At 33.1% G+C, this 144,179-nt stretch overlaps 6 protein-coding genes and 3 long non-coding RNA genes across 19 annotated transcripts; 5 read left to right on the top strand and 4 right to left on the bottom strand.

Annotated features, from left to right (window-relative positions):
• Nucleotides 1-56,879: 56,879 nt before the first annotated feature.
• LOC105803387 (cytochrome P450 724B1) lies at nucleotides 56,880-60,564 on the top strand. Its single transcript, XM_012635538.2, has 9 exons — nucleotides 56,880-57,255; nucleotides 57,396-57,720; nucleotides 57,838-57,990; nucleotides 58,190-58,468; nucleotides 58,568-58,657; nucleotides 58,876-58,954; nucleotides 59,120-59,226; nucleotides 60,035-60,156; nucleotides 60,264-60,564. The coding sequence occupies exons 1-9, from the start codon at nucleotides 57,032-57,034 to the stop codon at nucleotides 60,364-60,366; spliced, it is 1,482 nt and encodes a 493-aa protein (XP_012490992.1). The 5' UTR covers nucleotides 56,880-57,031; the 3' UTR covers nucleotides 60,367-60,564.
• LOC105803386 (subtilisin-like protease SBT5.3) lies at nucleotides 60,555-65,625 on the bottom strand. Its single transcript, XM_012635537.2, has 11 exons — nucleotides 65,327-65,625; nucleotides 65,081-65,190; nucleotides 64,884-64,981; nucleotides 64,637-64,801; nucleotides 63,304-63,412; nucleotides 62,435-62,972; nucleotides 62,164-62,261; nucleotides 61,767-62,012; nucleotides 61,575-61,689; nucleotides 61,295-61,508; nucleotides 60,555-61,221 (listed from the first exon to the last, which is right to left on the bottom strand). The coding sequence occupies exons 1-11, from the start codon at nucleotides 65,408-65,410 to the stop codon at nucleotides 60,686-60,688; spliced, it is 2,313 nt and encodes a 770-aa protein (XP_012490991.1). The 5' UTR covers nucleotides 65,411-65,625; the 3' UTR covers nucleotides 60,555-60,685.
• A 6,819-nt stretch (nucleotides 65,626-72,444) lies between these two features.
• Nucleotides 72,445-73,881, top strand: LOC128034903 (uncharacterized). The gene is made up of 2 exons (XR_008191133.1): nucleotides 72,445-73,069; nucleotides 73,430-73,881. It is a non-coding gene; the product is annotated as an uncharacterized LOC128034903 (long non-coding RNA).
• A 1,204-nt stretch (nucleotides 73,882-75,085) lies between these two features.
• LOC105803388 (heavy metal-associated isoprenylated plant protein 46) lies at nucleotides 75,086-76,031 on the bottom strand. The gene is made up of 3 exons (XM_012635539.2): nucleotides 75,869-76,031; nucleotides 75,702-75,780; nucleotides 75,086-75,531 (listed from the first exon to the last, which is right to left on the bottom strand). Exons 1-3 carry the CDS (start codon nucleotides 75,872-75,874, stop codon nucleotides 75,272-75,274), a joined length of 345 nt encoding a protein of 114 aa, XP_012490993.1. The 5' UTR covers nucleotides 75,875-76,031; the 3' UTR covers nucleotides 75,086-75,271.
• A 7,899-nt stretch (nucleotides 76,032-83,930) lies between these two features.
• LOC105803390 (uncharacterized) lies at nucleotides 83,931-100,848 on the top strand. Of its 5 annotated transcripts, none has more exons than XR_008190977.1 (8): nucleotides 83,931-84,094; nucleotides 84,370-85,252; nucleotides 99,038-99,158; nucleotides 99,272-99,337; nucleotides 99,578-99,650; nucleotides 99,982-100,038; nucleotides 100,443-100,617; nucleotides 100,751-100,848. It is a non-coding gene; the product is annotated as an uncharacterized LOC105803390 (long non-coding RNA). The 5 variants fall into 5 exon arrangements; XR_008190978.1 differs by having other exon boundaries at nucleotides 99,978-100,038; XR_008190976.1 differs by lacking the exon at nucleotides 99,982-100,038 and having other exon boundaries at nucleotides 99,072-99,158.
• Nucleotides 100,849-102,533: 1,685 nt separating this feature from the next.
• LOC128034939 (uncharacterized) lies at nucleotides 102,534-103,070 on the top strand. The gene is made up of 2 exons (XR_008191273.1): nucleotides 102,534-102,626; nucleotides 102,725-103,070. It is a non-coding gene; the product is annotated as an uncharacterized LOC128034939 (long non-coding RNA).
• A 6,557-nt stretch (nucleotides 103,071-109,627) lies between these two features.
• On the bottom strand, nucleotides 109,628-110,556 carry LOC105803392 (heavy metal-associated isoprenylated plant protein 16). The gene is made up of 3 exons (XM_012635544.2): nucleotides 110,399-110,556; nucleotides 110,237-110,315; nucleotides 109,628-110,155 (listed from the first exon to the last, which is right to left on the bottom strand). Exons 1-3 carry the CDS (start codon nucleotides 110,402-110,404, stop codon nucleotides 109,866-109,868), a joined length of 375 nt encoding a protein of 124 aa, XP_012490998.1. The 5' UTR covers nucleotides 110,405-110,556; the 3' UTR covers nucleotides 109,628-109,865.
• A 10,046-nt stretch (nucleotides 110,557-120,602) lies between these two features.
• On the bottom strand, nucleotides 120,603-122,689 carry LOC105803393 (probable glycosyltransferase At5g03795). 2 transcript variants are annotated; one of them, XM_012635546.2, is made up of 3 exons: nucleotides 122,012-122,689; nucleotides 121,575-121,923; nucleotides 120,603-121,465 (listed from the first exon to the last, which is right to left on the bottom strand). In XM_012635546.2, exons 1-3 carry the CDS (start codon nucleotides 122,506-122,508, stop codon nucleotides 120,836-120,838), a joined length of 1,476 nt encoding a protein of 491 aa, XP_012491000.1. In that variant the 5' UTR covers nucleotides 122,509-122,689; the 3' UTR covers nucleotides 120,603-120,835. The 2 variants fall into 2 exon arrangements, with proteins under 2 accessions (XP_012491000.1, XP_012490999.1); XM_012635545.2 differs by having other exon boundaries at nucleotides 120,605-121,507.
• A 5,737-nt stretch (nucleotides 122,690-128,426) lies between these two features.
• Nucleotides 128,427-138,102, top strand: LOC105803394 (uncharacterized). Of its 6 annotated transcripts, none has more exons than XM_012635550.2 (16): nucleotides 128,429-128,957; nucleotides 129,650-130,350; nucleotides 130,921-132,273; nucleotides 132,409-132,822; nucleotides 132,914-132,985; nucleotides 133,142-133,231; nucleotides 133,341-133,378; nucleotides 133,493-133,580; nucleotides 133,671-133,808; nucleotides 134,481-134,672; nucleotides 134,759-134,838; nucleotides 134,923-134,995; nucleotides 135,078-135,179; nucleotides 135,496-135,601; nucleotides 136,624-136,711; nucleotides 137,645-138,102. In XM_012635550.2, the coding sequence occupies exons 1-16, from the start codon at nucleotides 128,588-128,590 to the stop codon at nucleotides 137,820-137,822; spliced, it is 4,083 nt and encodes a 1,360-aa protein (XP_012491004.1). In that variant the 5' UTR covers nucleotides 128,429-128,587; the 3' UTR covers nucleotides 137,823-138,102. The 6 variants fall into 6 exon arrangements, 5 of the variants coding, with proteins under 5 accessions (XP_012491004.1, XP_052479319.1, XP_012491002.1 ...); XM_052623359.1 differs by having other exon boundaries at nucleotides 128,430-128,957; nucleotides 133,344-133,378; XM_012635548.2 differs by having other exon boundaries at nucleotides 128,430-128,957; nucleotides 133,344-133,378; nucleotides 133,665-133,808.
• The last annotated feature ends 6,077 nt before the right edge of the window (nucleotides 138,103-144,179 follow it).

Genomic DNA, 144,179 nt, shown 5'->3' with positions numbered 1-144,179 from the left:
GCTATATATATTTAAAAAAAGCACAAAAGAAAAAGAAAAATGGTGCTATTTAAATTATCAACAAACATAATAAAATACATTACATTATAAAGAAAGTTGATTCAAACTCTAAAATAAGATTACCGAAAATAACCTACATTGAATATATGAGGTTTTTTATTATAAAAGTAATATTTAAAAATAATTAATTATAAAAATGAGGTGTTTAGTACAATAACTTTAGGTGTCACTTGATATATTAGCGGTACCTGTAAAAATTTTTAAAAATCTAACAGGAAAATAAAAAATTGAAATATTGAATTTTTTTTACACCGCCTGATACATTAGCGGAATCGGTGAATTATAAAAAAATTGATGACAAAAAAAGGTGAAAAAGTGAAAGAAATTAATTTGTGGTTTCAACGCACAATAGCTTTTTCTTTGCATTTAATGTGTTAATGGCTTTTCTATGTATTTAATGCCTTAAATGTATTTTTCAAGCATTTTTTATTTAATTAATGATATTGGTGTTATCAATTAAAAATACTTTTTTACTTTTTCAGTTTTTTTTCTTATTAAAAATTATTTTAAAAAGGAATATATGGATAAATATGGGTGTAATTTTGATTTGTTTGTTCTCCTTTTGCGTTGGTGTAATTGAATCACATTGCTCGAGATATTAGGAGGAGATGTCAGTTGGACCAAACTCTTGCTTTCATCTTTAATGCCTTTGACTCCATTCTCTTTTTCTCGAGCTATGGATTTGACAAGTATTGATTACTCTTTAAAACTATTCCTAGCCTAAACCACCTTTACAACTACAAAACAAAATCCCATATTTTCCTATTATTATTGTATTCAAAGCTACGATTGTAGAGAATCAATAAAAGCTGATGGCCAAATCCCAATTTTCTTCTTGTAATCTTGTGAGATGGGGTATGTATATATATATATGCACTTTGTTGTCAATTAGGCTGTATTACCAATCAAAGTAAGGTTTTTAATGGTCAAAGGGGGTTCAGCACAAAACCTTCATCTTTGACGTACACAAAATCTGGTTTCATGTCTTCAACAATGCAAACTGTCGTATTTGTATAAAAATAAAATTAATAAAACAAAGTAGCGGAGCCCTCCCCGCATACATGCAGGGGATACTTTCTTGGCCTCGTATTAGTATCTGTGGGGGACACTGTACATGCATTGCATGCAAACAGATTTCTGTAATTTTCAGTGGCCTCACCTGCTGCTCAACTCATCAATTCACACGCTCTGCCTCTGCTGCTCCACTATTACTTTATATTGTTTTCCTTTACATCACAAAGTGTCAATTTTGAGAACCTATCCCATGGCTTGGAATATTCTAACTTCAAATGTAATATATATATATATATATATATGAATATTTGGTAGGTGCAGTAAGAAGTACATTGTTTTTCTCAAACGAAAATGCGCCATATTAGTGATAAGAGTGAATATAAATATAAATATATTTTTTATTATTTTATTATTTTTAAAGGATTAAAAGAATTTTTTATTTTAGGAGGTAAAGTAAATTTTACCTAAGGTTTGCAATTTCATTATTTATGAGTAGACTTAACTGATAATTTTCTATTTTGGGGATATGTTTTTGCTTTCTCCTTAAATTAGTTAAAAATAATTTTAAATGAGTAAACCCCCCACAAATCAAAATCTAGAAAAATGATTTTTTTTTAAATTTCACTATGTTTCTGTTTATTTTATCTTTGATTTTAGATATAATTTTAAAAAATTTAAATGATTATTATTTATTTATTTTAAAATATTAAAATATTAAAATAATTGTGAATCAGATTATTAAACTTTGCGAAGGGATGAGCTGATAATTAATTGGGTAAAGTGGTTGTGTTTTACATGGCAATCTGCAGAACTTAGGGGTGAGGTTGAAGCAAGTAGATCTTTTTCCGACAAATGTCTTGCATGAAAACTACAGGTACCTACACACAAATTTTTGTTGATTTCATTCAGCTTTAAAACTGTTTATAAAAGTAAATTATTTAATTATGTTTAAATTAGTTTTGGTGATTACGTGTATATTTTTTCAATGTGGTTCATCACCTATGTATTTCATGTTGTAACAATTGACACCGTTTGTAGGAACTAGCATAAATCTATATGTTGACAATGAGATTTCAAACATATTACAACAAGTTAAATTTATGATGAGTACATAATCTATTATCTCATCATTATTTTCTTTAATTAATTTAATTAAGAGACAAATAATAAAATATATATTTTATCACTAATTAAATTGATTAATTAAGTGATAATATTAAATGATTATCTTATCTGTAATTAATTAAATTAATAAGAGATAGTTCTTGTAGAACACTCAAATGAATAAGTTAAATTTTATAAGAACTCTCTTTTATTCAAGTAATTGATACCATAAAGAGGGTCACCTTCAAACCATTCTACGTACATTCACAAGTTTAGAAGTCTAGAAGTTTTTTTTTCAAGAAATCTGCCGTGAAGAAACTACAAAATTTGAAGAAATTCTGGTGAATTACTTGTGAAAAAAAGCCGCCTTTTGGTCTAGCTTACTCAAGGAGAGGAAGTCAAAAAGCCTTTTATGAAGAAATCCGCCTTTCAATCCAATTCAACTAAAGAAAGGAGGTCAAATCCCATTTCAAGAACAAGTCCCCACACCTGACCTAGTCATCAGATTCACAAGTGTGATGTCACATTATGTTGCCGAAGCAACTCAGGCTAACTTACTTCTTTTGTCATATCATTTAGAGTAAAATTATAATTCTTATAAAAACAATCATCCATTTCAATCACAATCTTACTTTCCTAGAGTATAATAATTTAATCCATCGAGTTACAGGGTGATACTAAGTCAATTTAGGAGTTGGGACTTGAATCTTAATTCAATTATCAAGTTTCAATATTGTGTCTCGAGACAGGGGACATCTTTTTAGGTATTTTTGCTTCAAAATTAAACCGTCTCAAGACATTAGAAATTGTGTCTCAAGGCAAGGTCTCTTAGGTCTCAAAAGTGGGTCTCAAGACCAACCTCTCTCGTTTTCTTATTTTAGCTTCGATGTTTGAATGTCTTGAGACCTGGAGGAAGGCAAAACTAATTTAGCTTCAAAGTTTACTTGTATCGAGGCTTAAATAGGATTGTCTCGAGACTAGCTCACCAACTCTCAAGACACTAAGCATGTAGGCCAAAATACAAGGTAAATTTCGTTCTTATGGTCATGAGATGTGAAAATTAAACGTCGATAATGACAATAAATCGCAAAGAAAAAGAGAAAATAGAACACACAGAATTTTACATGAAAATCCTTTTGGGGAAAAACCACGGGAAAAAGGAGAATAGAATTCACTATGTCGAATTTGAATGATACAAAAGGAAAGACGATTACATCTATTTATAGGTTTAAAAACCTTATTCTAATCAAAGTCAAATAAAAGTAATGTTGTAAGATTAAAACACCTTATTCTAATCAACACCAAATAGAGGAAGTAAACTTCTATACGAATTTTACTTTTGCAACTTTATCTGCATCTGCAAGTGAAATGGGGGCCTCACTTCTCTTTGTGACCCCAATCCAGTATTTTTCTTATTGGGGATCTACGATAGGCTACTGCCTCCAGGTCTTCTCCCTTGTAGATCCCCTATCTTGCCACTTGTATTTTATTTTAATAGGAATTTGGATCACATAACTTTTAACCTGGGACATGTTCATGCAGTTTCAAGGCTTAATGGTAAAATAGTTGTAAATGCACATTTTCAAGTGACCAAACCATGCCAAAACTTTACGTCAAAATAAGACCATCAATTTAACACATACAAACACGACCAAACATCATCATATTATAAACATCAATGCATTATTATTTAACAAACTAATTCACATAATCAAACTTATATAAACGAGCATAATTATCTACTAATTAAAGATTAAAATTTATCTTATAAAACAATATATGCCAAGTCTCAAATATACCAAAAAGACCATTTAAGCAACATGCGCAAAACAACCTCGGTACATGTCATTTTAATACCAACACATATATACATATAAAAGAGGTATTAAGGTGTGTTTCGAGTTGAGTTGGATGCTTAACCACTTAAAATCTACATCTACTCACGTTCAATACCTGCACATAGAAACAAATATAACCGCGCGTTGAGTACTGAGTACTTAGTGGTGCTAATATAATTCAAATACATTGTGTTAAGAATAAACTAAAGTATGTATATATAACAATTATCCATTACATTAATATATACTACTTTAACTCATCAAATCATTTTCCAACTTTCTTATCCATTTCACATTTCAATATCAATTTCAATGCTTATTCATTTTAGCCCCTATTATCTGATGATAGACATTAGGTCAAGTACTCGGATCTATATATAACGAAAAAGTCCATGACCATCTGTAAATTAGGGTTGTCTTACTCTGCCATCTTGGGTTGCCCAACTACGATGACTTTTAGGATTTTTTATTCTACCATCTCAAGTTACCTGACAATGATGGTTTTAGTAATTGTCTGTACTATTTACTTTGTAATCCTAGATTGCCCGACAACGATAGCTAGTAAATCACTATATTGATGACCTTATGACATGTTAACTATATCTGAACTACATTTAGCATCGTTTCACGAGGCATTATCATTACAATTACTATTGTAATACAGTTCACCATAAAACCAATGTCTTAACATTTATATACATATCAAACACAATTTCACACATTTTCCAATTATTTCAACTATCACCATATCGAATCCATCATTCAAAGTTTGTAGGGAAAATATACAATTACCTCGATATATATTCATGTTTGATTCCAACAACCAAATTAATCTATGAAAGCAAATTGAAATTGAATTATAAAAGCACAAACCAGAAGTGACTATTCGTTAATGACTTTAACTTTTCCCTTATCTTGAGACCGATCCTACGTCGTCTTTAGCTATAAAAATTAAACCCAAATACAAAAATACTTTAATCACATAATTCAATAATATATAGATATTATTGCATTTTATTCACTTTAGTTCCTATATGCATTAATATCTGAATTACTTGTAACTTTCGATTTTCCTTATTGAATTGGAAACCAATTTCACATTTATTTAATAGAAACTCCTAGTTTTCAATTCATGACACATTTTTTGACATATATCAATTTATTCAATTTAATCCCTAATATCATAAAATTAACTATATAAATTTAAGCTTGACTCAAGTTAGTTTAAATCTTTTCCTATAATTTCAACCAATTTCACCAAAATCTCATTTCATAGTAACTTGCATGAACTTAACTTTTAGACTCAAACATTTTATTATTGTTTCACTTAAATAAACTAATCAATTCCTAATTCCGTGGCTTGGGTTGTCATTATATGCCTACATTTACTAATTATTTATCAAAATTTTACAAGAAAAGGTCACTTACGTTGCTAGTTAGGCTCACGACAAATGAAAGAAGAAAATGGCTAAGTTTTCTCTCTCTCTCTCTCTTTTTTTTCTTTATGTTTCGGTTTGGGAAAGACGAAGAAGATGATGTTTTTCATCTTCTCTCTCCCACTAAGGAATGTATATATAATTAGTGATATAATTAAGTTAACCATGCCACTAATCCATCATTAACCATATATGAATTTGCATTATTATATGATAATTGATAGATAATGATGAATGAAGCCATTAATTCCTACTTTCATATTTTTAATATGGAATAATTATTTCTAAGGACTTGATTAATAACTCAATAAGGACTTGTGAAATTTTCTAGTCATATTTTCTAATATTCTCACATGGACCCCACTAATTTTGCTAACCTTATAATATAGTCCATAGGCCTAAATCTTTAAATTCTTGATACTAAGTAATTAACGATTTTAGTTAATACCCAATCACTAAATAACAAGCCTCTAATACACCACCATGCCCATTCTCGGAGACTCTCAACTAAACTTTCCAGAATGACTCGATTCAAGAAATCTAGCCCAAAATTAAATTTTTGACACCGATAAAAATTGGGTCGTTGCAAGAATGCTAGTTGAAATAACTACAAAGCCACTTGCCCATCCATGAAAATTGCTACAACACCAACACCAACACCAACAACATCTCATTCGACCCCTTTAAGCAACAAGGACGTCTCATTTAGCCTCTTTATGACAAAGAGTAAGCATTGCAAAAGAGGCAATCAACGTCCCCCTTGAGTAGCAAGTAGGGAATGTGGAGACTTGGCTTAAAATCAGGGGTGAAGCTAGAAAACTTTTTTAAGGGTGGCCGAAATTAAATTTTAATTTTTAATAGCTTAAATCTTTATAATTTTTAAAGGATTAAATCAAATTTTTATTATTTTTAAGGGGCCAAAGTACAATTTTACCTTTACTAATTTGAAATTTTGAAAGGCCTAAATGAACAATTTTCCATTTTAAGGAGGTCGGGGACTCTGTCAGCTCCCTTAGGTACGCCGCTACTTAATATATGGAAAAGAAGCATCAAGAGGTCAAGGCAAGATTTCACCTCCATTGAGGAGTTGACTAAGGTGCACGGTCTCGCCTCCCTTACACCTTAGGAGACTAAGGCAAGAATTCTCATCCCCTTTGTAGAATTAATCGAAGGTCAAGTCGTGAGATCTCATCCCCCTGAAGGAATTGACTTAGGTATGTGGCCTCGTCCCTCTTACGCCTTTGAAGACCAAGATGAGAGATCTTATCCGCATTGATAGAATCAATAGAAGGCCAAGTTATGAGGCCTCGTCACCCTAAAAGAATCGGTTAAGATGTAAAGTCTCGTCCCCTTACTCTTTTAAAGGCCAAGGGAAAATGGTCTCGTCCCTCTTGACAAAATCAATTGAAGAGCACAGACTCTTCACCTCCTTAATGCTAATGGCCACAGAAAATACTAGGTATAAAGGTTCATCAACTTTTCCATAAAAAAAATGCCTTTTTTTTAGGCTTAATCGGATTGCATGTGAAATGGCCTATATGGGCATAAAAAACCTCGATGTATGTTTTTATAATCAATGCAATACGCACTATACAAACATTAAAACAACAAGCTAACACGTGCAAGAAACTCCCTGATTTTATTATAACATAGCAAAAGCATGAAACTAAGTTCAGCAACAAAGTAGTTTTATTAAAATTTACTCACAAAATGTATGTGATCATTTAAGAAAAAAGGGCGTGATTCATCAATAGAGGAAACATCCTTCGGTGAAGAGGATGATTCGCTAGCAACGCCTTCCCTTTCATGGTAGCACAAACATCAAAGTGCCACTTTTTTTTAAATCGGAGCTAAAAGGGCAAAACATGCCAATAGATTCAGAGATGCTACGCAACATGCTAAGCCTGATCCCACATAAATCAAGACCATGGGCGAATTGTATATTGCTCACGACGGTATCTTGAATGTTAACATTTTTAGAAAAAAGTTTGTTCCGCCTCTGCATAAGCACGATCGACAGTTGCCTACTGCTACCTCAACATCATATTTAGCTTGAAACCTTCTTACAACCAACTTATTTTGCTTTTGACTGAGTCTCAAGACAATGGCCCTATTGCATGTACGCAAAAGCAGTGCCATTTCTCTCTTACTCCGATAACAATCGCTCTTTCCAAAGATCGACTTCCTACTCACATGATTTTACCCGACGGTGTTCTTCTTCACATGAATTTGAAGTAGGTATTTTCTAAGTTCTGTTTCGATATAATTAAGGGTTTATATGCATAAAATAAATCTTGGATCCCATATCAACTTAATTTGTATAATTTGTTGATACATCACATTCGTTGAGGCGAAGGGGTTTTATTTTATAAATTATTAGATTATTTAGAAGAAAAGAACATGTCATAACAACAAAAACAAGACTCGACTATTCCATTCATGGTAATAACTCGTTGAATTAAAGAATATTAATGATGGTAAATTAATTACTTTTATGATTACAGGTTCACTGTGATTTCATGATGAAAACAAAAATGCTGGTGAGTGGCGGTCACAAAACAGAAATATATGAATAAATATTTGGTAGATAATAAGGGAGTTGAGATTTTCTTTCTTTTTTAAAGTTTTCATCAATTAATATATTAAATAATTATTATATGTAAGGTTAAATAAGGTCAATTAATTTATTTGGTATATATTTATGTATCTTAATATTTTTTATTTGTATTATTATCTCAAATTTTTATGTCATGTTATTTTTAGGTTTAATCCACCAATTGATTTCTAAACTATCTTTTTTTTCTAACTTACTTCATAATTTTTGGTCACAAGTGCTACCTATTTTTTTCAAGTTGATATCTCTGTTACTTAAATTATTAAATCTATTTTGAAAAAAGCTTAACGACAAATTGGTACCTAAACGATATTTTTTTCTATTTTAGTACCTAAATTATATTTTTCGAAGTTGGTACCATTGTTAGTTCAATCGTTAGTTAAACCATTAAGTCTATTAAAAAAGATAACCAATTAACAATTGACTTGTGGAAAAAAAGGAAAAAAATATTATTTACTCTTATATATATTTTTTATTTTTTCTTTCTTCAAAACCAGACTGACGGCTGAATCAGTCGGGTCAAGAATTTTTGATTCGGTCAAATTGTCTGATATGATAAAATAAATTATTAAAAGATTATAAAATAAAAATATTAAAAAATAAAAAGCGGTTCAACTGATTTTTTTAGTTTGGTTTTATTAGTTTATATTGATTCACGGGTTATTCTGTGCAACTCCATCTCCAGATTAGTACCCTGATTGGTTCCTAATCCAGTTGGTCCAACCGACTAGTTTGGTTTTGCAAACTTTGGTTTTAATCAATGAAATAACTTTTTTGATCTCGTTAGATAATGTAAGTAGACAGTGAAGTTTGAAATCAAAATTAATTGTTGGCGTCTCAATGTCAGGAGAGAAAATCTTTAACATTGGTGGTGTTGCCGGACATTATAAAAGAAGAAAAAAGAAAAAGAAAAAATAGAACAAAAAAGAAAGAAGGAAATAATGTAAAAGAATTAGAAGATATTTTTACGTTTATATTATTGCCTGAATTTTTTAATGAATATAACATTTTGGTGTAAAATGAATAACATAAGAATAGTTCATATAACACTTGTGACAATAAAAATGTAAGTTCAAGTACTAATTTGTTGATTAAATCTTGTTTTAAAATAGATTAAATGATTCTACCAAAGATGCCAAAAGAATAAAAAAAAATAAAGTTTAAATACCCATATGTGGATTAAAACTTATTTTTATTTTTAACGATACAAAGTCAAATAATATAAATATAAAAGTAATATTCCTATTCAAAAATAAAAAATAAATAAATGAGTGGTAATTGCACGTGCAACCGATTGGCAGCGGCGGTGGGACATCCCTCCCTCCCTCTCATTAAGGGCATTCAACCGTGCGTGCGGTTTAACACCAAAGCTAAAGAGACAGTCACATGTGATATGTGTCTATATCTATATCTAAAAATTGTATTCAATTTGTGTCTCACGTCACCAGCTCATTATTAAATTTGTCAAAAAATTATCACTTCAATCTTTTAATATTGTCATCTTTAATTTTTTTAATTTCATCATTTAGTTTTTTTATATTTATTACATATATTTTAGGTATGATAAATTCTAATTTAATATAACGCCTTTAAATCCGGAAAAATGAAAATATTGTCACTTTATACAATAAAATTTATTATTTTGAGTGTGGTTTTGTCATTCTATATCTTTTATATAAAATTAACACATATAATCAAATTTGAAATTCATACAAATTTTAGTTCTTCTCATTTGTGTTGCTATTCAACCAAAGTTTCACTTGTTATTTATATCATATATTTGTTACATAATTTTGTTTTCACATATATTATGGTCGTATCATAAACTAGTTATATACAGTTAGGCGTATCTAAGGGTGTTAGTAGGGCCCTAGCCCCCCTAAAATAGAAAATTATTCCTTTAGGCCTTTTAGAAAATTTTAAATTTTAAATTAATAAAGGTAAAATTATACTTTGGCCCTTTAAAATGATAAAAATGATTTAATCCTTTAAAAATTATAAAGATATAAGCTATTAAAAATTACAATTTAATTTCAGTCCCCTAACAAGTTTTTCTAGTTTTGCCTCTACTTATATATTAAGCACTTTAATGAGTTAGTGTCATGAGTCAATCAAACACCAACTCAATTGAGTAGAGATTAAAATGCCATTACTTTAAAATAAATTATATCATTTTGAGGATATTTTTATTTTTTATTTTATATAAAAATAGAAAATATACATATAATTATATTTGAACCAAAGACAATAATTTTCAACATTTTTACTTTATCATTTCAACAAAATTTCAACTAATTTTTATATCAAATTTTATATATATATTTGATTCTGGTCGGAGAGGTGAAACAAATACAATACATCATAAGTTGAAGCAATTACAGAATAAATTTAAAGATTAAGAATAAAAGAGTATTACTTTAAGAAAAATAAATATTAAATGTACGAAGAGTATAAAAATTTAAAACATATTTAAACTTAAATAAATGTTTTATACAATAAAACTTCAAAAATAACTATCATTTACCATCATCATCATTATTATTTTGGTGAATAAGAAATAGACAAAATTACATTAACTTAAGATATGTGGTATCTCCCGTGGAGATTCTTCCATAATAATCAAGTCATTTTCTCTATCAAAAGCCATTTTAGCTATACAATCAGCGTTCTTGTTGCTATATCTAGGTACATATTGTAGAAGCCAATTCCCAACTTTCATCAATAGCTGTTGAATCCGCCTGATCAATGCAGAATTTGAAGATGTCTTGGTAAACATTTGAATAGCCTTCACATCTTCCATACTATCAATCTAAATCATGACTCTATCAAACCTTCTACTCAACAAAGCATTTGGACTATCTAAGATTCCCTAAAGTTCAACCTCAAATACTGACCAATTTCCCAAGCACATGTTATAGCCTAAGATCCACTTACCTCCCTAATCTTTTAAGAACCTGCCTAATGTAGTAGAACAAGATTCCACCTCTACAGCACCATCAACATTTAACTGAACCCAACTATCCTTCCAAGGGATTACTGAGCTAGCTTCTTGCCACTTAGCTTGTCCACCATTATGAAAATAGACAAACTACTTAGCCTAATTATACGAGATTTTGACTGTTTCACTGGCACTCATTCAAGTTACTTGAGAAGAACTCATTTCTCTTGAAAAACAATGAGATTTCTATTTTTCCAAATGCGCCATGTAATGAGACCGAACAGACTTGGTCGTTCCACATCTCCCACCCCAACTGTGATAATTCTGTAAATTTTTTTATGCCACTCATTCAAGTTACTTGAGAAGAACTCATTTCTCTTATCCGACAGTATTATCTGTTCCCAAACTTCCTTTGCTAGCGCACAATCTCTGATGGCATGTAAAATATCTTCTAAATTATGTCCACATAAGGCACAAGAGCCAACATATCCAATACCACGTCTCACTCGTTCTTTGTTAGTGAGTAACCTTTGTTTAAAAACAAGCCAGATAAAGAATCTAACTCTTTGAGGTCCATTGAATTTCCACGGAATACGCCAAGCAGCGTCCTTAAGTTCCCATGACCTCTTACTTAATTTTTAGTAAGCACTTTTGAGGGTAAAGGAACCCGTTGGGGTGCCCATCCATGTAATCTTGTTAGGTCCCGCTAAATCATGCGGAGGAGGAATACTATCCAATGACCACGCCAGTATCTAATATTATTCCTATTCCCTACTGATTAGAACAAATTTCTCGAAATAAAGGCCAAACTTTAGACAGTCCCTTCCATAAAAGGAGCACCTATTCCTAGCAATATCATCCGACTGGTCTTCCTTCATCTCATACTTAGATCGAAGTACCCATACCCACAATGTAGATGAGTTAGAAGCTAAGTTAAAGCCCAATTTAAACATGAACGAAGTATTTTGATCCCTTATTACAAGAGCGAGGTTGACAAATGGAGTTCCAACTTACCAGAGTTAGCTTCTTCCCTTCATTCGAGGAACCCCAAATAAAGTTTTGAACCATGCGTTCAATCTCCTCGTAAATCCCTTACAGAATCATCATAAATTGAATGAAGTATCTAAGAATTGAAAGTAGGATCGATTGAGCTAGAGTAACTTTTCCTGCTAAAGATAATTATTTAGCATCCCATTGTTGCAACTTAGCTCAAACCGTATCCACCACAAATCTCATAGAGTTATTAGTTACCCTTTCATGAAATAAGGGGACACCCAAATTAGTTCTAAGATTTGGTACTCTCTAAAAACCAAGAAGCTCACAAATGCGATCCTTTAACCTATCCTCAACCCCATTGGAGAAGAAAACCTTTGACTTCCTCGAATTGATTTGATGGCCCAAAAAATTGCAGAACTATTCTAATATCGATTTAATCCTTCTGGCTTATTCAATATCTACATGTCCAAAAATAACCATGTCATTTGTAAAAAATAGATATGACAGAGACGAACCTAACCGTGAAAGGCAAATTGGATGTCAATGTCTTAAGTTTACTGCTGATCTAATACTAAGGCCAAACCACTCCATGTTGAGAACGAACAAGTATAGTGCCAATGGACACCTTTGATGAATACCTTTTACTAGTTTAAACTTCTGAGTTTTGACCCTATTCCATAATACCTGCATGGAAGAACCTATAATAGCAAACATAATAACATTGCAAAGGAAATTAAGAATACATGTTGCCTGTAAAGAAACATCAATAAACTCCCAACTAATTCTGTCATAGGCCTTCTCGAGATCAATTTTTAGGGCCATCCAATTTCTATTCTTTTGTTTACTTATCATGGAGTGCATCACTTCTAGGGCTATGATAATATTACCCGTAATGTTCCCTCCTACAACGAATCCTACCTTTTCTAGTGTAATATCTTTTGGAAAAATAACTCTGAATCGATAAGCTATCACATTCATCTCCAATTTATATAAGACAATACATAAATTGGTAGGTCTGAAATGAACAAAGCGTTTTGGATTTGTAATCTTAGGGATGAGAACTAGCAAAGTGTTATTCTACTCTAGATCAATAGTCTGTCCTGCAAAAAAATTTTGAACCCACTTACACACAGCACCGCCAACCATGTCCCACTGATTCTAAAAGAAGTAAGTGTAAAAACCGTCACAATCTGGTGCTATTAGTAGGCCCATATCAAACAAAGCTGACTTGATTTCATATGTAGAAACCTCATTACCTAGAAAAAGGATGTCACTGTGATGAAGCCTTGGGAACATGCTAGACGATAAATCTCTGATTCTAACTAGTTGCTCACCATACAATTTTTTAAAGAATCTAGCCGACTCGAGTTGAAGCTTAGCTTCTTCAAAGATCCACTCTCCTTCCCCATTTTTTAAGGCAATGATTCGATTATATTTCTTTCTCTGCAATGTATGTCTGTGAAAAAAGTGATATTACGATCCTTAGAGTCAACCGATCACATTTAGCTTTCTGTATCTGCAATAATTGCTTATGGTGCAAAACTTTTTCTAACTCCCCCTCACCTTTATTCTAACTGAGTTAAATGGCCAATACCTGAAATATCCATCATCTGTTGAATATTGGAAAGTTTTTGCATTAAATGCCTTTTCCAGATACCTAGATGACCATAAACAAATTTGTTCCAAGGTTTAATACTGGAGGTAAATTGATCAAGAGATTCAGACATACTCCCATTAAATCTTCAACTATCTTTAACAAAAATTAGCAAAACTCATATGCTTGACCCACCCTACCAAAAATCTAAAAGGCCGACCTCTAGTAGATGCAATACTCATATTTAAATTAAAAAGCAGAGCCCTATGGTCTGATTTCAACCTGGGGAAGATGAGTTACCTTACATTTGGGGAAGGAGCTAGCTCATGCATCATTACCAATAGTTTTGTCAAGACGCTCAAAGACCCCTCCTCTATGCCATGTAAAAAGGGGTTTCTTGAAGCCCAAATCCTGAAGCACTGTAGATTCATTAAAATTTCCAAAGATGGGACAATTATCCTACATGTCTATCCTCTTTTTTTATCACTTAAAGAAAGCAAAACATTAAAATCTCCAATGGCGAGCTAGGGAACTCCTCTAAGTGGGATATCCAATTTTAACCCTTCCTAAAGTTTCTTCATTTTCTGTTTATCTAGACTTCCATAAACGAAAGCAATATATATTAGATTATCAATTGAAAAATCAATTACCCTAATGAGAATAAATTGAAGATGATTGCAACCCACCTTTACTTGAACCGATTTTTTCCAACTTATCTAAATTCTTCTAGAAAAACCATCAGCCTCCACCTAATAAGAATATTGAAACCCCAATTTGGCTCTGAATTAATCTACTTTACCACCACTAACTCGTGTTTCTAGCAGACTCACAATATTAGGCTTGAAATCCACATTATACTCTTTAAAGATGTGGGGGAACTTAACACTAGCACACCCTTGACAATTTCACAAAAATATAGACAGAATCATATTCATAATTTAACAAAAAATAAGAGAACTAACCATTTACTGCTTGGAGATTCCCAACTCATCAACCCGTATGCCGTTCATGCTTGGATTAGCTTTATCTAATTCCTTCTCAAGCTAAGAATTAATTAATTCAACCATGGAGTTCATCGTATCAGAAATAGGTACATGAGCGAAACCAGCTAACTTAAAACGATCTCCACGTTCTCGGATAATCCCATTTTACTTCTTTTCATTATAGTTGGACTCGAATTTTCCACCTGTTGTACGTCCCTTATTACCATGTTTAACTTGAATCCCCCCTTCAAGAGAAACATCACTTGAAGTACCTATATTATGAGTTGCATATTTCTCTTTAAAGGTGGCCACATTGTGTTTTCTTGGCTCTAAAACACCTGGATTAATATTCAAAAATATTTTAGATACTTCAACAAAAATATGATTAAAATGAGTAATTAAACGCATGGGAATAGAGTCCCCCGAACCTCCCTCTCGATTAAGAGAATTTTTCTGTTTGTCCCTAATTTTCGTAACAGTAGGCAAATCAAAATTTTCCAATCTAGCACCATTTTTTCCTTGCCCAACCCTTTTTCAGCATTTTGTGGGTCCAACAAAGTCGACCCATTTCCACCAATAGAATGCTCCTTTAGCAGTTTAGCAACATTCCCCATGTTTTCCAACCCTTTGAAAATTTATGAATTTTTACGTATTTTCAAAGGGATCCCTGACCCACTCTTAAACAACTACATCTTTTTACCATTTGGGTCAGCCTTCCCCACTTTATCCCCTCAATCTCCTCACAATTCCCCTAATTAACTTGCCCTAAATTCACAACATTTTTGTTCGAAATATCAGACATGCTTTCCTCATTTTCTTTGTCACCATCGACCAAGCCATGTAATACCGAAAATCTCAAAGCCTAAGGTTTCCTTTCCATGATTTTTCAGTTTGATATTATGAGTATCGCTTAAATTACGATGTTTCTTCCTCTCAACTTCCATCAAAGGTCTAAACACCATAGGAGTTTCCGTCGTGTTTGCCATGGTGGCTTTGGAGTCCACCACCGGCTCCTTTCCTTTATTTTGATTCTAATTCCTTAAAATCGAAGGGAAAGGTTCCTTCCCATGTCCATACCGTGCACATGTAAAACAAATTGTAGGTAAGGATTCATACACAACTTTTGAATTTCTCTATTGATCCACATTTGAGACACGAATGGCTTATCAAAGTTGATATAGATGGCCATTCTGGCAAAACGACCCATTATTTTACTGACTGTATTATAGTCTAGTTTCACCATTCTCCCAATCAATCCACCAAATTCCTCTAGTATTTTCCTATTGTATAGGTGACCTGGAAGACCAGGCAATCTAATCCAGGACAAAGCAACACTTAGGTATGGTTGTAATAGATTAAAATCTAGCGTCCATGGTTAAATGATTAGGTATTAACAAAAGATAATCTAGGGCCCTGAGTTAGGACATTATCAAAGTCCACTACACACTGGAATTTCACCAACTACTACCCATTCTCAATATCAATATCAATAAGCTGAAACGGTTTTGTTGGTCTGCACAGAACATAAACCCTATTATGAAGAGCAGCGTAACATATACTCTATTTGAGCAATTTAATCACTAACGTCTTCGCCATATCTTTCACCAAAATTTTTAGATGCAATCCGAGAATATCGGAATTCCATCCACTGTTGATTTTAGAACACCCCCTCTAAAAATTCTATCTCCTTAATCTCTTCCGAATCAACCAAATTCGATGCATCCCTAAATCCCTCGACTCCTTTTCCTAGCACCTTGTCTCTCTACGAAACATTCCAAGCCGAAGGCAAATCCACCACCATGTCAAAGATTGCATCATCGCTATTATCCTTAAATCAAACTTTCTTAGTGTTCCGATCTTCAAAAGAATCACCAATTTTATCCATCTTCTGATAAAATTAACAAAACCACCAATTATTTTACTCTAGAAATTTGATCCATCTTATGTTAAAACCTTAATATTTTTATCTCCTATAAAAATATTTTTTCGATATTGTCATGATAAAAATGCTGATGTGGCTTAAGATTCTTGGATGAAACCATTGTTGAAATGATATAATTTTCCATAAAAATCTAAAAAATTTAAAATTATATTTAACAAACTATAGTATTTGTTTTATTAAAAAATCGTAATACTTAAACCAAGTCTTAAACAGGATTTATCCAAAAAGAAAAAGAAAAATAGTTGACATTGCAATTGTATGTCCATAATCTTCCAAAATATACTTCAATACCCTTTTATTATGGGTCCAATTGAGATGATGTGTATAGAGAATAAAAGGGTTTAAAACTTTTTTTATTGTCCATAAAAAAATTGTTTATTTAATGTTTCAATTATATCTTTGAATGAAATATTTTTATATCAAGTGTTGAGTACGATGGTAAGACATATTCTACTCCCAGTGGAGAATGTATGTTCGAACTTTGTACACATTATTGTTGAGAGAAGCACTATAGCAGTGTGCAAACTAGTAGGCACTAATACAGGCACTGCTTGCTTCAATCTCAAATTATAGAGCATCTTAAAGCATCTTGGTCTAATGTGACATGTACTCCACAATAATGAAAAATAATCATGTGCTTAGTGTGTTCCTTGTTTTCAACTTTGGTCATAGTAGATCGTGTTAAGCATCCACCATGATAACCATCAGCAACTTTGACAAAAACAGTGGGGCTTTCAACAAAAACTTTCTCTTTTTGCTCAACATAACACAATCCACCTTTTCTAAAGTTTGTCACTGCTAACATTGAATTTCTCGAGCATCTTCTTAGTTGACTCAAGTACTTTCTTAGTTTTCTTTAGATTTTTATTTCAATAGCTAGTTGTGACTTCTTTGCCTACTTGCCTGCTCAACTTCAGGTTGTCCTCCTTTAATTCACTATTTTTAGCCACCAATCCAGATTTAGCATTATAGATCATTTCCCATTTCTCAATCATAATCTTGTAAGTGTTTAAAAACTTAGCATCAGACACTGCCTCAGTGGCTTCATCACTGTCACTCTCAAATTCTTCCATGTCCACCTTGGAGGATGCCACATAGTTACTCAAATATTCCTCATCAGAATTTGAGCAGTTGGTTTAGTCTTAATCATTTCACATGTCACACAATGGTTTCTTCTACTTTTCTTCTTTTTTAGGGTGTTTGCACACTCTAGCTGAATATTCCCATAGCCATGACATCTATGGCATTAAATCCCCTTCTTATTGTCTATGGAAAATTCCTAATTAATGACAACTCATTTGGATCTTCCTTGTTGAAGATTCTTTAATTTTCCAAACCTTTGGCTTTGTTTTGATTGGTATTTGAAAGCCTTGTTGAATTTCTGAGTCAATAAAGCTATATGCTCTTGCAACACTTCTATAGTAGTGCTATAATCAGTGGGCACTGCTTCAATCACTTATAATGCTATGCTTTAAATAGGATTTGTGTTCTAAATATGGAAGGCTTGTTCAACCTTGATAGTGGTTTTATTATTGAGTCAGTTATAAGAAGTGTCACGAGCAATACTTATTGCTATCTGACATTGATTAGCCTCTTAACTTGCCTTATATGGACTTTGGGTTGTGATCTTTATTGATTACATGGACGTGTGCAAGCCTGTCTATGATATCCAACCTGATTATAGGAACATATCTTGAAGATTGGTTTGGATTGGATCAAGCAATTTGACGTCCTCATTTTGAGAAGATTGGATTTGATCAGGTAACTTGGTAACATATTATAAAGATTCAAGACTTATCTTGAACTTATTGAAAATATTCTGAGAGCTAATTATCCTACTCTTTTAATGGAAAGATTTATTGTAATTGATCTAGTATTTTAGCAAGTCCCAATTTTTTATAAATTGAGAAGACTTGTATAGTGATATATTGATATGAGAATAATTATTTTTGTTAATAAAGTAATGCTTCTTTAGAGTGCATTGAGTGTAAAATCAAGTGTGTTGATTTTTGTCCTTGAAAACTTAAGAGTAATTTATATCTTAGGTACAAAAGTGCGATCCTAATTTAGTAAGTGCGATTCTAGGACACAGTATACATACTCAGCACTTGCATGAATCTGAAAGGTGTCATCGGCAAGTTACTAGAATGGCTCGAGTTGCTGCTTGTTACAAGATCCACTACACATGGCCTTAAACTGTGTTTGTTGTTTATTTTGTTTTAATTTGTTTAATTCCGTTTTGCTGTGTTATAAAAAATATATATTTTTAGGTAAATATTTTTAATTTTCTTATTAAAAAGTAATTATCGTTCCAATTTTTATTTAAAAGAATTTCCTCATAATTTAATACCATAACTTAAATTAAAACATATATATATATATATATATATATATCAAGAAACCTACTTTTAACATTTTTCATAAATGAAAAAAAGAGCTGTCATTTTTTTTTATATGTATATTACAAATTAGGAGTGGAAAATGATAAAAATAGAGTTTGAACTTGATTACTTATTCAGTACCCTTCATGTTGTTAAAAATTAAGAGAAGAAGATGAAAAAAAACAAAGGTTAAACTTTATTTTGTAATACTAACAAGACTGTTGTTAGCAGCATTCCAAAGATAAGGTTTTAAGGTATGTTCAGAGTAGGTTGGAATTTAGACTTGGGTGGGGATGTTAGGTAAGATTAGGGAATTTGTGTTGTGTGTTGGGCTCACACGACTTAAATTGGTGATGTCTCTGTTTCATTTGTACATGCAATGCATCTGCAAGTTTTGTTTAGTCCAACAAACATCTCATCCTCAAATTTAATTACGATCACCTACGAATACATTTGCCCATTTATTTCTTAGCTATCCAATGTCTATTGGATATGTATTTCCAGCCTTTGCTTCAGAGAATTTCGTGGGTTTTATTGCTCAATTTAATTCCAAAAAATTACTTCTTTTTTTTAAATTTTTTTAAGTTAATCGAATTTAATTATTTGAATTATTTTATTTTTTTAAGCCAACTCGAATAAGTAATTCGAGTTTCGAGTTCAAGTCGAGTTGAATTTTACAATTCAAATAACAGATTAGTGTAAATACCCTTTAGTCCCTATCAATTTTGAAAATAAGTAAATTAGTCTCTCTCACAACAAAATTACATAAAAGAAATAAAAATAATTTTCAAAATTCAAAATATTTATAAAAGTTCAAAAATTTATATATTTTAAAAACTATAAAAATTTAAAAAAACTAAAGAATATATAAAGAAAGTTGAAATTTTAAAATTATCTAAAATAATAATTTTGGAACCTAAATAAGTTAATTAATGATTCAAGTTTATCAAACTAAAGTATCTCTTTTTTCTTCTTATTTTACTTTGAAAAAGTTTTCAAATATATATGGTTTTAAAATTATGTGCTCTAATATGAAATTAGTTATCTTGAACAATATTTTAATTTGACAAGTTTAATTTTTTTAATTTAACTCGAAAATTTCTCTCGACTCGACTTGACTTAAATTTCATTTCAATTGCTTGATTCGAAAGAAATTCAAATAGAGTTAAGATGATAAGATTTGACTAGTCAACTCGAAATTTTTCACTTAATTTGATTGAACACTTAACCCTAGTTTTATGTTGGATTTTATTTTAAGCAAATATGTGAACTTTTGAAGTTATTTTGGTTAGTTAATTAGTTTGAATTGAATTAATTGTTAAATTGATTATTTAGTTCAATACTCAATTTTATTGTAACGATAGCAATTTTTTTAAAAAATGTATTGGAAATAATTTAATAATTATTTATCTAAATTTTAATTAAAAGTATTCTCTAAACATTAAAATAAATTTAATTTAAATGTTCACAATTTCATTTTAGAAGTATAAATCCTATACCCATCAACCTATTTTTGGAAAGAGTTTACAACTTACAAATAAAATCTCAAATGATATATTTCTACTTATCTATATAACAAAAATTAAATCAATACAAAATACAACTAGAATGAAAGCTGAAATATATTAGGCCTAAATTAGAATAAAGTTAGATACAATCTACACATGGTGAGAATTAAAACATAAATTAAAAAAAAACACATGCATAATATTTGGAACTCAAATAAGACATCAAAATTTTCAAAACGTCTAATTTATAATTTCAACCAAAGCCTCATGACCACACTTTTAAACTTTTGCTCGATATCACTTTAGTAACTTATATTTTTTATGCTTAACCTACAAATTAGTATCTAAATATTACTCTCTCTTTTTTTGTTACAAGTAGTACTTACACTATTTTTTTTTCCAAATTGATACCTTCATTAGCTCAACCATTAAGTTTATTTTAAAAGAAAATGCTTAGCCTACAAATTGGTACTTAAACTATGCATATTTCCCATTTGGCACCTAAGCATTTTTTTGGTCACAAGTGGTACCTAAACTTTTTTTTCCAAGTAGGATCTCTATTAGTTCAACCGTTAGCCAAATTGTTAAGTCTATTTAAAAAAGATAATTAATTAAAAATTGTAATGCGGAAAAAAAAAGACAAAAGTATTATTCTCTCTTTATATATAGATAGATTCTCTTAGTTTCTTTTTCTTTTTCTTTCTTCTTCCTCTCATCTTGGGCTTTTCCTACAAGTGTGAGCATTTTGAGCTTCACGTTTTTTTTTATCAAAGTTTTCAAAATTGAATCAATGGTTGACTCGATCATGCCACAAGTTCCCAGTTCGATCGGTTTGCCTAGGTTGATCAAATAAATTATTAAAAAGTTTATAAAAATTGAAATATTTAAAATAGGGAAATTTGGTTCAACTGAATTTTTAGCTTAATTCAATCAGTCAGTGTCAGTTCAAAGGTCAACCTATTCAACTCTATCTCTGGTCTGATACCTCGATCGGTTCTCAATCCAACCAATCTAATCGGCCAATTTAATTTTGGAAACACTAGTTTTGATCAATCAAAGAACTTATGCGATCCTGTCAATTCAAGTAAGCAGGCAGTGAAGTTCAAAAACGGAATTAATCGCCAACGTCTCAACATTCAAAGGGGAAATTTTGAGCATTGTTGGCATTTTTAGACATAAAGGAAGAAGAAATAAATAAAAAGGAAAAAAAATAAAAAGGAAATAATGTAAAAGAAAAAAGAAATTAATTTTTTTTAAAAAGTTTATATGACATGATAGTCTATTATTGGCTAGAACTTTTAAAAGATATAAAATTTTAAAGTAAAATGGTAATGAAAGAATACATTATATACCACTTGTGATAAAAAAAGTTTAGGTACCAAGGAAAAACAACATAATTTAGGTATTAATTTGTAGGATAAGCCTTTTTTTTTTTAAATAGACTCAATGATTTGACTAACAGATATACCAACTTAAGAAAAAAAGTAGTTTAGGTACCACTTGTAATAAAAAAAAGGTAAACAACATCTAAGGTCACTAAATTATTAGTAAGTTTACATTTTGGTCACTCAACTTCAAAAAGTTAAATGGTTACTAAACTGTTCAAAATTTTTCATTAAGTCACTGAACTATTCAAATATTTTTAGTTAAGTCATTGGATTGTTAAGTTTAAAAAAAACGGCTAGCGAGCTCTAAACAAGGATTCGACAATTGGTATGATGGATCAGTATTCATCAATGAGTAGAAGAACATACCCTAGATCCAAGTCGATCTGACGGTTAGTGCGAAGGTTTGAGAAGAACATACCTTAAGGTTCACAAATTTGTGATGTTCAATAATGTTTCATAAAAAAAATGAACGTGGAAGAGAAGGGAAATGAGAGTTTTCGATTGGTGCAAGCGATGTGAACAGAGAATGCCATACAATAGCAATTTTAATAGCCGGTGACTTAAATGAAAACTTTCGTATAGTTTAGTGACCATTTTGTAACTTTTTAAAGTTTAGTGACAAAAACATAAACTTACTAATAGTTTAGTGACCTTGGGTGTAGTTTACCTACAAAAATTAAGTACTAAAATGGGAAAAAAGTATGGTTAGATACCAATCAATAGATTAATCCTTTTTTTAGGAAAAGTATTTTTTTTGTCACCTTTCTCTCAAATATATATTTCTTACTATATAATTATTTGTTTAATTGTATTTTTTGCAACAATTGTAATTATTTATTTTTTATACATTACCTAAAGTACTCATAACTCTTTAAATCTTCAAATTGAAGGATATTACGCGTTTAAGCGTATTCAAACCTACAACCTTCAGGTTCAGGGGCAAATCCGAGGGGTAGTGTAACACTCCTAGCCCGGTCCGACTGTCAGACCTGAACTACAAGATGCTACCACAGCTACCAGAGCTAATCACATGCAATTCACAACAATTAATTCATTCGTTCACCGATTCATGACATAATTCCATGCATATTATGACATACAATCAAAACCGAGCCTCAATTGAGCTTACGAAAGCTTAATTATTAACTTGAACGTGAATTGGAACCAAATTGTAAAATTTTCAAAGTTATATATCAAGTATCGATAAACATCAAAATTTAAACCATATAATCATTCAAATATTTCACAATTAGAATCACAAAACGACAATTAAACCCTTTTCTAATACTCTATTGAACTTACGAGACTTAATTGTTAAATTAGAACATGAAATAGGGCTAAATTTTAAAATTTCAAAATTTCAGAACATGTATCAATACCCTTTGCTAGATACCGATACCATTTCAAGCTTCGAATTTCATAAAATCAATTTAAAATCATAAGGTATCAATACTTGGATCAATGTACCAATGCTTATTTGCCGGTTCCGATACATTACCCTAGTATTGATACCAAATTAGCATTCTGTTTTGAAAATCTATTTGGACAAAATGTTAAGTATAGATACCAGTATGGAGGTATCAATACCTTATTGCCAAAATGGTAAAAAAGAAAACATCCATTTTAAATGCCTATTTCATGTCCAAATCAACTTACAACCAAATGATGCTTTAGGTATCCTTTTAACCTACACAAAATCACTTCAAAATACAATTACCATACATTTATCATAAGGTCCTAATTTCATCTCACCAATTTCATCCCACAATCATTTGGCACCATTTCACAACATTACATACCAATTTCAATACAAACTAATCTTTCATTCATTTCAAGCCTTTCTAAATACATCATAAAACCATACCATTTCTTTGATAATTTTTACCATTACGCAATCAAATAAGTCATTTCATACCAATATTTTAGTCATGCCCATTGACTACCAAATTTTCCAATCAAGTGATACATATTTCATTTAAAAAGTTACCATCTCCTACACATTTTCATATATCATTTGCCATTTCAAAATTAAGCATTCATCAAGGATCAAACCAAAACTATCATCCCAAAATAAGAATTATATATTAACCATATGTATAAGCCACATAACCGAAATTAAAACGAGCATACAACTACCAAATCAATGGAAAGATAGTATGAGTTTCGTGATGATCTGACTGACACGTTTCGCAAATCGAAGATCTAATGGGTAAGCATTTTGAATGCTTAGTAAATCTATATGAAATTTATTTAACTTAAACTTGATCAATCAAAAATTTAAAGAATTAAAACATACTAAGACTAATATAGAAATCCTTTGGCGTGTAATAGTCTGCCACCAAGTATAAGCCTCGCCTTATAACAGAGAAACGATGCAAGTGACACTTTCACGAGAGGTACACTCTAATTGTTGTATTACTCTACTTGTTGATTCTAGCCACAACTCAGCCGTAACCTCGTAAATTCCAAAAATTTGATAGCACCATATTTTCATAATTCTTTTATTGGTACTCGACGGGCTACTGGCACTGGTACCATCGCTTGAGTAGTTCTCATCCTTTGCAAAGCGTCAACATAACTCGGAGTAAATTCTTGTCACCCTATTTTTCACGACTGAACCTACTGAACCTCTACTAGGTGCATTATATATCGTTGCTAAGCATCTCATTGTCCTACTCATTTTTCGATTTTTCGGACATCTTTAGCTATAAAAACAAAGAAATTTTATCTTAGCATCCAAATCTCGACTCTAACTTGACTCAAATTTGGCATGTACCTCTAGACTCAATTCTAAGCTCAATTTAGTTCGAGAATTGGCTAAACCTATAGCTCTAATATCACTAAATGTAACACCCCTCACCCAGTCCGGTGACCAGACCCAAGCGATAAGATGTTATAGCAATTTATAGATCAATTACACACAATTCATAATTCCTGAAAATTAAATTAAGCATTGAATAACTACTTATGTTCATATAAATCATGCTAAACAAACAAAATTGAGTTTAAATTGAGCTTATGAAAGCTCTAGAATCAACTCGGTGTCAAACAAGGATCATTTTGGAACTTCTACAAAAAAAAGGAAAATCATGCAAACAAAGGTCACACGGCCATGTAGCAAGATGTAACCGTGTGAAACTGGAGTTACACGGTCTTGTATTCAGACCGTGTAACCCACTATAGCTGTGTGGGTCAAAGATGCAATTATTCAATAATAGTCATACGACTGTGTTGTTGGCTGTGTAACAAAATGATGCCGTGCAAAACTAAATGAGCATACCAACAATTAGTTACACGGGCGTGTGGCCAGCCAATGTAACAATCTAAGACCGTGTGTAATTTATACTTGCTATATTTTAGTGGCACATGATCGTGTCAGTGGTTTGTGTGTGACACATGCCCTAGTGGCCAAACTGTGTGGCTCAAAATGTGTCATTAAGGACCTAATTCATACCTAACCATGTTTCAAACATATCCTATGTTCAAATGCATTTTAATGCCTATTCCAAACCTGTTTAAAACTCAATAGAAACATACCAATTTGACTCATTTTAGCTCAACCATACAAAATACCAATATGCCTCAAATGGCACCTCAAAACAACCAACTAGACATAATTTGACTTAAACATTCAAGCATCTCAATATGACTCACAACTCATTCCCACGACTTATACACCAAACTTGCTAAAGCATACAAATTCAATTCAAATGTCTTACCATACCATCACCCAATTTATATTGCCAAAACCTATTCATGACATATCATTCAAACACCATTTAACTATTGAACATATATACCTTAATCAATTATCAAATACACCTCCTATTGCACATTCCAATTCAAATATATCATTCAACCGTTTCATTACCAACATTGAAATGACAATTTGACATTCATTAAAATCATTTCAATATAAACCAACTACTACATATAACATACCATACCAAAATACCAAAACATCATCCACAACTGTAGCATTGTATAACCATAAGACACTCCTACATGCCATTTACAAAGAAAAACATCAACAACTTTTTGAATCTGAGATTGTAGCTGGATGTTGATGTTGACAAGCGAATGCAAAATTAAAACCTAACCTGCACATGGAAAATAAAATCGCACGTTGAGTATGAACTCGGTGGTGTAACTATAATTCGATTGTAAAATCATAATATAAAATCTTGCAAAAACAATATATTGAAGATCGTAAGGTGCATAAATCATTTAAATGTCCATTCATACCATTTTCATAACCTTTTACTACTATCATAGCTTCAAATACATATATTTCCGGTAAAGAAATTTCTACATTTCTCATTCATTTCCAACTTTTGATTTCAATGTATATCATCACTCTTTATATCAATTCCATTTAAATATCGTTATTTCATTTCATATTTTCAACTCCCTATTAACCTGACTAGTACTCGGACGGATACACAGATCCAACCAATCACACCAGTTTAGTACCGAGTGCCTCATTAGAAAAATCCGAAGTAATAAGCTGCGCCCAATGCTCATCGGTATAACCGAAGTAATTTGGCACTTAGTGACTCATCGACTCATAGTCGAAGTAACCCTGAACTCTTCCTATCCTATGACATGTCAATTATATCCGACTTTACCTGTACAGCTAATAGGGTATTCATATCTCAATTCTTTATCAACTAATATCTCAATTCATAACATCAAAATAGTTAACTTACTTCTAACACGTTTTAAATTTTATAATATTATAAAGTGGTATAATAATAAAATGTCTCCCCAAGACTTTGTGATTCAATTTTAGCCCCAAAAACTATTGTTGTTGCTTTTAGTTGTTCATAAAAATTTGAACTTGTATTACCAATAAAATCCTCCCTCGGAGACCCCTCCAAGTGGTCAAGTGTTGAGTTGACTAAAAGGGGTATTATCCCATGGAATCCGTGGAGCGTTGTTTTTCACTTGTGAATTTACTTGGAAGTTCAAATTGGGGCTTTATTCCTTATTCCACTCATGCATGCATGCATGCATTAATAAGCAGTATTCCAAGTAAAGTAAATAAAAATATTTTAATAATTAAATCTAATTAAATTTATAAAAATAAAAGTATAATAATTAAATTTAAATTTATAAAGATTACATGCCATATTTTAAGGTTTTGGAGTTAGACTTGTGTCAGATTATTAGATCATCAAATTGCGAATGGGGTTGTAGTGCTGCACCGAGGGGCCAGAATCCATATCATCTTTTCATCCTCTCGCTAATTAACTTTCATATTTCCGTAAATTAGTTTTACATTTTTAATATTTAAATAAAATATTTTACTTTTAAGGATAAAATATTAAAATAGTCATTTTTGTTTGTCTCAAGTTATATTTTAGTCACTTACGTTATCATATTCTAATGTTTTAGTCACTGAACCATTAATGGTGTAACGGAAAACTGACGTGGCACGTTGAATCATCATTTTAAATGAAAAATTTAGGGTTAACTATATTTGTTAATTTTTAGCAATTTAATAATTTTCTTTTATATTCTTTTAACTTTCTTTTCTTTATTTTCCAGTCTCTTCTGCTTCTCCCTCTGTTTTTCTCTTTTCTTCATTTTCTTAACGTAGTTTTTCTATGTTTTCAATCTGTTAAAACTAGTTCACAAGCTTGCTTCATTCGAAAACAATTAAAAGTTCAAAAATAATAGAAACTAGTTTTAACAAATAAAAATATAACAAAACTACGTTAAAAATAGAGAATGGAGAAAATAGAGTAAGAAACACAAGAATTGTAAAGAATTAAACAAGAATCAAGGTTTTATTTTATTGACATATATAAATAAAAGAAAAGATTGTGGACTTTCCATTTTAATAACATATATTAATTTATTGCTTAAAAATTCAATTGAATAAAAATTTCTTCTTAATTGCTACCAAATCATTAATAAACAAACAATTAATTTTAAGCATCTTTAAAAATAATTATAAAATTTAATAAATAACATCGCGTGATTCACTATTAATATTTAAATTTATACATTAATACTTCTATTTCTATCATATCAAAACGCAATCTCCGACAGTCAAGATCTCATGCCAAAACAAAGAGAAGGGATAGCCTACGTCTATGATGTTATTAAATAAATTAGTCCTTTTAATAGAAATTGAGTAATTTCAAACACGATAATCATAATTTAATATTTTTATTGGCATAATAATAATTTTAGCCTTTAAATTTATACATTTTGTCAGTTTAGTCTTAATTTAACAAAGTTATTTCACAATATTTATACATTTTGTCAATTTAATCTTAATTTAATAAATTTAGTCTATAACATTTACATACATATATATATATATAAACATTGAGAGATAAATCATTATTATATTAATCAAAATTATATACAATTGATAGGAAATATTAACGAGGTGATTAATTATTCTTACTCACATTCGAAATTAAATTGTTAAAAGTGACTCAATATCAAAATTGAAAGAAGCTTTATATTGAAGTTTAGTTAAATTGGTTTTTATTTTCTGATATTTCTTAAAATATTGATATGCAAAATTATTTCAAAAGTTAGATGTATTACCCATGGACGGTGGTATGCAGCTAGCACTACACCAAAACTGATTTTTAGCGGCGTTTTTTTAAGCCTTTAGCGGCGCTTTTTAACGCCACTAAAAGTATTTGCGGCGCTTCCTAAAGCGCCACTAAAATTGCCGCTAATGACAACGCCACAAATATTTGCGGCGTTTATTTTTAAAAGCGCCGCTAAAGAACATGTTCTTTAGCGGCGCTTTATACACAAACGCCGCTAAAGAAGCTAAAGAACATGTTCTTTAGCGGCACTTTCTAACGCCGCTAAAGAACATGTTCTTTAGCGGCGCTTTTTACACAAACGCCGCTAAAGAACATGTTCTTTAGCGGCGCTTCTAACACAAACGCCGCTTAAGCTAATGTTCTTTAGCGGCGCTTTTTACACAAACGCCACTTTTTGTTTGGTTGTTTTAGCGGCGCTTTTTTAAAAAACGCCACTAATTTTGGGGTTTTTTAAAAATACCAAATTTTTTTTTCAACCCTCCTGTAGCAACAAATCAAAAGCAACTAAATCTATACCAGCCAATAGCAATAAATTTATATAATATTTCAAATTAAACGAATAATATAATATTAATATCAATATTCTATTATTTTCACAAAAATGTTAAAATGATAAAAATATTTATACAATACACTATGACGACGGAGGTTGGGAGTGCTGAAACATCTTCATCATACTCTGAAGCTGTTGTTGGAGTTCGTCGTACTTTCTGTTCTGCTCTGCTTCTCTGGATGCCGCATCAGCTTTAAGTTGTCGCTGGAGTTCTTCATATTTCTTTTGAACCTCTGCTTCTCTCGCTGCCGCATCTGCTCTAAGTTGTAGCTGGAGTTCTTCATATTTCTTTTGAACCTCAACTGTGGTCGCTTGCATCTGAGTCATCTGGTCTTTTAACCTCTGAACTTCAGCTTGAGCCTGACTCCCCGAACGCATGTATTGCTGCGAGTTGGATCCAAAATATTGGGTTGGGCTAACAAAAGATCCTTGAAATCGAACCCGGCCATACCTTTCAGGACCCATAACTTCAGTAATAATCCGGTTATCAATGTCTTCAAGATGAACAGAACTATCACTAGAAGCAATCGCTTCGTACTCTGCCTTTTTATTATTTAGTTTCTCCTAATAAATAAATCACATATTTAGGAACACAATATATATTAAAAAAACAAATGCAACACAAGTTAACAATAGTAGCATTACAAGCAATGAATTAAACTATTAGAAAATCGTATTAAGTAAACGTACAATTATTTCTGCAGCTTCAGGAGTCATAGGAGATCCATCTTTCTTCTTATGTATAATCTCAAAAAGTTGAAGGCGTTCAACTTTTTGACCGGAAGACCGTTCCTACAATATAGTAGTAAAAATATTATTTAATGGAAAGTAACACATATTTGACAGTATTAAAAAAATTAAAAATACCTCAGCCTCAGCTACACAAGCAAAACTTTTCGACCCGGCTGTGTGCGTGAATTTTTGTTTCTCTCTGCTGTTTTTTCCAACCCATTCACGATCCTACGTTATGAAATTATTAGTACGTAAATAGTAAATACAATAAACCAAAATAATTACAAGAGTTTAGAAGTACATCATACCTCGCCTTTCTTCGAATGCCAAAATCTAACCGCATCTTCCCATTGGTACCTCAGCATACCCGGCGGGACATTTTGCAATTTCTCATCGAGGGTTGTTTTTACCTTATAATAATCTCTCTTTAAAGTACTTTTATGGTCTCTCCATCTTTTTCCCAATGCCTTCTTTACATAGGCATCCGAGACCTCTAAGGCAAACCTCGCCTACAAAGAACACAAGTTAAGAAAGTAAATATAAGTGAAACTAATTCCCAAGTATTACAGATGACATTAACGTTTTGTTACCTTAATATTATCGAGGGCTTGATTTTTGTTACTATCGGGCATTTGATGCCATGAGTCGTAGTTGATAGGCAACATATTCGCATTTCGTGCTAAAATACCCATGTATCTGCTAATAGTCGAGCTTTTGTTCCAACAGGCTGACCAAAACTGTTTCTGCATACTTTGACACGCTCGACTAGATCTAACTCGTACAACTCGCTAAGTAGCGTACGACCTCGGCCTCTGCGCGTCCTACCATTTTCAGCTGAAAAATGGTATATTATAATATAAATAAATTGAAAAATAAACCAATTACAAGTCAACACGTATGTAAATTAAATGTAAAATTACTTTGAACTTCTGTAGGATCCTCAGGTATAATCGGAACATTCGAAGATCCAATTCCTGTCTGTTCTTCACTATTTATTTCTGCCGAGTTTGGAGCACTTTGAACAATGCCTACCTCTCACATTTTTCTTCTGGGCATTTTTTCTGCAATACATATAAAATAGTTGAAAACTTAGTAACTAATTACAACAGTAACAGCGAATATCAAATAGTCGAAATATATAATAAGACCAAGATTTAAATTATGATATACATATAATTAAACAATCGTATACTCTTACTACATCATTATTCGTAAATATCTTCATATGCATCCTGGCGAACCCATTGAAATTGCGTACTAGTAGTAGGGATATTTTCGTTTAAGTTTTGTTCCGGAAAGGGCACAGTTTCTGATCTATCATCGATATTATCTCTACTTCCACTGCCCATGTCAAACAAGTCTCTAGGGATGTTACGAAGTACAACGTACCAACACTCGTCGGTTGGATCTTTTGAGTAAAAAACTTGTCTGACTTGAGATGAGAATACATACGGCTCATCTATCAGTTGTTGTCCTGTGTGAATCAATCGAGCGAAGTTGACCATTGTAAAACCAAATTGATCCTGCTTAATTCCACGAGCAGTATTAACATCGGCCCAATCACCTCGAAATAAGACAACTTTCCATTTGCCGTAGTAATCTAACTCAATTATGTCAGTAAGAAGTCCGAAATATTCCACATTTCCCTGGACAGGATTATTGTCCCTAGCATTATCATAACTTGTAATTGAGGAATTAACAACTATTCCACAATTTTGCGTTCTCCTCAATCTCTCGCGATATTTTGTATGAAATCAATCCGTTGATGAGAACGACTATATTTTTAATCACTCGATTTGGACCTTGGGAAAGCCATTTAACCGTCATTCACATTCTTCCCACTCCAAACCTATTGAATGGAAAGTAAACCGAGTAATTAAAAATGTAATGAGAAAACTTTATTATTTTTAAATGAAGCTCCAATTACATACCGTTTGGCTTAACCATTCATGAAAAGTTTCGATGAACAACTTATTGATATCTCGATGTTGTGTTCTTGGGAGCGCGACGAGATCTCAATATTTGTTTGTACTCACTATGTTAAAAATGTTAGCTTTGTTAGAATATAAACAATTTTGGATTGATGAATATTTATCAAATTTCTACAACTTACTTCCGTAATGGTTCCATTGATTCATGGTGAAACAGAACATATCGATGTGCTTGTACCCACGATAAATCATCTAAGTTTGCAATGTCAACTTTGCCGATTGGTTCTCCAAAACTTTGGAACAGATAAGAATCGGCAGAGTTATGTTCCGTGAGTCCAGCATTTCTACTTGGTCTGTTCAACCTTGTTTCAACATCTTCCAAATATCTTGAACAGAAGGTCATACATTCTTACGCTAAGTAGCCTTCACAGAATCGATCCTTCGGATAACGCTTGTTGCGGCAATAAGACTTTAGTTTGGATAGGAACCTAAAAACAATATACAAATTATCAAAAGTTGTAACTAAAACAACTATAGGTGAATGAGGAAAAATTTTAAAAATAAATTAACACTTTTCTATGGGATACATCCATCGATAGAAAAGCAGGTCCGCCAAGAATTGCTTCATGCGGAGATGGATTATCAAGTGAACCATAATAGTGAAGAAAGAAGGTGGGAAGATTTTCTCCAAGTTGCATAAAGTCAAAGCACTCGATCTTGTACCTTCGAAGTTCTTGAACATCAAAACTTTGCCACAAATGGCTTTCATTATATTAGACAGTTCAATTATACAAGACGTTACCTTCTTCGACATACAACATCGTAGAGCAACTGGCAGTAAATCTTGCATCAAAATGTGATAGTCATGTGATTTTAGCGAATATAATCTTCGATCTTTAACACTAACACATCGAGATATATTTAATGCATACGCATCTGGAACCTTTATATCCTTCAACACCGTGCAAAACACTTCTTTTTCCGTCTTCGACATTGAAAAAATAGAAGGCAGCAACCGATATTTCCCATTCGGGAGTGGATTGGGATGAAGATCAGGTCGGATTCTCATTTGAACTAAATCAAGTCGACTCTGAAGATTGTCTTTTGATTTTCCGTCGACGTTCAAAATTGTACCCACAATATTCTCGCAGACATTTTTCTCAATGTGCATAACATCAAGATTGTGTCGTAAAAGGTGAAGCTCCCAATAAGGCAACTCAAAAAAAATACTTCTTTTTTTCCACAAGTCCGCCTCATTGGGATCGTCCTCTTCGTCAGAGCTTTCATCAGCTTCATCATTTGATCTTCTGTTTCTCTGTGTGTTTGGCGGTTGGTTCATCTTCCCATATATAAAATTCATATCTTCCAACATGAACAATATTTCAGAGCCACTGTGCAGGAAGGAGCTTCTCGAACTCTTGGTCTTGTCAAATCTGAAACTCAAATCTAAATCTATGATTTTCCGTAACCACCGCGATGCCCCATGTAAGAAAACTTCTTCCCATTGTACAACCATTGCGAACATGTTTGTGCAGCACAACAAGGACACGCATAACGACCCTTGGTACTCCAACCGATAAATTGGCATAAGCGGAAAGTCATTAATGGTCCACATCAAAGCCGCACGTAAATTAAAGTTCTCCTTTCTCACCACATCATATGTCTCGACACCACCCATAATTGTTTTAACTCTTCAATAAGTGGCTGTAAATAAATGTCGATATCATTCCGGGCCCTTTCTCACGTGGATAATCATTGATAAGATAAGGAAGATTGCTTCATGCAAATCCACGGAGGCGATTATAAGGAACAAGCACTCTTGGCCAAGCATCTTGTCACGCATGCTCATGATCTTGAAAGGATTAAATCCATCAGATGCTAGCCCAAGCCTCACACTCCTAGGATCGCTTGTAAGCCTGGAAATTTATTGTCAAATGATTTCCAAGCTAAAGAATCTGCCGGATGCCTTAGTAATCCATCATCGGTTCGTCCATCATGGTGCCACGTCATTGACTCCGCTGTCTTGGACGACATGAATAGCCTTTGAAGCCTTGGTATCAAGGGAAAATACCGCAAAATCTTGACTGGCTTCTTTCTCGACTGTGCACTATTTTCATCGTCCTTCCCATCTTCTGTGTTTCTACTAATCCAACGGGATTGGCCGCATACATGACAACACTGTTGGTCATTTCTCTCGCCCCAATACAACATACAGTCATTTTGGCAACTATGGATTTTGTTGTACCCAAGGCCTAAATCTTTTATCATTTTCTTCATATCTTTGCATGACTGAGGGATTTTTGCAAACGGAAACATTTCTCGTAAAAACTCTAACAGCATTGTCAACGAGTTTCCGGTCCACCCTCTCAAACATTTTAACTGAAAAAGACGAACAGAGAAAGACATTTTTGAAAATTTTGATCCCTCATACAGTTCTTCGTTCATGTCATTAAGTAGAGCGTAGAACTTCGCCGCTTCTTCATTCGGCTCTTCATGAGGTACACTACTTCCCGGTTCGGTAAAAGCATTTCTCCCAATATTACAATCATCGGAAGCCACAAAGTCCGCTGGGAACGACTGGACACCATGATTGTGCATATTAAATGCATCCCGCAACATACCTTCCATGTCATCCCCTCTATCAGATTGATGGTAAGCAGTACCAGAATAAGACACATCCATTCTTGAAGAGGAAGTACTAGGCGGACATTCTCCATGAAATAACCATTATTTATAACCCCGAATAAACCCATCAACAATTAGATGCTCGTATACAACCTCACGATAATGCCAGTTTATGTTGACACACTTCTTACAGGGGCAAAGAATCATGTTCTCTTAGCTTGCATATTGAAATGCAAAATTTAGAAAATACTGTACTCCATTTCGATAGTCGTTGCTAACCCTTGACAAATTCATCCAAGACCGGTCCATTTCTTAATTTTTGAAGTCTGGCGTTGACAAGAATTTGCACGGGTAAGTTACTTAATTTATGTAAGTTATGTAAGTTATTTAATTTATATAGGTTATGTAAGTTATGTAACCCATTGAAATTTATGTAGGTTATGTAAGTTATGTAAGTTATTTAATTTATGCAAGTTTATGTAAGTTATGTAAGTTACTTAATTTATGTAAGTTATGTAAGTTATTTAATTTATGTACGTTATGTAAGTTATGTAAGTTATTTAATTTATGCAAGTTTATGTAAGTTATGTAAGTTATGTAGGTTATGTAAGTTATGTAAGTTATTTTACTTATGTAGGTTATGTAAGTTATGTAAGTTACTTAATTTACGTAAGTTATTTAATTTATTCAAGTTTATGTAGGTTATGTAAGTTATGTAAGTTATTTAATTTATTGTTTTTGTGTGTTATGCGTAGAACTTTTTTAATTTATGTAGGTTATGTATTGTTATATAAGGTATTATGTAGGTTATTATGTAAGTTTTTGTAAGTTATTATGTACGATACTAGGGGTGAGCAAAACTCGATTCGACTCGAAAAAATCGAAAAAAAATTCGAATTTCGAGTTAAACGAATCGAGTTATTCGAGTTAATCGAGTTATTGAATCAACTCAATTTTTTTCAAATTCGAGTTCGAATCGAGTTAAGTTTTCGAATTCGAATAACTCGAATAATTCGAATATCAAACTATAATATTTGACAGTTTTTACCTAAACTCCCAAACCTTTTACTTTTCCTCAAAACTTTTACTCCTTCCCACTTTCCCTAGAACTTTTACTCCTCCTCCCAACCCCCAATCTACCCAAAATACATTTCCCACCAAAATTTTACTCTCCCATTTACTTTTCTCAAAATTTTACTCCCAAAACCCTCAAAACCTTTTATTTTCTCTCAAAATTTTACTCCTTCCCACTTTCCCCTAAAACTTTTATTCCTTTCCATCCCACCTCCCACCTCCCATCTACCCCAAACCCTCCCCCCTCCAATTTTTTTAATATTTTCCCTCCAAAATTTTACTCCCCCTATTTACTTTTCCTCAAACTTTTATTCCCCAAAACTTTTATTTTCCCCAAACTTTTACTTCTCACTCTTTACTCTCAAATAAAAATCAAAATTATCCAAAAAATCAATAAACATAAATAGTAATAATTTTATTTATATTTACTATTTATATTATTAAATTAAATTTCACATTTTATATTATTTATATTATTGAATTGTTTAGTCATATTGAATATTTATATTAAAATTGAATTATTAATTATGCCATAAAATATTCGTGTTAAAATTTTATATTGGTATCAATTTCACATTTTATTTTTGAAATAACTTTTATTAAAAATCATATTTTTACATTTAATATATTTTTAATTCCAAAATACATAGTGACAAGAATCAAGATAATTGAAACAACTAAGCAAGCAAATAAACTAATCAAGTATATAAAAATTAATAAATAAATTATGAGGTGATGAAAGTTAATAAAAATTTGATTAAGGTAGACAAATTTTATTACGATGGGTGACAACGGTTATAAGGACCCAAAATTATTTTTTAAAAATTTAACTCGAACAAATATATTCGATTCGATTCGATTCGAATTCCATCTCACTCGACTCGATTCGAGAAAACTTCAAATAAAGTTAGGATGATAAAATGAGACTCGAAAACTCGATTAACTCGAAAATTTTTGATTCGATTCGATTCGATTCGATCGAATGCTCACCCCTATACGATACTATGTAAGTTAGGATATTATGTAGGATACATAATTTTAAAATTATATGTATTAAAACTATATATAAATATTAATAAGTTATGTAGAACCAAGTATTATATATTTAAATTTTGTAAATTATGAATTATGTAAATTATGTAAAATACGTAAGTTATGAAATTTGAACTTTAAAAAAATATATTTTAAAAATTAAGTGATTAAAATAAATTAAAATATTTAAAATATAACTTTAAATAAAATTTATTTAATTAGATAAATAAAAATAAAAGAGAACAAACCAAAATATATTTTTGGAAATGAAATAGTTGACAAATGGATTTTAGAAATGAAATAGTTGACAAATGGAAGAAGATTTAAACAGGGTATCATAATCGATATGAATGAAAGTTAAATGTGAAAAGAAATTAGATTAGAAAAGGATACTCCCAATTTTATACAATTATGTAATTTAATTAGATTTTGTATTTGGGTCATACGAATCCTATGCAGTAACCGATGCTGTAATTAACGGCAATGCTGATGGCAGGGCACATGAAAACATTATATTTAGATATACAAAATCTATACAAAATCAAATCAAATATTCCACATTATACTATTGTCTAAATTTGCTCCATTATCTGAGACATTTTTTCCCAAAATATTTATAGTATTTGGGTGAATTAAATAAATGTGCATTCTTTCCTTAAATAAATTAAATAGAGACTTGTAATAGATGAATGACTATATATTAAAAAAGAAGCGGCAGCAGCAGCATGCACCATCATAATACCACCATATCAATTAGCCCAAATAATTGAAAGGAAATCCAACAATTAAATCTATACATAATCGGAGCCCCAAAAGATTAAATTTTTAGAAATCATCATGATAAAACTATTATTGATTAGAATTTTGAACTAAAAGGTACCTTAATAATTTCAACACCCTGGACTACTCCACTCTCACTGGCAAACAGAGGCTGCGTCAGAAAAATGGTATTTGTTGAGTAATTTAAAGGGAAAATGCATATAAATAAGCAAATAAATTTTGCAACGAATCGTGTACCTACCCAAGCAATATTAATTCAGGTGTATTCGGTTGCACCAAATATTAATTCAGGTGCTCGATAGTACCTAGAACAGATGTAAGATTATACGATTAGCACATGAAAATATTATGTAAGTCAGTTGAACCAAATATAAAACTTTATTAATATCACTACCATTCCACAATTCAAGATTAAATGCCGACTTGTTGAACCAATATAGTTGCGAGGAGGCGAGAGGCGATGGCGATTAAATGCGTGAGAGAGTGCACACAAGTATTAACAAGTCGAATATATACAAGAATAGAAAAATATTATAGAGGATAAAATTAGTCAAATCTAAGGGTAGAAAACTACTAAGATAAAACTTAGTCAAACGAAAATAGTATTTGTTTTCGGTAGTTTTATGATATACTTAGACCTCTGAATGCATTAACATATAAAATACAATTAAACAGTTTTATGATATACTTAGACATACGAATAGACATACGAATGCCTCTAGTTTTATGATATACTTAGACCTACACATGGTAAATAACAATAACCAATAACAAATAAACAGTTTTACGATTTCCAAAATACAAAATACAATTAAAGCATCAGCAATTTCCTTAAACATCAGCAAAATACAGTTTTATAAATAGAACCAACAATTTCCTTAAACATCAGCAAAATACAGTTTTATAAATAGAACCAACAATTTCCTTAAACATCAGCAAAATAATTACATTAAAGCAGAAAGCAAGGCACCATGCTACAACTTACTTGAACCTTTCTTACTTGTCATTTTACTTGAACCTTCCACAGATGCTTAGAAGTGTTTCTAAGGTGTTTTTAAAAAATCAAATTACAATTCAATTTTTAAATCGTAAAAGTATTAGGTTTTTGATAAAATTTACTCAAAATTGATATGCGGCTTAACCTGCTCTAAACTTATAATATTAGATGAACTATATTTTTCATTGCAATAAAAATAAACTTTTACACAAACGGATTGTTGTAGATAATAATTTAATTAAGTACAACATTTAACTAATTAACTGCAACCAATATTTATAACAGAGAAGGGATTATTATAATGATAATACTAATTCAACAAAAAATTAAATTAAAATTCTATACTACCGAGAAAAAGAAGGAAGAACACTTACACCCCAAAATCGAGAATAAGCAAGGGGTCGAATGCAGAACGAGAATAGAAATGTGGCGTTGTTCTGTCTTGTATCTGACGCAGCCCAACACCATCGGGTTAAAGATTCGAGCTTTACGGCGGATTGGAAGATTTAAATTTTGAAAGGAAACAGTTTCGGTTTGGGAGAAAATGGAAGTAGCATGGACGAACCGGATGAGAAATAATGGGATTTGGGGAATTGGGGGTTTGGATCACAATGGGATTGCAAGTTTCGGGATTGGGGAAAAAAATTTGGGGAAGAATAACCTAGGGAAATTTAGGGGAAACAGCGAAAGGAAATGGGGGAAATTTTGTCGATCGGGTAAATCTGAATTGGGGGACAAAGTAAAGGAATTCGGGGTTAATAAAACGACGACGTTTAGGTTAGTATAATTAAATTTTGTGGCGTTTCTTAAAAAGCGCCACTAAAGCATAAGAAAAACGGCACCGTTTGGGAAACTATTAAAACCTATTTGTGGCGTTTTCTGCTAAAGCACGACTAAAGCATAGTCCTTTTACGGCATTTTACAAAAAACGCCACTAAAATTTTGCATCAAAACGTACCGTTCCGCAGTATCAAGGCCTAAATTTACGGCGCAATTTAAAAAAACGCCAGTAATTTCTATCCGTTTGCGGCATTTGGTAAAAACGCCACTAAGAACACAGATCAAAACGCACTGTTTAGCCATTTCTGAAACAAAGTTGCAGCGTTTTCTATAAACGCCACTAGTAACAAAATTTAAAACGTCATCGTTTTGCATACTGTGACATATTTGTGGCGTTTTTTACTAAAAATGCCACTAATGCATCAACACTAAAATAAAATCAATTCCACGTCTTTTTTAATAAACACTAAAATAAAATTATTTCTAAAAAAAGGGAAATTATAAAAATACGTATATAAATTGGTTTTTCTGTAGAAATTCAAATAATTCCTTGTAAAATTCAAGTTTGTACCTATAAAATCCAAGGCTTCCCTTGACTTTGGTTCATTTTTAGACATGAGGACTCGAATTCGATCCTGAACGATTTTATTTTTGATTCTAAATCATAAAAAAATAAAATTGAAATTAAAGCCAAAACATAAAAACTAAAATTGAAGGAAATACAAAACAACTTTTAAAATTACTCTCCATATATTCAAACAACTAGTGAACATTCAAAATCGGGGAAATCTGACATGGGAGAAATTAAAGGAAATTCAGGGTTAATAAAACGATGCCGTTTATGTTAGTTTTAATTAAATTTTGTGGCGTTTCTTAATAAGCGCCACTAAAATCATAGGAACAAACGGCACCGTTTGGGAAACTATTAAAACCTATTTTGTGGCATTTTCTGCTAAAGCGCCACTAAAGCATAGTCCTTTAACGGCGTTTTACGAAAAAACGCCACTAAAATTTTGCATCAAAACGTACCGTTTTGCAGTATCAGGCACAAATTTTGTGGCGCAGCTTAAAAAAACGCCACTAATTTCTATCCTTTTGCGGCGTTTTGTAGAAAACGCCACTAAGAACACAGATCAAAACGCAACGTTTTGCCATTTCTGAAACAAATTTGCGGCATTTTCTATAAACGCCACTAGAAACACAAAATAATACGTCATCGTTTTGCATACTGTGACATATTTGTGGCATTTTTTTACTAAAACGCCACTAATGCATAAACACTAAAATTAAATTAATTTTTGTCATTTTTTATAAACCTTAAACCGTTACAGCCATAAACAATAAGACACTAACAATTAAAAACTATACCATAAACCATACCCTAAATCGTAAACCCTAAATCCAAATAACAACATTAACCACTGAACCTAAAATACTAAACACAAAATGTACCCTAACACCATAAACTTTAAACCATAAATATATATTATAAGTTACAATTAAAAGTAATTAAAAGAATCTTATTGCTTGTTTGAACCCTAAAATAACTTTATATTTTTACCAAAATCCTAACCCTTAAACCCTAATACCCTAACCGGCCCTTAAAACCATAATTAAACACTAAGACTCTGACTATAAAAACTAAACTCCAAACTTTAAAACACTAAATCACAAACCCAATATAACAAACCCTAAACCATAAACTATGAAACCCTTAAACTACATACTATAGTAAACATTAAACCTTAAACTATAAAACCCTTAAACTACATACTATAGCCCTTAAACCATCAATTAAACCCTAAACCCCAAAATTTATAATCAATATTAAGTACTGCTTCCACAATTTTTTATAAACATATACAAGCTTCTACATTAATATATATATATCTATGTATATATGTCAAGGGCCAAAGTGCAAAGCCCGTGACCATGCCGCAAGAAGTGCCCCATGGAGGTCTATCGATTAGATGGGGGACATTTAGCCCACAAGAACTGGCCCGATTCAGAGAGCTACTAAAGAAGTCTATCAGATTAAAGCCTGGTTGGCCCAATGATGAAGACATGGCAGCTTAGGCAATTTTGGTAACTAATCTTAGAAGATAGAATAGAATCATATCTTGTAAGATTAGATTAGATTTGATATGGTAAATATTGTAAATCCCTAAAATCAAGGGATATAGTGAATCTCGTCCGTCGATGTACATGTATCTTGACCGTCGGTTTTGGGGGAGCTCAACTATAAATAGAGAGCCTCCCCCTCATTTGTAAATCATCCATTGTAACTTGAACTCTTAAGAGTAATAGAATTCTTGAGCATTTACTCAAACACTTTGTGTGCTTTCTTTCTTTAGCTTTCTGTTGTTCTCTTGTGGCTTCTTTTGGCACAATCGCTTCCGCTATACAAATTGGTGCCTTGGAGGAGTTCTAAAAGAATCCTCTCTTTTGGGAGTTAAGGCTGACTTGGGCGAGTTTGGACGAACGGATCGCCTAAGGCCGCACGGATTACGAGACGAAAGGTCTAGCCCCGTGACAAGTGGTATCCGAGCCAAGTTTGAACCAAGTTATATTCGAGTGGTTCGAAGGCACTGTTGGGATGTCGAAAGAAGTCGTCGGTCAGAGTGAACAAATGGAGACCCGTGGGAGGGCCAGAAAAGCTAGTCGCTCGAGGGAAATGCTGACAGCTTTAGAAAATCGAGTGGTCAATCTCGAAGAATCCGTTGGGAACGTGAAAGAGACGCTTGAATTGGTCGAGGGACGCACGGATGGGTTTGACTCCATGGAGGAGCAACTCAGAGATTTTGTGTTGGATTCTCTCGGTGCAAATAGGGAAAAGATAACGGAATTACTCGAGTCCACTGAGGTAAAGCTGGCAGAGAGGGATGAAGCTCTCGAGGATATGGTGCTAGCCATGCAGAAAGAAATGGAGGAGCTCAAAGGGGAGCTCGCGATTTACAAAGCCGCTTTGAGTAATGGGATGTTGTCTTCAAGGCCGAAGCAACATGCAATGGATGTTCCAAAACCGGAGAAATTTAAGGGTGCACGATCCATGAGGATGTGGACAACTTCTTGTGGAAATGGAGCAATACTTCGAGCGATGGGCATCGAGGATGATGGCATTAAGGTAAATCTTGCTTCAATTTACTTTCTTGATGTTGCTCTCTTGTGGTGGCGGCGTGGGTCCACGGATGAGAAACGTGGAGGAACGGCTATTGGAACTTGGGAGGAATTCAAGGAGAGTTAAAGAAGCGGTTTACCTCAATATACCGAGAAGGAGGCTCGAGCTAAGTTGCGTCGTCTCACGCAACAATGCAATTTGATCGGAGTATGTGCGGGCATTTAGCGAGTTGATGCTTCAAATCTCGACTTGAGCGAGAAAGAAGCATTCTATTGGTTCGAGGATGGGTTAAAGCCGTGGGCAAAGCGAGGAGTTGCGAAGGCAAGGAATCACCGAACTTCTCAGTAGCCATGGTCAAGCGAGTCCTTTGTTGAGCTTGATCCGTGGAGACAAGCTTGAGGCATCTAAGCCCAATGGAAGGGCAATGGTGAGAGAAACCATGAAGAAGATGAAAGGGACATAGCGATGGGGCAACAATCTCGATAGCACAAGTGGCAATGGGAAACCACGAGATGGGAAGCGGGATTAGACAACCCAAGGGACAAGAGGAAGAAGATGAAATGCTTCCTTTGTCAAGGACCACACATGGCGTAAATGTCCAAATAAAGTGATGATTTCGGCAAGGAGGATGAGTAAGAAGGAGGCGAAGCCTCTGAGGGAAACACATCGAAAGTCAATTCGATGGTGCTCATTCCTGGGAAGAGGAATGAAAATGGGTTGATGTTTGTGGACATCAACATTGCGGGTCAGAAGCGGAGTGCTCTTATTGATACGGGAGCATCGGTCTTGTTCATGTCGGAAAAGGCTGCGAAGAAGCTTGGTCTGTCGATTAGGAAATCGAATAAGAAGATCAAGGTAGCAACTTCTGAGAAAGCCCCAACTGTAGGAGTAGTTCATGATGTGGAACTACAAATCGGCGAATGGAAGAGCAAGGAAGAATTCGAGGTAATCCAATTAGATGATTACGATTTTGTGCTTGGCTTAAACTTCCTTGTCAGGATTCAGGCAACTCTGCAACTAGGGGCCGATCAAATCCATATTGCCACCGATTCATCAACAAAGAGTATTGTGCCGGTGCATCGGGATGTGAAAGTTGGGACTAAGGTGTTATCGTCAATCCAACTAGTCGAAGATGTTTCGTATGGGAGAAACATTGATTCGTCAAAAAGGAATGCTACGAAAGCCCCTTCGGAAGTGTTAGTGGCGCAAGGGACCGATATGAAGCCTGCGGGATCGACTGTGGAACCGACACCTTTGGGAAAGGTGGGTTGTGCATCGGGCTCCAAGGGAAAAGGAGCAATGCAAGGACAGTCGAGACGAGTAAATGCTGCGAGTAAGGTACAGTACAAACACTCTGATAGTGTTTTGAATTCTGACTTGTTGGCTTGGCAAGGTCGTAGGAGCCCTTTCAAAGTGGGTGGTACGAAGCCGAGGTATGAGAATCAAGGGGATTCCAACAGAAACAAGTCAAAATTGGGGCAAGTTATAGCGGAGACTTCTTGCCGACAAAATGTACCAACGAGTGGAGCGGTTCAAGATAAGAGGCGACGAAGTCGAGGCATAAGTTCGAAGGAAGGACAACCTGATCGCAAGGCGAGTCGGGAAGAAGCCGAGGCAACGAGAAAGTTTCACGATGAATCAAGTCGGTGTCATCCGAGAAAAGCAAGCGAGGCGTTGCGAGATTGGGTGGGGAGAATGCACGGCCAAAGTGCAAAGCCCGTGACCATGCCGCAAGAAGTGCCCCATGAAGGTCTATCGATTAGATGGGGACATTTAGCCCACAAGAATCGGCCCGATTCGAGAGAGCTACTAAAGAAGTCTATCAGATTAAAGCCTGGTTGGCCCAATGATGAAGACATGGCAGCTTAGGCAATTTTGGTAACTAATCTTAGAAGATAGAATAGAATCATATCTTGTAAGATTAGATTAGATTTGATATGGTAAATATTGTAAATCCCTAAAATCAAGGGATATAGTGAATCTCGTCCGTCGATGTACATGTATCTTGACCGTCGGTTTTGGGGGAGCTCAACTATAAATAGAGAGCCTCCCCCTCATTTGTAAATCATCCATTATAACTTGAATTCTTAAGAGTAATAGAATTCTTGAGCATTTACTCAAACACTTTGTGTGCTTTCTTTCTTTAGCTTTCTGTTGTTCTCTTGTGGCTTCTTTTGGCACAATCGCTTCCGCTATACAAATTGGTGCCTTGGAGGAGTTCTAAAAGAATCCTCTCTTTTGGGAGTTAAGGCTGACTTGGGCGAGTTTGGACGAACGGATCGCCTAAGGCCGCACGGATTGCGAGACGAAAGGTCTAGCCCCGTGACATATACATGTACATCATGTTTATAAACATATATAAGCTTTTACATTAATATATTTTTTTGAAATTTTTAGGGGTTTAGGGTTTTAAGAATTATGAATTTAGGGTTAAAGGGTTTTGAGACAGCCATATGGCCGGCGTCGATTTTAACAGCTTAACGGTAACTTAAATGAAAACATCTAATTTTAATTAATATAAATAAATCAATTAAATAATAAATAGGTAAATAATTTTTTTTCGGCGCTTTCCAAAAATGCCACTAAATGAAGAGCATTAGCGGCGTTTTTTAAAAAAGCGCCGCTAAAGGCCTGCGAATTAGCGGCGCATCAACAAAAACGCCGCTAAAGCCCAGAACATTAGCGGCGCTTTACTAAAAAAGCCACTAAATCCCAGAACATTAGCGGCGCTTAAATAAAAACGCCGCTAAATCCCAGAACATTAGCGGCGCTTACATAAAAACGCCGCTAAAGCCCAGAACATTAGCGGCGCTTACATAAAAACACCGCTAAAGCCCCCGAAAAGTCAGAAAACGGCGTCGTTGGGTTTCGATTTTTGCGGCGTTTTTAAAAAAAACGCCACTAATTATATTTTTTGTGGCATTTTATATGAAGCGCCGTTATTTCTCATTTTTTAGCGGCGTTTTCTATCTAAACGTCGCAAAATGTGCCGCTAAAAGCCTGTTTTGGTGTAGTGTAGACAAGAGATTCCGGGGTTTGGAGCGGAAGCTGGATCAACTGGAAACAAGGATTATCCGCGACGACGATAAAGAATTGTTAGTGGCTACAAGTGGGCTTGAAACAAGGGTTAGATGTTGATTTCTTCTGTGAAAAAAATAATATCTTGAATTACACAATGCGCAGATCGTGATCAAGCCAAACAATAAAAAAATATTTTTTTATTTTTATTTTTTTGAACAAATATCAAAATTATTTTATTTTTTAGGTTGAATAACATTTAATTATTTCATATATATATATATTTGAAAGTATAATTTTTAGAGTTTATATATATAGATTGTTTACATGTTTATGAATTTTATATATTTATTTAGTATATGTTTAGACTTTGTAATCTAAAATTATATGAATATTTTAGATTTTAGATATTTTCTCCATTTTTTATATTTTATATTTGAAAAAATCTATAAGGTTTACAAAAAAAATTAAAGGGTGTTTTTCAAAAAAAATTAAGCCCTATTTTTTTACTCAATTAGATATCTAAACTGTCAAAATACATCAAAATGTCATTTAACAGTTAAAATTAACTACCCTAATTTTTTCAATTAAAGCCATTACGTGTCACAATTACGACATTACATGTGACAAAAATGATAATAAAAATAAAAATATAAAAATATTTATATTTTATATTAAAAATCATAAAAATTATAAATTCTACAAAAATCATAAAATATATTTATAAAATATATAGAAATATAGAAAAATTATAAACTTTTATAAAGTCGTAAAAAATTATAAAAATGTAAAGAAATATAAAATTCATAAAAATTATAAAAATTATCGTACCGAAAGAAGCATTTTATAATTTTTCTACAACTTTATTTATTTTTATTTTTTATCATCTTTCGTCACATGTTACACTATGTTGCGACACGTGATGGTTTTAACTGGAAAAAAATTAGGGGTCGTTAAATTTAACGGTCACGGTTAAAAGACTTTTTTGATACATTTTATAATTTTTTATTTTTTTTATAAAATTTTACAATAATGCCGTTATGCTCATTACTAAACTTGTTGAAGAGATGAAATATAACCAATTTATATATATTTTTATTAGAGGTTGATCGATATCGGAAGAAGAATTAGGTTAAAAATTAGGATACATTCGGGAAAATAAAACTTTCATTATGGGAAAATAAAACTTTCATCAAAGAGAAGCAAATGAAAAGTTTTCATAAAAATTCTCTTAGAATCAAGAATGAAGTTTTCATTGTGTACATGTCAAATCATGAATTAGTAATTGCATCCAATCTCTAAAAAAATCTCAATTATTTTGAACTTTCTATTTTTGGAATGGGAATATTTACAGAATTCTCATGAATAGGATCAACCCTTATTCCGTGGTATTTACATGAGAGTCATCTTTTTTATTCTTAAGCAAGTCCTCAAGAGGGCTTAGTTGATCCATGATTTATGTTTCAGCTTTTGTTTCCTTCTTGTTTGTTTCGGGAAATTTTTTATAAAAAGTTTTAAAGTTTTTATAATTTTTTTCTATTTTTTAATAAATTTTCTATTTTTATTAAAATTTAATAATTTTTATAACTTTTATTTATTTTTATTTATTATAATTTTTTGTCACATATCACGCCGTGGTTGTGACACAGGATGACTTTAACTGGAAAAAATTAGGGACAGTTAACTTTAACGATCAACTGTTAAGGTATGGTCAAAGGGTCTTTTTTTATGAATTTTGACAATTCAAGTACTTAATTTAGCACAAAAAAAAAGGAGCTTACTTGCTTTTTTTGAAAAAATTTGATGGCATTTTTTATACATTTTGAAAGTTCAAGTACTCAATTGAATACAAAAAAAGGCTTAATTGTTTTTTTTTCCAAAAAAGTTTGAGGATTTTTTACACCCTTAAAAAAAGGGTCATATAGCGTTTTTTTTATTCACTAGTACAACCATCATAATTTCTTTTAACCTCCCTTCAAAAATTGGAAAAAAAAACATAATAAAAAATACTTTTTTTTTGCCAATAACAAAGAATACTTTAGATATCAAATTGTTGATGCCTGGGGATAAAAATAAACTTACGAAGGCTTCAAGGCATGTAGTAATGTAATTTTCTTTAAGGTTTTATTCGCCACACCTATATATGGTGTACAAAAAAATTCTAGACAAATAAACCTATATATTATGACCCTTTATCAAAAAAAAGTATATAACTTTTGGTGACAATAGACATAATTAATCACTATGAATAGTGAAAACTCTTGCTTAATTATCAAGCGACATTATTTTTGAATCACTTGTAACTTTTCAATTATAACTAGTGGAATATTATAAATATTTTAAAAATGTTCCGGTACAAATTAAGCCAAAAAGTAAAAATATTGGACTTTGAGAGGTGACATTGCCTTCCATAAAACATATCTTTATTATGCTCAATGTGAGAATTTTAATTTTAAAAATAATTAATTAATCTTTACTTTTTATATTTGAAATTAAGTTGTCAGACTCGGATTTTTTTAAATAACATTTTCTATCTTTAAAAAATATTTTAACTTTTAAAAAATAGAACTTATAGAATTTAAAATTTGTAAAACATCAAGGCACAAATTTAAGATAGATTCAAACTCGAAATTCATTGGATCCTAATCTAATAATTTACAAAATTGCAGTTAAAATGCAATTGAATATTCAAATAAAAGGGGCTACTTTCTATTAAAAGGAGAATTTTAATTTAAAAGTTAGTTGATTAATCTCTATTTTTATATATTTGAACTTGTTTTTTTAGTCCTTGAACAACATTTTGTCATTGTGGCCCTTGTAGATGTACATATGTAGAGTGTACTTTCAGTTTACCTTGTTAAAGATTAAGTGTTAAGTCACTTATTTGCAGGAAACATAGGTAAAGCACATGTGAGCCTCACCAGGTTCACATCAGTCTCATCATTGCTTATTTAGAAGATTTATCATGTTGCTGAAGAGGTCAGCCATGATAAAATCAATGTTGATATGTGCTAAAGCCTAATGTAAAGGGTGGTCGTCCTCGCCAATAAATACCTCTCCTTGAAAAAATAGATTTCTTCTTCAACCTCTCTTTTATATCACACTTGCTCCACCCTCTCATCTAGTGACTTTTAGCACCGCACCAGCATATGAACTGCCTTGTCTTTCTACTTTTTCCTTTGGTCTTCAACAATTGTTATAGTGAACTTGACTACATAACTCATCTTAAGGAGACCATCTGTTGGCACGAAATTTATGAATTGTTGGTAAGGTAAATCTCGAACACACGAACAAAACACAAACAATTACTTGAAGAAAAAAACCAAGAAATAGGTTAAGGCTCCAATGTGTATATTAAGCCACTATCTTTAAGGTTCTATTTGCCCCACCTAAACTTGGTGTGCAAATGAGTTTCAAGCAAATGAATCTCGAAGATATAATAAAGCCCAATGACTACTTGTGTTTTACATTGACGAAAATATTCCACAAAGAACTAAACAGAGTATAACAAGAAGCTCAATTTATATAAAGAAGTTCTGTAATAATTCTTTATAGAACAATATAAGAATAGTAGAAAATAGAGGAAGAATAGAAAACCTTTTTCGAACTTTTTGGTATCTTATTCAAATGAAATCTTACTCCTATTTATAAGAATTCTCATGAGACATAACTTTTAATATTTGTATTTCTGAATAACTTTGTTATAAATTTAAGTGATATAACTCTTCATATTTAAGAGATATAACTCATTATTATGAATAGTCATAACTCTTATTAATAACCAAAAGTTGTAATGTTAATTACTTGCACCATTTCATATATTATTATTAGAACACTAGATATATATTGAAAATATTCCAACATCTTCAAAAATCCTACTATAACCATCACTCCTACCACCCAGTACACTAGCTAAATCAACAATCCTTATCCAGCACATCCTTACAACCCCTACAATGATGCATATGAAAATCGGTATCATCAACAACCTAGGTACAATAATACATTCCCCTTGCCACCAAATACATGCCTAATACTGACCTCCGATGAACAAACAACCAAGAACACCGATTACAACCCCAAAGCTTCTTCCCAACAGTTTTTAGAACTAAAAAAATATATAAGGGTCTTAAGAGACCAAATGATGTAACAACAAATAAGGCATGAACAACAATGCCGACAATCCCAAGAACAACTCCGTCAAAACATTGAAGTAAAAAGAGAGTTAAACGCATGTCAAAACCCCATTAATTCCAACATCAACATGATAATGTTGATTCTTCCATTAATGCTCGTGAAAAGGTTATAACACACACCTATAATACCAACCACGACTAGTTTTAACCCTACCGCCGGACTCTTGTTTGGCAGATATTCATTGCGGACTCTCGATGCAAAGATAGTCTTTGGCAGACTCCTATGTAAAAAAAATCCCTGCAAACTTTGACTTGAGAAAACAATTTATACGAACTCGCTTATCTTGAACATAAGGACAAGCTTCTGTGATCACTTACTTGGGTAATAGCACATGCTAACTTTTATGAAGGATCGCATTTTTGAACTCTTAAACTTGAAAAATGGATAAAAGATCATCAAACTGCCATAACTTGATTCATAAAGATACATCTAGTGGACTTTCGTACATACAGATTCATATTAAAGATTCATAAGTGCAAACTCATATATGGAAGACTCATACATGTGGATTCATAAACGAATATTAACATATAGAAGCAGATTCCTATACACAGACTATTCTACGGACTTTCACATGAAGGAATTTCCACGTATAACTTTGTCATGAAACCCAAAAAACAAGTCTGATGGACTTTCATGCATACCGATTTATAGAAGAAGATTCATGAATATGGCGGACTTTCATATGCAAATTTTATCACGAACTTGATGTGGTGAATTCCCATATATGCCTTTGATGAAAAACTTAAAGAACAAGTCTGACGGACTTTCATAACTTACATATGCCATTGCCATAGACTTGCTTACACATATAAGGCTTTAAGCCTTCAACTCCGCAGGGTTTCATACTCAGAACCCACGTAGGGTTGTCATATACATGTGCGCATATATCTATGTGCAATCCAACTGAACCTTTGCAAAACCAAAAACCATGCATATACATTCTCCATACAATCCTCCCGAACCTCAGCAAAGCCTAATAACACGTGGCACAGAGTGCACAACTTGACATTTCTTTATCTTTCACCCACCATACATACCTTTATACTCCACATATCATTCATGTTCATGAAGGACATATAACAAGCATTCAACTGAAAATATTGTTAATAACACAATACAAATCATGTCAAACATATCATCAATCAGACCTTTTGAATGATAATTTCTTCAGTAATTATTTTACCAGTGAAAGTTAATCAAAACAACGAACTGAAACATACAATCAAACATGCATTTATAAATCATAACTTTACATATGTCAATCGTACAACAAAACAACCCATAAAAGTTTAACTCATTATCAGTAGAACATGAAGTCAAGCACAACACAATAACACTATGTTGATATATATAACAACCACAGAGGATTTGAGTTTAGAAACTTACCAGTAAAATACCTGAAAGCTGGTACCGATTACTCCTACTTAGCTTTTCCTTATCACCAGAGTCTCCTCCTTCTCGGTTAGCAGTTTACTAAATCCTCAATCACTTAACCTGATACATTAATTTCTCCCACCATGCATGTAATGGCCCAAATTCAAAGTTATCGGAATAGTGGTTTCGTAACCACAAATCCGATTTAAAGATAAATTTATTTTAATATTTTTGCATGAATATTGATATGATAGGAAAATCGTATGAAAATATCGATAGAAAAATTTTACCGATTTAGTGGTTAGTTAGAAAAAGAAATTATTAAAAAAATTGGGTAAAAATAAGGTATCGAGACCTCAATCTCATAAAACTGAGTCAAAAATATTTTTATAAATATTTATGAAGTGTTAATAATATGGTATTAAAATTTCGTTAGAAAATTTTAATGTTTGGGTAGTCAATTAAGTGAAAAGGACTAAATTGAAAAAGGTGTAAAAGTTACTAGAAGAATTAAATAGCTCAATTGTTAAATGAGAAGGGACATAATTTGAAAATAACCCCAAAAGGAGATATTTTGGGCGGCAATAGCTGAGAAAAATCAGGAGAATTGAAGAAATAAGGGTAAAATGGGAAAATAACAAAAATTAATAACATAAAAATAGGACCAAATTGGAATATCTAGAATTCTCTTCACATTTTCTGCATTCTCATCAGCCAAAAACATCCTAAGGGTTTCTTCAAGCTGGTTTTTCATAATTTTTTGCACCAAGTGAGTTAATTCTTCCTTTTTTATTTTAATTTTTGTGTTTCTAAGACGTTTACAACTAGGTCCTATTACTAAATTCATTAGTTTTGATTTTATGAATGAATTTGAAAGTTTCTATGAATATGTGCTGGAAGTTTATGATGAAATAGGATGAAATTGAAGCTTTAATTTGTTTGTGAGATGATTTTATTAGGTAATTTCAATAGAAATTGATTTGTAGGACCTAATTGTGAAAAAGTTTGGAATTAAAGTCTAGTACTAAAATTCTGATTTCCAAAGGTTATAAAGTAGTTTAAAGTGATGGAATATAGTGTTAATTGAGAAAAATAAGCTCAATTGAGAGGTTAATTGAGCAGGGATGAAATTATCATTTATTGAAAGTTTACGGAAAAATGGTAATTAACATCATACACTAAAACAGTTTTGGACAGAAGCAGTACTCTAACTTTGAAAATTCACCAAAAATTGTAGAGATCTAATTAGAGAATGAATAAAATATGAAATTAAATCTTGTTGAGTCTAGTTTCTCATAAAAGAAATGGTTTAATCAATGGAATTGTAAATCATGAGATATAATAGATTTTGCGAGACAAGGTCAGAATGAATTCGGGTTCCCCTGTTCTGAATTTTTAAAATCATTAAAAATTGTAAAAAAATGATTATGAGTTATAATTTATATGGTTAGAATCCTTAATGAGTCTATTTTCAGAAGAAACAAACGGAAACATCATCCGAATTCTGTACAATGAGATAATTAATTTTTAGTGAAGAGGGGTCGGAACTGTCAAACAATGAAACAGGGGAAACTTTAAAGAATAAACTGTACTTGTTGGCTAAACCAAAAATTCTGAAAATTTTATGGTAAGAAGATATGTGAGTCTAGTTTTAGGTAAAATTAACGGATCTTAATTTGGAGTTCCTTAGCTTAATATATAAATAATTTAGTGATTGTGACTCAGTGAGACAACTTTGAATGCACTATAAATAATAATGGAATTTTAGAGAATGTTACATATGAACATGAAATGTATTAGATTAATGATTAAATTTATTTATTTAGATCCGGAAAATTCAAATACGAAGCTAGATCGAGGAAAAGAAAAAGTTCGGGATTAGTCGATTTTTATTTACGAACAAGTATCGAGGTAAGTTCGTGTAACTTGAATTATATTCCTAAATGCTTGAAATGTTTGTTATTGATGTGAATATGATTTGGATGTTTATTGTATGATAATTGATGAAGTATTGATATTCTTGATGAAAAGAGGAAATAAATCTCGGTTGAATGAAAGGAAAATTCGATGGATCTCTGAAAAGGAATTGACGGTAAAAATGATCTAGCCCGGACGGGTGATCCTATCCTGATATAGCCCTCCAAAGAATATGTGGAAAATGGATTTAGCCTAGACGGGTAATTGAATTAGGTCAATTTAGCATGGACTGGTAATTGGATCCAAGCTCATTAGAGTAATTGTCATTGCGAGGATTTAGCTTGGGTGGTAATCCAAACAATACTCGTGAGTTTATATTACGAGAGATTTAGCTTTGACCGGTAATCTCATTTATAAGGATGAGGTTCATGGAGTGTGCTCTCTGAAATGGAAATGTCGCACATGAATATGAATTGACGGACCTGAAATTGTACACTAAATTGTACCTCTGAAAATCCATCGAAATTCCAAGTAGTTCAACGGGGTAAATATGGAAAAATAACAAGGAAATGGAAATCATGGTATTGATGAGCTCATCAATCATGGTATAAATTATTGATACATGGAAATTATTGGACTAATTTGAATGTTGAGTTTGTGCATGATAGGGGAATAATGTATGGAATGGGTGTATGAATGTTTATTACATTGTATGGAAAATATTAGATAAGAATAATTCTTGTTACATGAGCTTACTAAGCATAAAGTGCTTATCATGTTTCTTTTTCCCCTGTTTTGTAGTGTTAAGAGCTCAGAGGTCGGATTTGGTCAGAGACGCATCACACTATCAACCTCAAAATCTCGGTATATATTGAAACTTTATTTTGGAAATCAATGGCATGTATAAGCTAGTAAAGTAGATGTTAATGTGAAATGAATGTATAGTTAGCCATTGGTATGGCTAACAAATTTTGGTTTTGGTATGTGATGAGATTATCTTATGAATACGATAAATCTATCTTGAAAATATATTGAAATGGATTGGTTGTGTCGGATTGATCTCGGTTTAAAATTTGCAGGGAAGATTAGATATTTATAAAGGGGTTATATTGAGTTTAAAAAAAAATTTAGTAAAATCTGGTAATACCTCGTATCCCATTCCGGCGACGGATACGGGTAGGGGGTGTTACAATGCATATCGCTTCTTAACTATTCTCTTTTTCAGAACAAACCAGAGAAGATGGAAGAAAGAAAAGGAATACCAGAATGAAAGAATTCTCCCATATATAATCTTTCCACTATAGTTTTTCTTAATCCCAAGTCGGTTAGTACCATTAATATCTTTAATCATAATGTTTACCACTAACAGAAAACTCTTGGTTCTAATGTAATGAGACTAAACTTGAATTCTAACTATTTACAAATCAGATCGCAAAAATTCTCATAATCACACTAGAATCCACATAAACAATCTTTTTTTTTTCTAATTAACAGAATTTTCGATATATCAAACTTTTAACATTTTTGGGTGTGACATTTCTTCTACTTGTTGATGGGTACTGATCCACCATATCGATCATCGAATCGACGCTTGGAGCTCGCTAGTTGGACTTTTAAAAAAACTTAATAGTGCAATAACTTGAATAAAAACTTTTGAATAATTTAGTGACTTAAATGAAGACTTTCAAATAGTTCAGTGACACTTTTGTAACTTTTTGAAGTTGAGTGAACAAAATATAAACTTACTAATTGTACTTAGTAACCTTTGGTGGAATTTACTTTTAACAATTTCAATAAAGGCATCACTTGGTCTTAATATAAATTTTATAAATATATTTTTAAATTGATTTTTTTCCATTCATAGGTGTGCCCGATCTAGATATAATTGAAGCACACATGACAATATTATAACCCACACAGATAATAAGTTTAACTATTAATATTTACTTATTGTCACTTTGGTCTTATTTGAGCTCTTAATGATAAATTTTTACTTATTTTAAGGCATAATAATAAGTTTTAATGGTATTGAAGTTGCAACTTGCATAACAATCTATGTGTATTTTATAAAATAAAAACATATAAAAACTAATTTACAAATTTATTAATACTTTAAAAATTATCCACGTTAGTAATAAAGTATATGTAAACCATCATATGAGCTACCGTGTTAATATATGATAAGATATAAAAGTAACATGTTTTAATCTCATTCTTAATGCGTTTTTGGATGATTAATTATGCAAATTAGTGAATTTGATACTCATAATCCTTTAAATTCATGTTTCTATACTTAGGAGAGCATTTGGGAGCAAAAAACAAGCCAAATTTGGACAAAAAGAGTTGTTTTCGTGATCCACATGGGTTGGACACACGTCCGTGTGAGCCACACGAGTTGGCCACACGCCCATGTGCCAGCTCGTGTCGATTTCGCATCTTGCTTTCTAAATATGCAGAAAAACCCAAATTTTAGGCTTTTTGAGCATTCTAAAGACTATAAATACCAATTAGAAGAATAGAGAAGGTAGCAACCAGAGAAGATCGAAGAAAATACTCAAAAAACACCATCGGAATCAACTCGGAAGCGGATGTCCATCAAGACTAAAGATCTCCTTTTAATTTCTTTCAAAGTTTTATTGAGTACTTTCTTGTGTCTTGTAGTTATTCTGGTTTTAAGATGTTTTCATTCAGAATTATGAACTAAATTCCCTAGATACTTAGGGAGGATGAAACCTATGATGAATCCTCTTATTTAATTTCTATTTTTATGCGATAAATACTTGATTCTTGTTCTCCATTATGTATGTTTATTTCTTGTTTTAATATTTTCGGGATATTAATTCATGTTTAATGTGCTTATTTCAGTGGAGCAAAAGCAAAAGTCCATATTTAATAGTAGATATAGCATAATTAAGTGGAGTTGCATGCAATCCTAGAAATAGGACGACATAAATCTACCGGATTAGAGTCAAATTTAATAGGGAAATCCATAGATCAAGTTAATGCGACAATAGGGGTTTTAATTAGAAAAAGATTTCAATTAATCAACCTAAAGTCAGTTGTTCTTACTCTCGAAAGAGATATTAACATAATTTAGGGATTTTTATGGATCAAGACACAAGTGAATAAATCGTTTAATTCAGATTCATAATAAAAGGTGAAGTCTAGGTGGATTCTCTCTTGAGTATTGTTTATCTCATTGGTTAATATTCGATTATTTCCTCGATTCATTCTCTATTGTGTACTTAGATAAATTAGTTTAGTAATTTTAGATTAAAACACATCACCCCAATTTATCGGCTAGATAATAAGAAGATGGTAATTACTAGTATTTTTAGTCCTCGTGGATACGATATTCCCTACTCACCATAGCTATACTATTGTTCAATAAGTGCACTTGCCTTTGTCGTATTTATAGTTAGTTCAATGACCATCAATATAGTTAAAATTTTAATAATTAAATTTTATCCAAAAAAGCAATTTAATGAAGTTTTAAAAGTTAAGTGTGAAAAGTAATAATAATAAATTAAAACCAAAATACTAAACATTAAAAAACTAAATTTGTTGTTGCACATTTATTTTAGGATAAATTACAAAACTAATCACTAAACTATGAGTAAGTTTTTGTTTTGGTCACTTAATTAAAAAGGTTACAAATCATTCATTAAATTATTCAAAAGTTTTCATTTAAGTCACAAAATTATGCAAAAGTTTCTATCTAAGTCATTAAACTATTCCCCCAATGAGCTGCAAGTGACGATTCGATTATCAATACGGTGGATCAATGCTCATCGATGAGTTGAAGAACATTCCTTAGATCTAGTCGATCTGATAGCTCATGTCGGAGATCGAAGAAAAAAACTATTTGAATTTTTGTTTATAGATTCGTGACGTCCAAATCGTAACTCTTATTAATTGATTAAAAATATTACCTAATATCTAACGGTGGAGTTTAACCTTTAATTTTATCCAATTACCTATGCACAGAATAACAATAGAAAAAGAAAATAGAAAACTCTAACTTGATTATTTTCCTATCTAGCATATTCCCCACCACAAAACACAATTTTTTTTAAATAATCTGTTCTCTTTTTTCTTTTAAAAAGAAAAACCAAGTAAATATAATATTGATTATTCACTATTCATCTCAATCTTTTCTACAGCCCTAAGAATAGTGGTAAATAGTCTAGATCCTAGACTAGATAGAAGGATTCCATTTCCTATGCCTTACCTCTGAAAAAGTAATTTACAGACTGAAACAATCTGTGGAAAAGCCTGTTTGCTTTTTCTTCACTTTGGTTTTAAATTGAATTTTAAAATATTTTATACAATTAGTCTATTAGTACAACTACAAAGCAAAGGGCATCACCCGCTTTCCCCTCGCTCTCTCTCTCTCTCTCTATAAATAGGAATTGTAGGCTGCACGTTCGGTTTCATAAAAAAGTCCGAGTTATTGATGACCTTTAAGAGTTCTTAGACAGCAAAGTTTTAGAACATAAAATCTCTTTGTTTAGTTTCTTTTGTCTATGGCTGAAGGTGATTCTTGCTGGGTGGTTGTTTTGGTTGGGGGAGTTGTTGGTTTTATTCTAGTTGTTGTGTTGAACCATTTCTGGCCTTTGCTCTTCAAGGGTAAGGGTGGGACTGTCCCCAAGGGGAGTTTTGGATGGCCTTTACTTGGTGAAACATTTAGCTTCTTAAAGCCTCACTCTTCCAATTCTGTGGGGGCGTTTCTTCATGATCATTGTTCTAGGTAAGTTTATAACTTAACTCACATCACATGTATATTTATGCCTTTTGTATGATGATTTTTCACTCCTTCAGCTGTGATGTATATATATATGTGTGTGTGCGTGGAGTAATCTAAAATGAAAAATGGTATTGAAATTTCAGGTATGGGAAGGTGTTCAAATCCCATTTGTTCTTCTCCCCCACAGTGGTATCATGTGACCCAGAGCTAAACTATTTCATACTTCAAAGTGAAGGCAAGCTGTTCGAGTGTAGTTATCCAAAGCCTATCCATGGCATCTTGGGCAAGGTTTCAATGCTTGTGGCAGTGGGAGACACTCACAAGAGGCTCAGAAATGCAGCACTCTCACTGGTCACCATTACCAAATCAAAGCCTGAGTTTCTCCATGACATTGAAAACATAGCCATTCAAATTCTGGACTCATGGAAAAATAAACCACAAGTCATCTTCTGTGAAGAGGCTAGAAAGGTATAGTACCACTAGTAATTAATAAATAATAATGTTAAAGAATCTAATCAAATTCTAATGGAATGTTTCTTACTTTTTTTATTTTTTCCTTTTGTCAACTTTTGGTTCCATGTATAGTTTACATTCAATGTAATAGTAAAGCAAGTGTTAGGGTTGACACCACAAGAGCCAGAGACTTCAGAAATTCTAGAAGATTTTCTCACTTTTATGAGAGGCCTCATCTCTCTCCCTCTCTATATTCCTGGAACCCCATATGCAAGAGCTGTTCAGGTACTCAACAAAAGCACTGTATTGATAGCTTTGTTTATTAAATTAAATGAAACAATAATAATTATGGTGTGGTTTAATAAATGGTTTATGAGAGACTTAGCTTAGCTCTATATATCTCTCTCCTTTTTTTCTTTTTATTGTTTTTGGCTGCAAAAAGGAAGCATGTGATCATCAACTTTACCTTTGACTATCTTTACAGGCTAGAAGCAGAATATCTTCTACTGTCAAAGCTATTGTAGAGAAAAGAAGAGCAGGAAGAAGAAATAATAATAATAATGATGATGATGATGATAATAATAATTCTAAAAAAAACAGTGATTTCCTAGAAATCCTTCTATCTGTTGATACCTTATCTGAAGATGAAAAAGTGAGCTTTGTTTTGGATTCTTTATTGGGTGGCTATGAAACTACTTCCCTTTTGATGTGTATGGTGGTTCATTTCTTAAGCCACTCCCCAGCTGCATTTCAACAGTTAAAGGTAACCCCACCCTTGTATTCTAATTTCCATCAATTTCATGCAGATCTTCTATTATTAATCTCTAAATCTTTTTAATTATGTTTTGAACTAAAAATACAGCAAGAACATCTTAAAATAAGGAGCATGAAGCAGAAACATGATGATCATTTGGACTGGGAGGATTATAAGAAAATGGAATTCACTCAATATGTAAGAAATTTTCTATATATATATATATATGTTCTTTTTCATACTTTAATATATAAAAAATAGAACACAACCTTTTCTTCTAATACCCCAACAAAGAAGAAAAAAATACAACTTTGTTCTGATACACCTTTTTCTAGCATGTTTGGAATAATGATGTGATTTTATAACCTTTTATTTTTTCTCTAATGCATGCTTGCTTTTCTTTTTCATGCTTGTAGGTCATCAATGAAGCTCTCAGATATGGCAACGTTGTCAAATTCGTTCACCGAAAGGCCCTTAAAGATGTCAAATATAAAGGTTTTGTTATTTATTTATTTCGATATAAAAATGTTATTAGTTCTAAAATAACAATGTGCAATATGATTCGTGATTCAATATAATAATGCAGTGCATGAACTTATAGATATTGTAGTTTATACTTCTATTATAAGATATATAACCCAAAGTTTTGGGTTGAAACAGGTTACCTAATTCCATCAGGATGGAAGGTCCTACCTGTTTTCACTGCAGTTCATTTAGACCCATCTCTCCATGCAAATGCTACCCAGTTCCATCCATGGCGGTGGGAGGTAAATTACTCATCTCATGCCCTAAATGGGGTACCCATGGCCTCATCTAAGTAATGGCTGAAAGGGACCATGTCCCTAACTTTCACTCAAAACTTATCCTATTTTTTTAATTTCAACTTTCATATGTTCATATTGGGCTCCTCCAAAATCTGAAGTCAAAATATAAAAGTGATCACTTATAATCATTCCCCTATAGAAAAATAATACTAATAATAATGATGATTATAGTATGTTTTAAAGTAAAAGTTTTTTTTTTTTATAATTTCTAATTTTTAAGTTGTTGAAATGAAGTTCTGGTTCTGAAACTGGGGGCCATCCCTCGGAAATTTTGATCTGTTTGTAGCATTATTTTGTTGAAATTGTGGGGGGTGGCGGACCTTATAAATTGTAGGACAAAGTGACGACTTTTCATCAGAAATTGGGAGATACGCACCATTTTTTTTGTTAGATTCATGAAAATAGCCTTTCACTGTACCTTATGGCCATGACAGATATTTGGTACACCAAACCTAAAATACCTTACAATGGATCCGATTGACCAACTTCTTGATTTACACATTCATTACCACCTAAAACAAAATAAAGAAACATGTTTTGTTGCATTTCAGAAACCCGTGTTGATTTTTCAAAACTTCCAACTATCAAATTTCTTGAAGTAGAAATGCTTTGTTAATGAAAGATGATCTTTCAAACCCGAGCTCAACTGGGTTCTTGTAATCATGTGACATTTAGTAAGTTCGAGTTCAAGTCAACCTGGACTCTTTTGTGGGGAAAGCGTACAAGATTATTTTCCATGTTTTTGATGCAGAGCCAGGATCCCACATGCAAAAAATTTACACCCTTTGGAGGTGGGTCAAGATGCTGTCCTGGATCTGACCTAGCCAAGGTTGAGGTTGCTTTCTTCCTCCACCACCTTGTTCAAAACTTCAGGTGATTTTCTTATATGTATATCCAGTAAACAAAATCAGCACTAGTGCTATTTTCTTCTTCAACTTTAAAAATCCCAAATTACTGTAACATAGTGACAAATTTTGTAGGTGGAAAACAGAAGGTGAGGATCAACCTATAGCATACCCCTATGTCGAATTTCAAAGAGGATTGGTTCTGAATGTGGATCCATGTTCGGAAACAACTATGTAGGGTCGAGAATGAAGGCTGAGAATCATATTGTTTATGTTTTACTTTTTTTAGCTACTGTTATTTTTATGGGCAAAAGGTCTCGTTTGAATGCCTGGTAAATTTTATATAAAGTTGTAACATATGTTTATGTATATGTAGTGCTTTCATCTCTTTATCAACTTTTTTCATATACATAAATAGTAATCAAATTATCTTAAATTCTCTTGATTATATAGAACACATATAAGGCCATGGCAAAGTACATAGCTTGGCAGCAATCAAAGGGTTAATCCAAGGATTAAAACTTAAAATGCTTGCTCAAGCAAATTTTGACTATCTTTTAGACTGCCTTCACTACTATAGGACTCCTTACATAGTGTACATTGTCTGACCATATCAGCTCTCCAAATACATACTCCTTAATTGCCTGAGCATTCTTAACCTTGAGTGTAACACTGAATGTCTTCTCTTCACCAGCCTTTTCAAACTTCAATTTTTGGGGCTTAACATAAATCGAAATTCCCATCGGTCTCATCACTTTAGCTCTGTAAATACCTGGTGAACCAACATTTTTAACGGTCCTGGTCACTGTAATGGGTCCAACAAGGTTAGGGATTGTGATTGAAGGGTAGTTGAAGTTGGCAAGATTGATTGGGTTGGGGCACTTGTAGGTGTTCTTTGAGAACAGTGAAATTAGTGTTTCATTGTACCCCAAAGTGCATAGGAAGTTTAGGTAATCAGTGGGGGTTAAGTCATAAACAAGCCCGGGATCCATAGCAAGGTTAGGTTGTACATGTCCGGCTCCATAGCTGAATGGTCCTGCTTTGATGTTTGATGCATTTAGAATTGGCTCATTCAGGTTATCCAATGTGGTTGCTGCATCCAAAGAAAAAGCAAGTTTAAAAAGCTTCAAACCAAAAGTTATTTGCTTTAGAAACACGTTTCTTACCGGAGGTCATAATAGCTGATTTGATGGCCGCGGGACTCCAGTTAGGATAAAGGGTTTTAAGTAGGCCAACAATGCCTGAAACATGAGGGCACGACATCGAAGTGCCCGATAAAGAGTTGAATTGAACTCGGCGCTTGTCGAAATCCTCGTTTGTCGGCCCTTCTGCTTCTGTATACGCAGCTATTACACTCACTCCTGGTGCCGTGATATCAGGCTGAATGTGGGATACTAAAATTAGCCAAGGAGTTGGAAAATTTATGCACATACAGATAGCAAATACCTTGAGGATCTCGGGTGTGATTGTGTTGGGTCCCTTGGATGAAAATGCTGCCATGAAAGGGGCTGGCTTTGTGCCAATTTGAGTGGTTACAGGTGTAATATAAGCAGTGGGATTCCTATTCGAGATATCCATACACAGTCACTGAAATGTCAAGGTGAAATTTAACATATATTATTTGGTTCCAAGACTTACTTTGTTGAATTAATGTAAGTGAAAACAGTGAGACCATCGGTGTAATTGATATTTGAAGCAGGGAGGACATGAGCCTCAACTAAAATTTCATTGTCTGCGAAAATGTCATTAGCAAGAATCATGCCCACAGCACCAGCCAGAGATGCTTGCTGACCCTTCTCCACTCCTCCATTCAGCCCTCGAAGACATACCAAAACCTTTCCTGCTGCCTTTTTGGGATCAATGGCTCCGGCCTGACAGAACAATCTGCAAGAATCCACAAATCAGCATGTGTCTGCAGAAGGACGTTGTGAGTGTGGAAATACATACATTACTGACTGAAAGTGTTAGAAACAGTTGGTATATAACTGTATATGTGCAACAAAAGTATCACTAATGAGATGTATTCAATCCTTACGCGGTTTGAACTGATGCATTAGCCACCTTGGCATCGGCTGCACTTATCAGCGGGAAGAACTTCTGGTGTGGCAAAACTTTGGTTGATAAACTTTGTCCCTTCACGAAGGAAATAAGCATTTGTTAGTCCCAGTTGCCAACATGTGCAAGAATTACACTTTATTGACCAGTAAACCTGAAGTTATGGTTTACTTTCACTCAATTTGAGCATGTACGAAAAGAAAACAGTCGCAACATATTTCATAAACACCAAAACAACGGGGAAAGTAAACCTTGTAGTGCATATCATTGCCGAGGACAACAATACTAGGAAACTCCCTATCCATGGTGCTGGCTCCAACAGTGATCTGCCATGGAGCAATGTTTACGACCGTACCATCTGCAGGTCCTGAATTGCCAGCAGAGCAGACCACAACAATTCCATGCTTGATAGCATGAAAAGAGCCAATCGCAATGCTGTCATTAAAAAAGTCAATGGGTTCTCCTCCTAGTGACACAGACAGAACATCAACACCGTCATGAATGGCCATGTCGAAAGCTGCCAATATATCTGCATCAAAGCATTCTTCTCCTCCAACAGGTGGCCAGCACACCTTGTATGTCGCTACTCTAGCTCTAGGTGACCCTCCTTTTGTTGTTCCTTTACCAAAGCCGAAAGCACTTGCCTTGGCTACCAAGTTACTCCCAGCAGTGGATAAAGTATGCGTTCCATGACCATCATTGTCTCGTGGTGTATTGAAGGAAGCGTTGAGTTTGTTGCCAACAATGGCAGCATAACCTTTGTTGAAGTACCTTGCTCCAATTAGCTTCCTTTTAACATGAAGACAGCAATTTTAGGTAGGCGCTAAACCCTGGTCTGTATATAATACAAGTAACATATTTCATAAAAACAGGTTTAGATACCGTTTCAGCTAAGCTAAGGTTAAATGTCTGCTAAATCTTTTTCTCCACGCTCACGGATAAAAAGTGGTACCATAAAATTGGAAATGAATAAATAAGCTTATTTTCAGGGACTGGTCCTCCCCCACCATCAAGATCCTAAATCACCCAAGATGAGTAGTGCGTTCACATTCTCGGACAAGGATGAAGATAGGCATGGAGGAAAGGTGAAAAGTGGGGTTAGAAGAGAAGAAAAACTGACCTATTGCAATGAAATCGGATGTCAATGTCATTTTGGCAAATGCCCTTCCACTTGGATGGAATCGGTCCATACCCATCATCGCCGAAGCCTTTTGATTCAGGCCACACACCTACCATAATCCCATTCAGCATGCGTTTCGCTTACAATGTCAATAACTGTCACCGACTCCACCCAGTTCATGGCATAAGTTATAATTGATTTGTTTTACTACTCGCATGTTCTTCGTATCATTTTTCAATTATGCCTTCAAAGAATCTCAATTAATTTACTTGATACATATACAATCAATGCACACTTAATTTTATATATATATATATATATATATCCGAATTTAATGAAAGTCACAAAATCTTATACTTAAAACTAGGTCTTTCGAACAAAAATCAAATATATAGTTATAGGTGAATAGTTGCAGTGCGTTGCAATCTCTATGCTTACTAGGTTAATCCAAATTAGTTAAAGGTCTATTATATTTTTAGTGATAATAAAACAAGGGTAATTCACATCTACATATTTCAGATTTTATGTTAAAATTCTGACTTTTTATTATTATTATAACTGTTTTAAATTAAATGAATAGATAAAACAAGATGGATTCGGGTTTATTCTTTTGTAATTTTATCTCATAAATATAGGACATTTTACTTCACCACAAAAAGCTTAAGAGAAATTTTTACTAAAATATTTTTAAAGATTTACCAATATTAAAGTCTAACACTCTTATTTTACCAAATATAGGTACCATATTGGTCCGAAAAATTACAAGTATCTCATTAAAGAAACAAATGTAAAATTAAAGTATCAAATAAAATATTAAAATTTTTGTTATCTATTAATATATATTATATTAATATATTTCCATTTAACATAATTATGCTGGTGATCTTTCTAAATTATTTTATTTTAGTTTCATTTTTATAGATTGTATATTTTAATTTGATAAAGTTTGAAATAATACTCCTGTAATGTTATGTTTTTATTTTATAATATGAAATCATTTATACCATTTTAATTATTTGAGTTAGATTATTAATTTTAACATTAATCAAAATTAAACGTTTACATATACAATATATTATTAATGTTATTTAAATATTAATTTATACCCTTAATGAGTTAAGTTAAAGAAAGTTGCCATCTCATAAGAGAGTGGGTTTATAGTAAAATTCGTTGACACCAACAAACCTATTTAATATGAACACTTGTTATAAATTTAAGAAAACATGTTGTTCTTGCATGTTTATGAGTCATGCAGGGACGACAATAACTGAAAAAAAAAAAAAAGACAGAATCCCGCAGGAAAAGGAAGAAGGGGAAGCTGAAAATGACTCACCGGTGTCAAGGTTTCCGATGATCGTGTCTTCACCATATCTGGCCTTGTTCCAGATTGAGTTCGATGGAACGACGCCGTTCTGCTCCAATCCTAGAAATTCCCATGATCGAGTTGTGTGTAGTTTTCTTCCCTTGTTCATGAAAACCGAAACTACTTCTGGATGCCCTGCATTCCCTCACATTACATTAATTCCACACTGTTACTCCCTGTTCTGGAGAAAACTGTTAAGTCAAAAACAGGGACTCACTTGCAATCTCAGAGGCTACTTCATCAGCTAAATTTGCAGCGAAACCATTGATGTTTCTGGTATAAGAGTAAAAGATAGCCTGTCGTGCATCCTCCCGGCTGTTTGAAAATACAAATTCAACAAGTTAAATAAAAGCTTAGCTCGAATATTGTCATTCAACATAGCAGATGAGAAGGAGCTGAAAAATCCTTTTAAACCTTCCCAAGAATGAGCCCAGAAACTCGTAGTGTGTTTCGGTCACGGCGTCCACGTTAACCCATGCAGATTCCAGTCCATGTGAGTGTTCTCCCAGGTATATTACATATGACTACATCAACATACACCAACATTTCTTTGGTGATTTTTTGTTGTTGTTGTTAATAATTATAAGAACCGCCATTAAGGAAGATGCTTTTATCTCGTTTTTTGTACTAAATTTTCCCAAAGGGTATTGAAATGCTTACCTTTTGAGCGGTAAATCCAGGTCTCAGCAAAAGAAAGAAAACCATGAGAGAAACTAAAGACAGGGTAGCATTTGAAAGCCTCATTGCTATGCCCGCTACCTGTTTTGGGAATTTAATACTTGTTCTGTTTCTTTATATGATACGAATGGAACAGGGCTGTGGGACTTGTATAGATACACATGATATATGAGATTGTGTTGGAAAGATGTGAAGTTGTATGCATAATGTAATTAAGTGAACTTAATTCTGAGTTTGTGAAGAAGAAAATGTGGGGACTTGCATGTGGACCTTGACAGTGAACTTTGATGGATGAATATAATTGCTAAACTTGAAGAAGATAACAGAAGGTCGGAGGAATCTCAAGTGCTTTAGCCCTTTCTTGTATCCAATCAGTTGGCTGACACATTAACATGATTCTACAACTATGAACTGACAAACTCCATATAATGTATGTATGTGTTGGATGTGTGATGGGAATTAGATTTTTTTTAGTAGCTTACGGTTTTAGTAGAATTTTTTTTTTTTGGAGGAAAAGAAAATCTCTAGTCTAGCCATAATGCAAATCCAAAAATCAAACATTTTAATGTTTAATTCATGTAACTTAAGGATTTAATTAATTTTTTAATATTTAATTCAAATATTGCACAATTTTCAGAAAGAAATTATAATATAATTATGTCAAAGCTAATATTGAAGATTGTCTTTGCTTTGGATAATCTAACTTAGTGAAGGGTGGTTTTTGCATAGACTGACAACAAGGTCAACGTCTGTCTTCTTTTTGTTTTTAATCCAACCATGGTTGGCTTTTAGCCTTCACTTTTTCAAATAACCATACTTGGACCCAGCTTTGCAAAGGAATTTTATTAAATAAAACCCTACATGCTTTATAAATTTTTCAGGATAAGCATGCATAACAAGAAGATTAAATGAAAGGAAACGAGATTAATTGTCTAAGGCACCTCAAGCAGTACCCCATTTCGATGAAGGGAAGAACCGATCTCAACATCACTGGCTGCCTCAACTCTCAGCCTAGCTAAGAACAATCTGTTCTTGGTCTAACACAAGGAGAAGGAAACAGGAATCTGACCTTTTATTTTTGGGGATTAAGATTCTAACCTTAACGGCCACTATATAAATATAATAGGGGCACCAAAAAGGACATATAGGATTTTTATTCTCAATTATCTGCCATAATTTATTGTTTAGCCTCTCAAGTATACTTATTTTTTCACTTTGGTACTTGAATTTTTTTTGTCTCAATTTAGTACCTAAAGTATCAATTTCCTCTATTTTTAGTCTATTTTGGAACGACTGTTAAAACAGTATGTTAGGCCACTTTGGCTAATGGAAAAGTGCTACGTGACTTGTTTTTGGCCAAATGAAAAAAATGTCACGTGGCAATTAAATTTATTTTAAATAAAAATATTAAATTTAAATTAAAAAATTATAATATTAAATATTTAAATATTAAAAAATTAAAAAAATCTATTGACTTTGGTTGACCGTTGACCAACATTGATCAGTGTTGACTTGATGTTGACCTGTCATGTGGCGCTATTAAAATAAATCACATGTCTTTTTTTATTTTTTAATATTATATATATTATATTGATTAAAAATGTAAAAAATATATATAATATATAAAAAACTTTAAAAATTTATAAAATTCTAAAATGTATAATTTTCAATTTTAAAATGTCAAAATAATATATAAAATTTAAAATTGTTATAAAATTAAAGAAGTATTTAAATTTCAAGTAATTGCAAAAAAAAACTTGAAATTTAAATACCAATTTAGATTTTATAAAGAAATATTTTAAACTTTTAAATTTTTTCTAATTTTTAATTCTTTTACATTTTAATAATATTATTAATTTCAACTAATTCCTTTTCAATTATCATATTTTTAAAAATTTTATTTTATAATTGATTTTTTCCAGATTTTATATTTTTTCTGAAATTTTTATATATTTTTATATTTCTTTAATGTGTATATACATTTAATAAAAGAATTTTTTTTACATAAAATCATCATGTGATGCTTTGTGATTGGTTATCAGATTTTTATAATGTCTATAAAAAATTGGACTAAAAATATAACTAAACATACTTTAAGTATCAAATTGGGAAGTGATTGATATTTTAAGTACTAAATTAGAAAAAGAATTTAAATACTAAAATGAGAATCGTGAATTAATCATTTTAAAAATAAAAATAAGCCCATTTTGGTTTGATGTTGATTGGGCCGAATCATAGGATAAGTTCTTACTTGAAAATGTTTAACTCCGTTTGTGTTTCATGGCATTGCCTTTTCTTTGATTTAAAATTGAATTAATTTAACTTCATTTACTATTTTTTTAAAAATTCCATCATTATTAGAACTATTAACAATAAAAATACAAATATATAGGTATATAGGTTAAGGGTGTTTACATGAAAAGGAAGTGAGAGCTCTTTAGTGCTATTGCTCATAAGGAAAAGGAAATAAAAGAAATTCTTAATTTTAATATTTTTAGAAATTTTCTCATTAAAACACAAAGTTAACATTTTGGGTTTATTTCTATTATAGAAATAATTTCAGGTCTTAATTTAGATTTGAAAATATCAAGTATCAACTTGAGAAACGTAGTCAAGTTTAAAGGTCGACATGAATAAAATTTCTCTCTTACCTTATCACTATTTAGTGAAGTTTATATTAAAATCTTATCTTTAAGGATTTAAAATGTCAAAGAGAATTAAAAGTTCTTGAATATTCCTAGAAGAATTGAAACAATTTGGATATATGTGATATGAATGATTCAATGAATATTTATTCAAAGAAAATTATAAAATATCTAACATGCCTGTATATTTTTATAAAAGATCATTTATTAATGCATATATATTGATGTTATGAACTCCAAAAAAAAACTCAAAAGGAAGCAGAAAGGATTTGAGATAAAAAGGACATCGGAGAACAAAGTTTTCTCATGGCTTGTAAATCGAGCACTTAACATATGAAAATTTTCTCCATAAATAAGCATTTATAGAAAGGATGTTATAGAGATTTAGGATGGGTTTGGATGGGCGGTGCTTTTATCCGCGGTTAGTGTAAAAATAGCGGTGGCGGTGAGATTAGATACTGTAGCGATACTGTAGCGTGAGACAAAAAGTAAGCTAAACGCACCGCACCACACCGCACCCAATCGCCCATCCAAACCCACCCTCAATTAGCATCCACTGTGTACCCAATGGATCACTAGATGTGAATGAAGATCTTTTTCTTCCTCAAAAAATGATATATTAAAAGATATTGAACGAAACACATTTCCCAAAAAAAATTTCCTCAAAATCTTTAGAAGAATGGTAATATAAATAATTAGCAAACCTGTTAAAGTGATAATTTGAAAAGTTGATATTCAAGATTGAAATGTGTAGAGTCTAAGATTTTATGTGATATTGTCATGAGGGAGAGTAAATATATGTTGTACTATTTTCCTCTTTATCGAGGTTTTACCCTACTAAATTTTCCTAATAAACTTTTTAATAAGATAACATATTAGATGTATTAAAGATATTGTACTTGTCATGACCAAGGTTGTTCAACAATGGTTGTTTTGTGACTTGATCAATCATGAACTTGGTCAGTCACGTTATGAGGCAGCTTGGGCATTTTTATGTGTTGGCCTTTATGACATAGGCCTTCTTTTATGCAAATGTGCCTCATGGAAAGCCACATTCTTGTTCTCAAAACATAAAATTATCAATAAGAGCAATATGTGTCGAGACTGGATTCGATTTAGATTAAAGAGAGAAATTTTTTTTCTCCTCAAAGACTTCACCAATGGCTATTTTCAAGGAAGGCTTTTTTTATTTACCTAGGACTTCACTAGTTGAATACAAAGTTAAGTTTATTTTGATTACTTGGTACTTATCTATGTTACCTAGGATGCCTATAAATAGGCAGTACATCGTACATTTGAAGGTACTATTATTATTTGGGTAGAGAGTTGTGAATTATTATTTTGGTTAATTATTCTCTTCGTTTGTTTTCGCACTCAATTGCAAGCGTTATTTGTGAGTGAATTTAAACTTTTGCAAGTGAGGTTTGGGTGAGTGGTTGTAATTAGTTGGGACTAGCTATTGGTGCTACAAATACATCTTGTAGAAGGGTAGTTTAAGCTTACACCAATATGTGGTTGGATCAATTAAGGAATAAGAGACCATTCACTGAGCAAGGCTCCGCAGAGTAAAATTGTTTCTGAACTACGTAAACAAACGACTATGTGTAAACCTCTCTCTACTTTTGCTATTTCTATTTCAGTTTTATTGTTTACTCAGTTCTATGACTAAACACGATATCAAACAATCTAGTGATATTCACAGCAAATTAATGTGTTTTCCGGTGCTATTTTTCCATCATTAAGATTTCCCCCATAAGCTATTGGGCCTAGTACGGTTTCAACAAGCTATTATCTATCAATGGACATCCAAATGGAGTGTTATAAATATTTTCATTATAAAGTGGATGCCCTTTAAGATAAGAAATTTGATATGTTTTAGGACTTTAATATCCAATAAAAGTAAAATTTTATATCATTCATACTTTTTATATTTATAAATAGACTTTAGAAAAAATTATAATTAAATACTAAATTATGGTGCACTCACTATGTGAGTGAAAACAATTATATAATGAATTTGTAATATATATATATATATATAAATACAAAATATGTTTTTAGTTGAGATGGAAAATTGAGAGAGCATGTTTATGATGTTTTGGGTTCAAATCTCATCAAACGTATATATTTTTTAGATTTTATATAAAAAACATAAAAGACAAAAATAATCTCAATATAATATTTACCCTTCATAAAATTAGGAGATTGTAAACTCAAGTGACACCAACATAGTCAAACTTTAGATATTAATATAGATATAGATATTATTAATAAATAATACATACTTATCTCTTTAGGCATTGATTCAAAGGCAAGGTTGAGGCTCTAGGAACTTTAAGGTTTAGGGTTCTCTTCTAAATTTATCTTAATTAGTTAATTAATTTGATTTCATTAAAATTTTTGTAATTTCAAAATAATAATAAAGAGTTTGAATCATAAATTAAATTAGGGTAAACTATAAAAAAAGTCACTAAACTATGGTTAAGTTTTTTTTTTGCCTTGACTATCAAATGTTACGATATGACCACCCACATTATTAGATTGTAACATTTTAATCACTTGTCCATTAATTATTGTTACCCACTTAATAGAATAAAGATATAACACATTAACTCAAGGGTTAATATCTAATATGATCATTGAACTATAGTTAAAAATTCAGTGTAGTACTTTAAAAAATTAATTATAATTCTTTAAAAATTCTAAAATATCATTTTAATATATATATCTGTGTGAATACTCATAATCAATTTACTGAGATTATAAAAAAATTAAAATGTTCATAAAGTTAAAAGAAAATCTAAAATGCCTATATATATATATATATATATATATAAATTTCTAAAAAAAGCTTCAAATATTTTTTTGAACTTACCGCATCATCCCACACGACTCAAACTTAGAAGCATGTGAGAAGGTAAAAGAAATGATGAAACAGGGAGTTAATGAAGCAAGGAGGCTGGCAAGAACCTGAAATCTAAAACTATGAGTGATGCAACTAATTAATATATTATCTGTGTTTTGGTGCTCAAACTAGGATCGGTGTGGGATTAGTTACTAATATTTCTGCCACAATTCGTACTCCAATTGTTTTTTTAGGTTTTCATATATTACCAATATGTGTGAAAGCTTCAAGGCTTTGATTATGCTATGTTTAATTAGTTTGCTACTACTTTTGTAGCAATGAATTTGATAGGTGAAGTAGGAAATGTAAGAAATGAGTGGCAAAATGCATGGGGCTTGGCCAAAATGATTGCTCAAAAGGCTAAGCTGATGAATCAAAAGAAGGTGCAAAAAAGGATACGGCAAAGCATGAACAAGAAGAGCTAATTATTCAAATTATTTTAAAAATAAATAAATTGACCCTAAGGCCAACTGTCCAATTATTATTTGCTGCACTTGGTTCCATTTCATCATTGGGGACCATTTATTTTTTGTTTTTTTAAGTATCATTATTTTTCTTCTACCGCAGCCTATTTTTATGGCTAATTGCCATTTAGTATTACCATTTTAGTTACTCAAATTTTGGGAATTTAAAGAATGCATATCAATATTTGTCTTTCACCTATGATTATCACATTACCAAAAGTTAAAACAAAAATGGTTACTAGTCGATTGAGTTTTAACTCGATTTGTATCGGTATTGTTGTCAGTGCAAGAGGACGTAGTTCGAGTGTACTGAAGCGCATTATCCTCATTTTTAAAGGTTCGGGAGTGGCTATGGATAGTTCTAAACATTGTATCAAAAAACAAAGGCTAGAAATCGTAATATTACACTCACATAAAATGAAATAAATAAAAAAATATTGCTAGAAATATTAAATAATTTTTCAATAATAATAACAATATATATATATATATATATATATGATTTCTCGTAAATTTTGAGGAAAGGGCTTATATGAAATAAAATAAAAATATTTATTTTTCAACTTTTTATAAAAGTGATCCCATAATGTATGAGAGAAGAAATTATTTTGGATTTTTTGAAGTTATTTAGAAATTATATACATTTTATTTTTCTAAAATATATATAAATTCAGAAAATGAATTATGACATCTTAGAATTTTTATTTTTAAAATTCTTTTAGAACTATTATTAATTTTTAATAGATTATTTAGTTATGGTTTAGAAGTCAAATTAAATATTAATATGTTAACGAATTTCCAGATACGAATACGTACGGATCCTTAACAAATTGAAACGATTACCGTTATTAGTATTAAACCAATATCGATCCATATAACCTAAATATTTTAATCGATAATTGGATTAAAGAAATTTATTTAACTAATCGGTTAAGACAACAACGTCAATTATTTTTGCGGCGAGTGAGGTTAACAAGTCAGCCGACGCCGACGGAGGGTGTGGCGAGCTGAAAACTAAAGAAAAGTCGATATATCAAAGTCAGTTAAATCGTCTGAAAAGCGAAAATTGGAGCTCATCACGGCCTCCATTCTGCCCAAAATGGTATCCCACATGCACTTGGGGTCCCCCCACTCCTCGCTTTCTTTTTATCAAATCTTTGCTTCCAATTTTTATTGTATTCGCAGCATGTGCTTAAATATTTGGGTGTAAAACGACCTCAAATAATCCGGCAAACAACCCACGCCGAGGCTGTCACTTTGTCTCATGCTTTGGCCTTCCCACCTCCCTCTGATCCTCTCATCAATGCCCCTCATTGCTTTGTCTTCTTTGCTCCACACTTTACTTTAGCAAGGTAAAACAACAACCAAGATCTGGGAAGTTGTAGAACCAATAGTATGCTTGATTTTCGGGTTTTAAAATTAGTATATTATTATTCCCTTTAATTAATTATTACATCTTATTTAAAAATAATAATAATCCAATCGTTTGCAATTGCCGTCTGGTTTTATAGCACCGTCCTCTCTCTTTCCCTGGACTTGTTGTTGTCCCTTTTCTTAGCTACACATAGCCCTTAAATCCCATATAAATGAATGAAGTTTCCAAGTTATGTGCTATGGGTTGATAGAGAGAGCACAGCTAAACTCAACTCAACTATTTGCAGCAGCATGTTTCTGCAGTGTGCAGCAGTCGCCGGTCAGCCATGATTGAACTGTACGTGACCACTTCCTCCGATATATATGTATATATTACGGGAATTAAATTAAAAAGATATATTCTATTTTGCATTAAATTTTAGGATTTTTCTTCCCATTATTATTATACCTTGCCAAAAACGTGATTACCATAACAGACCATTTTTATAGTAAGTAAATCCATCCTTGAAAATGCATCACTTTCAATGTTGTAAATGATACGTAGAGTTGAATGCGTATCTCTTACTTTCTTACTTTATGACTATTTACTTTTTTACTGCAAAACCCAAGTAACATCTATAAATACGTTACTTTGTGGCATTCTCTTCAACATGTAAACTTCTTTTCTCTTACGTTACAAAATTTTATCTGTTTTCAGTTCACTTTCAGATGACAGCTTCTTTATTCAGCCCTGGTCTATTCATAAGGTATTTGAATGAAAAAAAAAAAAAAGAGTGAAAGGATGAGGTTTGTAATCTAAACTGATCTGCCTGGCTCCCTGCATGCCAACTATGGATGCTGTCAAAAATGGATTGGCCCTACCTAGTTGGCATCAGAGGAGTCAAGCAGGTCCTTATGTAATGTATATATCGTTTCTTCTTTTAAGTTTTGTGATTTGGTTGCAAACTCTGACAATCCAGTGGAGGTACAAGTTCATCTGAAGTAGGGCAAAACTTGTCCGAAGGAAGCCCAATTAACAAAGGCCCATGCAATAAACAGTACCCTTTTTTCTTTTTTGTACTTGTTTTTATTTTATTTTATCAAAGGATGTGGTTGACAATAATTTTTTGTTTAAGGTGAGAGATAATGATATCACTTAAATGTTAAAAATGTTGGCTTTTCTTACAACATATTTGAAATAGATTTTATTTAATTAAAATTTATCAAAATGATTTTAAACAAATAAATTTTAAAAATCAAGATTTAATTTTATTAAACAAGAAAAATCTAGAAGGTTGAGCCATAATGTCAACGAATTCCGATCTCTTAGTCCAACTTTGAGTTTTATTCCTCTTTTATTGAAATAAAATAAAATTATTATAAGTTAATTGAAATCGACGCCTTCCAACTTGAGCATTCTTTTATTGTGTGTTGATTTGAAGATAATTTTTAAGAAAAGATCGTTTACTACTTTAATTCAATAATTGTAGAGTCAATTCATGGAAGTTTGATCTGATTTAAGCACAACCCAAAAATGTGATAATTTAACGATTTTACTATGAAAATGCATTAACCAGATTTCTATTGCTACATCTACAATCAGAAACTAAAATATATTTAAAAGCCTTTAAATTCGATTCTTGTAACACCAAAATTCTAGCATATAATTATTCAAAATATTGAAAATAAAATTCTATATTTCAAAATATAAGCATCTTACAAATATCTATTTTTATGAAATATGTATTAACAACAATATTCTCAGATGTTTGCCAAACTACGTGTTTATCAAAGAGTATCCACTATTTATTTGTCACAAAATCTCCATATAAATTTGGTATAATATAATCATAATTTTTTGCTATAAATACAACACTGAGTTTTTGTTGTAATCATAATTTGGTCAACTGAACTATACAAAAATTTTATTTAAGTTACTAGATTATTAAGTTTTTTAAAAAAAAAAGTTTCGCCATCAGGTTTCAGGTAATGATTCAATGATTGGTACAGTAGATCAATGTTCATTGATAGGTAAAAGAACATACTTTAAATCTAAGTCAATTTAATGGCCAATATTGGATATCAGTGAAAAAAGTTGTTTGAACTTTAGTTCGTAAATTCGTGACATCAAAAGCTGTTTCATGAAAAAAAATAAACTATAAAAGACAAAAGGGAAAGAGAGTTTTTTATTGGTGCGAGTAATGTGAACAAAGAAAGCTATATAACATCGATTTTAACAGTCTAGTGACTTAAATGAAAAAATTTAAATAATTTAGTGGCCAAAATCAAACCTTACTCATAACTTAGTGACTAATGGTATAACTTATCCTTTTTTTTAATATATATTTGTAAAAATTTGAAGATGGAAAAAGTATTTCTAACTTTGAAACCCAATCACTCTTTTTCAATAATGAAAACAACAACAAAAATAATTGCATAGGAAACACAGAAATTAGAGGTCTAATTTTGAGATGAACAGGAACCGAGGAATTAAAGCCAAGTAATATATATATCATTTGTTGTTGTCGACTATGAAGTGTAAAATTCCGTGTGTCTGTGATTACAAGATGGAGCAAGAGGGTCCATAGTTTTCGACGTATCCGTACGGAGGCACCGGTTGACACTGATAATAGTAGAAGGGTGGCAGTAGCTTCGTCTCGTCTTTCTTATCATCCTTCTTATCAGCGGCACTGACGCTGACCAGCTCGGCGTACCCCACGCCCTTCCTTAGCAGACTGGTTAGCTTAACTGCATCCACACCATCCCCTGTTACCTCTATTTGGCTCTTGTCGTCGCCTTTCAACGAAGCCGACTCCACCCCTTTCCAAAAATACCCAACAATTAGCATAAAATCCCCCAATTAAATCATGGGAAATAAAAGTTGGTAAACTAGTTAGTTTAAGTAGTTTACAGTGTAAATGATTCAATTCAGTATTTATAATGAGTTATTCTTATAGTTAAAAATTTTGGTTTCAGTTGGTTTTTATCACCTGAGAGACCAACTACAATTTTCAACGCCTTAGAGCGGGATTTCTCGCCCTTCATGGTAACCTTCACTACCATCTTTTGCTGAAAAAAAAAAAAGAAAAAGAAAAATTCAATAAAATTGGAAACTTTTTTATTACCACACATTAATCCATATGGTTCAGTCGCATACCTTCATGGTGACGTTTATCCGTTAAAATCGAAAGAAAAAGACAAAAAGATGTTTGGAGGAAGAAGAAGAAGTTAAAGGAGAAACAAAAGTTGTTACTTGGTGTTATGTATGGTATGGGACATGGCGGCAAATGCTTTGTTGGGGTATTTATAAAGGGTGACAGAGTTCAGTTATTCCCCACTGGATATTTCATTGCATGTTCGAGGAACCGTTGATTTCCTGTGGAAAGGGGCACTGCACCTGCAGCCAAACCATACAGACTTTGACTTTGTCAGTTCAACTCATTTACTTTGATTTTCTGCCTAAGGGGACCCTACCCAACCCAAGTACTAAGTTTACTTTAATTCATGAGATTTGCTGAATTAACAGAGATATTTTTACATCAACGTTGTGCCTATAAGCTACTAATTTGCTTTCCTCATGACAAGGAGTTCCAACAAAGACTCAACTAATTTACAATAAAAAGATGTATGTAACTAATATAAAATGATTAAGGGAGCATGGAGTTGTTGAATGTCAACCTCGCTTAATCTTCTTACATGAAAAATGGATTTGATATAATAAAGATAACATAAACTTTAGTTGAATATGTAAATTGATTTTGTATAATTATATAAATGAAATGTGAATTTTAATTTTAATTCTATTGTACGCATTTAAATACATGTATTTATTTTTATAATTGTTTGTGTATAGCTAATATATCAACGAAAAATAATATCAATTTGATAATATTGTCGGTGATTAGTGAAAATTAAATCAAATCCAAATTTCATATGTAAAATTTTACAAAATTAAAATTCATATATAATCTAAATATTTATCTTGATATAATATAAATAGAAGTGCAATGCAATATGAATAAATTAAATAATTCTCTTTCCTTAATTTTACTTATTTTAAGTCTACAATATAAGTAGAAGGATAAGCACATATTATTTATTGAATAAAATTAAAGGATTTTGGTTGCTTTCGATTAGTCATGCACGATGGAGGACTTGACCTTTCTTTCTTCTTCTCTCATTGGAGGATGTATTCCCATTGTACAAATTAATACACTATCTGGTTTCGGGAAAAAAAAAAAACATTAGATGTTTTTGTTTTATTTTTGAAAATAGAAAACAGATAATAATTTTGAAATGAAAATATTTAAAATTGAAAAAATAAAATCCTTAACTTTAAACTTAATTATTGAATTCACTTACTCAAATCCATACCAACCTAAAAATTATTTTTAACAATTTTTAATATCCAACTTCTTTTAACTTTGTCAAAATCTATATAGATGTAAGTCTTTTTATTTTATTACTCATGTTGCTATTATAGAATAACATGTATCAAATATGTTTATGTTTATATTTATCAAATGCATTTTTCAATTTTAAAAATAAAAACTGAAAATTATTTTCTTAAATGAAAATAGAAAATAAAAATAAAAAATATTTTTAGAAATCACACTAAACTTAAGTTAATTTTGTATGTAGACAATTTCAATAGCCCTGTCTCTCTCTTACATACACACATGCGATAATGACAATAGAATTGTTAATTTGTTGGAAATTTCTTTCTTGTATCTAACAAAATCAAGTTAGTTTGGCCAACAATTTCTTAACCTATTGATAGTAGTGTTGTGTCATATAGCGTAAGTGTAACAGCCCGCCCAGCGAGGTTTTGGTGTCTGATTATTGTTTAGAGTATTTTGGTGAATTAAGTGTAGAGATGAGTAAGTAAATTGTTTGTTTTGGTTAAGTATAGAATTCTTAAGTGTATACGCCATTTGACGAACTTTTAGTTTGGCGAAGATCTATGGTTTGGTGGACTCTTCTATTAAGTGTATGCCACCCATATGCTTTGGCGAACTCGTTTGGTTTACTGTTGAATGGATTTATTTATTAATAAATAAGGAAAATTAGTTAGTTAAATTGAGACTTAGATAGAATGGAAATAATCTACTGTAGATGAAAAGACTTAATTTTTTATAAGCGTAATTAATCACGAGAATCAAGAGTGTTAGTGGAATTATCTGATTTTTCCACTAAGCTTTGTCTCTGTGCATTCGTTGGAAATTTTTACATTTTCTTTGTGCTCATCTTCCTCCCTGATCTTCTTTGCATTTTTTGAAAACCAAAGTCCAGAAAACTTGTCTGAAGTTGGGTTCGTTGCAGTCATCCAACTTATATGTTTGTCATAGCTCTCTGGTAATTACTGATGAACCCTGGGTTATTTTTAAGGCTATTTACGTGTTTTTTTATTCTGCATGCATAAGTGTCAAATTGGTGTGTAAGGAAAGAAACTTCCTGGTTCTGAGTTAAGTGTTAATGATTCGATGAAGTAGTAACCTGATATGTTTAAATAACATTATTTTTAGCTCAAGATGCTACAGAAAGTCCAAATGACAAAGGCAAAGGACCTGTTATTTAGACTTTGTTATTTTTCTAGTGAGTTCCTTCTTACTTCATGTTGTGATTATCTTTATTTTATAATATTATAAGGTAAGTATTTTTACTCTGTAAAGGATTATCAGTGTATGTGTGTGTGACTAATGGTTGTTTGTCCAGAGTTATTACTCTGAGTTCTATATGTCTGGGAAATGAGGTATGGGTCATTTTCATGTTAAACCATTACCATCTGCTTTTGAAATGAATGATATGATATGAACTGATTTACGAAAATGGAGTTAAAGGAAATATGTTGTGTAGCCTATGGAAATTGGTATATGTGAATCTAGTTGGTAGTGTTGTTATGCTCATAAGTAGATTATATGTTTGTAATGTGTATAATGTTGCGTTGAAATTGATTTTGGATGAATTTGGCATGGTTGACAAAAGCATAAGTATAGTATATTAGTTAACCTATTTGAAATTGTTAAGGTTTAATACATTGTTATATCAAAGTAGTGTGAATCATGTCTTGAGTGTTGAAATTTAGCATGGTTTAGTTGGATGATGAAATGTACGTGTGCATTTGTTGAATGGATGAGACTGCAAGTTAAGGGTATTAGATTCTACAAAAACAGTATGTGACATCGTGACATCGAGTGTACCACGTAGTGCGACGAGAAATGACCTATAATGTCACGTTAAGACAAGGAACCACATCGTCTCAATGAGGCCAAAATAGTAAATGATGTCGTGACGTGAAAAATTGTGCGGGGACATCTTGACGTGAAAATATGACATCATGACATTAACCTTGTAATTTGAATACTTTACAATCCAATCCTAATTCCATCTCGGGTTAGCATTAAAGCTTTCGTAAGCTCATATAAGACCTGAGCATGTATATTTATCATATTGTTTGCTTATAATGTTTGCATTTGAATGTTAAATGGCTTGAATTATGTTTATTTTAATCGTAGTTGCTTCAACAATGAATGCAGCACATTATAGCTCAGACATGGCAATCAGGTCGGGTATTGGATGTTACAATAAATGGCTTATAGAATGATAGTTTGAGATTTCACTATAATTATTCTCTATTTAGCTTCATTGCATGTAATTATTAAAACATAGATTCATATGTTAACATTGGTTAATTTCAATGGTAAGTTTAATTCTTGATGTACTTACTAAGCTTTTATAAGCTTAACGTGTTATTTTTCAACACGCAGGTAGAGATTCGAGTTGAAGCTTTAAAGGGAAGATATCATCTCAACTCATCACATCTAAAAGCTTGGAAAAGAGTGTGATTTTGATATTTTGGTTATAGATTATGGCATGTTCATAGGTTAATGCAAATCATATGGACAAGATTTCTAGTGAAAATACTTGAAGAATCTTAACTATTTTGTTTACCTTACAAACTTGTTAAACTTTGATTGGGTTATATATTGAATTTTATGATGTTTTGATGGAGATTTTATGTTTGATAATGTTTAGAAATTATTTGGAATGGTTGATGATAGTTGAGACTTGGTTTTTAGACTTTTCAGACATGTTTCGGGTAATTTGTCTCTAGTGTCGCAACATTAGACATGTAGTTAGAGTAATTTGTTTTCGGTGTCGTAAGATCAGCATCCCAATGTCACGATATTGACCTTGTTTAGTAGTTTCTTTCTGATGTCGCGGCACCAACAACTCAGTGTCATAACATCAATCAGTGTCGTGACACCCACTTCCTAGTGTCGCAGCATTGACCCTATTTTCCATGTTTTGACTTGAATAAGCCTCGATTGGTCCTTGTTTGTAACCAAACTTTAAAGAAAGCCCAGAAATGACTTAAATAACTCCAAAAGTGTCTATTTATATTAAAAAAAAGTTTTAAAATTGATGTTCGAGTAGAGTATCCTTAGTGTCCAAATGTGACATCCCTCGCTAGTGATATATTAGTTCACTCCGGATGATGGGTGCTACAGAAAGCATGTCAACAATCCATTGATTCATATAATTTAGGTAAATTGTCTACTAAAGATATGCTTGAAAAGATCAAAGAAATGTGCTCACCCTCTCTTGACAAGGCATGCCATGCGAACCTTCTCTATGTTGCACTAGTTCGACAATGTACAAGAAACTTTTTACTTCTTGCTTTTCTTTGGGCAAGATATACTTATTCTCTTCCTTGCAAAATTTGGGAATAATGTCAGTAGCTGACTAAAATAATTAATGTTGGGTTTCACATTTTCCTTTTCTTGCCAAGGTATGTTCACCTTCACTACCTCGTATCATACAATGAGAGAGGAATCCTAACTCATGTAAGACTGAGGGCGAACAATTAGTATTTCTTAGAACGCTTAATTCACAATTTGGCCTCTGAAGTATACTTGTTTTTCCACTCTGGAACCTATTTTTTTTACCCAATTTGGTACCTAAAATATGCATTTGTTATGGTTTTAGTCCATTTTTGTAATGGAAGTTGAAAATAAATTGTTTGGCAGTTTTAGCCAATGAAAAAGTGCCACTTGGTGTTCTTCGTAAAATATATAAAATTTCTTTTATTAAATTGATATAAACCTTAAAAATATAAAATAAATATATAAAAATTCATAAAATATATATATAATATAAAAAATATATGGATTATAAAAAATTATGAAATTAAAATTAATTTCTATACTTTTTAAATTAAATTAAAAAAATTTATTTTATTCCTCCCACCCCAAGTTCTCTACGTTGCACTTTATCTAAAAATTATTTATTAAAGCAGATACATTATTTTTAATAACTGTTATGGTATTCATTTGTTTTAAGTCAAGATTAATAATAGCAACTAAACATAGCAAAAGCGTTTTTCGGATCCACCACAGACATTAGCATTCATTATTGTTTTTGTCCGTGAAAACTACTTCTTTTAAGTTTAACACCAAATCAATATTCAATAGTTGAGATGACTGAGAAGAAAAAAATAATTTAAATATAAATGATTGATTAACAATCTATTTGGATTTTAAAGAAAGTTAAACTTTAATTTAATGTGTAATGTAATATAAGAATTTACATTTATATAATTTTATACTTGAAGTTTTGATTTAAATTTTAATTTTCACAAATTACTAATATATTATCACTACACCAAAACAGACTTTTAGCAGCGTTTTTAGCGGCATTTGGATAAAAAACGCCGCTAAAAATCGAGCATTAGCGGCGCTTTACTTAAAACGCCGCTAAAGATCGAGCATTAGCGGCGCTTCCAGGAAAGCGCCGCGAAAAATGAGCATTAGCGGCGTTTTTCCAAAAAACGCCGCAAAAAACCTAAGCCCAACGACATCGTTTTTTGACCTTTCGGGGCTTTAGCGGCGTTTTTGAAAAAGCGCCGCTAATGCTCGGGTCTTTAGCGGCGTTTTTGAAAAGGCGCCGCTAATGCTTAGGTCTTTAGCGGCGTTTTTGAAAAGGCGCCGCTAATGCTCGGGTCTTTAGCAGCGTTTTTGAAAAGGCGCCGCTAATGCTCGGGTCTTTAGTGGCGTTTTTGAAAAGGCGCCGCTAATGCTCGGGTCTTTAGCGGCGTTTTTGAAAAGGCGTCGCTAATGCTCGGGTCTTTAGTGGCGTTTTTGAAAAAGCGCCGCTAATGCTCGTGTCTTTAGCGACTGTAATCACTGAATTTTGCCCGATTAGAATTTTGGGCCGGGTCGATCTCGTATGGGCCCAATGATCGGACCCATTAGGATTTAATTTTGGAATTGTTTTAGCCCATTTTTAATTTTGGTTTTAAATATTAATAAAATAGCCATAATAAAATTTTGAAAAAAAATACAAAAAAAACATAAATTACATTTTGGCCCCTAAACTTTTCAAAAATTACATTCCAACCCCTAAACTTTCTCAAAATTTCACTTTAACCCCTAAACTTTCTAAAAATTACATTGTGGCCCCATATTTTCCTAAAATTACATTTTTACCCCAAATATTTTACGTCTTCTTCATTTTGGTCCTTTTGGGCATGTCAGACCACCCCCAATCGGTGTTCTTGCGTGCTCCCCTCCACCTCTACTGCCACCTGAAGACAAACAAAAAGAAGACAAAATTGAAAGATTAAAAGGAGAAAATTGAAGAGAAAGAGGGGGATTTTTTTTCGGATAGGAACTAAAGAAAAAAAGCAAAAAAGAAAAAAAAAGAAGAAGAGCAAAGAAACTTCAAAAAAAATCTAGAATTCGGCCAATTCCTCCTGCAGCCACCGTCGTCGCAGCGCCACCGTGTCCACCGCCCCACACCACTGTCGAAACCATTTTTTTTGAAAACAAAAAAAACTTGTTATCGACTTTGAAAACAAAAATTGGAGTCGCCACCGATCCTTGATTGAGGTGTGATCGGCTCACCTTAAAAACAATTTTGGCCTGCGAAATTTGAGAAAACAAGTTCGGGAGTCAGTTACGCACGAGGAAGGGTTAGCACCCTCGTAACGCCCAAAAATCGGTACCAAATTGATTATTTAATGTCTTGGTGTCGAAAATTAAAAAGATTTTGTTAAACTCAAATTTTGAAATCTGAAAAGGATAATCAATTATTCAAGTCATGCGAAGAAATTGAGACCCAATACGTTAGGGTACAATTTCTCAAAATCCCCGAATTTTGAATATCGCTTTTCCATTAATTTTTTTAAAGAAATCTTCATTTCGAGAAAGCAATATGTCATGCCCAATCCGTTAGGACATAACATATTGAATTCCCGAAAATGATTTTTGTTTATATATTTTAAATAACAAATTTTCTCAGTTATTTGGAATTAACAAAGAAAATCGGAACACAATACGTTAGGGCTTAATTTTCCTCGAAAATCCCTAACTTTGAATATTGTTTTATTTTAAAATCTTTGAATCATAAAAATGATTTTAATGTTTTGACAAAATCAAAATGTATTTTAAAATATGTTAAAAATGTTAATGCAATATGAAACAAATATTTTAATTTAAATTATGTGTATATATGCATCCTCAAAATATAAATACGATACATAAATAGATTCTAAAACATGTATATTCATATATTAAAACAGGTATGTATAATATACATATATAAGAAAATAAAATACACCAAACAAAGCAGCCACCAACCAAGCAAAACTTATAATAATTCTAGAAAGTACATATATATATATATATATAAAGAATGTATAAACAAATTATAAAATATGAAAGTATAAATATTATAAAAATATAAATGTATATAATATATATAAATTATATAAAAAATATGATAATAAAATATATACGCACTATATATATATTTAAAACATTTATATAATATATATATTAACATATATATATATATATATGCACACATATACTCATACAATAATAATAATATAATTAATTATACTAAAAGATAATATAAACAATATATATATATATATAAAAACTAAAAAAAACAAATTAAGGACTAAATTAAAAAGCCAAACAGAATTTGTGAGCCGAATTTGAAAATTAAACAAGGAAGGGAGTAATTTAAACACGTGCAACCAGGGGAGGGACCAAAAAAACAATTTACCCAACCAATCTAAAGCATTGCGCCATATTGGATTAAATCAAAACATTAATAATGTTTCATGGAAAAATTTGAAAACAAACAACAATGATTTTGAAATGATAGGATAAAATGGAAGGATTAAAAGCATAAATAACCCATAAATAAAGTCCCATTACATTTGCAGCCAATAAAACCCATTTCAAACCCTAAAAAAAAACTCTCCTCTGCCATTTTTCAATCACGCCGTTGCCCTCCTTTTGCCCTTTCAAATCTGTTCCCAGCCGGCCACAATGACAACGACAATGGCACCTCGACGGCACGCTTGTCACCGGTAAGAACTTCCCTCCTTTCTTTTGTTTTTGTTGTTTTAAGAAACAAAAGAAAGAAAACAAAATAAAAATAAAAACAGTAAAAAGAACAGAAGAAACAAAGCCAAAATCTGTCACCTTCAAAAACGTTTTTCTCTCTTGTATTTTTCTTTTAATGTTTTTCAATACAAAAATTTGCCAACCCCTTTTTACAGAAATCCATTAGCTTTTTATAGCCAACTCCTTTTTTACAATTTGCTCCCCTTTAGACACTCCCACTGTTTGTGGTTTATTGCAGGTAGAAACGGCGTTGTGAGAAGCTGCTGATCGTGGGTGAAGCGACGTGGGAGTGATGGGCAGTTGCTGCAGCGTAGGGCATTGTTGAGAGGGAAGAACGTGGGCAGTTGCGGTTGCTGCGGCGCTGAGGCACAAAAACTGCCTAGGGCTGCTGTTGAAAATTGTTAGGGCTAGGTATTGGGCCAGTGTTGGATTATTGTATTTGGGCCGATGGGTTTCCGTTTGATGTAATCTGGGCTTTAGTTTTAGTTGGGCCCGGGTAAAAATTGGGTATTACAGCATCGCCAACACCTAGCAAAACAAAGCAAGAAGCAAAAAATATAAAAACAGTAAAAAACAGCAGCCAAAAAGAAAGAAGAGAAGAAAGAAAAGAAAAAAGAGAAGAAAGAAAAGAGAGAGAGAGGAAGAGAAGGGGGCGCGCCGGCCACCGCACCACCGGGCAGAGGGAGCGTCGTTGACGGCACAAAAGGGCAAGGTTCAGCCCGAAGAAGAAAAAGAAAAAAAAGAAAGAAGAAAAAAAAGGAAGAAAAAAGAAGAAAAATAGAAAAAATATCACAGTCGGGTCAACCCGACCCGACCGACTCGACCCAGCTCGCAGAACCGACCCGACCCGTTGCAGAAACCCAAAACAACAACTCAAAAAAAACAGCAGCAGCCCTCCCCAGCAGTAGGCCAACAGCAGAACAGGCCCAATCCAGCAGGCCAGGCAGCCAACAGGCCAACCAGCAGCAGGCCCGTTCCAGCGCCAGCAGGCCCCAAGCCCGTTCCAGCAGCAGGCCAGCATCCAGCCCAGTAGCCCAATCTGCAAAAAAAAAAGAGAAAAAGAAAAAAATAAAAAAGAAAAGGCCCAAAAAATTTGAGAAGCCCATAACTTTGGGCTTTTGGTAAATTCTTAATCTTTTTTTAATTTAGTACATTTATTTAAATATTATCTCATTTTAATTCAATTAGTATTTTTATGGTGTTTTTGAAATATCATTTTGTCTATTTTATTTTATAGTTTTAAATTTAAATAATTTCGTTTTTAGAATAGGAAAATTTATTTTAATGCATAAGGCAACGCACCGGTTTAATATCAAGTCATCGAATTCATCGCTATGTTGGGTGAATATCGATGGCTTGTGTTAAATACGGGACGCCCTTTTAAAAAAATATAGAAAATATTCAAAAATCCTCGTGTTTTAAAAAAAATTCTCGTGTTTTAATAAGATCACGATTAAATATTAAATTCAATCGGCTTGACACTAATTCTTCGATTTCATTGCCATGTTGGGGTTAATATCGTCGATTGGTGTTAAATACGGTATTTTTTTTAAATTCCCGTATTTTCACAAAATTCCAATATTTAAAATTTTTCGTGTTTTCAGAAAATTCCCGTGTCGCCAAAAAAATTTTCGTTTTTTCTAAAAACTTCTGTGTTTCATAAATTTTCATGTTCTCAAAAATTCCGATGATCAAAAAAATTTTCGTGTTTTCTAAAAATTTTTGTGTTTCAAAAATTTTCGTGTTTTCCAAAATTTTCTTGATTTCAACAATTCTCGTGTTTCACAAATTTTCGCGTTTCAAAAAAAATCGTGTTTTCAAAAAAAAATTCTCGTGTTTCAAAATTCTTGTGTTTCAAAATTGTCGCGTTTTCAAAAATTTTCGTGTTTTTAAGAATTTTCGTGTCTCTAAAATTCTCGTGTGTTAAAATTTTTTTGTGTTTTTAAAAAAAATAATAATTGTCTCAAAAATCTTCGTGTTTTAAAAAATATTCGTATTTTGATCGGATCGCGATTAACTATTAAATTGAACTTGTATTTTTGAAAATTAAGACAACGCGTTTAACGAGATACCAATTTTGGGCGTCGCGAGGGTGCTAATACCTTCCTCGCAGTAATCAACTCCGAACTCTATTTTTCTCTGGATTTTCACGTAGACCTAAAATTACCTCTTTTTTAGAAAAATTTAAAAATAAATTTTTCTTCAAAAAAAGAGAATTCATTAGGTGTCCGATCACACCTAGAAAAAAGATCGGTGGCGACTCCTTTTTTCAAATAAAATCGAAACTCTGCTTTCAAATTTTCAATAATCACTTCGACAAGCGCCCATCGCGAAATTTTTAGGTCGCTACAGCTGGGGACTCCACTGGGGACCTTTTTTTTGAGAGTCGAGTCTGATGTTAAACGCGTGTTGTCAAAATTTTCAAATTTTCTTATTCAAATTAATTTTTAATCGTGATCCTTGAATTTTATTTTTGAAAAGTCATGCATCTGCATTCGGTTTTTAAATTAATATTTTTCTAACTTGTTTTGGTTTTCTTTTTTTTAGCTCTAAGTTTTACGGTTTTTTAGTTTGTTTTTTTTAGAAAAATAAAAAATAAAAGGTTTGTGAGTTTCTCCCCACACACCGTGCACTTGCATTCTTGCATAACATGAGCTCTCTGCCCGGGCACCGTCCGTTTAAGTGGAAGTAAACGCTACGCCTTCGTGAGTTAACCCGTCCCTCCGCACAGGCTAGTGAATTACTTCCGGGTTACATATGACTTATGCTTTCGTGAGTTAACTTGTCCCTCCGCATAGGCATAAGTAAATGTAATCCCTTGAATTGAGCTCGCGAGCCCTGACGGGCGATAACCGAGGCTCCGTACTAGCCTTAGTAGGTGACAGTATGGACAATTCGAGTACCTTTCTAGAACCGAAACTGCATATAGTGAACCGTATGAGCCACTCGAGTAGAGCCATGCCAAACCTCCGTCCGTTGAATAGTTACCAAAATAAGTACACGGGAGAAACGCCTCTTACCTTTTATTTCTTTTACATTTACATTTATTTGCAAATGAATTGAGTCTATTTAATAAATTGGGTCGGGTAGATTGTCTGATTGTATGTGGGGTAGGTTTTTGTAAAGCATGTTGGGGCAAAAAAAATGTGGGTCTGTCCCTCCAAATTGCATGATTGAATAGCTTAATTCGTTAAATTCTCCATAGTCTTTATTTTTCTTCTTTCTTCTGTTTATATCTGTTGTGATCTCTAACCAAGGTTATTTCTTCTTCATTTTATTTTTCTTCATGCATCGTAGACATCTCATTAGGAATGTGTTGATTAGAGATTGATTGTCAAAAACGGGTTTCTGATGGAGGAGTCAATTACACGAGTAACCGAGAAAAATGTTGTAATCCGAGATTGGTCTTTGAGAACTCAGAAAGCGAAAGGGGACAGTTTGAAGGAAGGATACACCTCTGATCTTCCCGAGCGTGTGACCTCGAATGTGCGTCAGAATGACCTTGAAGACTTGACAAGGATTTGGAAACAGTGGGACTCAGATACTAGAGGCATCTTCACCGAGAAGTATGGGGATATAGCTCACTTGATAGCAATCGATGTGAACGAGCAATTGATCCAAGCCATGGTTCGATTCTGGGACCCAGCCTATCAGTGTTTCACTTTCAATCAGGAATATATAACTCCGACCATAGAAGAGTATGCCGCTTTGCTTCGCATCGATAATGTGCAATTCAACAAGATATATGTGAAGGAGCCTAAACAAATGACCTTCAAGAAAAAGTTAATGAAGTTGACGGGGATGACTGATACATGGGCTGAAAAACAGATAAAGAAGAAGAATGAAGTCAGTTGTGTTCCGTGGTTTTCTCTACGGGAGTTAGTTCAGAATCATCCAGATGTGTTGAAAAGAGTAGATCTGTTTGCCTTGGGCGTTTACGGACTGGTCGTCTTCCCGAAAGTTCTTGGGCATATTGAAGTTGTGGTTGTGGATTTCTTCGAAAAGTTGAGGTAAAGAGTCAACCCGGTCCCAACCATCTTGGCTGAGACTTTTAGATCTCTAAATGCTTGTAGGAGAAAAGGGGAAGGACGTTTTATCGGATGCGCTCAGTTACTGAATGTTTGGATCTTTAGCCATTTTTGGAAGGTGGAGCGCACGCCTTTCCACATGTTTTCAAAAACATTCACTTCGTTAGAAGCACACCTTGAAAAAGATTGGCCAAGGGACGTCACTGAACAGCAGTGGGTCTCGGTTTTTCAGAACTTCGTGCTGAAGATGTAACTTGGAGAGCACCTTGGATTTGTCCTTCTGTTTTGTTATACAGGTGCGGAAACCAAGACTTGATGCCTTTGCTAGGATTGTGGGGAGGAGTTGGATATGCTCCATTAACTGTTCAAAGACAATTCGCTTCACGACAGTTTGTACCAGTTACTGATGGATTGGCACAATCAGAGTTCGCCTTTACGGGTGAGGGTTACATGAAAAGGGTTCAAGATACTGTGAGTTCTTGGAAGAAAATTTACCTAATGGAATTCGCTCTCTATGCTGATACTCTCACTGTAGATTATGACATATGGAGGCAACAACGAGTGAAGAGTCAACTGACCCTGCTAATTGATGATGCTTGCCAGAATCCGTTCTCAGAGGGAATGCCTTCCGAGCTAGAAATAGCAAGACAGGAATTTGAACGTAAAAAAGTCAAATTGTTGCGAGATATTAGTTCTCTTCAGGAGGAGAACTACCAGCTGAAGATTGATGTTGAAAGTCTAAAAAGAAGTTGAGGTCACGAGAAAAGATTTAAGAGACTTTCATTTTGAAAATAAGAAATTAAGAGGCACTATAAGGAATAGTGGATTAGGCAAATCATCGGCAGAATGAAAGGAAGAACTAAGCAACGTCAAAGGTGGAATGAAATCCTGGAAAGCAAAAGCGAAGAAGAAAAAGGAAAGAGCTGCCTGTGCTATGATAGAGATAAGGAAAAAGAATGCAGAATACAAAGCTATGCCTGCAGAATTAACGGCTAGTTAGTCTAAGCATCAAGAACTAAAAGGGAAAATCCAAAGTCTAGAAAGTATAGTACAAGCTCATCAGCACCATTTGGATGACCTCCTAAGAGCTCTAGAAGATAAGAATGATCAGTATGACAGAGATATTCGTGCCTACAAAAGAGCACTCCAAGAAAAGGATATGCATATCAGTGGCTTGATCAATGAAATTCGCAAGGCAGCTTTGAAAATTGTGCAATTATTAGATGAAGCCGAAGTCTTTAGTTGCCAATTCCCTCCGAGCCAATGATCAAGTATGTCAGAATTCCTAGAACGAGTGAAGAAACAATGCGACATGACTAGGAAATTTGTGTAACTGTTAAATCTGAAATGGCAAAACATTTTGTAATTGGCTATTTTGATTAATGAAACGCCAAAGTATGGGGCTATCTTGAAATCAACACCATTTTTTGCATATTTATGCATGACTTACATTCATTCATTCATTCATTGCATGTGCATATCACCCTAATCATTCACTAAGGCCAGAACCGCATAATCCACAGTTGTGACAGTCTGGAATCACGTCATTCTTATAGAACACATCTAAGAGCTAAAGCTATGGATGCTAAGCTCAACGAGAGTGATACAATTGATGATGTTTCAATGATACACCCTTGTCCTCCAGGACATGTTTTGAACAATTGGACTGCTGTGAACCTTCTTGTAGTTTCTAAGTCCTCTCCAGAGTAATGTTCAATGTTAATTCTCCATTATTTTGTATGTCCCTAAGTAATGGGATTCCTTTTGTAAGAGCTTATATTTGCTATTTATCATTTCAATGAACATTAATGAAGATGTTTTTTTCATGGTATTTTCATTTCCATTAGTTTTGTAATTATTCCCTCTTCTCACAGCCTTTCCCTACACGTATCTCATATCACTCCATAACATTGTGTTTGTTGATTCCAATACTTTGATGCTCCCCTATAGCAGTATTTTCTGTCCACCTTTCAAGTGCTCAGATATCCACGGCATGAACAATCCCGTTACAAGTCCTGAAATCGATTTCGAGAAGGCTATTTGTTTAGGAGAATTCGAAGCTAAGGAAGATGCTGAAAATTGTGTCCCGCCTCCTGACTTACTGAGAATGGTTGAAAAATAAGAGAAACAGATTTTACCCCATCAAGAATCTATTGAGACAGTGAACTTGGGAAGAGAAGAAAATAAACAAGAAGTAAAGATTGGGATTTCCATTTCAGAGAACACCAAACAGAATTTGATCGCCTTGCTCCGTGAGTACAAAAATGTATTCGCCTGGTCGTATCAGGACATGCCAGGGTTGAATGAGGATGTGGTGGTTCATAAGCTCCCACTGAAACCGGAATGCAAGCTCGTTCAGCAGAAGTTAAGAAGGATGAGACCTGAAATGTTGTTAAAGACAAAAGAAGAAGTTAAGAAACAATATGATGCTGGCTTCTTACAGGTCTTTAAATATCCGGAATGGGTAGCTAACATAGTCCCGATGCTGAAGAAAGATGGCAAGGTACGAATGTGCATGGATTATCGTGATTTGAACCGAGCAAGCCCTAAAGATAATTTTTCTTTACCACACATCGATACGTTAGTGGATAACACGGTAAAACATTATTTATTTTCGTTCATGGATGGTTTCTCGGGTTATAATCAGATAAAAATGGCTGTTGAAGACATGGAAAAAACTACATTCATAACAATGTAGGGAACCTTCTGCTATAAGGTAATGCCGTTTGGATTAAAGAATGCTGGGGCAACATATCAGAGAGCCATGGTAACGTTGTTCCATGATATGATGCACAAAAAAATAGAAGTTTATGTCGATGACATGATTGCCAAATCTTGGGAAGAAAAAGAGCATGTTGGGAATCTCAAGAAGCTGTTTGAAAAGTTAAGAAAATTCCAGTTGAAACTTAACCCGACCAAATGTACATTTGGGGCTACCTCGGGAAAACTGCTAGGTTTCATTGTCAGTGAGAGAGGTATCGAGGTTGATCCAGACAAGATAAAAGCTATACAAGAACTGCCTCCCCCGCGCATACAAAAAGAAGTCAGAGGATTTTTAGGAAGGTTGAATTACATTGCTCGATTCATTGCCCAACTTACCAATCAGTGTGATCCAATTTTTCGGCTCCTCCGAAAGCATAATCTGGGAGAATGGAACGAGGAGTGCCAAGTGGCCTTCGATAAGATAAAACAGTATCTATCTAATCCTCCGGTACTAGTATCGCTGACCCTTGGAAAACCATTAATATTGTACCTGACCGTGTTTGAGAACTCAATGGGTTGCGAGCTGGGACAGCATGATGAGTCGAGGAAAAGAGAAAAAACAATTTACTACCTTAGCAAGAAATTCACAGAGTATGAGGCAAAGTACCCTTCAAGTGAAAAATTTTGTTGTGCGTTGATTTGGACGGTTCGAAGGCTCAGACAATACATGTTGTATCATACGACATGGTTAATTTCGAAACTGGACCCAATAAAATACATGATGGAGTCACCTGCACTCTCAGGAAGAATGGCATGATGGCAGATCCTACTAACTGAGTATGACATTACATATGTGAGCCAAAAGTCAATAAATGGAAGCGCAATAGCTGACTTCTTGGCAAGTCGAACAACGGAGGAATACGAGTCTTTGAGATTTGATTTCCCAGATGAAGATTTGATGTGCATTTCAGAAAAAGAGGGTGAGTCATCAAAAGAGAAATCATGGAAGATGAGCTTCGATGGCGCATCGAATGCATTGGGGCATGGGATCAGAGCAGTCTTGGTGTCACCGGAAGGAGATCATTACCCGCTCACTGCCAGATTAAACTTCTTCTGTACCAATAATATAGCGGAATATGAAGCTTGCATCATGGGGCTTCGTGCAGCTATCGAGAGGAAAATCAAAATCTTATAAGTGCACGGGGACTCAGCATTAGTCATCTATGAAATCCGTGGAGATTGGGAAGTGAGGGATTCGAAATTATTCAAATATCGCGATCTCGTTGCAGAATTGGTCAAAGAGTTCTATGAAGTGACTTTTAACTACTTTCCACGGGAAGAGAATCAATTGGCTAATGCTCTGGCCACATTGGCTTCAATGTTCAAAGCAAACAGAGAAACTGAGATAATGCCCATCCAAATGAGTATATATGAGACCCCCACACACTGTTGTAGTATTGAGGAGGAGTCAGATGGACGACTATGGTTCCATGATATCTTGGAGTATATCAAAAATCAAAGGTACCTCGAGCAAGCAAACGAGAATGACAAAAGAACAATCAGGAAATTGGCGGTTGGATTTGTTCTTGACGGGGATATTCTATACAAAATAGGAAAAGATCAAGTGCTCATGAGGTGCGTGGACGCTGTTGAACCCAGAAAGATACTTAAGGAGGTTCATGAAGGAATTTATGGAACGCATGTCAGTGGTTTCACTATGGCCAGGCAGATTATGAGACTTGGTTATTACTGGCTGACGATGGAAAGCAATTGCATTGGCTACGCACGAAAGTGCCACAAATGTCAAATTTATGGTGATAAAATTCATGCAGCTCCATCGCCCCTTCATGTCATGACTTCTCCGTGGCCTTTTTCTATGTGGGGCATGGATGTTATAAGGCCAATTTCCCCGAAATCTTCCAATGGACATCGATTCATCTTTGTGGTTATAGACTACTTCACAAAATGGGTAGAAGCCACTTCGTTTGCTAATGTGACAAAGGCTGCAGTCTGTAGGTTCTTAAAAAATGAGATCATATGTCGATATGGTCTGCCTGAAAGAATCATTTCAAATAATGCTTTAAATTTGAACAACAAGATGATGAAAGAAGTATGTGAGCAATTTCAGATAAAGCATCATAATTCTTCGCCCTGTCGCCCGAAGATGAACGGAGCAGTAGAAGCGGCTAATAAGAACATTAAGAGGATTCTCGGGAAGATGACTGAGACATATAAAGACTGGCATGAGAAGCTACCATTCGCTTTGTATGCATACCGCACCTCTGTGCGAACATCTACAGGGGCAACTCCTTTTTCTCTAGTCTACGGAATGGAGGTCGTTCTGCCTATCAAAGTAGAGATCCCATCCCTGCGCGTTTTGATAGAGACAAAGTTAGAAGAATCAGAGTGGGTTCGAGCTCGATATGATCAACTAAACCTTATTGAAGGGAAACGCTTGAAGGCAATTTGTCATGGACAGATGTATCAGAAAAGAATGATCACGGCCCATGATAAAAATGTACGGCCAAGAGAATTCCGCGAAGGGGAGCTGGTACTAAGAAAGATCCTCCCGATACAAAAAGACTTTCGAGGAAAATGGTCACCAAATTGGGAAGGGCCATACGTTGTAAAAAAGGCATTCTCAGGAGGGGCTCTGATTCTCACTGAGATGTATGGGAAAGAATTACCTAATCCAGTGAACTCAGATGCTGTGAAGAAATATTATACCTAAAAAAACAACAAAAAAACAAAAAAAAAGAAAAAAAGAAAAAGAAAAATCGAGATGAAAACCCGAAAAGGGCGTCTTGATAAACAAAAAGATTAGGATGAAAACCCGAAAGGGCGTCTTAATGAAGCAGATTCGGACTTAAGGAGCAAGGCGACTTGAACGGGGAGTCGAATTGCGAGGTTACAATATTTGAAGCATTCTCAGAAGCTCGAAATCTTCTACACAGGAAGCTATGCTCAAAAAGATTCAAAATGAAGAAACGTGAAGAAGTTTAAGCGTTGGATATCTAGAGCATTCGTGGCCATTGAATTCACTTTCCTTTCTTTATGATGCTTTCTTTATTTGAACTATTCCTTGTCAATTTTCTGTGTTTGTTGCTATCGAAAAAATTGAATGTGAGGTATTTTCTTTCATGCCTACTTTGCCATTTTTTCTATGCATCTCGTGTTTGATTCATTTAAATGATAAATAGTAAGATGACATACTCTAAACAAAAGAAATCTTGAACATTACCTGGATGAGAATTTGACAAGTACAAGGGCCCCAAAGCAGGAACAATGTTCAGCAGGGGGCAAGAGAGTGATATATGGAGAAATGTGGATTACTCACAGACCTTGAGGATGAGTACAAAACTAGAGAGAAAAGTCAAGAATTGAGGAAATAAATGAAGGCCCTCACGAAAGTCAGAAGGGGTCATGTGACAAACAACCAAGAATGCATGGCATGATCATGTAGACATAAAAGCATTTAGGACAAACATGTGCATATCATAATAACATCATACATGACATATACAGGAATACCAGTTGAGCAAAGAATTTTGGGAGAAAGCTGCACAGAATCAATGAAGAAGAAGACTTTTAGTTTCACCAGATGTTTTTTGAAACCCTGTTTCTTTCAAGAAATATTTTTCAATTACTACTTTTTTCAAAAATCAACTCATAATACGAGAGATGAGTTGAGCCTCGGGTCACGCTGAGGTATTTTTAATTTATGTTTTTTTCAAAAATCAACTCATAATACGAGAGGTGAGTTGAGCCTCGGGTCACGTTGAGGTATTTTTTTTAATTTCTGTTTTTTTTCAAAAAATCAACTCATAATACGAGAGGTGAGTTGAGCCTTGGGTCACGCTGAGGTATTTTTTTAAATTTCTGTTTTTCAAAAATCAACTCATATTGCGAGAGGTGAGTTGAGCCTCAGACACATGCCGAGGTATTTCTTTTAAATTTCTGTTTTTCAAAAATCAACTCATATTGCGAGAGGTGAGTTGAGCCTCAGATCACACGCTGAGGTATTTTTTAAATTTATGTTTTTTTTCAAAAAATCAACTCATAATACAGAGGTGAGTTGAGCCTCGGGTCACGCTGAGGTATTTTTAAATTTCTGTTTTTTTTTTCAAAAAATCAACTCATAATACAGAGGTGAGTTGAGCCTCGGGTCACGCTGAGGTATTTTTTTTAATTTCTGTTTTTTCAAAAATCAACTCATAATACAGAGGTGAGTTGAGCCTCGGGTCACGCTGAGGTATTTTTTTTAAATTTAATTTCTGTCTTTTTTTAAAAATCAACTCATAATACGAGAGGTGAGTTGAGCCTCGGGTCACGCTGAGGTATTTTTTAATTTCTATTTTTTCAAAAATCAACTCATAATACGAGAGGTGAGTTGAGCCTCGGGTCACGCTGAGGTATTTTTAATTTCTGTCATTTTTTAAAAATCAACTCATAATACGAGAGGTGAGTTGAGCATCGGGTCACGCTGAGGTATCTTTAATTTCTGTCTTTTTTTAAATCAACTCATAATACGAGAGGTGAGTTGAGCCTCGGGTCACGCTGAGGTATTTTTAATTTCTGTCTTTTTTAAAAATCAACTCATAATACGAGAGGTGAGTTGAGCCTCGGGTCGCGCTGAGGTATTTTTAATTTCTGTCTTTTTTAAAATCAACTCATATTGCGAGAAGTGAGTTGAGCCTTGGGTCCTATGCCGAGGTGTTTTTCAATCTCTATTTTTCAAAGGTCAACTCATAATCTGAGAAGTGAGTTGAACTTCGAATCGCACAACAAGCTATTTTCAATTTCAGGCTTTGAAAAAATATGGACAAAAAAAAATTTGGACAATCGAACAAAATTCAGTGCTTTAAAGTCTTTGCTCTATCCCTGTTTCACAGCGATGAGCAAAGAGGGGCAGCTGTAATCACTGAATTTTACCCGATTAGAATTTTGGGCCGGGTCGATCTCGTATGGGCCCAATGATCGGGCCCATTAGGATTTAATTTTGGAATTGTTTTAGCCCATTTTTAATTTTTGTTTTAAATATTAATAAAATAGCCATAATAAAATTTTGGAAAAAAAATACAAAAAAACATAAATTACATTTTGGCCCCTAAACTTTTCAAAAATTACATTCCAACCCCTAAACTTTCTCAAAATTTCACTTTAACCCCTAAACTTTCTAAAAATTACATTTTGGCCCCATATTTTCCTAAAATTACATTTTTACCCCAAATATTTAGCGTCTTCTTCATTTTGGTCCTTCTGGGCATGACAGACCACCCCCAATCGGTGTTTTTGCGTGCCCCCCTCCACCTCTACTACCACCTGAAGACAAACAAAAAGAAGACAAAATTGAAAGATTAAAAGGAGAAAATTGAAGAGAAAGAGGGGGATTTTTTTCGGATAGGAACTAAAGAAAAAAAGCAAAAAAAAAAAGAAGAAGAGCAAAGAAACTTCAAAAAAATCTAGAATTCGGCCGATTCCTCCTGCAACCACCGTCGTTGCAGCGCCACCGTGTCCACCGCCCCACACCACCATCGCCAACACCTAGCAAAACAAAGCAACAAGCAAAAAAATATAAAAACAGTAAAAAACAACAGCCAAAAAGAAAGAAGAGAAGAAAGAAAAGAGAGAGGAAGAGAAGGGGGCGCGCCGGCCACCGCACCACCGGGCGGAGGGAGCGTCATTGACGGTGCAAAAGGGCAAGGTTCAGCCTGAAGAAGAAAAAGAAAAAAAGAAAGAAGAAAAAAAGGAAGAAAAAAGAAGAAAAATAGAAAAAAATCACAGTCGGGTCAACCCGACCCGACCGACTCGACCCATTTCAGAACCAGGCCGACCCAGTTGTAAACCCAAAACAACAACTAAAAAAAAAAGCAGCAAGACCCTCCTAGCAAGAAGCCAACAAGAGACTGCCCAATCCAGCAGAGCCTAAGCAGGCTAGGCGACCAACAGCCAACCAAAGAAGAAGTCTGCTTCCAGCCGCCACCGCCCTAAGTCTGCTTCAAAGAAGAAGCCAAGATCCAAATTTCAAAGAAATTTCAATCTGCAAAAAAAAAAAAGAAAAAAGAAAAAAAGAAAAAGAAAAGGCCCAAAATTTGAGAAGCCCATAACTTTGGGCTTTTGGTAAATCTTAATCTTTTTTAATTTAGTACATTTATTTAAATATTATCCCATTTTAATTCAATTAGTATTTTTATGGTGTTTTTAAAATATCATTTTGTCTATTTTATTTTATAGTTTTAAATTTAAATAATTTCGTTTTTAGAGTAGGAAAATTTATTTTAATGTATAAGGCAACGCACCGGTTTAATATCAGTCATCGAATTTATCGCTATGTTGGGTGAATATCGATGGCTTGTGTTAAATACGGGACGCCCTTTTAAAAAAATATCGAAAATATTCAAAAATCCTCGTGTTTTTAAAAAAATTCTCGTGTTTTAATAAGATCACGATTAAATATTAAATTCAATTGGCTTGACACTAATTCTTCGATTTCATTGCCATGTCGGGGTGAATATCGTCGATTCGGGTTAAATACGGTATGTTTTTTTTAAATTCCCGTATTTTAACAAAATTCCAATTTTTAAAATTTTTCGTGTTTTCAAAAAATTCCCGTGTCGCCAAAAAAATTTTCGTTTTTTCTAAAAACTTCTGTGTTTCATAAATTTTCATGTTCTGAAAAATTCCAATGATCAAAATTTTTTTTGTGTTTTCTAAAAACTTCTGTGTTTCAAAAATTTTCGTGTTTTCCAAAATTTTCTTGATTTCAACAATTCTCGTGTTTCACAAATTTTCGCGTTTCAAAAAAAAATCGTGTTTTCAAAAAAAATTTCTCGTGTTTCAAAATTCTCGTGTTTCAAAATTGTCGTGTTTTCAAAAATTTTCGTGTTTTTAAGAATTTCCGTGTCTCTAAAATTCTCGTGTTTTAAAATTTTTTTTGTGTTTTTAAAAAAAATAAATAATTGTCTCAAAAATCTTCGTGTTTTAAAAAAAATTCGTATTTTGATTGGATCGCGATTAACTATTAAATTGAACTTGTATTTTTGAAAATTAAGACGATGCGCGTTTAACGAGATACCAATTTTGGGCGTCGCGAGGGTGCTAATACCTTCCTCGAGTGTAACCGACTCTCGAACTCTATTTTTCTCTGGATTTTCACGTAGACCTAAAATTACCTCTTTTTTAGAAAAATTTAAAAATAATTTTTCTTCAAAAAAAAGAGAATTCATTAGGTGTCCGATCACACCTAGAAAAAAGATCGGTGGCGACTCCTTTTTTCAAATAAAATCGAAACTCTGCTTTCAAATTTTCAATAATCACTTCGACAAGCGCCCATCGCGAAATTTTTAGGTCGCTACAGCGGCGTTTTTGAAAAAGAACCGCTAATGCTCGGGTCTTTAGCGGCGTTTTTGAAATAGCGCCGCTAATCTCGAATTGATCCTCCATACCAAAATGAGCGGAAATGAGTTTAAAAGATGTCCAAAACATTAACATTTAAACATTTATTAAGAATTTTTCATTTACTACGAGCTTCTCCCTCGTATTGTAGCAACACTGATGTACAAAATATTTCAGAGATGTACAGATTTTTCGAGTTTAAAAACTACATTGAGTGTATTTTCGTAGGAGTTCAGTTGATTTAAAAACTACATTAAATGGTTTAGGATTTAAATATTAGATTTAAAAAAAACATTCATAAATAAATAAAATCACTTAACTAATAATTTTTAACAGATAAAATAAAAAAATTTTAACAGAGCAAAACAACGTCGTTTTGTTCAAAATAAAATTATTTTTTGAGTAAAAGGTAAGCGATAACGGCGTTTTTAAAAAAAAACGCCACAAAATTCATTTTACCTAAAAAAATTTCGCACTAATTTTTCCCAAATTCCCCCCCTAAAACCCCTAACCTTGCAAACAAAATGAAAAAAAGAAGAGGAAAATGGAGGCACCAAAGACGATTCAGCAGAAAACCTCTCCAATCTACTTACGAGTCAGCAATTCCTACTACCGTTTGTTTCCCTGGAAAATATATGAGACTTAATATTATTATTTTGTTTGTTTATTTGTGTGTGTGTTTCATCTTGTTGTGTTCATTACTCAGATCCCTATCGCTTTTATTTCTGTTCCATTTTTCCTCTTTATTTTCTAATTTTGGGTGTTATTTATTCCATATAGATTTTTAATTATAATTTTGATCATCTTCCAAAAGAGGGAACTCGTTTTTGAAAACCCTAAGCAGAAGGAAGAAATCGAAGTGAGGTGTGCCACCGCCTTTGCTCCGCCGCCAGCCATGAAGGTTCTATCTCTCGACCATGAATGTATCTTGCTTACACAAAAAAATAAGCTTTACGAAGTTTAAAATTTAACCGTGCACCCTTTCTTTTTATTATTGTTTTTTTCTCTTTGCAGTTCAATATCGCCAACCTCCAATACGGGATGCCAGAAGAAGCTAGAAATCGACGATGACCAGAAACTGTAAGTTTCCTTACTTATCTCTTTATATATTATATGCTTATCTTTCAATTTTATTTAGCTTTATTTTTCAAATATTTTATTCCAAAATAATCAGCATTTGTAGCAGTCCAAAATAATTAGCAGTCCCTGATTTAGTTCCGTTTTCTTTTTTTTTTTCTTTCTATAATTCATGAGAGTTGTATTTTAATTTTGCTTTTTGTTTTCTTGTTTGCAAATCAACACAATACCGCATAATCATAGCAAGGGGCATGCAAATATGGAACCTCTTTTCAACAGCTTGACCTTGCAGCAATACATTCTTTTATGCTCACAGGTTCAGTATTCAAACATGGTTGACTCAATATGATTCCTTGTTCTTTGGTAAAGTTTGAGAGTTAGTTTTGTACTTAAAAAGGTAAAAATTTAATAGTATATATATTTTTCAATTTAAAAATATAGTCCAAAACACAATATTTTCGGCCAAAATTTGCTTATACACTTATTGAGTTTTTTACCAAGTCGTAGCGTGTCTTTGACCGCCGAGATTTGCGAGTTCGTAATGTATGATAGATCCTGATTGACAATTAAGTTATGAATATATAAAAGAAACATGTATAATTATGGTTTTTTTCTATTGAAATCAATAATCTCTCTTGTCAAGGCAGATGACAGATATTGATAAGTCGAAGGATGCTTTACTAAAATCTCAGAAATCAAAAGAGGTATCGTGAATTCGAGAAGGGATTCAGGTCCATTGCATGGATGGAATGTAATAGTATTGATTTATATAGATGTAGACTTTGTTTAGCATGATATGAAAAGCTTAGATTAGATTGGGATTATGGTCAGAAATAGGGTCAACTACAAAAATGGTCACTACACTTGTGGTTTCTTTTTTGTTATTGAATTATGAAACAACTTTTCTAGCTACTTTTGTAGTATAATTAGTTCAAATTTCATTAGTAAAAGTATCTACTTTAAACACCTAATAGTTTTTGCATGGATGTTTTGAGTTTATTATATACCCTGTGACTTGCACATTGGCAATGACATAGTAGGTTGCTGGGTAGTTCAAGCCAGCGGCTTGTTGATCTATGCAATTTATAGATTTTCATTCTCTTGTTAGGTATGTTAAAAAATTTCTCATTTGGAAGGCGTGATGTGAACCTCTTGTTGGCGACATTATGTACTCGTACCATTCAAACCCGTGAAGGAAGCATAGTTAAAGCTCTTGATTGTAATGCTGCTATGGCTAGTCGGGATGCATTGGCAAAGACAGTTTATGCTCGATTGTTTGATTGGTATGCTTATGTTAATTCATGTTTGGAGGTATTTATTTTATCATATGCTCATATTTTGTATTACTTGCCTTGCCTGCATGGGGTCAAGATTAAACTGCTTTACGCTTCGAAAATTTTCTATCTATTTTGTAAGGCTTGTTGATAAGATTAATATATCTGTGGGGCAAGATCCAAATTCCCATGTGCAAATTGGAGTTTTGGACATCTATGGATTTGAATGCTTTAAGCATAATAGGTAAAATATTGTTCTTTGGTTTTGTATGTTTTATTTAATATTTTTATCGTTATTATTATGTAAATTATGAGTAAATATTTGATGCCACAATTTTTGTCATGTTTTTGTGATACAATATAGTTTGAGTTCCATTTTATGAAAGACATGAAAAACAAAATATTAGATATCTGTTAAATTGAGTTCTATTTTACATTGACCTTTTTAAGAACTTGGGAAACATCAATGACCTTTCTTCTAAGGACCATCCAGATATTATGTGATAAGCGACATCGAATCTGATTGAGTAGAGTATTAACATGAATTTATTAAGATGAATACTTCTTTGGGGGAGGATTTTAGTACTGTTGGATTACCTTCTTAGAATTATATTCTTGATATTGCATCAATTAATCTCTTTTCTTATTACTATTTTTATTCATCGATTATGACCCCTCTCTCACAAGCATTCATTTGGGAAATATGTTCCAAGAGATGTTGCTTGCCCGCTAAACTCAACACTCCAGGTGAATTCTTTTGTCACATATCTTTTCTTTTCTCCAAATATTGTTCATTCCTTGTGGTTAGTACTTAACTAGACCATTACCCCAGGTGGTCTAAATGATGTTACATTATCTGGTTTGGATGTTACATTTGAGTTTTAGAAAATGAAAATATTAGAAAAAATTTGCAAATGGTGGTGGATCTGTATCCTGATGCTACTTTATTGATGGTGGGTTTGTAAATTTAAGTGTTTAAATGTTGTAAATTGAAGTGTTTAAGTGCTGCAAATTAAAGTATTTAGTTGCTGGAAATTGAGATGTTTTATCACTGTAATTGAGGTGTATAAATGTTGTTAATTGATATGTTTAAGTGCTGCAAATTGAAGTGTTTAAGTGCTGCAAATTGAAGTGTTTTATCGCTGTAATTGAGGTGTATAAATGTTGTTAATTGATATGTTTAAGTGCTGCAAATGGAAGTGTTTAAATGTTGTAAATTGAAGTGGTTAAGTGCTGCAAATTGAAGTGTTTAGTTGCTGGAAATTGAGATGTTTTATCGCTATAATTGAGGTGTATAAATATTGTTAATTGATATGTTTAAGTACTGCAAATTTAAGTGTTTAAATACTGTAAATTGAAGTGTTTAAGTGCTGCAAATTGAAGTGTTTAAGTGCTGCAAATTGAAGTATTTAGTTGCTGGAAATTGAGATGTTTTATCGCTGTAATTGAGGTGTATAAATGTTGTTAATTGATATGTTTAAGTGCTGCAAATTTAAGTGTTTAAGTGCTGCAAATTGAAGTGTTTAGTTGCTGGAAATTGAGATGTTTTATTGCTGTAATTAAGGTGTATAAATGTTGTTAATTGATATGTTTACTGCTGCAAATTGAAGTGTTTAAATGCTGTAAATTGAAGCGTTTAAGTGCTGCAAATTGAAGTGTTTAAGTGCTACAAATTGAATTGTTTAGTTGCTGGAAATTGAGATGTTTTATCGCTGTAATTGATGTGTATAAATGTTGTTAATTGATGTGTTAAAGTGTTACAAACTGAAGTGTTTAAATGCTGTAAATTGAAGTGTTAAAGTGCTACTTTCCATTGTCACCTCCCTCATTTCTTTATGCATCAATAACTATATTAATGAAATCAAGTACTACAATTATATATTATTACAGATGGGGGTTGGAGAATACGATCAAAGGAAAACATCGATATGGTGATTCCCACCAAGCAAAGGGCTTCTTAGACACCCAACATTTTGCACAACCAAACATGACCAGAACTTCTAAACCTACATGTTGAGGTTGCTACACACAAGTCCCTTCCTTTTTTTAGTTTATGTGCTATGTGATGATTGTGTTTTAAAATTTAACCTGTTTTAGTTCCTTACATTCTTATAAGATTCACACTCAAGGGCAAGAAACATCTCAGCAACTCATTGGGATCGAGCAGTCAAAATTCAGAATCAAGTAACACACAAGAGCTAGATTTGGAGCTTAGACTGTCATTGTAATCAGTAATTTTTTTTGCTACTTTAAATGCATACTCATGGAACTACATTTTATGCTTTCCTAGAATTGTAAGTTCAAATAAGGTGTTGATCTGTAATTTATACATACAACTTGAGCAAGTTGATATGAACTAGTTTCAAATTTTTTTTAAAAAAAAATCAAAGGAATGTTATGTAATCAAAGGCAATTTGACTTGCTGCATGAGATATAGTGAAAAACATTTATCTTCTTGTTCATGAATTTCCATTTTAATACGTCTTCAAATTAAATTATACATTTCTTAATTGGTGGAATCTCACTTTTGCTGTTGCTGCAATCTCTAACCAAAGAATGGAGTGATGTATGTACTGATAACAGTTCTAAAGGATTTGCTTAAGCAAGTAAAGGAATTGGCCTTTTTATAATAATTTAGGATAGGAATGGAGCACATCCAAAAAATAGAGTAGCGTTTTTATAATAAATTTTTTTATTTTTCGTGACCTTTAGTGGCGTTTTTGGGGAAAGCGCCGCTAAAGTTGGTCTTTAGCGGCGTTTGTGGAAAAAGTGCCGCTAAAGGTCTTGGTCTTTAGCGGCGTTTGTGGTAAAAGCACCGCTAAAGGTCATGGTCTTTAGCGGCGTTTGTGTAAAATGTGTCGCTAAAGGTCATGGTCTTTAGCGGCGTTTGTGGGAAAAGCGCCGCTAAAGGTCCTGGTCTTTAGCGGCGTTTGTAGGAAAAGCGCCGCTAAAGTTAGCGACACGGTCTTTAGCGGCATTTTTTCCGATGCTTCTTAAAGCGCCGCTAAAGGCCTAAAAAAGCGCCGCTAAAAGCCTGTTTTGGTGTAGTGTATTAATGTAATATCATTTTATGTTTACATATTATGTACAAAAAATAATTATATTCATCAAATATAAAAATAAATAAATGTACATTTAAATCACAATTAAAGTTCCATATATAAATTTAAGATTTAAAAGCATTGATAAAGCTTAAATATTTTTTATTTTAAGAAATACATATGTTAGAGATGTGACCCAAATTCATGATAAAATAAAATACAAGTGTGCAAGAGAAGTTCGAATAGAAGTATACTTCCTCTGTTTAATGTTGATTTGAATAAGGTATTTTAACATTACTGCATTACTTCTATTTTATTTTGATTAGAATATGGTTTTACACACGTATAAATAGATATAGTCTACTCCTCTTGTAATCATTTGAATTCGACATAGTGAATTATCTTCTCCTCTGCCCGTGTTTTTTTTCCCGAAAGAATTTCTATATAAAAATCTGTGTGTTCTTTATTTTTCTTTCTTTTTCTTTGCGATACATTGTTATTATTGACGTTCTATTTTTCACATATTGGTATCAGAGTTTTCTGGGTTGCTTATCTTGATCATGGTAATGGAGTCGCTGAAGTATGAAATTTTGCTGTTGGATCGCAACACTATATTCGCGTTATGGTAAATTAAGATGTATGTAGTTCTTATACAGATAGATCTGGAGGATGCCCTGCTAGGGATAGATAAGATGCCTTCGACATTGGCGGATGAAAAGAAGAAGCATAAGGATTGAAAGACTTTGACGCAATTACATCTACATTTGTCTAACGAAATTTTACAAGATGTGATGAAGGAGAAGACTATCGCTACATTATGGAAGATGCTGAAGCAGCTATGTATGTCAAAAAATCTAACCAACAAGCTACATATGAAGCAACATATTTATGCTCATCGTTTGGAGGAAGATGCGTTTGTGCACAAACACTTAACAATGTTTAAAGATATTCTCTCAGACCTTGAGGCATGGAGGTTCAGTAAGATAAATAAGATCTAGGGTTGATTTTGCTTTATTTATTACCCCCGTCTTATTCAACCTTAAGAGACACGATTTTGTATAGTCGTGAGTCTCTCATAGTTAATAAGGTTTATGATTCTTTGACCTCATATAATAAGATTAAGCATCTTGTGGTTAAACCTGACTCTCAAGGAGATGGTCTCATTATTCATGAAAACAAGATCGAAACGTTGATGGTGATCATGGAATGACACAGAACAGAATTCTCGCGGTAAATCTAAGGGAAGATCAAAGTCTTCAAATAGAGGTAAAACTTATAACTTCTATAAGAAGAAGGGGCACATTAAATCTGAGTGTTTTAAGCTGCAAAACAAGATCAAAAGGGAGGTTGTGAATCAAAAGAGCAAACAACCAGAAAAATCTGATAAAGCTGATGTTGTAGAAGACTACAGTGATGGTGAACTTCTAGTTGCTTCTGTCAATAATTCTAAAGTGAGCAAGGAGTGGATCCTTAATTCGGGCTGCACCTTTAACATGAGTCTCAATCGAAATTTGTTTACAACTTACGAAAAAATATTTAAAAGTGTTGTTTTGATGAGAAATAATGTTTCATGTAAAATCGCAGGTGTTGGAACGATTAAAGTTAAGATGTTTGACAGAGTTGTCAGAACACTTAGTGACGTACGACATGTTTCAAAATTAAAAAGAAATTTAATTTCGTGTACTTTTGATTCAAAAGGGTACAAACACACAACAAAAAGTGGGATTTTGAATATTTCCAAAGGTTCCCTCTTTGTGATGAAAGGACAGAGAAAGACTGTCAAGTTATATATATTTGCAGAGTTCTATGGTTACTAGTGATGCAGCTGTCACTTCCTCTTCCTTGTCGGATGATAATATTACTAGACTTTAGCATATGCACCTAGGGATATGAGTGAGAATGGCATGGCAGAATTGAGCAAAAAAGGACTTATTGATGGGAAAGGAATTTGCAAATTGAATTTATGTGAGCTCTGCATTTTTGGGAAGCAAAAGAGAGTTTGATTCACTAGAGGAATCCATAACACAAAGGGAACATTGGAGTATATTCATTCTGATCTGTGGGGGCCATCTAGAGTGCTTTCGAGAGGTAGAGCTAATTATATGCTAAATTTTATTGATGATTTTTCCAGAAAAGTTTGGGCACTCTTCCTGAAGCAGAAAAGCGATGTGTTTTTATCATTCAAGTCTTGGAAAACTATGATTGAAAAACAGACGGAAAAATAAATAAAACACCTCCACACAGACAATGACTTAAAGTTCTGTTCTGATAAGTTTAATGAACTGTGCAAGTCAGAAGGGATCGTGAGACACTTGACAGTCGTCATACTCCACAGCAAAACGGTGTTGCAGAATGAATGAACAGAACAATCGTGGAGAATGTTAAATGTTTATTGTCGAATACCAACTTACCAAAGTCGTTTTGGGCCGAAGCAACCTCTATTGCTTTTTTTATCAACCGATCTCCATCTATTGCCATTGAGAAAAAGACTCCACAAGAGGTATGGTCTGGTAATCCTGCTGATTATTCTAATTTAAAGATCTTAGGGTGTTCTGCGTATGCTCATCTTAATAATGGAAAATTGGAACTGAGATCCATTAAATGTGTTTTCCTTGGTTATAAAGCTAGTGTAAAAGGGTATAAGTTATGGTGTCCTGAAAATAGAAAAGTTGTGATTAGTAAAGCTGTTGTTTTTTATGAAACTACTATGCTACCTAACTTATCTCTTAAAGAATCTTCCAATAGATAACAACAAAAACAGGTGAAGCATCAAATTAATCCAGAATCCGCAACAAAGTCAACTCTTCAAGCCAATACAAAATTCAAAATAGAGTTGCTTCTTCACCATAATACTTTATTGTCAAAAATAAAACTAGAAGAGAGGTTAAACCTCCAAAGAGGTATGCCGAGGCTAATCTAGTTGTTTATGCTTTAAAAGTAGCTAAAGATATAGATACAAACCAAGAGTCATCTACTTATTCTGAGGCGGTTAATCGTGAAGACTTAGAAAAGTGGATATTTTTTTATGCAATAGGAGATGGAATCACTCACAAAAATAGAACATGGGATCTTGTGAAACTTTCTAAAGGCAAAAAGGTTGTTTGTTGTAAATGGGTGTTTAAAAAGAAAGAAGGGACTGTAGGAGTTGAAGAACCTAGATATAAAGTAAGCCTTATTGCAAAGGGTTATAGTCAAATTCCAATAGTGGACTTCACAGATGTGTTCAAAGACAAAACTAGGGGGAATTGCAATAGGCCCCTGTCCCCCTAAAATAGAAAATCGACCTCCTAAAATTATAAAAATTTGTATTTAATCCTTTAAAAATTATAAAGATATAAAGTATAAAAAATTAAAATTTCATTCGGCCCCCCTAAAAAATTGGTCTAGCTTCGCCCCTGGATGTGTTCTCCCCAATTGTGAAGCATAGTTCAATTCAAGTTTTGCTTGGTATTGTGGCCATGCATGATTTGGAGCTTGAGCAGTTAGATATAAAAACTGCATTCTTACATGGAGAACTTGATAAGGATATTTACATACAACAACCAGAGGGTTTTACAATCTCAAAAAAAGATGACTATGTTTGTTTACTGAAAAAGCCCTTTTACAGTTTGAAACAATCACCAAAACAGTGGTATAAAAGTTTTGATTCCTTTATGACTTCTCATGATTTCAAAAGAAGTAGCTTTGATAGTTGTATTTACTTTAAGAAAAACAATGATGGTTCTTTTGTGTATATACTTCTTTATGTTTATGACATGTTGATAGCAGCGAAAGATAAAGGAAAGATAAGAAAGGTCAAAGCCCAACTTAGTGAAGAATTTGAAATGAAAGATTTGGGACTAGCAAAGAAGATACTTGGTATAGAGATTCTCAGAGATAGAAAAGCAAGTAAATTGTACCTAAGTCAGAAGGGGTACATTGAGAAAGTTCTTTGCAGGTTCAATATGCAGAGTGCTAAGCCTGTTAGTACTATTTCAAAGCCCATTTTAAACTTTCATCGGCTTTATCTCCACAATCAGATGATGAGATTGAGTACATGTCATATGTTTCATATTTTAGTGTAGTGGGATCTCTCATGTATGTTATGGTTTGTTCACATCCAGATTTATCATATGCAGTCAGTGCAGTTAGCAAATACATGGTGAATCCCGATAAAGAATAGTGGAAAATAGTTCAGTAGATTTTAAGATACTTACGAGGTACTACTGATGTTTGCTTACAGTTTGGAAGAACTAGAGATGGCGTTATTGGGTATGTTGATGCTGATTTTGCTAGAGACCTTGATAGAAGAAGATCCCTCACAGGTTATGTCTTTACAATCAGAGGTCGAGCAATCAGTTGGAAAACCACTTTGCTAACTACAATCGCTTTGTCTACCACTGAAGCTAAGTACATGACGATTATTAAGGCTTGTAAAGAAGCCATTTGGGTGAAGGGACTCTTTAGTGAACTCAATGAAAACCTTCAAATTAGTACAGTATTTTGTGACAGTCAAAATGTCATCTTCCGTACAAAAGATCAAATGTATCATGAGAGAACAAAGCACATTGATGTTCGGTATCATTTTGTTCGTGATATTATTGCTCGTGGTGATATTGTTGTGAGCAAAATTAGTACTTATGAAAATCCTGCAGATATGATAACTAAGTCACTTCCCATAACCAAGTTTGAGCATTGCTTAGACTTAGTTGGTGTTCACTGTTAAAGTTAAACCCTTAAGGAGTTTTATAGAAGAGGTGGAAAACTTGTTCGTTGAGAGTTCACGATGAACTTGTTTGTTGAAGAATTCATATCAAGGTGGAGATTGTTAAAGATGTGCCCCAAATTCATGATAAAATAAAATACAAGTGGTAAAATACAAGTATGCAAGAGAAGTTTGAATAGAAGTATACTTCCTCTGTTTAATGTTGATTTGAATAAGGTGTTTTAACATTACTACATTACTTCTATTTTATTTTGATTAGAATATTACACACCTATAAATAGAAATAGTCTACTCCTATTGTAATAATTCGAATTCGACATAGTGAATTATCTTCTCCTCTGCCCGTGATTTTTTCCCGAAAGGGCTTCCACATAAAAATTTTGTGTTCTTTATTTTTCTTTCTTTTTCTTTACGATACATTGTCGTTATCAACATTCTATTTTTCACAACATATAATTATACCACATTGATGCTATGATATTATTCTATATAGCTTAAGATGTATGCAATTTTTGGAGTGTATATATATATGTATATATACATATCTAATACCTTTTAAACTAATATTATATATTATAGAGAACTTCTTAATCCCTTGTTCCTCAAATCTCCATTTTATTTTCTCCGTAAACCCAACAAAATTCACAAAATTACCAACTTGACTTTTAAAGCTCCAATGCTCTAATCTCCGATGTCGACCGTTAGATGGGTTCAAGATTCCGGCAGCCAACCTCACACCGCACTTTCTATTTTCTCTCTACCATTTTTATCTCCACAATAGCTTCGTGTTCCATAAAACCCGATCTCAATAACCTCTCTTTGGTCTGTTTATAAACTTCAAATACCACTTCTATAGGCCATTGTAGTTTCCAGTTTCTGAATTTCCTTAAAAGGTAGCAACTTTTTGTTGCTTGTATAGATTGTGTTTGAATGACACCATGGTTCTTGATTTGAGTTTCTTTTTTATGTTGATGAGATCTTCACTGCAAGAGAAATTATAGCATGTCATTTGCCAAGTTAATTGTGCTTTAAATCAAGAGAAATTTATGTGCATGTTGTTTCGTTAGGTATTAATGTAATAATGTAAAAAAAGTTTATTTATTACAATAGGTTAGGTTATTAATGTAAAAACAAATCAGAATTCTTGATGGTTAGGTGTTCATTGTTTTAGGTGTGACTTGAGTTTGAGTTGTACCAATAGTATTGTTGTTAAGACTTTACCCTTTTCTTATAATTAAAAAAAACATACTAACTATTTATTCGTCACAAAATGTCGAGAGGAAATTTGGTATAATATTGAAAAACTTTTTGCTATAACACAAGCTTTCTTCAAATATATATATTTAAAAAATGAAAACCAAACAAAAAAAAGAATTGCATATGAAACACAATGATTTGAGCTCTAAATTTGACATGATTATGAGTTACAAAATTTGAGGAACTCAAGCCAAGTAATATATTTGTCTCATTTATTGTTGTCGGCTGTGAAGTGTAAAATTCCGCGTCTGTGATTACATGATGGAGCAAGGGGGGGAGGGGCCATAGTTGTCGACATATTCATACGAAGGATAATAATGGTACGATGGATTAAACGGCGGCGACACATAGCAGAACGGTGGCTCTGGCTTCGGATCGTCTTTCTTCTCTTCCTTCTTTTCGCCACCGGCGGCACTGACGCTAACCAGCTCGGCGAACCCCACGCTCTTCCTTAACTGACTTGCTAGCTTAACTGCATCCACACCATCCCCTGTTACCTCTATTTGGCTCTTGTCATCGCCTTTCAACGAAGCCGACTCCACCCCTTCCAAAAAGAAAACCCCAACAATTAGCATAAATTCCCCAAAGTGTAACTTAAAAAAATGGTTGGAATTGGTTTTATTACCTGAGAGACCAACTGCAATTTTCAATGCCTTGGAGCGGGATTTGTCGCCATTCATGGAAACCTTCAATACCATCTTTTGCTGAAAAAAGAAGAAAAAAAATTTCAATAAAATTGGAAACTTTTTTATTACCAGACATTAATCCATATGGTTCGTTTGCGTACCTTCATGGTGGCGATTATCTGTTACCCTTTGAAAGAAGAAGACAAAAAGATGTTTGGAAGAAGAAGAAGTTACGTGTTTTGTATGGGACATGGCAGCAAACGCTTTGTTGGGGTATTTATACGTGGTGTCTCGTAGACAAAGATCTTGCTTAGTCCCGATTGGGAATTTCTCTCCAAGTTCGAGGAACCGTTGATTTTTCTATGGAAAGGGGGAGCCTGTCGACTAGAGGTGCTCATGGGCCGGGTGGCCCGGCTCGACCCGACGGCCCGTCCGAAATATGGGAGGGTTTGGGTAAAAATATAGGCCCGAAATATGGGCTTAGGCAAAAAAACGAGGCCCGTTTAGAAAACGGGCCGGGCCTCGGGCACCACTTTTTCGGCCCGGGCCCATCCCGGCCCGGCCCGATATAATAAATATATTTATTTTTTAAAATTTTAAAATATTTTTTACATACTTTTTTAATTTTTTTTAAATTTTAAAATACTTTTTTTTAATTTTTTTAATTTTAAAATATTTTTAAAATACTTTTTTAAATTTTTTAAAATTTTTAAAATAAAAATGGGCCGGGACGGGCCGGGTCCGGGCTTATGATTTTTTTTGGGCCGGGCCTGGGCAAAATCTTAGGCCCATATTCCGGGCCGAATTTTTATGGGCCCGGCCCGGCCCAAGAGCACCTCTACTGTCGACTATCAACTTTTACTTCTTTGACTCAAACTCTTTTCCTTGGACAGTCATACTGATTCATATTTATTTGTATTTAATCGGAAGAATATTAGAAATAATAAAGATGGAAGCATATTTGTTTTTGTCAATATAATTTTTATTTAAAAAAGTAATACAAGTTTACTAACTCTACAACGGAATACAACCAATCATACACTAGTTTAGTCATTTTATGCAAAACATATTCTTAAACCTACTAAAATTTTCACATAGAATTTCTAAATCAAAACTAAGGATTCATTTTATTTAAATTTAAATTTAAATTTTCACATTTTAGAAATTATATTTTAAAATACATTAAGGTAGCTCAAGGTATATACGACAAATACTTTATTTTCTCATTAAAATAACAAAGTATTGAGATGAATATTTTGCAAACATTAATAATTAAGAAAAATAGAAAATCAAACTTAATTCCTAGCTAAATCATTTCAATTAACAAAGACATTGAGTTGTAAGTTAGTAGGATGGAATCCCAACAAAGACTCAACTAATTTAAACTAAATAATATGGGTGATGCAGTTGTTTAATGTGAACCTGACTTTAAATGCCATATTTTAGTTTTTTTATTGGAATGGAGATCACCCAATATGGTCCACAATAAACATTAATAATGGAGGACTTCACCTTTCTTTTTTCTCATCTCTTTCCAGAAATTAATACATAAACCTAAGTCAACTTGACTCGGTCATCCCGATTGTACAAATATTGATGAGTTAGCTCAAATATTCACATCACAATCAATTTTTATATAAATATTTATAAATAAGATTAGATGTAAAATCTTTGCCCAGTAGATGGGCGGAAGAAAGAAAGTCAGATTTTAAAATGGAAAATCATATTATAGCCTCTCTCTTTTTGGTGAAAAACATTGTGGTCCGAAAGCAGAGATAGAGTAGAAGAATTAGTCAATTGTTTCATTTGTTTTGTTGCAGTAATGTTACACCTCGTTAAACGCGTTCCCATATAAAATTGACAACAAACATTAGATTGGCTTTTCTTTTTCCAAAACAATTTTATGGTCTACAAATTGTTTTTTAAGGAAAATTATTTACTACTAAAAATTTGGATATTCATCATGTGAGCGGAAACTAATAAAAATTATTTAAAATATAAAAGAATAAGAAATTATGGAGACGGAGAGCCATAAATCTCAACTATAGATCATAAAGAAAATAAAAATATTAATGAAGGATCTAAAAATAGATAGGTGAAAGAAACCAATGCAACAACGAGAATAGACCAATATAAAAAAGATAACTTGTTATCAAAAGCTTCAACTTCAATCGAACCAACCATACTTTGATGTGGGCATTTTCTAAATACATCTTTAAAACATTCATATGCCTCGTGTTATAACTAAGACTCAAACTGCATAAAACTAGTTATATTGTTTTTTTAACCAAAAAAAAAAAATCTTTGAATGCCCATTTTGTGATAAGGTGTTTCAATAGGGTCAAGCACTTGGTGGCCATAAGAAATTTCATTTTGATTACCACCGGTTGCTCATAATAAGACTTCCATTAAGTCGTCGTCTACTGTTCAACCATTTGATCTTAATTTACGAACTTCAGAACAAGCTGCTAATGAAGTTAACTTAGCTCTGATAATGTTCATTTTGTGATAAGGTGTTTCAAACGGGTCAAGCATTTGGTGGCCATAAGAAAGTTCATTTTGGTTACTTATGTAATAGCCCATTTTCAGTAAAATCGGAACAGTGGTTTTGGGACCACAAATCCGAAGTCAGAAAATTTATATTATTATTTTATGTTCTATTGGATGATTGAAATACAGTATAAAAATTTCATTAAAAATTTTTATCGTTTACATACCTAATTTGATGAAAATGACTAAATTGCATTAAGTGTAAAAGTTGAGTTCTAATAGCTAAAGGCATTAAATAACTATAGAATTTGAAACTTGAGGTCCTTATATAGTAAATAGACCATTAAAGTGCTTAGTGGTTAAGCATGAGTAGTCATCATTGGAAATTTAATAAATTATTAAGGGTAATTTTAAAAATTAGTGGGTAAAGTGATATTAAATAAAATAAAAAAATCTATTATCATCATCTACCACCAAATAAAAGAAGAAGAAGAAGAAACCTAGCCATGAAAGCTTGAGATATTAGCAAGCTTATTTTGCTCAATTAGGTATGTATCCTTATCCCATTTTTAATGATTTCTATGTTTCCGAGATTGTAGTAGCTTAATCTAGCTAGCTCGGGGATTAATTTACAAAATTGTTAAAGTATTAAGGTTTTGACATTGATGAGTATGTTTGAATTATGAAGTTTTATGATAGAAAATGAAAGGTTGTTGTTAGATAAACAACTTTTATAAAGAGAATTTTGATGAAATTATCAACTAGGGATTAAATTGAAAAGATGATAAATTTATGGTAAAATTTGTGAATTTTATGAAATATATGGGCTGCTATTAATAGGTATAAAAATTGGCTAGGCTTGAGTAAGGATTAAATTGTATGAATTTCATTTTTCGAGCCTAGGGACTAAATTGCAATGAATTGAAAGTATAAGGGAAAAATAATAATTTTTCCAAAAATATGTGTTGGACTAAATTGAATTTGAATTATATTTAATTGAATTAAATTCATTCGTATAGATTCGGTTAGACCTAGTACGGAGTTAGATCGAGGCAAAGGAAAAATATTAGATTAGTCGTCTTCGTATCTACGTAAACTTGACGAGGTAAGTTCGTGTAATTAAATTGAGTATTTGTGTGCTTTAATTAAATCATATGTATGTGATTTGTATAATTGTTATGTATAAATACCGATCTCATATCCGACGATTACCGAGTCCCGTTTGAACCTTATGAAATTTGTAGGATACAAATGACATATCATTAGAGTTACTGATTTGGTTGGGGTCCTGCATGTGTTGCAGACACACCACAGCTCTCATGAGCTTCTCGATACTTAGCTCGCATGAGCTTCCCGTTATTCAGCTCGCATGAGCTTCCCGTTATTCAGCTCAGAGGAGCTTCTCGTTTATAGCTCGTATGAGCATACATGAATATGAATTGACAGATTACAATTCAGTACACCTCATGTGTACTACCCGTATATCCAATGATATTCTAAAAGGTTCAACGAGCACAGTTCTGTTATGAAATCATATGAGTTTGATATGAATTATTACCGGTATATACATGAAATACATGAAATATGATTATTTGATGAATCCAACCATATGTGTTGGATTTTATATGTGATTTCCATGGCTAATATGTTGGTGATCATGTATTTAGACTTTTGGCCAAGTTGATTGAGATATGGTATGTTTACTTACCTATTTTACGGAAATATGGTAAGTTAAATTCTGTATTATACAAACTTACTAAGCTTAAATGCTTACTCTATGTTATTTTCTATGTTTTATAGTAATTTGGAAGCTCGTTTGGGTTGGAAGCTAGTCGGAGTTATTTCACTATATTATCATGAATGAGCTCTCCCTAATTACATACTATTACAAAAGCTACTTATTCATTGCTTATCCAAAGACCTTATCATTAGTGTGTTACCCTCATAGGATATCCTTAATCTCTTTGGGATAAATCTATTCTCCCAATATGATTCTATTTTATCTCATCGTAACCATTATATTTTCCTTCATAAAAATTCAATTACTATCAAATAGAAATTAAGTCATTTTTCACAAAGACAAATAACTCATGATCACGTTTTCTTTTCATCTACCATGTAAGGCCAATGAAAGAATATCATTTACCTATTAGTTGGACTATGAATTCTACTATTGTAAATGATGCTACATATTGCAAAAGTTGTATACCCAACGCACCAGCTTATGGTTCATTATCTGTTTGAACTTAAGCTTTTATTTACATCAAAGTATACGAGTCATGCACATATAGTCCATCATCCACTCAGGGTTAATGTATGCCACACTATGAACATCACAAGTGAATAAATCCATAAACAGATCTAGGATCTATTCTACTTGGGTCTTGTCTAATGTACTGTCAATCCAGTTGTCACATTTATGTCTCTATCTTTTGGGAGACATTCACTCCGATGCTCAAGACAAAACATTTTCTCAATTGGACTTGATAGATGGCTTACTAGTCTTTCAATTGATTTGCTAATTTTCGATTAGACTAAGGACGTGTTTAGGTTCATCCACTAATACAAGTTGTCTCTTCGTATGTGATCCACCCTAATATCGTTTAGTATTTAATTAAACATTAGATAGTCATTGAGTCAATGTTTGCTTTCATTTTACTTTGCGTGCAAAAACATTGAAGACAATAAACAAATTGTATTAATGTAATTAATGGGTGTTATTATTAAACCAATTTGCTCGAAAAATATAAATATACAAAACGAATATATTACAATTAGGACACCAAATTCAGTAGAGGGAAGAAAAGAACAAGGAAGTAACGAAGGAGAAATAGAGGTGTGGTAGGGAAGGGGTAGCAATTGACGGTGGATGATGGGCAACACCCAATCCAAATGTCAATTGGGTTGCCCTTGATTGAAGGTTGAGGTTAAGGGATTTAAAAGAAAGAAATTTGAAGCTTTTCCTAGAGAGAAGTTTTTTTCCCAAGTTAAATGAGTATTTATTAAAGATAAATTTCTTCAAAGAAGATCACACATCATAACGCAACAAAATCTTTCAAAATGCACCACAAAACAACACTATAAACAAGAGGTATCAATCTCACTATATAACAGCAAACCAAGTCAGCCAAGCCAAAATCAAAAGCTACAACCAAATCCTCTAAGAAGACAAGCCCGTCTTGCTAAAGTTCTATCATGTCATAAAAGTTACTTAATTCACCTCTTCTTAGAATTCAAGTCACAATCACTAATGCTTATCCCTTACAACAAAATAAGAAACCAAAGCCACTCAAGCTAACCCTTGTAACCATCCAAAATTATCAAACAAAATGAGTTATTTAACTTTCCAACTTCTGCCATAGCACTAACTATACCACTTGCAATTCCCACTGTAACACCCTATACCTGGCTTGGTCACGAAACCCGAATACGGGACGTCACACCACTGTCTCATGTCACATACATCAAGTAGAAAGCTCATTGTAAACAAAATGCCTATCATTTTATTGTTCGTATAGGTTTTAAGTTAATCATTAAAGATAGTTACCATTGCTACATGCTAAAATCACAACAATTAGTCTTATAAACAATTTTAAACATGCATAAGGTTCATTTAGCAAAATTCCTAAAATATGCCTGTAGGTGTCGATACTGACACTAGGGTATCGATATTTTCTCTGTGTGGTATCAATACCACCTGGAAAAATGATACCACCTCAAAAATTATCGGTACCTTTCGTAAAGTATCAATAAATTTACCCCGAGTATTGATACCCGAGAAAAGGTATCGATACCAAATTTCTATTCTAACTTCCTGCACGTTCCAAACACAGAGGTATCAATTTAAAAACCCAATTATCAATACCTCTATTCCAGACCTCAAAAATGCAGCATACATAAGCAATTAATCTATTCCAATTAGTTCCTAAACATCATACATAAATTACTTTGACAATTAATCATTCAACACCCTAATTAACAGTTCAATATTGCAATATCGTGTTCGAGCGAGTAACATCAATCCCTCATCATGTTCATGAACTTAAGCATAACAATAACATGTAATCCTTATAAACTGAACCAAAAACCAACTAAGTGTCTAGAAGTTAACATGGTTATATACAAGTCTACCACATCGTCTCATTCCCCAAAACTTAAATAAATATAGAACACCTACGAAGTAACAAATAGACTTGCTTAGATCACCCTCGAAACCATACCGGCACACTACTGATCTGCAATGGTTTAAAAGGAGTAAGTGAGTTTAACAAACTCAATGAATGCCTAGAACAACTACCATGCCAACAATTCATCAAGCATTAACGAAACAACCATATAGCACAACCTTGGCAACTCCATCTTTAGTGTCATAATAAACTTACTCATGCATTATTTTCTAGTTCTTTTACATGGTAAACCTGTTCACTTTTAAGCATATATCATATTACACATATAATCACCTAACTTACAAGCATATATCACCATACTCATAAAATCTCATAACGTTTGAGCATATGTCACATTACTCGTAAAATCACATAACATTCAAACATATACCACAATAGTCTAAAGCATCTTCATAGGTAAATTGCATAATGACCACATGTCATATAAACACATATCTCAATACACAATGGAGCTTAGCTCACATTCTCTTATCCTTCCAACATGTCTCTGGGCTTCAACGCCCAAAATCACTGTACATATAGGTAAGTACTCACAATCCTATGGTATGTCAACTATATCCAACAGTTTCAATATCACAAGGCCAAAATATCTGAAGTCAAACACATATCACTTACCGATTATCCATCCACAATCACTGCATATTTGCATATTTAGCAAAACACTGTCGCTAACATTTAGCATTTACATAACATGTACATATTTGCACTTTCGCGACAGTTATCATAACCACTTATCACATGTTATAACATCTCATCTCAATTAACATATTCACAAACACATAAGCACTTTATTCATAAGATAACATAGGTATGAGAAAACTTACACTCGGAATTTAGAGTAGGGGTTTAGGCTACTAGTAAATTCCCAAATAATGCATTGAATCATCTCCACAAGTAATTATCCCAAACACTCACCAATTACGCTCTAGTCGAAAAGCCGAAAGCTCAGACTAGCTTTTTCTTGCCTTTATCCCTACTCGTAGAAAGTTCTATCTAATACAAAACTTCAACACAACAAGGTCATACAACAATACATCCAAAAATCAACCAATGACTCATTACAAACATACAAAACATAAGCCTAAACTAAGTTCTCATGTAACCGAAACTTATAACATATCAAAATTTAAATTCAAATATTTCGATCTATACTTAATCTTTTCACCTAAAATCAATTCTGTTCATCTTATAATTCACCTACAACTAATTCTTAACCTTTAAACTACACAAAACTACTCAATTCAATATATTTACTTTTTAACATGTTTTATGGTTATTTTTCAAAAATTCATTAAAACTCAAGAAATCTTTAACAAAAGTTCAAAGTAAGTTTAGATAGCTTGTAATTAGGTAAAACTAATTGAAAAATACTTTAAAACCACATTTTTATGCAAAATACAGAAATCCACAATTAACGACCCAATTTTTGGTTTTTATTTAAAACATGTGTTTCAATGACTACAAATTCAGTTTAAGGGACTAGATATCATTTAAAACTCATAGAAAGTTGAATGGTTACCTTTGATGGAAGAAAAATGAGCTTTGTCGCTCATCCAGAAAAACCCACATTTGGAGAAAATGATGTAGATGATGAAGTTTTTGAGTGATTTTCTTGGTTTTGATAGAGGTTTATAACTTAAGAGATGATAGAAATCAAAAGGAATTTGGATTTGGAGTTCAAAATTGATTGAAATAGCAAGAGAGAACAAAGGATGACAAACACTAATTTTTGGGGTTGTTTTTACATGAAATAATTTGGGGAATGGGGGGTTTTAGCTTGAATTTTAAAATCTGGTTAAATTGCTTCATAAAAACTCCCAATTTTGACTATTTTACAAATCAATCTTATTTTCAAAATTAAAGGTATTTAAATCTCATTTTTAGAAATTGATTTAATTTTCTAAAAATCATAATTGAAAACATTACCAGTATGTGATGTCACAAAATTTTGAACACTCTAAGGTTAAAATTCTTAAAATACCCCTAAAACTCCTAAGCCTTATTTTGGGGTGTGACACCCACTATCAATACAATACCAATTCTATCTTAGTCTAGCCCCTATACCCATAAATGCATCACTTTAGGCAACCTGTATCCTATCAAGCGAATCCATAAAGCAAATGATACTCATAAAGTCCCATAACAGCTCCTATACTCAATTTTCCAATATTACTCCCAGTTGCCAAAACCTTGTTTTAAATCACCCTTCCCACTACATCGATGAAAGCCTTTTACACGCCCTAAAAGCCAAATAAAAAACACATCACAAACCAGAAAAAGAATCTCACATGCACTATGAAATACTAAGGCTCTGTTTGTTTTACTGAAAATAACTTTCAAAAAATGACTTACTTTTCTGGAAAAGTTAATATTTTCTAGTGTTTGGATGAATCTGTATAAAATATTTTTTATTGTTTGACAAATTTTCTGAAAATATTCCACAAAAGTTGTTTTCAATGAAACAACATACATTTGAGGCTATGATGAGTAGTGAATTGATTACAAAGTAATGCTAAGGTGAAATTATAATAAATAATGAATCTTCACGATGTTAAGGATTAAATTGTAAACTTTGTAAAATTTATAATTGAAACAAGAAAAGTGATATGCATGAAAATTTGTCATGTGAAGTAAGATATTATAATGAACTATTTGATTAAAGTACTTATATGGTGAAAAATAAATTACATGGTAATAGGGACTAAATTGAAAAATATACAAAAGTTTAAGTGTAAAACAATTTAATATGTGAATAAGGAAATTATGGTAAAAGTTTAATGAATATGTTATGAGATGATAAAATATGCATAAAGTATTGTAAAAGTGAAATTGTGGAAAAATTGAATTTTTATGATAATAAGGACTAAATTGTTAATTTTGAGAAAATATGTGGATGAAATAATAGAAGTGAAATACATAGAAATTTAATATGTGAAATAATATAATGAGATAAATTATGTGATAAAATATAACAAGAAATAAAATTGATTTAATATGATTAATTAATGAATATTGAACTTTTATGACAAAAAAGGGACTAAATTGAAAAGTTATGAAGGTTTATAAGAAAATATTTTACAAGTGAAGAATGTAGTAAAGAATGTAACATCCCAATGCTTTAACCCGATGTTTGGGTCAGGTATGAGGGTGTTATAGTGAATAGAGTCTTATCAGTTTGCAAGATGTCATACAAAAAAATTTTTGGTAAGACATTTTACGAAAATAAGGGATGATTTTACTTTGGCCGGAAAACCTTTTACGTTGACCATCCTATTTTACATGAAACAAGCATCGAAAAAGGTTGAAAATATTTTCCGTAAAACCTTTTACTTGAAACAAATGAAACCTAAGACACGAGGGATCAATAAATATTGAGATTTAATATTGTTTTTTATTTATTTATAACAACATGGATGAATTAAGCTTACAATTTAAGAAAACAATCTATATCGTGATTGTGTATTTTGAAATATCATTGTGTTTGAGATGTTTTATATTTATATAAATTTTAATGTATATTCTATAGATTGTAATGCATTATTTTTTTTTTTTTACGTTAGGTTGGTACGTTGTAATTGTCATTTCAAGTTGTGGCGGTGGAGGAATTCATAGCGGAATTAATTTAGGCATTTGGCGAAAGAGTGTCTCCACCATGTAATTGTGGCAGCAGACTAACAGCAGGGGGGCTTCTAAAATCTACGCCATGTTTGTGTTGTAGGATGACATGAGGGATTGAGGACCAAAAAACCTAATGGGCATTAGGCTATACGGTTTACTCTCTCTTTTGCTTTGACTCTCTTACCCAACCCTAAACCCTATACCTTTTCTATTCTGCTTCGTCTAAAAGAAATTTTGAACAATGCTTATGCAATTTCCTTACTCGTAATATAAGTCATGTGACAAGAAACTTAAATGTCAAAATCAAGGAACACCAAAATCCTGAATGTGAACGTTTAATCTTCTAAGCCAAATAGAGTGATTAATCATATGGAAAACATCATATCTCTTAGGCGTTGGGTTCACCACAAAATGCCTTTGAACTTGCTTCACTCTCCTTTGCATTCTCAGATATTGTCTGTGAGAAATGCCCATCAATATCCTTTTTATGTTGGGGATGTCCTTGACGGTAATCTGAACCGAGAAGGAGTTCCAGTTTAGGACATCACTGAAAGGCGCCACATAGCCGTCTGAAATCAACACCGGAACACACTCTGCATAAATGGCCTCCACAATTCTCGGGCTCGCCACTTCGTATCCGCTAGGACATAGGCAAAACCTGCTGTTCTTCAGCTTCGACATGTACGAAACTCCCTTGGGAAGTTGGTCGTACACTTGGACGTCCGGGTCGTTTTTATCTTTCCACTCATTCAGGAGGAGGTACCGGATGTAGCCGTGGAGATGACCTGCGAAAAAGGCAAGAATGGACCGACGAGAGGGTGGAAGACCGCCGATATCCGCTTCACCCTTTAAGAGATTGATTTCTGGAAATGAGGCGTCTTTAGCTGGAGTAAACCCTTCTGAAGTGTTTGCATTACATAAAACTCTAATGGACTTGTTGAACAAATGAGGCACATAGGAGGATGCAAGCGGCCCCTGCAAGTAAATTAATCAACCAATACGCCTAAATATGATGTCCAAGTTGCAAATATATATTACTTACCCAATCATGGCAGGAGAGCATGAAATGGTCAGCACCAAGGCTACGGTTCCAGTAAGGATATTTACCGGAAATGACATGGATGTAGTCGATGACAATCCTTCCGATGGCATCCGTTTTAAGAGATTCAGACTCGTAGAGATAACGAACCAGCATGGCAACACTGAATGGAAGGAAATAAACCAAAGCCTCATCAGGATCTTGAGTTGTATAAAATTTTCCCTTTTCCACTTCATGAATGAACCTTCCTTCCGAAGAATATATGCTCTTACATGGACCATTATGGAACATTGGTGGCTCTCCTTCCTGGTACACATAAATCTTGAACAGCTTCTCCATCTCTAAGTAACTCCTAAATTATTTCGATTTCAACCAGATCATTACTTCATTGTAATTCAGTCACAAAAAAAAAACTGTAAAGAAAAATTTAATTTGTATACCTATGGAAAGCATTTGCATTTCTGTATATTGGTCCATGAGGAACATAATCTGGATCTTGATGAATCGATGTCAAGTTCCGAACTCGAGCAGCCTCTTTAATGGAGGATCGAGCTCTTGCCATATATGCTTCGAGCATCTCCAACTTGCTGCTTCGCTTTACAACTCTTGTCGTGGATGTAACATTGTCAACGTCTTTGTCAATAAGTGCATCTGAAAAAGACATGTTGGGGGCAAGTTCATCGGTTTCAGCTTCCATGAAAGGAGAATCCGTGGAGGACCCATTGAAGATGGAAGAATACCAGTGGCCGCCATATCTCCATTTCCATGGTGAAGACAACGGAGAAAAAGTGGAAGGGTGAGGAACCAATGTAGAGACAAGAACTAAGAGCACGACGGACGGTATAACAAGGATTAAACCCAAATTCAATGAAGGAGACGACCGGAAAGATGAAATGTGTGTATGCTGAGCCTTGTCATTATGAGGACTTATCATCATAACTACAACAACATGCAGAATCTTGCAATAAAAACCCTTTGTTCTAAATTAGTACCAGAAACTGAAAACAAAGAAAATTAATGGACTTGGTGAAGTAGAAGTAGCTGAGGGTGTTGGGGGATTTATTTCTTGATAGCAGGTTGTGCTTTGCCGCCAGCGTTCACCATTTCTATTAATAATGAGTTTCTTTGAGTCGAGGCTTCCATTTTATTTTTCCAAGTTGGCCTCTATTTATTCCAATATCGGTCTCGTATACACATGTTCTTGCTTCCCTTTTTCATATAGAATTCATATATACACGTACGTGTATGATTTATTTTAATCATTAAAATTTGAAGAAAAAAAAATTAAAGGGAATGTGAAATTGATTTGATTTAATATCCATATTTCTTGCACTAAAAATTGGGGGTAATTATTGATAAAATGTTGGGATGCACTTTTAAAGAAAATAACTCAAGGTTATAAACCTCGAAAAGATGTTTTAATTCAAAAAATACAAATGATATCTTGAGAATTAGGATTATTCTTTGGGAATGCCATTACAGCATGCATTTAATTCATAATATTTAAAATATTAAAATATTCCAAGTTGTAGGAAGGAAGATGATCCCGATAGCCTCTAGATCTGAGTTAGGGAGCCGTCGCCATTACGGACTTGGCACCATTTTCTTCAACATAAACCAATTGCCCCTTGGTTTTTAAAACATGGTTGCACATTCCAACTTATTTATTTAACAACCAGTAAAAACACACTTATCCTTTTCACTTCAATCTAAACAAGGGTTAAGTTTATATTTTATTTGGATAATTATAAATTTTAAAAGAATTAAATTATAGAATTATTTCTTTTAAAAATAATTATGAATTTATTGTTTTAAAGAAATCAAATTTTAATTTTAAATTTAAGTGGAAGAAAATGCAATTTTATAGGAGTAAAGAAGCAATTTTTTTAGATAAAATCTAAAATTATTTATACCCCTCTTCAATTATTAAATAGGAAGATAGATATACTTTAACATGCTTGAATTCACGTCTTCGTGGACTCAGCATACTCATAGTAGATAGACTCACCCTTTATAGTTTGAAAAGAATAAAATAATACTTACGGTGGTGTATTTGATAAACCATTAAAATGAGAACTTTTCACATTTAATATTTTAAATGTGACTAATAATCCTTTTAATTTTTTTACTTAATATAACATTTTTTAATAAAAATGGTTGAATAAAATAAATAGGTTTAGGATTATTTTTTTACTATATAATTATACTGTTGTTTATCACTTGATGTAAATAAAAATAAAAAATAGTTTTTAAAAAGAATGAGATATCATATTTATTATTCATCTAAAATTATCTAAAATAATGTAAAATATTATTTAATAATATTAAAATTAAAAATCAATAATTTTAAAAAATGAATATTTATTTTGATCAAACAATAAAATTATATCTAATACTTATATATTTACTAATTTTAAATATAAATTCAACAATAAAAATATTAAAAATGAAGGAGAAGAGACTTTGAATGGAATTTGAGATATATGTTGAAGAAATGATAGAGATGTGAAATGGGAAAGCTCTAGTGTTTCGTGTTAAGTTTGATGGGTTTTTAATGCTCCCTTACGGAAGAAGGTAAGGTTTTTACACAAAAAGAAATCTGCATTTGTGAGGAATCCAAAGAGTTGGGCTTTAAAAATGTGTTTACTATTTTTCTTATTTCTTATTTCTTATTTCAAAACCAATCCTGACCACCATAACCATTGATTGATTGGCAGCTAGATGAGTGCCGATAGAAAAATTTTGACAGGCTGACCACAAGTGTTGACAATATCTAATTTTGTTTCCAACAAAAGTTTTCCCGACACTTCTAAGCAATAGATATTTTAAAGTATTTACATTTAAATTCAAATGTTAATATACATATTTATAGAATCCTTCTGCATTTATAAGTGCCAACAAACGTGATATTCACATTAGATTCAAATGTTAATTTATATACTTATTGGAAGAGCTAAAATGATATTTTGTTCACGTAATTGATTTTTCGGAAAATCATTTTCAACTTTTCCAGCGTTTGATTGGCGGAAAACATTTTTCATTTGGAAAATGAACTCCAAAACAAGGGAAAATGGGTTACATTTTAGGGAAAATGTCTTACCCTTTCAATTTCCGTAAGACATTTTCCGTGCTCTCCTCTCTATCGCCTCCTTCATTCCCAGTAGAAAATTGCTTCTATTTATCGATTTTCCAGTAACTTGTTTTTTAATTATTCAATACTTGTTTTTTTAACACAATTACAAATAATTAATTTGATATTAGTTTTTTTCAATTTATAACGATTAATATTGTAGCTTAATAATTGAGTATTATTATAAATAAATCATTGCAATATATGTAAAAACAATTTAAAATATAAAAATTTATTAATACATATTAATATATGCAAAAACAACTTTTCCGGAAAATATTTTCAGAAAATCTGCCAAATAGCAAAAAAATATTTTATACAGATTCAATCAAACACCAGAAAATATTTTCCAGTAAATCATTTTACAGAAAAGTAAAACATTTTCCAGAAATCATTTTACGGAAAATATTTTACTGGCAATCAAACAGACCCTAATTGCTTTAGCCAAAGATAGAAGCAAAACAAACCCTAAAACTATTTGTCTCCCAAAATTGTATTCAATTATTACTTTGGTACCTAAAGTTTTCAATTGCGCATGCCACATTACCCTTTTCTTCAGCATTATTAATGGTCGGGGTAAATTGATAATGAGATGAAAAGTTTAGGTACTAAACTGCTATAAAAAATTTAGATACTAAAGTGATAAATAGGTACAACTTTGAAGAACAAATAGTATACTGACTTTAAAAATTAAGATGATGTAATCCTAATATTTATAATGGCATGGAAGATCGCATACCAGAGAAGAAAACAGTATCAGGGTTGTTGCAAAATACAAAGTTTGAGTTTTAAAATAATAGCACTCTGGTGATCAGAGTTTAAAGAAAATTAAGAAGCCTACTTTCCAATACATGAAACACCGATAGACAGTGGCTGGTGGCGACTACGACAAAGACCATTGCCTGATTTTTGAAAACAAAAATGAATTTAATGATGAACATCATCTTTTCTTAAGAGAGAGGTACAGAATTTGTGAGAGATGATAAACTAAAGATACAAATGCTGGTTCTTGGAGTTGACCTAGTTGTTATTAGAAATTATGAGCTCATATTAGATATCTTTTATGTCTGACGAATAGAAGATAAAACACAATTTGTTTGCTTTTTCTATTTTTGTTTTTGCCAGTATGTCAAAAAATTAATTTGTTTTTATTCTGTACTTGTAGAAGCAAGATGTTTGTTGTTGACACTTACGTTAAAATTTCAAGAAGGCTTCTTTCAAAACAAAGACTTTAAAATACTTGTTTTGGAAAATTGCCAGAGCAAGCACTGCAAGGGATTTTGAAGATGTCATGGTTGAATTGAAGAATACCAATCAAGATGCTTACAATTGGTTGAAGGGAAAGAACCCTGCTCATTAGTCAATGTCCCCTTTCTCATTAAGGAGCAAGTCTGACATGCCGTGTATGATCTTTGTGAATGTTTTAACAAGGTAAACCCTATATATTTTTTCTATATGCCGTTTATTTTTTTTTTATTTGTGAATTGTTTTATGATTTTGTAATTGATATTCCTTTCCGCTACTTACACAAGTTGATCCTAGAAGTAAGAGGGAAGCCCATTATGACTATGATGGAAACAATTAGGACAAAATTATGTCGTAGATTGTCAAAAAGAAAAAATAAGCTAGAAGGTTTAAAGGAAACTTGTGTCCAAAGATCAAGAAAAAGCTAGATGTTAATATCAAATATTCAATGAGGTAAATAGATTTATTTTTAAATATGATTGCTCCATGTATGCCTTTATTTTGCCAATATTCATAAAATGTTGAACTGTCTATGTCTCTACTCCTAATATGTTAAACTGTTTTTAGTTGTTTCCCATCACATGTTGTTGGGGAGAGGTATCAAGTTGAATGAGGTCTAGGCACCCAGCATGTGGTGGACCTAGTTGAACATTCTTGCAAGAAATGGGAGATCACTGGCATCCTTTGCAATCATGTAGTGACTGTCATTCATCTAAAAGATGAGAACCCTGAAACTTATGTAGATAACTGCTACACCAAGGAAACTCAGCTTGCCATCTACTCCAACTTCATCAGGCCAATAAGGGTTCTAAGCAATAGGAGCTTTTGCTGGACATGCTGCTAATATTGCCCCATCCAATAAGAAGGCCACCTGGAAGACCTACTAATATCAGAATGAAAGAAATTGAAGAACCACAAACAACAACAAAGCTGACCAAAAAAAGGGTACAAATGAAGTGCAATAAATGCAAGAAATTTGGCCACAATAAGAGGAGTTGTAGAGTGAAAGTTGGCCAAAACCCTCTAGTAAGTCATTTGCCTTGAACACTTAGCTTCATTACTTTACTTTTCATATGCAATGTGTTTGATGGATGACTTGACTTGTTCATGTAGGTCATAAGACACACAGTTGGTGTTCATAACCAACATATGCTGCAAACTCATCAAGTTGCTGCTCCAACTCACTAAGAAGCTGCCCCAAGATAAAAACTTCCATTCAAGAGGAAATCAACTGGACAATCAACTATTGTTAGATGAATACCTTCTACTCAAGAGTCATCTGTCTCAGACCCATTGATGACACCTTATGGATTAAGCTTTACCCAATATCACATAACTAAACTTGCAAGATGTAAGTTTATTTTGTTAATTGTTTTGAGCTTATTGTGTAAATTGCCTATTATTGCTATTGGTTTCTAAACTTAGGCACCTACAATTCCACTCAGTTCAATTGTATTGAACTGTAGGCAAATTTGAAATAGCTTGGCCTATGTAGTTACAAGACATATAGGATTATCTTGTTTTTGTAAACAATTTGGCCCTAATTAATGAATGAACTACAATATTTTGCAATGTTTTATGCTTTTGTTTCCTGTGTACAAAATATCTTTATTGTTTTTAATTCATTCCATAAATTAAACTTTCCAACATCCATTATATAAAACAAATTACATATAACAATGCATTTAACTCACACCCTAAACCCCTTCTTACATTTAACACTACCTCCACCAATGTCCCTCAAACCATTGATCTAGAAAAAACCATAAGCTAGTTTTTCATTTCAACAACCATAACAAAATTTCAAATAACAACGCCATCAACCATATTCTCTCCTTCCTTCTTGCATCTTCCATTGTCCTAACTTTTTTCGAAACACCCAACAACACAATTCGTGAATGAGGCGTCAATGGTGGATCAAACCAGGCGAAAAACAACATGCATTTTGAAACCCACTCTCATACTTCTTGCACCCAAAAAACCTCCTACCTGGGTTGTTATTGAACCAAAAAGTCTTTAAATTGGCTAGGTTTCCACAGTAGCATACCGTAATCATAATGGGTATCTCAATTTCTTATTCTTCTTCTTTCGACTAGAGTTCTTCTATTTAACTAGTAATCCTTATAAATTGATAAAAGGATTTGATACGGACATCCGATCATGTCCAACATGGCACCCTAACGGGTCACATCAGGTGTACGTTACGTTTGTAGCATAAAATGAGTTTAGGTGACTAATTTGTCACTTTTCATAAATATTAGTAACTGATTTATCACTTTTGAAAATTTAGTAACTGAAATGTTATTTTAATAAAAATTTAGTAACTGCTAATATATTTTTCCCTTATTTTTACCAAAGTAATTTTTTTAACATTTAAGCCTAATTTTTAATATTGCTTTATTTTATTATTTTTATCTTAATGTTTTAGAACTTAAAAAGTTTATGTAGGAATGCTTCAAAAAAGAACAAAAAAAAATTATGTACGAAAAATAAAGAATGAGCTGCCTGCAAAATGTAAATTCAAAAGTCCCATTTCCAACGCGACATTTGCCGCACAAAGCCACTGAAACACCAGAAAACCAAAATGCACTTAAATTTCTGAACCCTAATTCCCAATCTCCCCTCTCGCTTCTTAGCAAGAATGGCCTCCAAATTCCCCGACGAACCACCACGCGATACGCAGGGAACGGACAAAGGAAGCATCGCGCTCAGGGAGAAACGGTCGCGGCGCGTTAGCTTCGCCGACCGAGAGATCACCTCAATCCACATCTTCAAGCGCGATGATGAGTACGAGACCCCGCCAGACTCTACTCCGAAGCAGGCCTCTGAAACGGAAAAGGAAGTAACTGAGCTCTTTAGGGATTTGGTGGATAGTGATGACTCCACCAGTGGTGGCGACGACGAGGATGACAACGACGACGTTATGAGTGCCGGAAAGTTGTTCTTGAGGCCGATAGACACGCCATCTCCTGGTGGAAGTAGCACAGTTGGATCTGCTACCTCCAATGATGGTTAGTTTGGGCTGCATTGTTGATTTTTGTAAGCATTTTTTTGTTTAACAAAATTTAGAGTTTTCAGGAATGGTATGGAAAGCAAAATGCATAAATTGTGACTTCGATATTAAATCACATGGTTATATGTCTTTAGTAGGTAGAAGTTAATAGTTTTTGGTGAATAGTGAAATGCTCCATTTTGCTTTTAGATACAGCAATTATGTTTGAAGGTGAGTTATGTTTTAATGTTTTGTCCATCTTTTAGTAGATATGAATTGTGAATTTTCTTTTTAGCAAATTCTATGAATTTCGTTGGTGCTTATGCTGTTTGCCTAAGTGAAGGAGCAAAAAGTGTGTTTCAGTACAAAAGCAAAGAAAAGTTTTGAAAGATTATGAGAAAATATGCAATTGCTTTAGATGACAAAGTGCAGGATTTTACTTCTATATGGACAAATTATGTTATACTCGGTATTACATTTTCAATTGTTTCCTCATTTTAAATAAATTGTGCTGCTGCTTTTTACTTCTTTCATTTGCTTTGTATCAATTACCCAAAAAAGCAAAAACAAGCAAGTAGCAAAAGCATCATAAAATGGAGCCTAAGTAATATTTTATTACTGAAAATTCTTTATGTTCTATTTATAAGAAAAACCCAATGATTTAAGCTAATAAATAGAATGGTTAATGGTGGTTGTTTCCATGGTTTGCAGATGATAATTTTTTTGGACCTGTGTCTGCAAACTTTATTCGATCTGGAAGGTTATCTGATTCTGCTGCTTCAGATGATAACCATGATATCACAATGGATTCGACAACATTTTCGATGCATTTTCGCAGCATTGCACGATCAGAATCAGGAGATTTCGATACTTCAACGGGAGTTCCTCTTCCATCTGAAGAAAAGACTCCTTTCCAAGCTAGAACATCTTCTGATCTGGAAAGTTCTATGGTGTTAACAAAAGTGGGGAAACTAAAGTCTCCATTGGCTGTACCTATTAATGGAGGTTCCAATGACATGAGTATTGTTGGAGAAAGCATGCATCGGTATGATTATGGGAGGCTCCCTCCTGCATTAGAAGCACTCTTGGCTAAAGGCAGTGAATTTAATGCCATCCCTGCTTCTCGTTCTGTTAGGCCAAAATTATTAACAAGTGCTGTATCTCATGGTAATGGTAATGGTAATGACTGCACGGAACCCTTGCATTTTGGGGATTCAGAGCTCTGCACCCGTAATAATAATGATATTTCGGGTAAGGGCACTTCTATTGCTCATAACTCACTGGTTGAGGCAACGAGTGATACAACAACCACTCTTGCAGCTAAAATTTTGCGTGACTGCTCGTCAAACTCAAAGGATAGTCCAGTTGCTGATGATTTTGTTGATCATCAAACTCCTAAGCAGCTGAACAAAGTGCGTTCTTCTATCAACTTGATTCTGCCTAGATTGCTGTTATCTGTGTTTTGGTAATTTGTTCTTAATAATTTAATTTGATAATATCCGGGAACAGAGTATGTTCTCCTATCAATCTAATGGTACTTCGGATTGTTTTCTCAGGATTTTGGTTGTTTTATTTTTAATACTAAATTTGATAATTTCAGTAAGTAGATTAATATGGGTTGTTGTAGCACCATGGGATTCTAGCAGTTTTCATTTATACTGTTCTTCTTTTGGATCCTAACATCTGCAGAGTTGTCATTTTCTTTTTCTTGAAATCTGGGATGCGGTTCTGTTCTTTTTAGAAATCCATGTTTCATCATGATGACATGTCATAGATGCAACTATATTGCACTTGTCAACTCAAGAAGAGTTACTATTCTAGTTTTCACCGAGACAATTTCGTATTTTTCCTCTGTAGATGCCCGCATGTGGAGATGGTTAATGACATTTATATACTTAATTTTAGTTTAGTAATTATCTCCATTTTCTTCAGGATGAACTAAGGCATGGATTTGCTCTAATTTTTAGTTGTTTCAATTTCAGGGAGACAATGAGAATTCTGAAGTTCAGTCTGGAACACGTGTGTTGAATTTGGAGTCCATTGCTATCACTAATGGTACTCCAGTGAACCGGAGCAGTGAAGCTTTTCAGTTAGAGTTGGTCAGACATTTTGAAAATGGAAATCAGCTGCCAACTATTGATGGGCTGAACGAAAATTTTCCTCAGCTGCATGGATCTCCATTAGCGGGGTCCATACATTCATTATCTGCTAAAAGACAACAAATTCTTCTGGATACTACTAATTCACCCAGACGTATGCTATTTGTTACTCCTTCACCAAAGCAATCAGGTTCTGTTTTGAGCAAGGGAAGTATAAATGAAGGTGGGACTGTGGCTTCCATTCTGAAAAGTAATTCTGAGTTAAAAATTCCAGAGCCTTCTTCCTGTGCTTCTGCTTTCAGTGATGGAGGTCCAAAGTCAAAACTTGGATCATCAGAGTCCCTTACTTCTAGAGCTTTGTCATTCAACACAATCATGGAGGAAATGAATGAGGATCTTCAGTGCCAACAGGAAAATGCCTTCACTAATAATGGAGAGGAGAAGTTGTCTGGTGTTGGTCTGAAGCAGGGGGAGAAAGATTGCAGTGGTCTTGGAACTCCAAAAAACGTTAGTAGTTTGAGCCAAGATGGAGAGACCACAGGACTTGCAAAAGATGAATATAATGACAAATCTACTGAAATAATGGCTAAAATTACTTCACCTTCTAAGTTCACTCACTCAGGAAAGAAAGCGACAAATCATTCGTTGACACCAGTAGATTCCGCAGATGCCGCACTAGTAGCTTCCACTTTTAATTCCTCGCCAAAGGATATTGCACGTGAAATAAGCAAAGATAAGAGAGATACTGATACACTTTATAAGCTTGTTTCTCCTCTAGTGAATAGGTTAACTGAGAAGTTGTCATCATCAACGGGGCATAAAGATAGTCTGTTTGGCAGTTTAAAGCTTCACAATGAGGATAATATTGCCATTATTTCTAGACAAGAGTGCAACTCGGTAGAAACCGTTCCTAGCAGTAACAATTTAACTGCAAAAGCTGAAAACAGAACACCACCAAGTGCACCGCTTGTTGACTGTTTAATAAACACTTCTGCAGTAAAAGTGGTGGATGAAAGAGAAAGTAATGGATTTGATTTGCAGAATACTTTCTCAACCTCAATGAACTTCCCTGAGGGGCCCATCAGGAAGCTGCAGTCAGGAGGCCCAGGGAAAAATACCCAGACTGCAGTTGAAAGAACCCAGTCCAGTGAACATTTTATCGAGGAACAGATGCAAGCTTCTGTTTATGCTTCCCCAGATGCACATGCAAGGAAAAATGAGAGGTCGCCTCAAAAGGTTTATATCTTTTTCTATATCTTCTCTTGGTGTCTGTCAGAACTTCAATCAGATCTTTCTCTTCTTTTTTTGTCAATACTGGCCCTTAATTGATACTATGGCTGACATTTAACCTCTGGTGCAATGATTGCTCAGAGCCCCTTTAGAAAGAAGCAAACTCAGAGTCCCACTTCAAAAGATCCAAGTCTATGCCCCTGCAGGAAAGAAATGCATAATGCATTACATGGTGACAATATGCAACTCTCTGTTGCAAAAGGTGTGGTATCTCTTAACTGCAGTCCAAATGTACACAGGATTGATGACTGTCTTCGAAGATCTAACCCTAGTCCTGTCCAAGACATCCAGAACATTTCAAAAAGAAAAAGGACTAGTGAAGAAGTAGCTTGTGTAGATGTGCAACATTCAGATAATAATATCCAAATGCAGCATGGTCTGAAATTTTGTAAAGTTGGAGAGAAAAATATGGACCACACATCAGAATATTCTTATGGAAGTAACATAGAAAATGAAAGGATTGAAGGTGTCAAGATATTGATGAATCAGACTGATGTATGTGTTGCAGTTCTAGGTTTGCTGATATAATAGCAACTTTTTCTTTTTACCCTTCCTTTTGAATTGACATATAGAGCTTGTATTGCAGATTTCTCTCAAACTATCAGCAGATACAAATCAGCTACTGTCTCCATGTTTTGATAAACTAAATATAAAAATGGTACGTATCTTGCTTTTCTAAATTTACTGCATTCATTTAAACAGTTTTCTAAATGGGTTATAGATTGTGATGACATCTTTCATAACCTAAATACCCATGTAAAAGTTTCCTCTTCTATATACATACATGCATGGCCTCAGTAACCTGAATGTGCAGATAAACAAGTTGGAAGATAAATTGCTTCATCAGCAGAAGGTTAATATATTAGAGTTGCTTTGTTCTGAAATCCAATCCCAGCTTTGCTCAGTAAGTAAAATTGGAAACTTAGTTTTTGCAGGGGTACTCATTGCTTCCTTTTACTCTAACCAAACTTCACTATCATATTGCTGATACCACTCTTATTTGTTGCTGTTAGCAGTCATACAATGAATCCTGCAATATTCTACATAAAAGGTTGTTCCCCTCTGTGATTTTTATCACAGGCGTATCACGAATGTGGCTAATATTGGTTTCTGGAATTGGTTTAGCATTACAAGTGGTAAAGTTGCTGAAATGATGGCCTTGCAGGGTAGCTGAAACAAGACAATTGCTCTATAGAATAGTCTATGGAAAGGCTAAAATGCAGTTGATGCATGTGAAGCGTGAAAGATTGCTGGTATTTGCTTTCCTTTCTGTTTGTTTTTTTCTTCACTTCTCTCAAATGCCTACTCTCTATTGCTTGATATATTTCTCATTTCAGAAACAGGTAGAGTTACTAAGAACCGGAGTTCGGAAGTCTCAAATGTTGAAGTTAAATTGTGCCAAACATCATTCTGTTTCTGCTGAAAAGGACACTAAACTTGGCGATAATTCATGTTCAGTTACATTCTTGGACAACCTTGAGGTACCCTCATTGTTTTTCCCTTTGCTGCTATAAAGGCTTCTGCTGGCCTTCATCTGCTTTATTTTACCATGTGTTTTCATCCTTTTTAAATCAAATCCATACGGGATTGGATTTGTATGGCTCTCAATTTTCTTTTTAAAATTGTATTTTGATTTCTTTCAAAGACATTTGAGTGGATAAGAATTTGCTTAAATTAGAATTATTATCTTGGAAGATTTTGGCTTACATTTTCTTAAAAGTTCTATGTCTTAGGAGTATGATATCTATGTTTTTCTTATGATTAATTCTGTATGCCTTAAATTTGAGTAACAATATTTGCACGGTAAGTGTGTATATAAATGTCATGTGATTTTTCCAAAAAATAAAAGAATATTTTTATGTTTTAAGGGCATTGGTTTTCTATATTGTAAAATACTACTAACATTTAGCTTGAAGCATTCCTAAGGGAATATGTGAAGAACTCTTAAATCTGTTGCATTGAATGCTTCTATTAGCATTCTATGAACTATACCAAAATCAGCATTCTCATTTATTATGATTCATACTCTCTCTTAAAATGTTGTCTTTTACAGTTGAACAACACAGTGCCTCTTATATTGGTTTAAAAGATGTGGGTGGTGGATATTTGGTTAGCTTTGTGGATCTATGTTAAGTTTCTTTGTATCATGACAGGGAGCCGGTGGTAAAGTTAGCACAATGAAGCGTGAAGTTGAAGCTCTGGAAAAGAAAATAAAAAATTTAACCAAGTCTTTTGACATTTACTGCAAGATAAAAGGAGAACAGAGTTCTTCTGGCACTATTGAATTGGTCAATGATCATCTAAAGAAGAGAACTTGTTGCAGATTTATACGCCAGGATATTCAAGTATGTTGAACTCTCGCTGTTTTCTCCTTAAGTCACGGAAATTAATTTATATGACAAGAGGCATGACTTGTTTGTTATTTCTTCAGTTGTGGGAGGTTGACAATTTGCAGAACAGGAATGGCCATCACAATATTGTTCTCAACTACCGTGGGTTTATCAGTCAGAGGTTTTTGTTATTGTATTTTTCTCTGTCAAAGACTAACATGTCAGAAATGTTTCACATTTATTCTTACATTATACTGATTTGCAGTCTCACGTTAAATACTGGTCGAGGTTCAAGCATTTTTGTTGCAAACAAATTGAATGATATGAACATCAGTAAGGTAACAAAGTCAACCATGTAAATGAAGCCATTCCCCCCCCCCTTTGTTTCATTTCTCATACTTATCTTTATTTGTTCATTAGAACTTCCCAAACATGGATGCTTGCTTTGCGTTTCGTTTTGTCTTTAACCATGAACCGACAAAGAAGTATGTTGGCCCCAAAAGTTTGGCACAGGAAACACAAGTAAGTACTTTTGTCTCATAATTTCACCTGTACCTTGCTTTTCTCTTCTGCAATAAAACAACTTATTTCAGTTTAACTTCTATCAGAAAAGTACACCTTGCTTATGTCTTGATCCGTGGTTGTACTAGAATGAAGATAATAGTACATATTTTTAGGTTTCAAGCAAGGAACTGTAATTTCTTGCAGTTATCTTTTCTGACTTTGCTTGTTGAACTTGAGATTTTCCTGGTGCACTTTGTTATCTCAGAAATTTCAGTGTTTCAGGATAAAGGCAATGTTTGAAACTGTTTTTATTTTATTTGTTCTGATTATGCAGAGAACCTGTTCACTTTTAAGAAATTTGCTTGATGTGGTTGAGGAAGTACGGATAGCACGGTTAGAGATTAGAAATATGACTCTAAATAGCTTTAATTCTCCATCAGGTACTTTCTTTCCATCATTATGTTATTTGTAACAACATGGTTTAAATCCTTAAGTCAATGGCTTTGGAGAATTTAAAATTTTAGCCTTTTCTTTTTATTATTTTTATATTCTGGGTGGGCATTAGGTTGCTAAGGTTTGAATCAAGCCTCTTGCAATTAGGCGAAGTGGTTGTTGGCTATTTGGTTCTTTTCGTCTTGAAACCATAGTTGAGATGGATGACTAGATCACTTTTCTTGTTAAATATAATGCCTTTTAAGCCTGTGCATGTTCTGTCCTGCCTTGAAACTGTTTTATTGACTTCTTCTTTTTTTCGTTTTAATTTTTATTGAGTGGAAAAAAATATTAATTTTAGGCTCCTTGATGTGGATTGGGTAAGAAAACTGTAGCAATTAAAAAGAATTAGGGCTGAACAAATGAACAGGAAAGAAGATGGAACTCTAGAAACCATAGGGTTATAGAAAACCTCTAGGTTTCTTAATTAAATTGAAAGAAATAATAATAGAAGTCTGCTGCTGTAAATTCTGTTACAGAATATATATAGGAGATTTACTTGGAAACAAAGTTTCTACTCTTCCTTGCAAATAAAGTTTAATTAATAATCCTATACTTAAACTCCCAAGTAATTATAATCCTAGCTGTCAAAAAAAGATATCTAATCCTTTAAATAAAATAAACTGAAATAATAAAATTTATTTATTTTTAATTTGAAGCTCCTGCGTCACTCCTAGATGTTTCTTTTACTAGTGGTAGGATGGCATAACAATCATGAAACAAATAGTGGTCAGGTTTCTTCTTCAGTGAGTTGGACACACTCAAGGTTGAGTCTCTTGTGCAATTACCATCCAAAGTTTTAATGCTTCTATCTCATCCAATTACTTCAATTTTGTAGTAGTGTTGTATTAGGGCTTGAGCATAGCCATACATGGCTTGGCAAAGTAAAATCTCTGTTGAGTGAACTACTTTTGCACTTATATCTGTTGAAATTTAGATTGAAACTTGATAGCACCTCTATGCTTTGCAGCTAAGCAGCTGGATTTGCAGTTTGCTTTCATTGATTTTGACAGTGGTGTAAAGGTGACAATGACTCTTGACATGACTTGTTTGAACTGGTAAAGTCTTTCATAAATTGTTTGTTATATTTTCAATGATAAGCATTTTGCAAGGCTGATGCTTTATCTTATTTCTGAATTGCCCGGTTTGGATGTATGATCATTTCATGTGGTTGAGAAATTTATGCTCTATTGAGAATGGATTAATTTGTAACCGGTAATGTCTGATGCATTATCTTATATCTGAATTGCCTGATTTGGATGATGACTCTTGACAGCATGTGTTTGAACTGGTAAAGTCTGGCATAAACTGTCCTTTAAACGTTTTTATTGATAAGCATTTTGCGAGTCTGATTCTTTGTCTTATATCTGAATTACATGGTTTGGATGTAAGATATTTTCACGTGGTTGAGAAATTTATGCCGTAATGAGAATGGATTAATTTGTAACTATTGTATAATTTGTATCCAGAGCTTTGGTCTTCGAAAGTTGCAAATAGTTTGTAATTGCTTTGTTTATTATGTTGATTTTATACTAATTTCTATGGATTGGTTTGGTTCGATAATTAATGTAGACTTCAAATTAATGTCTTTCTTTTTCCAATAAAACTTTAGTTCAAAAGTCAGATAATTTTATTGTACGAGTTCAGTTTTTTAACTTTGGATTGACTGCTTAACGTATATTGAATGTTATATTATTGGTCTTGCTATAAAAGTATCATCAATATTTGAGCTCTTTTAGGTCATCAAATTTTCCAGTTCTGGAACAGATTGTATTATAAGTGACAGATAATGATTCTTTACATGTTCAACAGATGCTGTAATTGTCTAAATATACAAATATTGGTTTTGTGCACATATGATGATTGCTTATTGTTGTATCTTATTTCATCTTTGTAAAATATTACATTATGCATCAACAAGAATCAAGGCAGATATGTTTTGTTATAATTTGTCAACTAATTATACTTTCTTTTTTCTTGGTTTCTTACAGTGGAGTTTATCCTTCAGATATCCTACCTTATCAGTTACAGACTTCTGCCACTGGGACCGAAAGCCTAGCACTCTCAGCTGAAATTAAAGCAGCGGTTGGGAACCTTAGATCTGGATATTCGAGGATTATAAGGATCTGTAGGTGTGTTTCCCAGGTGATTCAATCTTCAGGCAGGTGATGAGGGTTTCTAGCATCTTAAAGAAGACAGGAGGGACATCAACAATTTGTTGGAGTCCTTTCAATATTTGCTTGTGTGAGCATGAAGTTTCTCTGTAAATTGTATTCTGCATGTTACAACTTGCCCTGACATCCTTAGTAAGTCATGATTACATTTCTTTCTCAAATTTGTGGAACAATTTTTTGTGGTTGTGTAAATCTTTGTCCTGGGGCACCTTAAAGTAGCCTGTTTAGCTGAACCCGATGAGTTTGAAGTAAAATGAACTCTTTTAGCAGGCTAATCTCTTTTATCTTTTTCCCTATTTTTTCTCCTTGTTTTTTGTTCATTCCAAGTGGTAGTATTAATGATTTGAGGACTGACAAAGTACAGATACCCAAGACCTAATCCTAGTGAAGGAATCAACTTGTTAACATTTGAGAAATAAATCATGATGTTCAATCCCGGCATTGTGGACCGAAGTGCGGCATTTTGTATAGTTTGGACAGTGTATTTTTTACACTAGAAATGAGAGCCCTGCCCTGCTAACGAGGTTAGCTTATCTTTCCTTTGAAAAAGAAAAGTCCCCTGAGAATTAAATTTTAGTTGTTGAAGTGTGTACATCATTGTTGTTTGAAATCGTAAATTCTAGGACCACCTGATTTATAATGTCGTGCTGTTTTGGACCACTTAAGCCATTGTAGGATATCGAATGTGTTTTTTCAGAGGTCAAAAATGTCTGAAATTGTGAATTTAGCTTCGGATGCTCGTTCAATTGTATAGTGTATACAGATTTGTCCTGCAGTTATAGAGGTGTATATTTTTCTAATTGCCGCGTGTAGAGGTTACATTGATTTAGCAGTCCAGGTTTCTAGGTTCTAAATTTTATAAACGGGAATCTGTATTTAAACACAGTTTTCTTTCAAAAATAAAAAAGGGAGAAAGAAAATCTATCCAAAAAATGGATTTTTCTGACGTGTCTTAGGTTTGATGAGGAGGATAAGCTGTTTCTTTCACACACTTATTTTTGGGAATCAAACTTCACTTTATGCTGAAACATCATATTGACAAATCCCATATTTTTGTAATCCATTTTGTGTAATTCTCCTTTGGCTTAATCTCTCGCTCTTCATTTTATTTTATAATTTCATATTGGAATCTTGAAAAAAGTACATTGGGATTTACTGGAGCCGAGAGTACTTGGTGAGTTGGTTGGTGCTATTAAACATATAGGGGGGATTTATCCCTTAAGAAATAAGGTTATATTTAATCTTTGAATTTGATGAAGTTTTCTGATTTTATCTTCAAGTTTTTTTTTTTTTGCTACACGTTAGTCTTAGAATTTGATATTTTTTTAATTTGATATTTGAACTTAGATTTTGTTAGGTTACATAACATGACATAGAATTTGTGTGATATCATCATTTGATTTTAAAAATATATATTTTAAGGTATTTTAAAATTTTTAAAAAATTAATTCTTAAATGATAAGGTGGTATAATTTTAGAGTATTATATGATCAAATTTTAACATAATTTAAATTTAAAATAAAATTTAAAAAATATAAGATTTTAAAATTAAATTGAAAAAGGTTATTAAATTTCAGGACAAGATGTCTTATCCCTAAACCAAAAGTCGGTTCCAGTCAGATTCTTGTTAACTAGCTTGAATCAAAAGCAGACCCAACTTCAGATTCTTCAGGAAAAGGGAAAAGAAAAGAAAGGGTTTTATTTTCAGGTTGGGTACTGATGAAAAATTGGACACTAATTGTTGGGGGAATATGGAAAAATTTAGGAAGGGGAAATCTGTGGGACATGTGGAATTTTGTAGGTATAACATTAGAACGTTATATTATATTAATAAAATCATTAATCATTGAGAGGGAAGGGCAGGTTTGGTATTTGGGTTTTTATAAAAAAATGGAAAAGAAAAAAGTGAAGCACTTTTTGTGGGGTTAAATCTAACCTGTCTTTTCTGTGTGCATCAACTTGCTCATCACTCAATTACAGACAAATGCCTTATCTGAATAAATAGTTAACTATTTGTGCTGCCCTGATCTTTTTTACTTTTTTTTTTTATTTGTATAAACATGCATATTTATGTTTATTATAATTTATTTACATCTCCGTTTTTATGACAATTGAACTTGCATCTGTTCTCCACTCCCTTAATCTTTTTCCAAACAAATTTCTCTACACTCATTCCCCCTTTCTTTTGCCACTTGTTTCTCTCCCCCCAAAATCACATTGATGCCATGGCTTAAAAATTTTGACTTGCTTTGCCCTAACTAAATATTCCTTTTTATTTTTCAATTTTGCATTTTAAGTAAATATTCAATTTTATATCAAATTATCAAAATAATACTATATCTTTTATTTAAAAAAACTTAACCTATGTACTTTTCACAATTGAACTAAGGTATTTTTTTTTCTTTTACAAATAAACAGTGTACTATTATTATAATTATTGCTTTGGCTTCACTTTGTTGAAAAGGACATTTGTAGAAAGCAAATGAAGGGAGTGGGGTGTCTTTTCCATTGGTCAAAAATATTTGAGTGTGGTTGTTATGGTTTTCTTAAAGAAAATTACAGACACCATTCCATACCTTAAAGTTCCTCCTTTTTAGGTTATAGGCCGCCAAGTGCCCTCTTACTTCAACTTTATTTCCTACGGATGTGGTGGTTTAATTTTATAATGAATAATTTAAAAAAGTTAAAATTTGGATTACTATATTAAATTATGTAATAATTTGAGAAACAAAGATTAATAACATGCGCACGATGTAAATAAGATTTATATAAAACAAAACATTAACGTGTAAAATTTTATTTGTGTTTATAATACTTCTCATACACATAAAAATAATGTGAACACATTTTTTTATGAAATAAAACGCTACGAAAAATGATGTAAATATGAGATAAAATTGAGGCCCATATTCCTCTAATTTGTACCATCGTGACAAACTTTCTAAAATGTCACAATATGAAATATATCATTGACAAGACATTCATATATTAAGTTCTGCATAAGATGAATTTTTAACATTATAAACATTACATATAAATTTTAAGAGATATAAACATGAAAATCAGTAAAAAGAAAATATAATATCATTGCAAAATAACATAAAAACCACATTTTCAAATGTGTTAAAATTTATATAAAATAAATTATTAGCATAGAAGTTTATATAAATTTAAGTTTATGATAACTTATTTTTTAATAGAAATACGGCCAACATTTATTTAGTTTTGAAAATAGTATGGATGGTTTTGAAAACGTATGTGCCTTATCTAGTTACCAAATCAGAGGTTAAAATTCACATTAATGCTACGTTTGGTAAGAGTGTTGTTTTTTCTTTATGTTTTAGCATGTACTAGTGTCACGAGTCGTGGTTCAAAGCTCATGACCATCGCACCAAATGCATCCAATGGAGGTCTATTGCTCAAATGGGGATCTTTGGCCCACGAGAACTGGCCCGATTCAAAGAGCTATTAGAGAAGCCTGTCAGATTGAAGCCTGGTTGGCCTAATAATGAAGACATGGCAACTTAGGCTGATATGGTAACTAATCTTAGAAGATAGAAGGAGTCATATCTTGTAAATATTAGATTAGATTTGATATGGCATATCTTGTAAATCCCTAAAATAAAGGGATATGGTTAATCTCGTCCGTCGATGTAAATATATCTTGACCGTCGATTTTGGGGGAGCTCAACTATAAATAGAGAGTCTCCCCCTCAATTGTACTGACTCCATTCATTGTTTCATCATTCTTTGTGAATAAGAGAATTGAGAGCATTTACTCAAACACTTTGTGAGCGCTCTTTCTGTTGTTCTTTTGTTTAGCTTCTTTTGGCATAAATCGCTTTCGCTCTTCAATTTGGTGCCTTGGAGGAGTTCTTAAGGAATCGTCACTTGAGTTAAGGCCGACTTAAGCGAGTTTGGACGAACGGATCGCCTAAGGCCGCACGGATCGCAAGAGAAAACTCTAGCCCCGTGACAAGTGGTATCAGAGCTGTTGGTTCGAACCAAATGATATCTGAGTTATTGGTTCGAAGGCACCATTGGGATGTCGAAAGAAGAGTTCGAACAAAGGTGGGCGACGAAGTCTTTGAGGGAGACATTATCGGTAGTAGAGGAACGTGTGGGTAAACTTGAGGGATCTATGGAGGATGTAAAGGAGGCACTTGATGGGGTCGAGGATCGCATAGCAAACTGGAAGGAGCAGTCTAGAGACTATGTAAAGATGTCTCTTGATTCCACCATGGATAAGGTAAACGAGTTGTTTAATTCACATAGGGATAAACTGTCGGAAAGGAATGATGCTCTCGAGGCTATGATGATGGCTTTGAAGGAGGAAACAATGGCCACGACGAGGGCTTTGAGCACAAGAATAGAGGAGCTCGTGGGAGAGCTGGCCTTGTTTCGAGTAGCCATGGGAAAAGGAGTGGCAAATGCAACACTCAATAACGAGGATGTCTCGAAGCCGAAAGAGTTTGTGGGGACAAGGTCTGCATGCGATGTGGACAATTTCTTGTGGAGGATGGAAAACTACTTCCGTGCCAAAGGCATCGTGGACGATGCGGTTAAAGTAAACACTGCTTCAATGTTTCTTACTGACTTTGCGTTTTTATGGTGGCGAGGCAGAACCACAGATAAAAGGCAAGGTGAGATTGGGACATGGCAAGAGTTCTAATGCGAATTGAAGGGACAGTTTTACCCAGAATTTGCTGAGGAAGAAGCTCGGGCAAAGTTGCAAGGGATAACGCAACGGGGCACAGTGGGGGAGTATGTTCGAGAGTTCAAGGAACTTATGCTCCAAGTTTCAGAGGTGACCGAAAGAGAAGCATTGCTTGCTTTTTAGAATAGATTGAAGCCGTGGGTCAGACAGGAGGTGGAACAAAGAGGTGTCCAAAAGCTGTCGGAAGCCATGACGGTAGTTGAGTCCGTGGTCAAGCTTGGTCTAGGGAAAGACAAGCTTGGGTCTTCCAAGTCGGAGGAAAGGAGCGTATGTGAAATGGATCACAAGGAAGATATTGTTGATGGCAACTGCAACGGTGACAATGGTGGTAATGGGAAACCATGAGTTGGGAAGAAGAAACCCAAGAGGAAAATGGACAAGCTGAAATGCTTTCTTTGCGACGGTCCACACATGTTGAAGAAATGTCTGAAGAAATCCGAGCTTAAGGAGAAGCCGGTGGGAAAGGCTTTGGTACTTGGTTTGAGCGCAATGGGTGTCGAAACCAAGGAGGCCGAAAGCGAGAAGAAGCCAGTGGAGTGCTTCTTGTGTCATGGTTCGCATAGGTTGCAGAAGTGTCCGAGAAAGCCTGTCATCGAAGGGAACGATGGAGCAGACAAGGAGCCTAAGAAGCTTGGTTCGAGCAAGGGAAAAGCCGAAGCTAAGAGGGCAAAGAGGAGAGAGGGGCAGCTGTAATACCCAATTTTAGCCCGGGCTCACATATGGAAACATAATTTTTGAGGATATGCAATCTTAGATATGATATGCAATCCTAGATATGATATGCAATCTTAGATATGATATATACAATCTTAGATATGATATGTAATCTTAGAAGATATGATTTTGTAATCTCAGAGATTTAATTTGTAGATACCCTTTAATCTCAGCCGTTGATGTAATTGATCTGTACCGTTGGATTTGGGGAGTCTCAACTATAAATAGAGGCCTCTCCCTTCAAATTTAAAAGGACGGGAGAAAAAGAGGAGGAATAAAAAAAGAACGATTGGTAGTTTTTTAAAGGTGGTTTACTATTTTTTTTCTTTCGATTATTTTTACTTATTTACGATTTTAAAAAAGGGAGAAGGTGATACCACTGCGAATTTTATTTATTTATTTATTTAGCCCTCCGCCTTTTAATGTTTTTGTAATTAAGTTTTCTTAATTTTTTTAATTTACCCTTTTATTTATTTTAAATTCTAATTTAATCCTTTTGAACGACACCGTTTTAGATGAGAAGGGAAAATTTCCCTTCCAGCCCCTCTATGTAATTCGCGCATTCAAATTAGTCCTTTTACTTTTATTTATTTACGGATTTACCCCAGATTTTTAAATTGCGATTCAATTTAGTTTTTTATGTTCTTTTTATTTATTTTATTAATTAATAGTGTAATTATTATTTTTATTCTATTTTTTTATCTATATATATTCCTTTTATATGTACACATATATATTTTTTAACGAATATTTTCCTATATTTTTTAATGAATATTTTCATATTTATATGTATACATTTACATTTTTTAAGTGATTAAATACTCACCCTTTTTTTCTTTTTTAAAATATACTTATTTTTATTATTTTATATATGTACGTATAATTATATTTTTTCTTTATTTTCATAAGTATATTATGTAT

The sequence above is a fragment of the Gossypium raimondii genome, chromosome 11 (assembly GCF_025698545.1).
Source record: "Gossypium raimondii isolate GPD5lz chromosome 11, ASM2569854v1, whole genome shotgun sequence".
Classification (NCBI taxonomy): Eukaryota; Viridiplantae; Streptophyta; class Magnoliopsida; order Malvales; family Malvaceae; genus Gossypium; species Gossypium raimondii.
Note: the sequence above shows the minus strand (reverse complement) of the source record. Positions and strands in the feature narration are given on the sequence as shown.

Excerpts from the sequence above, each read along its gene's own strand:
- LOC105803393 (XM_012635545.2), bottom strand. The coding sequence starts at position 122,508 with ATGATGATAAGTCCTCATAATGACAAGGCTCAGCATACACACATTTCA. Across the intron at positions 121,924-122,011 it reads AATGCAAATGCTTTCCATAG|GAGTTACTTAGAGATGGAGA; the intron begins GTATACAAATTA and ends GAAATAATTTAG. Across the intron at positions 121,508-121,574 it reads TGCTCTCCTGCCATGATTGG|GGGCCGCTTGCATCCTCCTA; the intron begins GTAAGTAATATA and ends ATTTACTTGCAG.
- LOC105803387 (XM_012635538.2), top strand. The coding sequence starts at position 57,032 with ATGGCTGAAGGTGATTCTTGCTGGGTGGTTGTTTTGGTTGGGGGAGTT. Across the intron at positions 57,721-57,837 it reads TCTGTGAAGAGGCTAGAAAG|TTTACATTCAATGTAATAGT; the intron begins GTATAGTACCAC and ends TTCCATGTATAG. Across the intron at positions 58,658-58,875 it reads AAATGGAATTCACTCAATAT|GTCATCAATGAAGCTCTCAG; the intron begins GTAAGAAATTTT and ends TCATGCTTGTAG.
- LOC105803388 (XM_012635539.2), bottom strand. Across the intron at positions 75,532-75,701 it reads AATTGTAGTTGGTCTCTCAG|GGGTGGAGTCGGCTTCGTTG; the intron begins GTGATAAAAACC and ends ATTTTTGGAAAG.
- LOC105803392 (XM_012635544.2), bottom strand. Across the intron at positions 110,156-110,236 it reads AATTGCAGTTGGTCTCTCAG|GGGTGGAGTCGGCTTCGTTG; the intron begins GTAATAAAACCA and ends TCTTTTTGGAAG.
- LOC105803394 (XM_012635547.2), top strand. The coding sequence starts at position 128,588 with ATGGCCTCCAAATTCCCCGACGAACCACCACGCGATACGCAGGGAACG. Across the intron at positions 132,274-132,408 it reads ATGAGAGGTCGCCTCAAAAG|AGCCCCTTTAGAAAGAAGCA; the intron begins GTTTATATCTTT and ends ATGATTGCTCAG. Across the intron at positions 133,232-133,340 it reads TCCAATCCCAGCTTTGCTCA|CAGTCATACAATGAATCCTG; the intron begins GTAAGTAAAATT and ends TGTTGCTGTTAG.
- LOC105803386 (XM_012635537.2), bottom strand. The coding sequence starts at position 65,410 with ATGAGGCTTTCAAATGCTACCCTGTCTTTAGTTTCTCTCATGGTTTTC. Across the intron at positions 65,191-65,326 it reads CTGGATTTACCGCTCAAAAG|TCATATGTAATATACCTGGG; the intron begins GTAAGCATTTCA and ends ATGTTGATGTAG. Across the intron at positions 62,013-62,163 it reads AATGCATCAGTTCAAACCGC|ATTGTTCTGTCAGGCCGGAG; the intron begins GTAAGGATTGAA and ends GGATTCTTGCAG.